The sequence below is a fragment of the Canis aureus genome, chromosome 12, assembly GCF_053574225.1.
Source record: "Canis aureus isolate CA01 chromosome 12, VMU_Caureus_v.1.0, whole genome shotgun sequence".
Lineage (NCBI taxonomy): Eukaryota > Metazoa > Chordata > Mammalia > Carnivora > Canidae > Canis > Canis aureus.
Window position 1 is genome coordinate 10,335,656 of NC_135622.1, and position 144,179 is coordinate 10,479,834.

The 144,179-nt window shown below is 45.7% G+C and overlaps 1 protein-coding gene and 1 long non-coding RNA gene across 2 annotated transcripts; one reads left to right on the top strand and one right to left on the bottom strand.

Annotated features, from left to right (window-relative positions):
• Positions 1 to 359: 359 nt before the first annotated feature.
• On the bottom strand, positions 360 to 82,603 carry PTGFRN (prostaglandin F2 receptor inhibitor). Its single transcript, XM_077842707.1, has 9 exons — positions 82,426 to 82,603; positions 40,840 to 41,208; positions 37,117 to 37,530; positions 31,933 to 32,313; positions 18,904 to 19,329; positions 13,949 to 14,368; positions 7,376 to 7,480; positions 2,321 to 2,626; positions 360 to 834 (listed from the first exon to the last, which is right to left on the bottom strand). Exons 1-9 carry the CDS (start codon positions 82,472 to 82,474, stop codon positions 668 to 670), a joined length of 2,637 nt encoding a protein of 878 aa, XP_077698833.1. The 5' UTR covers positions 82,475 to 82,603; the 3' UTR covers positions 360 to 667.
• Positions 82,604 to 116,364: 33,761 nt separating this feature from the next.
• Positions 116,365 to 132,607, top strand: LOC144324618 (uncharacterized). Its single transcript, XR_013390051.1, has 2 exons — positions 116,365 to 116,823; positions 130,862 to 132,607. It is a non-coding gene; the product is annotated as an uncharacterized LOC144324618 (long non-coding RNA).
• Positions 132,608 to 144,179: the final 11,572 nt, after the last annotated feature.

Genomic DNA, 144,179 nt, shown 5'->3' on the forward strand with positions numbered 1-144,179 from the left:
TTCTAGATTCCAGGGCCATGTCAGCACACTCACATAAAAGCAAATATAAAAGAAATGGAAAGGGGGCAAAGTAGCAAAAAAAAAAAAAAAAAAAAAAAAAAAGCCTTTGGGCTCAGTAAGAAGTTAGATACTGCAAGTTTAGATTTCAAATGTGGTCTAAACCCCTGAAAATACGGGGATGGGTAGGGTGGTCAAAGCCACCAGTTTAGCCTTCAGCACAGGTCTATGCAGGCCAGGGGGTTGCAGCCGGCGGCACTCCCGACAGGCAGCTCTGCTCTCCCCACCTCCCCAAGACCAAGAACTCTGAGAGCCATCATCCTCCCTCCCCGCAACCCCTCAAAACCAAACATACTAACGCACACAGGTCAGAGATCTATAAACCGGTAGGAGAAAAAAATTAGACAAAGGGTAACCATTAAAAAGCCGCAGCTGGGAAGACACACACGTGATTGTTCTACCAGAAAGTGCCGTGGGAAGAAGAGCCATGTGCTGGTAAACGTGTCCGCGCTCAGGACTGGACATGCAGAGGAGAGAGAGCGCCAGGTCCCACCTGAGATTAGAGAGGACTGGGTTTTAGTGTCACACACTTCGCATGAAAAGCTTGCTGTCCTCTTCCCGCCCATACCGCTCCTGCGCCGCCTCGGTGGCCGCTCCCCCCGCTGTGGTCCTAGTCCATCTCCATGGACATGAGCCGGCGGCGCTCGCGCCTCGTCTCCTGCACCTCCTTCTTGCAGCACCAGTGGGAGCTGCAGTACCCGATGAGGCAGGACAGGAGCCCGATGACAGTGGACAGGCCCACGCCGATCAGCAGCGGGTACTTGAAGGCGTTCAGCACTGGGAGGGAGCGACAGAGGGATGCCAGGTTAGGCCTCGGGAAGCCCACCGCCTAGCCTCACCTCCCCACCCCATCTTGTCTCCCCCAGGGGGCAGCTCGGGCTCAGGCTGTATCTAGCACCTAGTGCGGTGCTAGAGACAGGAGCCCTCTGAGCCGTCCACAAAGTGAGCAGATGACACCGGACCCCGATCCGTGGGGGAGAAAACAAAAAAAAAAAGGAAAAAGGATTTCATTTGATGTCTGCGAGTGTTGGCTTGCTTTTTAGGGTTTTGGCAGGAGATGGATCTTTAAAAGTCAGTATAAGGGCACCGTGCGTTCGACAGCAGATGCATCCTTAAAAAAAAAAAACTGTTCATAAATCAATTCTGTGCATCAAATAACTGAAGTGTGTTGAGGGGAGCTATTTTAAGTAACACTGTAGTAAATTATCTAGCAAAGTGAATAATCGCTCCCTTGTATGGGAAATCTGGGTTTTCATATGGAGCTACTTCAAGCAAGGAATTTCTAAGATGCAAATAGGGTATAAATGACGAAGTGTCAGGAATGCACAAACACTACACAGATCGCACACATTCAAATCCCAAATCCCTTCTCCCAGAAGCACCAGTTCTCCTTGGGCGGTGGCTGGCATGCTGGCTGGTGCCTGACATTTAATGTGGCTCACCTTTCAAAACAGCCCTATGAGAGACTGTTACCCCACTGCATGAGAGAGGAAACAAAGGATCACAAGGCTAAGTCATCTGTGGACAAGCTGGGTTCCCATTCCAGTCTCCTCCAAACTGACATCTCAACAGGGAAACACACTCAAAGGCTCTCCTGATCCTCAGAGGTACTGGGGCTTTTATTCTCTCCATGGAATCTCCCCATTCTCATTTATTCTGAAGCTTTTTGCAGAGAAGACATATTTCTCATTAGTCAAGGAACAACTGCCCCCACTCTGGGATGCTTGGGGAACAGGCGGGTGGGGAGGGGACCCTCTGAGCACCTAGTTAGAATGACTCTGGTGGTCAGCGTGAGCTAACAAAGCAGAGAGCCCCATTCCTATCCCCAGGTTCCTGAAAGATCCCCCTCCATGCTAATGACACCAGGTGTAGCCTCCCTTCTCAAGAAGCAAAACCAAGAGCGGGGCGGGAGTGGCAGGAGCCCACTCACTGCTCTCTGGGGGGACCAGAGCCCATTCTCTTGATGACGTTCTCTGCCTCTGCCTAGCAGTCCACGCTGACCCCATACCAAGGAACATGGGTTTGCACAGGATTTGCAGAAAGCATCAAAAATCTTTCCAGGGAGTCTTGAGAATCATTCCCTGGTGGTGGCTCCAGCACTGGACACCATACCTGGGGAGGCCTGTTTGCGCTCCTTCTGGGTACAGGCCCAGGCCAGGTCTAGAGCGAGCAGGCTGTGCTGTGGCACATTCCTCAAATGGTAGCAACCTGAATCCATCAGTAGCAGCATGGCACAGACACTCAAACAGCATGTCATTCTTACCATCCATCTTCACAGTCACGAAGATGGGCTTGGAGTAGATCTCTGCCTCCTTCTGCCAGGAGCCTGTCGGGGACTTTACCCACGGAGTCACAGAGCAGTAGTAGTTGCCAAAGTCCTGGTCCTCAGAGCCATGCACCTGCAGCAAGAATTCTAACACGCTCACACGCTCCAGGCTGAGCTCACTCTTCCAGTCTCTCTCGGCTGTGGTCACGATGCCCTTTCGATCCAGGGATGATAGGAGGACAGGAGCCTTGTCCAGACCGAAGGAGTGCACGGCAAACCAGGACACGTCAAAGGCCATGTCATCTGTGGATTGATTGCAGACCAGGCCGAAAGCCTGGGTCAGTGCAACGGGCAGAAATCCCACCTATGGCTAACACGCATGCACCTCTCCAGGGGCCAGCGCTGCCCCCCATGCCTTAATCTCTCGGATTCCTCCCAACCCCACAATGAAGGTACTACCACGTGCCCTGCCCTACCCTGTTCGAGGTCACAGGGCCAGGAGCAGCGTACACAGCTTCACCCAGGGAGTGCAGCTCCACAGTCCACCCTCTCAACTGTGCCGCCGCCACCACCCAGCCCATGGAATGCCCAAAACCATCCCCCGCAGGGGACACGGGACACAGAGCTGGCAGGCGGCAACACTGCAGGCTCTGCCTCCCAAAGCAGGGCCCTCTGATGTTTCAAGCAGAAGAGCCCAAGACCAGGAGGACGCTAACATAGTCTAGGACAAAGGGTACCTCAAGGGGAACCATACAAAATCGAGTTATAAGGAGGTTAGGTTTCAATGTTCGCTGTGGTTTTTCCCCTACAGATGTGCTGAAGTCCAAAACAACAGGAAAGACATGTCCAGCTGAGAAAGTGGAAAACAGGTGAACAGTCCCAGAGAGGACGCTGCTGAATCTCAAGGCACTCTGCAAAATTAAGGTTCTCAGGGCCTTGAATAAATTAATGTGGGCACAGGAAAAAAAGATGACTCTGGCACAAGTGGTAACTCTCACAGAACGTAAAGATAAGAGTATAGGTCATAAGCCCCTGGCTTCTTCTGGCAAGTCCCTAGTGACACCAGCTGTGGCAGGCCTGGGGCACACCCAGCAGGCCAGGAAGGACTATATGGCCACAAATACTTTTTATTTTCCATGCACTTGACAAGGCTTTCTTTATAAACATTAAATAGCACCATTTTCATTAAATAAAAAGTAACATCTACTCATTTAATGAAAATATACTAATAACCTTTGTCTGAAGGCAAATCATACCTGCTTATGTACTAAAAAGGAACATGAACAAAATGAAAAGCAAGACTTTCTATAAAATTATACAATGATGTTTCCTTCCCAACTCACTTGGAAATGTCAAGGGCCCATGCAAACCTCGATCCCACCTACAGGATGACAGCTCGCCACTCTAAGGCTCAAAGTACCTTCTTTCCCTGCCTCTGGGCCCACTGTGACCCTTGAGCAGAAAATCTGATGGTTGCCAGTGTTACGGGTCACCTCTGACCAAGAAGCGTGGCTTCCCGGGGGCAGAGGGAGTGCTGTCAACGCCCTCCCACCCTCAGGGTGCGGGAGCAGAGTGGGTCCCTAGACCCCGATTGTTTGCTCATCGAAAACTCCGGCTCAGTGCTGTTGTGACCTGCAGGTGCTGGGTTGTTACTGGAGGCAAAAAGTTACTTGGGAGTAGAATCTAGCCCCAGTCTGGCCGTGCCTCATGGAGCTGTGGACAGCCTGTAGGGCCAGGCTACAGCACTAGACTCCCAGCACCGGTACTTGCTAGCCATGTGGCCTGGAGGAGTGACTTAATGCTCAGTGCCTCAGTTTCCTCAGCTGTAAAACGAATACTGCAATTTCATGCAATGAAATTTAGAATAGCACCTGCCTGGCACATAGTAGGTGCTCATGACCTGCCCACAATGAACGTCCTGACTCCACACTACGACATACACAGTCTAGGAATGGATGCTGCTAACAGGGAGGGCCTCACTGCCTGTAGCGGAGCCTCTTTGGACCCGCCCTGGCCAGCTGCTGATGGTGTGGGCTGCTAACATTCTCACCCCTGTACCCTCTTCCGGAGGATAGGCTTCAGCTGATGGAAGCCGCCTCCTGAAGGTTCAAAAACACCCTTGCTCCCATATCATTCAGCCTATGGGTGGTGACTCACCAATGGCAGGGATCTAGAAGGCCAGTCCCTTTACTCTGTGGTACCACCCACGCCCCAGAGCTTCCCGGCAGTGGTGGCGGATAGTTAGACTTGTTCTGAATTCACATCGTTGCCTGGCTTCTTTCCCTGCTCTGTCTTGACTCCCTTGCTCCCTGGAAGCACACCCTTAATTAGTCACTTGCACGCTGGTCTCAGGCTTTGCATCTCAAGAACCTGACCTAAGACACTGACCTGCCCTGTCCCTCCCGTCCTGGCACAGAAGTGCCTGCCTGGGTGCTTGGCCCACTCAGACGGTATGTCCTTTCCAAAAGAAAATTCCTTCACAGCCCATCAGATGAGTGAGGAAATACTAAATTACAGTGTGTGCTTAATTACTCAGAATCTTCCACCCACACAGTCCAACAGTGCAAAGTTCTGGAAAACTGTGATCTGCATGATAACAGCCACCTATAGCTTCTGTAATTACACTGGAGGAAAAAGACTTTTACATGAAGGGCACACATGCTGACCCATTAATTTGCTGAGAAAGAACATTTCTTTCTTCTTTTTTTTTTTTTTTCCTGAGAAAGAACATTTAAATAAGTTGTGTATACAGCTTACATGAGCTTCAACTGTAAACATGGTAGCGTTCTGGACGGGAATCCCTGCCCGTTTCCTCTCCACTTTCACTTTCGTTTTCCCTTCTGAATCCCTCTCTGTGTCCCTGATCCTCTGCACCTCGGCTTACTCAGAACTGAGGCTCCCCACCCTGTGCCCTTGAGAACACAGCCAACCAACTGGATGGATTCTTTTCCTTTTCTTCCATCTTCTGCCAATACTTCTTTTTCCTACCTCTGCAGCTCAACCAGGTCCAGGTTCCCTGCGAGAGCCAATTTGGTATCCGTGAGCTAGTCCAGGGGTCAGTGGCCTACAGCCCACAGGCCAAATCCAGCCCACCACCTGTTTTTGTAAGCAAAGCTTCCCTGGAACAGGGTGGAGCCCATTTGCTCACATGCTGTGTACGGCTGCTTTTACACTACTGCGACAGAGCTGAGTAGTTGCTGCAGAGACCATCTGGCCCACAAGGCCAAAAATACTTCCTCCCAGGGCCCTTTCCAGAAAACAACTGCTGACCCTGAACTAGTTACCACCTGCACCCTCGACCAGAGGTCCTGGAGGAGCTGGATCTCAGCTGGTAGCCAGCTCAGCCTCCGCTCAACACAAGCTCTGCCCAGGCCCCTGCTCATGCTGTCCACTCCGGTTCCACTGCAGGCCCTCCGCGCTTTGCTTATGACCTGCCCTTACTACAGAAGGCGAACCTGCTTCCAGATTCCACCCCGGAACTGCAGGTCCAGTGGTCTCCACAGAACTCTGAGTCTTGTACAATTTGGCCTTTTCAAGGGGCCAATAACAGAGAGGCCATGGCTCTGCTTGTGATGGGGCGGGTGATACAAAGCTGCCCAAGGACAGAGCGGCCCCCCAGGCAGTGAAGAAGGTTCTCCAGTCTCATTAGAAGAACGTGGTGGTGGGTACAGTCACGCTCGGCAACAGACACCTTACGTGCTTTCAGTTGTTTTAAACCCCGAGGGTCTAAGAGTGAGGCAGGGACACTATCTGGTCACTGAAGCAAAAGCGTAAAACTGATGGCCCACGGCTCTACGGCATCCAGTTGGCAACACATATTTTTTTTGCAAAGAAATTGGTATATAGGGATCCCTGGGTGGCGCAGGGGTTTGGCGCCTGCCTTTGGCCCAGGGCGCGATCCTGGAGACCCGGGATCGAATCCCACATCGGGCTTCCGGTGCATGGAGCCTGCTTCTCCCTCTGCCTGTGTCTCTGCCTCTCTCTCTTTCTCTCTCTGTGACTATCATAAATAAATAAACATTTAAAAAAATTAAAAAAAAAAAAAGAAATTGGCATATAAAGATTTCCCAGGAACTTAAACTATGACAGCACCGCCTGGTCACTTGCTACCTGTTTACTCCACTCTGTGCCTAATCACAGAGGTAACACTACCTGATACTGTATATAAGAGGACTGCTTTCTTGTCTGTCTCCTTAACCCGGCCACAAGCTCCATGACGACAGACGTGGACTGTTTTCATCCTTTCCCTATTCCCAGTACCTGCTAACAGAAGCAGCTCAATAAATCATCTGCGTGAATAAATGCATCAAAGACAAAGTAAAGGAGTGGGACTCTGCCAGCAGGTTTTAAACCAGCTTGAGCTTGAATCGGCCCTGGAAGTGGCCCACCGACCACCTTGGCAATTCCGAGCCCAAGGTCTGGATGTGTTTCCAAATCATCCAACAGACAGATGCATCCATTAACAGTATTTCTTAAGCTCCCCCTGAGTACCCAGTACAGAGTGAGGCAGTTTGGGGATTCACGCAGCCCAAGCCCTGACCTCCACGTCTGTGTCATGGTGACATGAGATGCATTTATAGAAAGCAACAAGGGGGGGATCCCTGGGTGGCTCAGTGGTTTAATGCCTGCCTTCAGCTCAGGGCATGATCCTGGAGTCCTGGGATCAAGTCCTGCATCGGGCTCCCTGCATGGAGCCTGCTTCTCCCTCTGCCTGTGTCTCTGCCTCTCTCTCTCTGTGTGTCTCGAATGAATGAATGAATGAATGAATCAATCAATCAATCAATCAATCTTAAAAAAAAAATAGGGCAGCCCGGGTGGCTCAGTGGTTTAGCACTGCCTTCAGCTCAGAGCATGATCCTAGAGACCCAGGATCGAGTCCCGCATCAGGCTCCCTGCATGGAGACTGCTTCTCCCTTTGCCCCTCTTTCTCTCTCTCTCTCTCTCTCTGTGTCTCTCTCAGAAATAAATAAAATATTTAAAAAACAATAAAATCAAATTAAAAAAGAAAAAAGAAAGCAGCACGGGGTAGGGGAAGGAGAGAAGATGAAATACCTGGATCCAGTGCTCCTTCAACAGTGATGATACAAAACAATCTGATCAGATCTCCCCGGATGACTGACGGTGTGTCCGAATGCACGGAGGCGTTAAATATAGGCCCTGGAAGAGAGTGAGAGCACCGCATTATTCCCACTCAGGCTGTTGTTTATATTCCATTCCTGGCACTCAAATGGGCATCCGCGTGTGGCCCATCTTCCCTGGAACTGGGCTGGGTGGTGCTCTCAGGTTGCTATTCTCCTCCTCAGACACGTGCATCAGGCCATCCAAATAAGCATCCTCTTTAATTACAACCACAACAGAACTCTTGCTACAGGACTACTTTTGCAGGACACCGGTGGCTCGGTGGTTGAGCATCTGCCTGTGGCTCAGGTCATGATCATGGGGTCCTGGGATCGAGTCCCACGTTGGGCTCCCTGCATGGAGCCTGCTTCTCCCTCTGCCTGTGTCTCTGCTTTTCTCTCTGGGTCTCTCATGAATAAATAAATAAAATCTTAAAAAAAAATTACTTTTGCTTCTGGCTTTTCCTTTCCCTCTTCTCTGATGTCCCCTTTGAAGGCCACCCCCACCTACTATCCTGATGCAGCCCAGGTGGCTTCTGGTTCTACGTGGTTCACTTTCTGACAGAGGTGGTGGGAGATCAGAGGGAACAGGACTGAAATAGTCCCACTCTGGGCCCGATGGAGTGAGTGGCCTCGCTGTGCTGGGGACAGGGGCTCTGCCATTAGGAGGCTGCAACGCTGTCAGCTGACAGACATGCCTACAATGACGACACTCCATAGGGGACAATGGGAGCACCAGAGGCATGGCTCCAGTCTGTCAGGGGAAACCGAGGCAGCACACGGGTATTGCTTCAAAACACTACCCAGACAGGATTGGTTTCACACACCTTCCTGAGAACACCCCCTTAATATTCAGTTTGCTTTGAAAGATTCTTTCCTTCTTCCAGAGGCCAAAAGATGTGTCTACCCAAACTGTGCAAGGCAAAGATGTGCCAAGGTTCTGAGTTGTAAGCATAAAAATGGCTACAAAATATGAAGTATAAAGACTAAACACATGGAGATAATTTAGTGCTAGCATTTAATAATATTTACCACAGAGTCAGTTGGATGCATTTGACTGTAGGTACAATTATTATGCTATTTGATTACGAGGCATAAATAAGTGAGTTTTGAATAAAAAAAAAAAGTATGCTTTACATGGAAGGAATCTGGCTCCTATCCCCTTCTTAGAAAGAGGGGCAATGTACTGCATTTTTTTTTTTTAAAACCCTTTACTCTTCAGTTTTAGGTGACAGTGTTACACAGCTTTAAGCCCATCTGATCCTAAGAGCCTGATATTTACCTTATTCTAATAAGAACAGGCAAACCTAAAGAAGGTTCCAGAACACCAGTGCCGTGGGATTTCCCTTGGCTTTCCTGGGAAGCAAAAAGAGACAGCCCTGGACACTGATTCTGAAACTCATCAGAAGCTAAGAACACAAGTGTTACTACTTTTAAATCAGATCACCAAAAAGGAAAAAGTGCTTTAACATCCAAAAGAAATGACTGAGAAGTGTGTAAAGGTCACACAAACCAATGAGGCAAAGAGCTAAAAAAAGCTGTATTTTCACTTCACCATGAGTGGAAGACAAACTCCTCGGACTGCTTTCCTCATGCCAAGTCCTGGAATAGTTGGTGTTCTGCTGGGAAAAAGGTAACAGGCAGGTGCAGGACCCAGCAACCCAGGGAGGCGGGGCAGCCCTGAGCAGGTGGCGGTGAGAGTTCAGATTAACCAGAGAGCAGCAGAAGGGCATCGACTCCGGGAGTAGGGGAGAATGTAACAGAATGGTGGTCACAGGGCATAGGGAAAGGGATGAGAGCAGAGAGGACGAGGAAACCTGACCTACTTGTGAGCAGCCTGCCCTTTGATCAACTCCTCTCCCAGCCATGGTTCCCACAGGTCCTGACCACCTTGGATTTGCTCTGTTTATTGCAGCGAGGTGGGACAGGATCAAGCCAGTGGCTCCGCCTTGGCTCGGTGTTCATGCCTGGGGGGCACTTCCATACCTGGCCACTTGGGAGTACAGGTTAGTAGCAACCAAGGTGAGCAATGAGGACGTTTTTTTCTCTGACTAGAAATTTCATGGTAAGAAACCACAAAATGATAAAACGTAAAGACCCTCAAAATGGATTTAGGTTTCTAAATTGGAAACAGCGGGATCCCTGGGTGGCGCAGCGGTTTGGCGCCTGCCTTTGGCCCAGGGCGCGATCCTGGAGACCCGGGATCGAATCCCACATCGGGCTCCTGGTGCGTGGAGCCTGCTTCTCCCTCTGCCTGTGTCTCTGCCTCTCTCTCTCTCTGTGTGACTATCATAAATAAATAAAAATTTAAAAAAAAAAATTTTTAATTGGAAACAGCAAAGACAGACTTACCAATTTGGACAAATCTCACTTTCTTTTCTTTACATTTCCAAAGAAAACCCAAAATGCCTTCTAGGTCACAAGTTACGGTTCTCATTTCCCCTATTGGCTGTGGATGTGGGAACAACAGAATATTTGTGCTAAGGCTCACCATGCAGACATGGATCGGGGAAAAGGCCTTCATTGTAAAATATTCACAGCAGTGGATTTCCTTCTAATGAAATCAACAACTCACTGTTAATGTGGGTCATTATCCCAGGCTGGGAAATATTTTTATTATGGTCAATTTCTGTGGTAATGCTGTTTTTGTGAGGGATTTTGTCTGGTTAACTTCACAGATGACAGACTCCGGCACGGAGAATTTAAGTGAACAACCAGAGTCACTAGATGTCCCCCGACTCCTAGTCTGCAGAGAGTACATGGGTCACACTGAGCTTTTAAATACAAACATTGACAGAATCATGTGCTAACCCCACCCCCTAAAAAGTGCTGTACCCAGTATTTTTGTGAAAGCCAAAATTGCCGACCATCTGCATGTCCATCAATAGGGTAATGGCTAACTAAATTCTAGGAGGTGTCGTTAAAGTTGTTATTTACCTAGAATTTGTTTTAACATGAAAACTGCTTATTTTAGAAGGTTAAGGGGGGAAAGCAGATCACAAAACTGTATACCCAGCCTGATCTCAGAGTCATGAAGAAAACACACATTGGGAAGATTTCCAGGAAGACAAACACCACAAATGAACAGTGTCTGGTTGGTTATGGGTAACTCTTTTCCTTCTACTTTATCGTATTTCCAAGTTTTCTCTATTCAGGAGAAAAACTTTGTTGTTATCCTTTTGTAATGGTAAACGCCTTGAACACGGTAACATTTATTCTGTATTCTCCCTGACACTTTGGGTCAGTGAAATTCACGACTCAGCAGCGTCCCTTGGAAACACAGTCCTCACAACCAAGAAGCAAGCACCCCATAGCCAGCGGATAGAAAGGTGGACACCAGGAAGGACCTCTTTCTTATGTGTATCTTATGGTGTGCTGTTGATTTTTCGGAAGTGAAGACTCTTCAGTATCAAGTCAGTATTTACTGGGAGCCATTTGGGGCAAGGGACCTGTGCTAGGTGGATCTGATGGCAACTTCTCCTAATTAAATTGTCAACTGGCCATGACAACTCCGTGGACTAAATAAAATAAAAATCTTAGCCAGTCTATTCAGCCTGGAAGCTACAGTCATTTTTGTTTTAAAGATTTTATTTATTTATTCATGAGAGAGACAGAGAGAGAGGTAGAGACACAGACAGAGGGAGAAGCAGGCTCCATGCAGGGAGCCTGATGTGGGACTCAATCCCTGGACTAGGATCATACCCTGAGCCGCAGGCAGGAAGCCACAGTCATTTTATCTGTTATGCAGAGATTTAAAGAATTGAAAAATAGATGCAATACCTATTCCTCACTCAGAAATACAAAAGATTTTATGTCTCCCCGGTTTCCCATAACAATTCTAGAGAAACATCAAATAACAAATGTAAAACAAGATGGAATAAACTCCTACAGAGAGTAAAACAGATACACAAATAAAAGACAAAAACCACATAATCATCTTAATCTCACTAGACACAGAAAAAGCATTTGACAACATTCAGCATCTCTTCATGGTAAAAACACTCAACAAACGGTAATAAATGGGAAACTTCCCCAACTTAATAAAGGGCATCTATGAAAAACTCAGTTATGATGACTTTTAATGGTAAAGGACTGAAAACTTTCCCCGTAAGATCAGGAACAAGACAAGGATGTCCACTTGTATGCTACTATTCAACAACATTATTCTAGAGGTGCCAGCCGGGGCCATTAGGCAAGAAAAAGAATTGGAAGGTATTCAGTTTGGAAAGGAAAAAGTAGAATTGTCTTTATTCACAGATGCCGTTTTATTGTATTTAAAACATCCTAAGGAGGGGCACCTGGATGGCTCGGTGGTTGAGTGTGTCTGCCTTTGGCTCAGGTCCTGGGGTCGAGTCCCGAAATGGGCTCTCCACTGGGAGGCTGCTTCTCCCTCTGCCTGTGTCTCTGCCTCTCTCTGTGCATCTCTCATGAATAAATAAATAAAATCTTAAAAAATAAATAAAACATCCTAAGGAATCAACCAAAAAGCAATTAAAACTAATAAGTCTAGCAAGGTTGCAGAATCCAATAACAATACATAAAAAATCAGCTCTGTTTCTCTATACTTGCAAGGAATAAATGGAAAAGGAAATTGAGAGCAATTCTATTTACAATAGCATCAAAAAATAAAATACTTAGGATATATTTAATGAAAGAAGTTCAAGATTTGTACATTGACAACTACAAACACTATGGACAGAAATTAAAGACCCAAATAAAAAGAAAGATGCTCCATGTTGATGGACTGGAAGGCAATAATGTTAAATGGCAATACTCTCCAAACTGATCTACAGATTCAACACAATTCCTACCAAAGTCCCAGATGTCATTTTTGCAGAAATCAATGGGTAATCCTAAAATTCATACAGAAATGCAAGAAACCCAGAATAGCTAAAACAATCTTGAAAAAGAACAAAGGGTCATAGTTCTTGATTTGAAAACTTACTACAAAGCTACAGTGATCAATGTGGTACTGGTATAGGAAAAGACAAATGGGGCAACACCATAGGACTGGGAGTCTAGAAAAATCCTTAAATTCATGTTTGAATGATTCTTGACAAGTGTGCCAAGACAAGTCAAGGGGAAAGGAAGAGGCTCTTCAACAAGTGGTGTAAGAATGGCTGGGTGTTCACATGCAAAAGAATAAAACTGAATCCCACCCTCTGCTACACACAAAAATCAGGGCTTCTGGGTGGCTCAGTCAGTTAAACATCTGCCTTCAGCTCAGATCACGATCTCAGAGCCCTGAGATTGAGCCCTGTGTTGGGCTCCCTGCTCAGTGGGGAGCCTGCTTCTCCCTATTCCCCAGCTGGTGTGTGCATGCACACATGCTCTCTCTCAAACAAATAAAATCTTTTAAAAATTTTTATTTAGAACAGATCATAGTACTAAGTATAAGAGCCGAAATTGAAAAACTCCTTAGAAGGAAACAGAGGCATGTTCTTATAGCATAAAAACATTTTACTTAACCAAAAACAAAGTCAATTCAGGATAGACACAAAAATGCCCTTTCTTTAGTTAACCTTGCTGTACACGACTACCACCAATAACTATTAATGAACTGGTTGACAGATATATTCATCCATACCACCACAGCTCTGGCAACTCAACTAGTTGATGGGAAATCTTTTTCTAGTCCCAAAGCAAGGTGAGGCATAGGCTGGGATACTCATTTCCTGCGTGGAAATACTGGTCTATGAGCCAAGCCAAACACAGTACCCAGCACCGTCAGTCCTAGGGACCCCTAAGAGCGAAAGCCAGGGGCCTGATGCAACTGGGGTCTTGGCTCTGAACCGTACACATTTGGCAAGTCATGTAACCCTTCTGGAGACTCCGTGCCCTCTTTAATTATACTCCACCATGTTCTCTAAGGGAGCTAAAATAGCTGGGTTTTGGTTTATCCATTAAAAATAAGAAATAAGCATTGTAGGTACACCCAAAAATTTGTACACAAAAATTCATAGGATCATTCCTAATAGTCCAAGAACTGGAAACACGCAAATGGCCACTAGGTGATAAATGGATAAAACAAAATGCAGTGAAGTATCATTCAGTCACAGAAAGGTACTGACACATGCTACAACATGGATGATCCTCGAAATAAGACCAAAAAAAGAGAGAAAACAGTATGCTACAGGGAAAGAAAACAGACATGAAGAGCATATGTTATATTCCATTAATGTAACATAGATGTCCAGAACAGACGAGTTTACAGAGATAGGAAAATAGATTCGTGGTTGCTAGAGGGCTGGGAATGGAAGGGTGTCAGCTAAGGGATACAGGATTTCTTTGGGGTACAATGAAAATACCCTACAGTTGACTGTGGTGACGGTTGCACAACTCTGAATATACTGAAAGCCATCGAAGGATACCCTTTAAATGAGTAAGGTATATGGCATGTGAATCACATCTCAAAGAGGAAAAGTGCTTAAGAAAAAACAGCCATTGGATCAAAATCCTAGGGTCGCTTTCTGGTTCAGTCTGTGGTTCAATAGGGTCCCTCGCTCACCTGCAGTTTGGAAGTCAATCTCAATAGGATTGGAGAGGCTGGTGGCTGCTTCTCGCCACAGGCTGCCCCTGACAGGAGACCAGGCTGTCACCATGCAGCGGTATAGCCCTGCATCCGAGACCTGAGTCTGGTACATTCGGTAGCGAAATTCATCTTCCTGCACTTTCTCCAACACGACGCCGTCCACCCGGGATGCGTCTGTCCAATTCTCCAGCTTCACCACAGAATCCTGGTCCAGGGAAATGATGTACTTGGTTTCGTTGGGGCTGGTGAGGTCCCCCACAGGCTTCTCAGCAGTGATGAGAACAGAGTAGCGAGGCGACTTAATATTCTTGGAAGACACTTTGCAAGTCATCTCAAATGTATTCCCTGCAGCAAAGAAAGGCTTTGGCTGCCTTGCCTTCACCACGAGCACAGAATCTAGAATGAAGTACCAGAAAGAGGTGATTGCCAACAGGACAAGTGAAAACAGATATGTGTCTGAAATGACAAGGAAATTGGACTTTATGTGCAAATTGCTGTGCGATAGCACTTGAGGAAATCAGAAGGAAAATCATGAGTGTCTGTAAGCAGGCTGCAAACCACCAGGCTGGATAAAGCAGAACAGTCTGATGTGATTTAATGGGAGACTACTGGTGCCCTCAAGGATGTGAGGCAGAGCTCACTCTTCGTTGTGAAGAGGAAGAGACATAGCGGAACACAACACCCAGGTCAAGGCCATAGGCCACGCCAGGTGCCTCCTCTCCCCTGAGGTTCTGCTGTGTGCAGGGAAAGTCTCCTGGGAAGAGCAGAGCAAGGGAGATATGGGCTCTTTCTGTTTGAATCATATGATGGTCACAGTACAGAACAGATTATTACTCGGGCAACTGGAACACATGCTCCTCAATCTAGTGATTTCCACAGAGATACTGTTTTACCATTTTGAGCAAGTGTCCATGGCTACACTCACTTTAGGTTTAAGCACATTACTCCCTGCTTCTCTGTGAAAAGAGAAATCCCGAAGCATACATACTTTAGAAGTCATCTCTATTATAACTGCTCAATGTCAGGCACTTGGAAGGTACTTAAATATTTGTTGAATGGAAGAATAAATGAAACACATTCTTTTTATCCTTTAATAAGACTATTAATTCTATAATCTGTCTGATTATACAATGAAAGTTTTATGTTGGGGTTTGTGGGAAGAGCTGTTCCACCTATTAAGCAGAACACGCGTGTTATAGCATCTTTGGTATCACTGATTCCTAAGGCTCTAGTGAGCCACCCGCACACTCTCCTGTGGGGTTGGTAACCCATTCACTCCTTCAGCGAGTACTCAAGGAGAGCCTCCCATACCGCAGTCACTGGGAATATGCTGCAGTAGACAAAGGATACAGAAATCCCTCCCCTTATGTGCTAGTGAAGGACGATGAACAAAATAAATAAGTAAAATACATGGTATGATACTGAAAGGTGTTTGACAGAGGATAAACCAGGGAAAGAGGAGAAAAAGTGTGTGTTGGGGGGTGGTGCTGGGGAGTGGCAGACAAGACAACACAATGTGAGACAGAGTGGCCAGGGATGGCATCCCTGATGAGGCACCAAGGAGCTGAGAAGATGAGGGAATGAGCCTTGTACCCACGTGGGGAACAGCATTCCAGGCAGAGGGAAGAGGCAGCAGATGGCCAAAAGGCAGAGGCAGGTCTGGTGTGTTGGAGGAACCACGGGAAAGGCAGAGGGGATGAAGTGGAGTGACCACTGGGAAGGGTTATAGGTGAGGTCAGAAGGTAATGGGGGCCAGTTACCATAGGGCATTCAAGGGTACCAACAGGACTCTGGGCTTTGCTTTCAATGAGACAGTAAACCTTTGAAGGTTAGGGCAGAGGAGTTTCACGATCTGACTGACATTTTAATAAGACTGCTCCAGCTGCCGAGTGCAAGGGCAGAAGCAAGGAGTGCGGTCAGGCGAGCAGTGATATAATCTAGGCAGGAGACAGTTGGTGGCTGGCTAACGGGGGAGCATGGCAGTGGCAAGACTCTATCTTGAAGAATGAGGAATTAAGGATGAAGGTTTTGGACTGAACTCACAATGAAGGTGCTGGAGAAGGCAAAAAGGGGACCAGAAGCACCATTCAGGACAGAAGTTTGAGATGCTCATTAGACAAGTGAAGGTGTCAACAAAGCAAAAGAGTGTTCAATCGGGCATTCTGGAAAGAGATATGGGGTAGAAATGTAAATGTGGGAATTACTGGTGTGTTAAGTGTATTTCAACCCATGAAGTTAGAAGACATCACCAAGGGGGTGGGGAGAAGACATCACTAAGGGAGGGGAAGTCAACTAAAGAAGTCTGAGGACTATATCCTGAGACAGTCTCATGTCTGAGGGTCAGGGAAATGAAGAAGATCCAGCAAAGGAGACAGAGAAAGGAGTTGCTGTGAGGTGGGAGGAAGGCCCAGAGAGGGTGGCATCCTACAGCCAAGGGAAATCCAAGGTATTTCTGGGAGTGGGGGAGTGACCACCTGCATTACATCCTGCTATGTCCTGTAAGGCAACGAACAACTGGATTTTGCAGGACGTCAGTCACTACCAATCTTAACACAAGGTCTAGGGGACAAGTCTGATAGGAAGCAGGTGCCAGAGAGAACAGGAAGAGAGAGAGCGGAGACACGGAGTACAGACATTTCAAACACTTTGGCTATAAAAGGAAAGGAAGAGTAAAGGGAGAGGGTAGAGGGGCTTGGCAAAGGGAAAGACAGAGGGAGAAGCCAGATAAAAATTACTTTATAAAATATAAAAACGGGAACAGGAGGTCTAGCCATGTTTATATGTCAACAGAAAAGGTGCAGAAAAGAAAGGAATATTGACGACATAAGAGGGAGAGGGGCTGGCCTTTGCTAGGACACAGGCTGCGGGCTGAGCATGTGGAAGTTCTCTTCTGATTATTTCTGTTGCTTTAGGGAAGGAGAGAGTGGGACCAAGAGCTGAGAGTAAGGCTGGGAGAGGAGGTATGCAGAGAGAAGGTGGTATGTATGCCATTATCGTTTTGGAGAGGAGAGAAGTAAACAGATTATGGAAATGTAGAATGATTGCCAGGCAGTGTTGAGAGCCCCGTTGACATAAATGATCACCGATTTAAAGTGAAGCCAGTCAACACATTTAAATGTTTTCATCCAGCTACAAATGGAGGTAGGCAAGTAGCAGAGCGTTGGCTCTGAACTGGCTTGTGGTTTGGCCGGAGCGCAGAGCACAACAAGAGCAGGACAAGGAGATTCGGGGTGCAAGGGAGCGTTATAGCTGGCTAGGACTGTGAGTGGGGTGACTGCCCATCTTACCCTCCCTTCTGCCCCTGGACATATCCAAGGATGGGAGAGGGTGCTGTTAGAAATGACACAGGGCAACAGGTGCAGACTGGACCACCCTGGACAACTGGTCCTACCAAGAGAGAGAAACGGAGGTGTTAGCAAGGCGGCAGGGCTCATGGTCTGCCAGCCTTGGGGGGTTGAATGAGTGATGCTGGAGGAGTGGAGGAAGTGATCTAGAAAGACAGAAGGTATGTTTGGAGAAGAGGATGCCTGGATGTGAGAGCACGGAGGGTTTTTAGTTGTCACAACCAAGATGATCTAGTGCAGGGTGTGAGCACAGGAGGAAATGACAGAACCAGACGGAGGACACAAGAACTCCAGAGGAGGGCTGAGGACTGAGAAAGAAAGGCTTATCTTCACCAGGGTTCCCAACCCTGGCTGTGCAGGAGAACCAGCTTAAAAATTCCATTGCCCAGGGGCGCCTGTGTGGCTCAGTCGGTTTCCACTCAGGTCTTGGCTGGAGTCTGCTGGAGATTCTCTCCCTCTCCCCATTCGTGTGTGTGCATGCGTGCTCTCTCTTAAATAAATAAAATCTTAAAAAGAAAAAATTCCAATGCCCAGATTGCATATATACCCTCACACCAACCACGACTGGACCTCTGCTGGGGCTCAAGCATCACTGTTTGCTTTAAAGCTCCTCAGGTGATCATGCTGCCTGGTCCAAGTTCGGGGCCAGCACTGTACGTGGAGAGAAGCTACAAGTCAGTAGGAGTACTTGAGGGCGTGGCTATGAAACCAAAAGTTAACTGCTTCCCCGAGGGCACGAGAGGACCCAGGAGTGCAATGAGAGGAGGGGGCATGAGCTGACCAACAGGCCCCGCTGTGTGAGGAGCGTGGAAAACAAACACCTCCACTCAGGAGACCCCAGGGCAAACAGTGGGCTCAGTGGGGAGTGAGGTTGGTCACATTCAATGTGGGAAAGAGAAAGGAACATTCCAAGCAGAGCGTCAGGCAACAGGAAATTGTGCTGAGTCTGAGGGGGCCCTGTTTGGCGTTGGGGGAGAGCGGGGGGGTAATCAGCCAACTGAGGTGTTTCGAGGGACATGTGGTACTGCACATCTGGGTACAAGGGGGACCTCAGAGGCCTGGGCTTCCTGCAGCGATGGACCTGATGAGTCTGATACTCCAGGGCAGATAGTGCTCTGAGCATTGAGAGGAGACGTAGCAAAGAAATTGTTTCCCTCAGGTTCTTGTCACCCCTCCCCAAAACAACCTCTCTGAAGGGATGACCGGCACCTCAGGGGCAGGTGCAACAGTCTGTGGCTGCCCCCGTTTGTGGCACCACATCCAGCAGGAACTCAAAGACATGAACACACCCCAACGGCCTAAGACCACCCAGCAGAGCAATAGTGTCAAGGGCTGCCCCCCCACACACTGCGGGCACCTAGGAGACGACTGTCTACCACCCACTAAGCCCCAGCTCTCTCACTGCAATGGACCCCCCCCCCAGCATCAGTATCTTAAAGAGGTTCATGCTGTTGGTAAGAGCAGCAGGCATTTGAGCTTGCAGTGTCTCGGATTCCTCGCAGGGAGACCCAGCATCTAAAAATGTGCAGTGGGACGACGTGGGCCAAAACAGAACACGAAAATGTCAATGAAGAACAAAGCACCTACCTTCAGATGCCCAAAATATGTTGACAGGTTTGGAGAAGACATCCTTGCTCTTCACCCAGCTGTCATTGCGCTGTTTGGTCCACGCAGACACAACACAGTAATAATTGCCTCTGTCTTCCTCCGTAGTCCTTTGGATCCGGAAACTGAACGTGTCCGTGTGCTCCTTAGAAAAAATAAAGTCTCCGTCCTGGGCTCGCTGCTTGCTCCTGTCTCCATACTTCAGAGTCCAGTCCCCGTTCATGACCGCAAGCAGCTCACTGGCCACCGCATCATCACTGCGCCGGTTCACCCTGTAGTACCAGGATACTGTGAAACGGACACTGGCCTCAGAGCTCTTCATGTCCACTATCCGGCACTCCAGCTCCGTGAGGTCGTCTGAAAACTCGGGGACCTTTGAAGCATTCAGGTACACCTGGTAGTCTGGTTCTGAATGAGACACAGGGGCCAGGATTTAGAAAAAAAAAAAAAAATCAGATAGCAACATACTAAGAATTAGCAAGAAGAACGAGACAAGCACTACTCTTGTCCTGACAATCAGAGCCTGCCAACTACATGGATGGAAATGAAAGTCTTTGCCCTGGATTGGAAGGATCCAGAAAGAGTCTGTTACTGCAAAACTTGTTATAACAATGCTGCCACCACTATGGTCCCCAGGAAAGCTTTCAAGGCCAGAAGCCAAAGGCCTGCAGTCCCAGTCTTGACCTTTCCATGGTGGAGTGGGGGCACGGGGGTTGTCATCATGTCATCAGTTTCCCCGGGGAGTTTAGTCTTTAAGAAGGATCTGAGAAGCTCGGCGCCCACACTCTGCCAAGGTTTTGCATGGAATGCCAAGAGTTGCCTATGGACCTCGATAGTGCCTGCGGGAGCAGCACAGGAAAACCCCACACCAGAGAATATTCTAGCACTTGAGGCCAATCCCCACAGTGGCCTGGGTTCCTGCCATCCTTGGCCGCACTCTAAATGCAAGGCCCTCGGGTCATCGCTCCCCCTAACAATTCTCATTCTCGCTTTCCTGATCCTCTGACCTTTTCTGCTCAATCTGTGTCCAATGGTCAATAAACACCTGTCTTCACGCTCCCCAGATGACATTCATTTGGGAGCCACACGTTAACTGTCCCAGCCAATTCAGCCCGCTCCCTTAGGACCGCTCCACTCCCCTGCCAGATACAAACTGTGACAGGTGAGGGAGGATAGCCAGCCCCCTCCTGGCATCCCCTACCACCCGTCGCAGCCCTCCCAGTCTCCATTTGTGTGGACACCCCTCCTCCCTCTGATGTTCACTGCACCCACTTCATCCGCTTTTGCAGCTCTGCATTTCTGTCCTCACTGACCCCAAGGCCATCATCCTCCATACCTGCCAAGAACTGGTATTGGAACCTCTTCCTCGCCTTCGTCCCTCTGTCCCCAACTCTCCTCAGGTCATTCCCAATGCTTATTCCCAATTACCTGAGGATCTCCAGCCCCCACAACGTGTCACACCACTGTGGTCACCTGCTGGCAGTGGCCTTCTCCTGTTGACCGCCCTGCCAACTTCCACTCATTCTTCAATGTAACCTCCTCTGTGGTCCCCTCCTGGGTCCCCAGAATGTGGTACCCTTTCTCCATACTTCCAGAAGCTGTGGAGGGACACCTGTTCAGTAGCAGCCCCTCCTGTTATCACGCCCTGTTGAAGATCTCCTCCCCAAGCTCCAAAGACCCAGCCTTGTATGCAGGAGGCACTCAGTTACTGTATGCCGCCTGGCTTGTAGAAAAGGCCACATTTTTCTCCTGTGGTGACTGGTCTGCGAGGAGGAAACCAATTCCCCCTAAACAGAACTTTCCATCTGCCACCACTGTCTTTATTCCCATTACCTCAATCAAACAGTTTAGTTTTATTTAATGTTGCTCTTATTTACGACTCATTCAGATTATAAACTGCTGAGGTTGAGGGACCTGTTCTTTTGTGATTTATGCTTCTAATAAAACGGGTAGCATTGTGACTTTTCCAAGAATGATTCAGTGGCCAGGAAATGGAAAGAACTCAAAATCCTCATTCCTTCAAATGTCAGCTTCACAAGCATTTAACTGCAAGTGAGTGTGGACCCCATGGCATACAGGGTTAAACCGACGGGACCCGGCCGGCAAACAGGAACACGCCGTGTCTGTACAGAGACACCACAGCCGCCAGAATGTCACCCTGTCTCTTGCTCCACATAGGCGAGTGTGCTAGGGTTGTAGAGCTTGGGGGTGTCCTGCCTCCCGGGCAGAGGGCTAGCACTCCACACTGCCTCTGCCGTAACCCCGACTGTGGAGGAAATACCATCAAAATGCCCTTACACCGTCTGGTGAGTAAGACAAGGTGTTCCCAAATGACCTTGCATCCCAGGCTTCAGACCCTTTCCGCCTGTTGGACTTTGCCAGAGCAGCCCAGGTGCAGACAGGACAACCAGGTTCCTCTCACGTGGCAAGGACAGCCACGGACTGGCTGTGCACCTGGCATGATCGCATCCCTCTGTTGGGCTGCCCAGGAAGGCTGCACCATTGAGAGTGCTCAGGACACGGCAGCAGTGGCCACTGCCCCTCACAGAGCCCACCTCCCTGGGGGGGCATAACACGAAGACCCTTCACCTATTTCCCTGTTCCCCCAAACAACAAACCAAGGCAGTGAAGAGCAATGGTGAAGAGCCAGGGATCTGGAGGCAGACTGTTGGGATCCTGGCTCTGCCACCTACTCGTTGTACACTTGCGTACATTTCTTAACCTGTCTGGTGCCTCCCTTGTAAAAACAGAGACAGCAATAGTAACTAGCTCACAATGTGGCTGTGAGGATTAAGAGTTAACATATACAGGGGCACCTGGCTGGCTCAGTCAGCAGAGTATGTGCCTCTTAATCTCAGGTTGTTAAGTTCAAGCCCCAGGTTGGGTGTAGAAATTATTTAAAAATAAGATATATTTTATATACTTATATATATATAAATATGTATTTAAAATATATATGAAATGCTTAAACTGGTGCCTAACATGTGCGTATGTATATGTACACATACGTATTAATACACATATACACACACACACATATGTAGGTATTTGTGAACTACTCTTCACCTTTTAGAGATTTAAAGAGGTCAGTAACATGCCCGTACAGCTCAAAAGTGGCAGACAGGAATCCGGTGCCCTATCTCTGCTACCTTTGAAGTACATCCTCACCTCTCAGATGAACCAAGCTCTCTGACTTCTTTATTTTTTTTAAGATTTGTATTTATTTGAGTGAAAGAGAGCAAGCGAGCGAGTGTATGCATGCACAAGCGGGGGGGAGGGGCAGAGGGAGAAGCAGGCTCTTTGCTGAGCCGGAAGCCTGACACGGGGCTTGACTGCAAGACCCTGGGATCATGACCTGAGCCCAAGGCAGACGCTTAACCAATTGGGCCAGCCAGGTGCCCCCAAGCTCCCTGTCCTCTAAACTCTGTATTTTCTCACTACCACTGACTGGCTAATGACCCGTAGCAACACGGAATGCCACAACTGGCAACAACACTGCCACGGTACCACCACCAGGAATCTGACCCAGGAAGACAACTCCCCACGGGTCATCACCTCAGCCTGGATGACTAGCACAATCCAAATGGCCAAAGGCAATCTGTTGGATTTCTCTTCTGTCTCCTTATCAGTTACCAGCTCCTAAAAGTAAATCCTTCAGTCCTTCATGGTTTACCTCCTTCCTCTGAGCATATTCCTTCAAAGTGGTACTTTGAAAATAAAGGCTGTCAAAGTTAGAATGAAAGACGGCAGAGAACTGGTGACATATGTGGTCAGAACCCTGGGATACATGGAAAAGGTGGGCACTAGCTCCCACACCAACCACCTGAGCAGCTCTCTCCCTCTCCTTCTACACTCTGGCCTGGCCAAACCCAGGGTCAAGGCCCTGGGAACCTTGGATCAGAATCCAGCTGCTCCCCTGGGTTCTTCCTTAAGCTAGGACCCTAACATGGGCACAGAGTGGGCTTCTAGGCATCTTGGTTTCATGCTTCCATGGCATCACCATATAGCACATCTGTACCCTAATCACCTCACTTCCCACCTCCCTCTGCCAGTGCACTTGCATGCACACACACACATGCAAGCATACATGCACAATCTCACATTCAGACACACATACACCACACTCATACATGTACACATGCAAGACACAACACAAGCACACATTCATACACACGCACACCTATGAACACATGCACGCATACATACATACTCTTATATCCACACACACATAAGCACACATTCATACACATACACACATATGCATGCATGCAAATATATACATCCATGCACACAGATAAGCACACATTCATACACATGCACACCTATGCAGCATGCATGCACATACACACTCTTATATCTATGCATATGCACAAGCACACATTCATACACATGCACACCTATGCACACATGCATACATACAGACTCTTATATCCACACACACATTAGCACACATTCATACACATGCACATATACACACACATGCAATACACACATACTTTATCCATACACACACAAGCACACATTCATACACCTGCACACACTTACATCCATGCACACATATAAGCACACATTCATATATATGCATACCTATGCACACATGTACACACATACACACTCATATCCACACACGCAAGCACACATTCATACACACGCATATATATACATGCATGCACATACACACTCATACATGCACGTGCATAAACACACATTCATACACGTGCATACCTATACACACATGCATGCACACACTCTTATGTCCACGCACACACAAGCACACATTCATACACATACACACATATGTATGCATGCACACACATACATATATGCATACACATATATCCATGCACACATACACACACATAGAAGCACATATCCATCCATACACATACATATATACACACATGTGCATGCAGCTGACTCCCACTCTAAACAGACATGGCTATTCTTCCTCCTAACTTCTCAATTATTATTCCTGCTGCCACACCGACCATTCACTCTCCTGAGTCACCTCCACCAGAATTGTGTGCCATCTCTGACTGTCCACTCTGAGGGTCCCTAACTCTCACACGGCTCCCATTCTGGGACTTGCACACAGTACATGCTCTATAAATATTTGTGAACAAAAGTGAAACCTCATGTACACCACCCTCATCTGGGCTCCCTTTGCCTCTGGCCAAGACAACAAGGATAACCTCCAAACCACCTCCAAGCAGAAGATATGGCTTTACCATGTCAGAATGTCAGGAGTACAGGTGGGTTCTGTGTTTTAGTGTACAAAAATTTCCCTTTATTGCTATTTTACAATTATAAATATCGTTGGCAGAGACTGTGCCTATTCTTTGAAATCCATCGTGCACACACGTCTTCTATCTAGCCTTTCCTACTAACAGAGAATGCCTACTTTGAACTCACCTGTCACACCTCGACTTCGTGTTCAACAAGCCTTCACAGAGACCCTACCTCCCACCAGGCTTATGGCTCTCCAAGGATTTTATCTCAATGCTGCCTTGATCTTTGATTATTATTGTATGTATGCCTTATGGACCTTCTCTAGGACTCTGCCCAGGGTCAGGGACTACCTACGTAATTCATCTGCATGTACTATGCCTGCAGTGCCTTGTACATAAAAGATATTAATACACTTGCTCAACTGGAATAAATTTAATACTTTGCATAAAAGTGCTCATTTCTGGGGATCCCTGGGCAGCTCAGCAGTTTGGCGCCTGCCTTCGGCCCCAGGCGTGGTCCTGGAGTCCCGGGATCGAGTCCCTCATTGGGCTCCCTGCATGGAGCCTGCTTCTCCCTCTGCCTGTGTCTCTGCCTCTGTGTGTGTGTGTCTCTCTCTCATGAATAAATAAATAAAATCTTTAATAAAAAAAATGCTCATTTCTGGCCTAAGCATTTCACTACTGATTAGCACTATATCCTGCTTGATCTCATCAAGAAATCAGCTAAGAATGCAATGGTGGTTATGTTGCAAAAATGCTCATCAGTTAAGGATGCATGCTAAAGCACTTAATGTCAAAATGACATGTGTCTAGGATAGGTTTTAAATTCTTCCAGAAAAAAAAGTGTGTGTGTGTTTGCATGCATGCACGTGCACAACTGCAGGAGAGAGGAGAGATGAAATAAGATTAGCCAAATACTGGTAATTATGGAAGCTGGTACCTCTTTCTAATTCTGTGTTAAGTTTTTTTAAATTTGTATTTTGAAAAGTTAAAAAAAAAATTAACAACAGCCCACCCGCATTGTAAGCCCTTTCACCAAATACTGAGGCCAGTCTAACCATGACAGCAATACTTCTATTCTTAGAAGTAAGGACCTGCCCCCTAATCTAGCTCCAGGATGCTATCTGCTCCTATGCACACCATCTCCTAAAGCTACGGCCACCAACGCTGCAACCCCTTCCCCACCCCCTGCCCAAAGCAAGACTTGTTTTTTTGGGGTTTTTTTTTTTTTTAATACAGGTCATTAAACTCCCATGTTACCACTTTCAAAAATGGTGAAAAGCTGTCAGAATCCTTGGCTAATTTTATTAAAGGAAATTCTCTGAACCTACTGTGTGCATGGACCAGCACTGAAGGTTTTCACATAGATTGCCTCCTTTTTCTTTTCTTTTTTTCTTTTTTTTCAGGTGGTATTTATTGATTCATGAGAGACACAGAGAGAGAGGCAGAGATATGGGCAGAGGAAGACACAGAATTCAGGACGTGATCCCAGGACCCCAAGACGATCTGAGCCAAAGGCAGACATTCAACCACTGAGCCACCCAGGTGTCCTGACTGCCTCTCTCACAATAATTCCGTAAAGATGGTATTATCATCATCCCTGTTTTACAATGACAGTCACAGCAGCTGGCACGGATTGAGGGCTTCTTATATGCCAGGGGCCGAGCTGTACTCTTTCCTTGCATTTTCGATTAAGCCTAACAACCTTATGACAGGTACAATTTTCATGTATGTTTTCCAAATGGAATAAAGAAAAAACAAAGCCAAACAAAACCCAAAGCCCAGACAAGTTGGGTTGGGAGCCTAAAGTCTTGCGTGACATGTGTGAGCAGAATTATGGCCGGGCTCCCACCAGGACCAAACTGCACAGCCTCCTCACACACCTGGTTATTAATGCTTTCTTGAAGCCCACTACGTCCCAAAAGGCAAGAGTGGTAATCATAGCTGAGGCACTAATCCTCAACTGTGTACAACAGGGCCCTGTTCTAATACCCATGTTGAAGCTTCGTTAGCTTGGGAGAGCTAATCAGAGGAGCAAGCTGCCTGCATGAGTTACAGGGAACAGGAGAAGGCGGGCCCTTGTCTTTGTTGATGCAGAGTTCTAGTTTCTTGAACTGGGCAGGTACTCCACCGAGGTAGAGCAAGTTGACGGTCAGAGTTGCTACTCTTGTCATTTGCATAACAATTAAATGTTCCCTAATTTTTTTTAAATGATTTTATTTATTTATTCATGAGAGACACACAGAGACAGAGGCAGAGACAAGGCAGAGGGAGAAGCAGGCTCCATGCGGGGGGCCCGATGTGGGACTCGATCCTGGGACTCCAGGATCAGGCCCTGGGTCAAGGGCAGGTGCTCAACCACTGAGCACCCAAGCATCCCTGTTCCCTAACGTTTAAACAGACAAGGCTACAAAAAGTCTGTTGTGTTGGGGAGACACTTGACCCTTCCTTAGTAGAACCTTTATTATGAGGTTGTTTCTAGCATTAGCCTATTTTGGAAAAAATAGTAGTATCCTTTGGATGACCCTTATGCAGTTTTTCTATCTTCATCCTTACTTGCTGCTCCCAGAGGCAGAAGACTGAATTACCAGATTTGGGAGCAGGGGCAGGAAGGGGCCTGGGTGTGGTCATCTCAACCCATTCTTGGGAGCAGCAGCTTCCAGGACACACATCCCTAGCCCCTCCATGCCCTGAGACAGACTTGTATGCCTTAGTTAGGTAAGAACTTGGTGCAGGGGCACCTGGGTGGCTCAGTAGTTGAGCGTCTGCCTTCGGCTTAGGGCATGATCCCAGGGTCCTATAAGCACTATAAGTGCTATAAGCACTTCGTGCACATTATTCCACGAAACCAAGAAAAGCAAAGCAACACACCCAACACAACACGGCTAGAAGATGGTGGAGCAGGACTCCGGGATTGGCCCACATGCTATTCTGTCTTCAGAGGTAACCGTGGACAGAGAGCTGATAATAGCGGCCCCTAATGTTCTGCAGATCTGAATCTTATCTCCCGTGGATGGCACAGAACTCTGAAGTCTCTACCAAGTACTTAGCAGATTAGCAGCTCCTTTTAAAGAAAAATAATTACCTTCCTTGCTGGCACACTGCTGGAAGAGGGGACAGTCCTCTAGTGGGGAAGAATGCAAATCAGGTTTTTAAGACTAAAAAGCCCAACTCAGCTCTGCCTCCTCCTGCTCTTGTAGCTGAAACCCACAAAACCTCCTCCAATTAACACCGCAGAAGTCTGGTACTTTGGGCAGAGAGCTCAACCATAAACTGATTAGTATCCAATCCGTGCCAAAGGCTCATTTGAGACATCTGATTGCAGAGAGAGATGGCCTACTATGCAGATTAACTAGCCATTCCTCCACAGATCCTCCAGTTCTAGCCATAAACTAAATTGGATCGACACAAAGCAACGTTTGTCCTCTACGGTAACTCAGCTTCTTACAGAAACTCCTTCACACACTTAAGATTTACGCTCTCAGCTTTTATAGAGAGTGGAGACGAGAAACATCCATTTAAACAATCACTCAGCCTTTCATAAAAGAACAGTTGAAAGCACTGTCCATTATGTTATCCAATGCCCTTACCTAAAAAGGCGCATGATAAATTCAGTGTCAACAAAAAGTTTGGCTCTCCGTTTCCCTTCATCAGAGGTGAACTGTGCAATCACAGTTCTCTTTGCCCCAACTCTTCAAAACTTCAGAGGCAAATTCAGTGCTTGAGTGCAGCTAACTAATGCATCCCAACCACCTTGCGATATCTATCCTGATTTGTTTTTACCCTTTTTCATCTTGATTCTATATCTTACTTTATTTTTTTAAAGATTTTATTTATTTAGCTGACAGAGAGAGCAAGAGAGCACAAGCAAGGGGCACAGCAGAGGAAGAAGGAGAAGCAGGCTCCCCGATGAGGAGAGAGCCTGACGCAGGGCTCGATCCCAGGACCCTGAGATCATGACCTGAGCTGAAGGCAGACACTTAACGGACTGAGCCACCCAGATTCCCCATATCCCTTACTTTAAATTGGGCTTAATTTTGCAGGCCAACTTTGTGTGTGGGTTTTTTTTTCCCTCCTTCAAAAGTAGGACATAAATCCTAGTAAAAGAGGCTTTTTCTTGCCCTCTACAAAATCACCACAGCCACCCAGCTGCTGCAAGTACTCCTGGACTCGCTGGACCCATGCACAGCACTGCCCTGATCTCCATGGAACATATGAGAAGACCCAAATCAGCTTCAACTCCCTCATCTGCTCTGTGCACTAACCCCAAGCAAATAAAGACAAGAATGGCCCAGCTTTTAGGACTCAATGCTCTAGGGTTTCAGGAATAAAGCGGATTCCCAGAGCCAAAATGTTTCCACATAAGATGACAATATTTGGGACATACTTGTCTTGGAACATAATTCTCTGTAAGTCATTCTAAACATTTCTTTTGAAATAAAAGAAACAAGCCTTCACCATTCGGTAGATTCTATTTTCCAAAGACGTCTACAGTAATGTTTCCCATCTTCCATGCCCTTTTGCTGTGTGACCTTGTTACTCTAAGAGATGGGGTCTCTGGGCGCCTGGGAGGCTCAGTGGTTGAGCATCTGCCTTTGGCTCAGGTTGTGATCCTGGGGTCGTGGGATCCAGGATCACACCCTGCAGGGAGCTTGCTTCTCCCTCTGTCTATGTTTCTGCCTCTCTCTCTCTGTCTCTCATGAATAAATAAATAAAATCTTTTTTTTTTTTTAAGAGACATGAGGTCTCTTTCTCTCTGTCCCTTTGAAGCTGAACAGACTCTGTGATGGCCATGACCCATAGAAAGCAGCCAAAGTGACACTGTGCCAAGGCCAGGGCCAGCTTTCAACTGGCTGGGAACATGTACTTCCTGCCTCTTGGAAGCCAGTCACCATGTAAGAAGTGTGACTGTCCCAAGAAGAACATGTTATGAGAAACCCAAGCCACATGCAAAGGGCCTGGGTGAGATGCCACGTGGAGATAGGGAGGGCCAGGAGAACAGTGTCATGCACACAAGAAAGCCATATGGAAGGGGATCCCCATCTCTAGTCGTCCCAGCTGTCCCTGTGTGCATGAGTGATGAACCCTGATGTGTCCTTCCTTAAATCCTGATCCTCAGAATCATAAGCAAAATAAAGATCAGTGATTTTCAGATGGGAATAGTGGCCAGTATCTCACTCACAAGGTTATATGGAAGTCAGATATTTAATGCACATAAAGCCCTTGGACCAGTGCCCAATTTCTAGTAACCGTTTGATAAACAGTAATGATTATTTTTATCGAGCAACAAAACTCAAAGTTCTGTGTTAACACCCACATAAGGAACCAACTTCCTCAAGAACTCTTTTGTGACAATATCCCATAATCACATAACCTAGGATGGCCTACATAAACAGAGTCCTTGACGGGTCACCTGTCTTCCTGTCTTTTTTGGACACTCCTCCATCACCTCCAACAGGCCCCAAGATGCACGCGGTCAGGTATCCACATGCGTGCACCTACAGGTTGTGTATCCAGAGACAACAATCCTATGGCATCAGGCCAGGCCCATCCATCTCTGGAGGTCCTAGGGAAAGGTCTGCAGCTGTACTCCTGCCCAACTCGCCTCCTGAATGAGTGTCCAAGCAGCTGTAATGGTGTGAGTCATAGGCAGGGTTAGGAGGAGATTCAAGAGGAAGAAAGAAGAATGCAAGCGGTTTTTCTACCATTTACGCTCCCAGAAGGTTTACCCATGTGCACATATCTCTGCATATTCTCTAAGTTAATTGTCACTGCTTTCTTTGCAATTCTTGTTTTCCTGTGCACATACTTGAGCACAGCCAAGTGCTCAATTCAGCCAATGTTTACTGAGTGTGCCCTTCATGTGCAAAACGACGTGCAAGGTGCGGGTCCTGCATACCTCCCATGGGTCAGCATAAAGCAGGCTGGTGACTTTCAGGACAGTGGTTTTACTGGCACTCTGCAGGAAAACAAACAACTGGATCCCCAGGATAATAATGGAGCCTTTTCCCACAATTTAATCTCTTCATTTCTTCTCACCCTCTGGAGAACATCACCACCAACAAACCCCTTCCAGTTAAAAGAGCCCATTCCCTCCCGGAGCAACCCTCCTGCTTTCTGACACTCCCACTCCCCACCCCCACCCACGTCTCCCCCAGGCACATCTCCCCCAGGCAATGCTGGGATCAGAACGACAGCACTTCAAAGAGGCCCTCACACTGGAGTGCAGACCAGGCTTTCAAAAAAAAAAAAAAAAAAAACCAGCACCAGAGCTGATTCTAAGTTGGAGGGGGAGGGGGTACTGGGAGTCAGCGCAGGGATTTGACAGCAGCACACAATGCACGGAGGATCAGAGCCGTGAGACAAATTCAGCTCCAGAGATGAAAAATCTTCTTTTCGGTGCTGACAACATCTGTTTTATTTTGAAGGTTGCTAAGGAGAGTTCTAGCTGGGCCAACATTGTTCCAGTTCAGTACTTCCTAGCGAGAGTCTCGCACAGGGTTCAGACGGCAGGAATAAAAAGCTCGCCAGATAAAGCCTGTGCCTTTTACTGTGCAGATATCAAAGAATCACTTTGCTACCAGGGATGATTAACACCCTGCCTGGTCTCACTCTGAATTGGCCAAGCTTCTGCTCACTCTCTTCTTCCACTTCACCCTGCCCCCTCGGTCCCCACTTGCCAACTCCCCCACTTTGCCAAATAAAGGCCCAAATAAAGGCGTAATAGGGAGAAACAGACAGTGAATGTGCCACTAACCCAGGAGATTTTGATGCAGAGACCAGGAAGAGCACAGCGTGAGATGCGGGTCATGGTGGGAGGATGCTCAGTATCAGACAACAGGGGAAATGATTTCTTGGCCTTTAAAGATCTGGTTCGCCCACTAACGTCAGAGGGATGCCAAATAGCCACAGGACAGCAGAGAGATCGAGCTCAAGACAGCAGGGTAGGCTCATCTCCACCTTTGGACGAGGTAGGAAGGGAAACACCCCATCCTCCAATCAACCCTGTCCTGCTTAAGGCTTAACCAGTAATTAATCACAAGATAGTGATAAAAATGAAGAACGTTGGGCCTGCAGGGCAAGCATTTAGTGAAATGAGGGGCAGGGAAGATGACAGTGGTAAAAAAGAAAGGTATGACAATTTCACATATATGCCAAGCAGTTATAAAGTGAGGACCTGGTGGCCCACAGCTGAGAGCCACTCTGCTCCTCCACTGGGGACTTGTAGCGGGTGCAAGAGCCTGGGGAAACAGGAAGGCCATGCTATTTAACTGGTATCTACAAATAAAATCATTGTGGGATTCCAGGGCATGGGGGGGGGGGTGCAAAAAAAACCCAAGCACATTCCGTTAGCTCAAGGAATTCTTTCTGCTCTGGACTTTAGGAAACCACCACCTCCTGCCAGAGAGCACCTCAGAGTCTAGGAAAAGGAAAGGAAGAATGGCAGTGTTCTGGCTCCAACAAAGATCCATTTCAAAGAGCCATTCAGCAGGGCCGACCCTGCAAATCTTGACAACAAAAGGAAACTATATCCTCTCAAATGAGGGTATTGAGACAACTAAGGCCACATTATCTAAACATTTCCCTTGCCTGCCAGATTCTGTTTCAGCCTGCTTTGCTCTCCTCCCCACCCCCAGCTTGGGATCTGTCCAGGCTCAAGTACGCTCACCCTGATGTAAAGAACGCCAAGATAACGCAAAAGCCACAGTGCACTGACTCATCCTCATCTCCCAGGGAAGGGAGCAAACCAGAGAGGCTAAGAGCCATCTTCCCAACCACTCACCTAGCCTGGTCACGTCCACACTGGCAGGGGCAGACCTGGCTTCGGCCACCTTGTGCCAGCTCCTGTTGTGTCCGGGTGCCCAGAGTGCCACGTGGCAGAAATAGTAGCCAGAGTTTTCTTTGCTAACATCTCGAACCAGTAAATGGTAGGAGTGTGCATCCACATGACTCAAAGCAACGTGGGGAGAGCTCTGCACCAGGGAATCCCGGTCCAGCCGTGCCAACATGAGGGAGCCAGGCAAAGTGCCATCCGGTGTCCTGCTAAAGTACCATGTCACCTCAGGTCGGACGTCATCTGCTCGGTCTGTTGTGATGTTGCAGGTCAGATCCAGCTCCTTTCCCTCAGCCACAGACATACTCCTGGCCACGGCCGCTCGTAGAACTTAAAAAATGAAAAAAAAAAAAAATCTAGATAATCTGTGTTATGTGTGCCCCTCCTCCCCTTTAGATCATCTCCTTTTATGTTCTTATTTATGGCATTAAAGTTAGAAGGTTTTGTACCAAAACTGTAAGCGCTTGAGAAGTATTTACTGAATAAATAAAGGAAACCATAACGTATTTCTTTTCATTCCATGAAAACACTAAGAATGGGAAACACTTACATACACTTACAATATGCCAGGCACTGTTCTGAGTGCCTTGGAAATGTTAACCTTCAAAACGGCCCTAGGAGGTAACTACTATTTTTATCTTCATTTTACTGATAAGGAAACTGAAGGGCAGAGAAGTTAAGTAACTTGCCCAAGGTCACACAGGTAAAACACAGCTGAGTTGGGATTTAAAAGTAGGCTGTCTGCCTCCAGGGACCCTGCTCTTAACCGTTAACACTTGTTTGAAAAGAAGATGGACTTCACAAAACTAAAATTGTACTTTCTCCATGTGCATGATAAGACTTGGGTGATTTTACAGAGAAAGGACAGTTCAGTTCTGACTTGGGGACCAGGGATTTGGCATTGGAGGCTGGAGTGCAGGAGGTGAGGGTACAACCATCTTCTGGGTAAAAGAGTTGAAAATCCTAAACAGAAGGACCAGGAAAATGAAACCAGACAAAAATGCCTTATGAGTCAAGCCTTCAAAATGCAATGCAATGGAATAGACGTAGAGCATCATTTATTCTATTAGGCATATCTGCCTTAAAGTCAAACATAAAGCATATTCTAAAACCAAAACACAATGACTCTTGGATTATCCACGCTGCTGCCTTCTCACACGAGTGTGGATAATTAAAAGTAGACTATATTTAGATGAAGCACTGAAGTATCTAGTGTCACAGTCTCAAGGCAGATCTGGTTTCAGCATTCCCCTGTCAAAGCTTTTTACATGGAAACATTTTACGTTACTGAAGTTGTTTTTTTTTTTTTAAGAAGCCGAACATCTGTAATCAGAGTAGAAAAACATTCGACTTGTGCTAATGCTCTGGGAACAACCCCTTCGATGAGAAATAGCTAACACTTCCCAGGGGATTCAAGTGGAGGCACAGCCCTGGTCTTCATCAGTGGCTCTCCTGAGTAAGCTCAGCAACAAAGGCTGGTGGCAGGTTCAGAAAAGGCCGAACCCCACAGGCCTTGTTGCCCTTCAGAGCAGACTGCTTTCCTATGCCTATTTCCAAAGCCTGACAACATTTCCCACAAGCCCTTCAGGCCAAGTTCAAGACCCACTTTGACAAATACAGAAAATGAGATGGGTAGAGTATTTATAAAAGGAAATTTAAAAGTCTGATTTCTCACCTTCACCCACCCTCCAAATTCTTCCTCCTCCTTCACCTCCTTAAAGGGGCTAAAGGTAATTTGAGGGCATCTTTTGAGAGGAGTCCGTATGGAAACCACTGCTCCGAGCCTGCACTGTGGTTCCAATAGTCCCACGTACAATGCTTACGGTTAGGGCTGCTGGAATACTGCTGGAGTCCCTCTGTGCCAGCCGGAGGCAAAAGGTGGCTCAGGAGGGAAGGAGGTGAGTGAAGAAGGGCTAGACATGCAGCTGTGGATTGTGCATATGGAGAAACCAGATTCTTAGGTTTAGGAATATCGGCAGAAATGTCTCTTCAGTGGAAGAATTCACTTTGCAATCTTCTCTCTGCAAGTTGCTAAATAGCTTGCCACGTAACTGACCATTGTTCCCCGTATGTTCTGGATTGGGAGGGGTTCATGGTTGGGAGACAGGATGGAGAAGGCAGAAGAAAAAAAAAAAGATTTCTAAGGACTCATAATGCAAGGGGGCACCCCAGACAAAGCCTGTGGTGGTGAAGATTTCTCCTATTGGATATAACTGCGTCCATAAATTAGACACCAAGATCTGGGCGTGAACCAGACCACTCCTGACATTGGGGCGGGGGGGGGGGGGGTGGTAATCCCACATACGTAACACAGCCCCACTGTTTAGGTAGCTTTGGGCTGTTTATCATAACAGTGCAATAAGATTTTTAAGAAGCTAGCTATGGATATTGCAGGTGTTGACAAAGAGAGAAAAGCCAGCACTCTAGTGTGGTGGTTCCTAACCTGGGTCCAAGATGACAATTTAGCAAGTCTGTGACCCAGGCGGGAAAACATCTTATCGTTGTTTTGACTAATCTCTACCTGAAATATAGCTCATCTGCTCTCACTATGAAACTAAGTAGTTTCGAAAAACCACTAATGGTATTATCTGTCCCTGGAACTCTGGTCCAACAGAAATCATAAATTGTTTCAAGTTACATTGCAATTGTTGCAAATAATATCTTAAAGAATCATTTGCATTCATTGCTACTTGGGAAATTACAGTGGTTGTTAAACCTGCCACTATATATTACTTAAGGCATTAACAAAGCCCAATATTATTACTATATAAAAAAATTTGTCTTAAAATATTTTGATACCTATTCCAATACAATCATTTTCCTTTGTCATCTTATAGACAATTTACTGAACTAAAACACGTTAATTCTGAAGAGGTCTGTGGGCTTCAAAAGACTGTCAACAAGCCCATGGGACTGGACACGCCAGGGTGGCTCAGTGGTTGAGCGTCTGCCTTTGGCCCAGGTCGTGATCCCGGGGTCCTGGGATACCGTTCCACCTCAGGCTCCCTGCATGGAGCCTGCTTCTCCCTCTGCCTCTGTCTCTGCCTCTTTCTCTCTTTCTCTTTCTCTCATGAATAAATAAATAAAATCTTAAAAAAAAAAAAAAAAAAAAAAAAAAGCAGCAGCAGCAGCCCATGGCATAAAATGGTTACAAAACCCAGGCTCAAATGACAGCCAGATGCTATTAGGTGCCTAAGAGGTTCAGAGTTGTCAAGTCTTACACTCAATATTATGGGTTTTATGGCCTATTTGAAATAAAATATACCTTTACAATTGAAATAGCACATAAAAAGATAACTTGTTGCAAATCTGTTTGTTTTTTTTTTTAAAGATTGATTGATTGATTCATTCATTCATTAGAGACACACACAGAGAGAGGTGGAGACATAGGCAGAGAGAGAAGCAGGCTCCATACAGGGAGCCTAACTAAGGTGGGACTCAATCCCAGGACCTTGGGATCATGACCTGGGCCGAAGGCAGGCACTCAACCACTGAGCCACCCAGGCGTCCCACTTGTTGCAAATATGAAACTCTTAACCCTTCTGACCCCGGAGAACAGTTGTGTGATGCAAGGTAAATATCCCAGTTTCTTAGGACAGATTGATCACTTCCTTAAGGGAAGGTGACCTGAGTCCACTAAGAAAGTGATTTCTTTTTTTTTTTTTTTTTTAAGATTTTATTTATTTATTTATTCATGAGACACACACACACACACACACACACACACGGGGGCGGGGGGGAGGCACAGACACAGGCAGAGGGAGAGCAGGCTCCACGCAGGGAGCCTGACATGGGACTTGATCCTGGGTCTCCAGGATCACACCCTGGGCTGAAAGCGGCGCTAAACCACTAAGCCACCCGGGCTGCCCAGAAAGTGATTTCTGTAACCAGTAGAACCAAGACTGACCATGACGGGTAGTCTCTTTCCTCGGCAAGAGCACCTCCCACCTCACTGCTGGCTGCAGTCACCCAGGAACCCCAGTCCTGCTTTTGACAAAATCGAATTCCTGTGCAGTGGTATACCCGCAGAGTGAAGTGCTCCGGACCATGTAGCCCGCAGAGGAAAAATACTCCCCACGAGTACTATCTCCTGCTTCCCTTCTCATCTGAGCTACAGAGCGGCCACATGTTCACATTTATATGCAAGAAATGAGTCTGCCCATGGTCTTCCCAGTTGACAAAGCAGGAGGACACAGCGACAGATCTGGAGATGTCAGACTCCGGGAAAACCAGGGACAACCATCCATCCACAGCAATGACCTCATCCTGACATGGTCTCTTTATGCTGTCTCTGCCAAAGCTGGAGGAGGCTCTAAGAGGCCTGGGGACATTCCTCAAGCACTTCTGACCCCGGGGCGCAGACAGAGCTGATCACCCAGTATAGGTTCTTTATTAATGCTTATTGGACACTAGGTCAATAATAACTTTTCTTTTTACGGGTTTTCTAAAATGTATCTTGTATTTTCTTACTTTCTAGCAGGACTAAGAAAGTGTGTGTGTGTTTCTTCAAAAACAAAGCTTGGTTCACAGGTGAGAAGACACAGGACTTCTTGCAGGGAGACAGACCCCAGGGCTATATGCACGCTCCTGGGATAAGTGTCCTACACAAAACAAGAAGAGGCCCAGCTGGAGAGAAGTCTCACCTAGCTGGGATGGCACATCTGAGGAGACTTGAAAGGCACATCTAGAGGACTGAAGGAAGACCAGACATGTGGGGTGAGCCAGTTGCACATCCAGAAATTCAGGAAACACTCCATTAAGACAAAACAAGACAAAGGGAGCAGAGTGGGGGAAGCTCTGCCCCAAAGCCCCCTCTGAACACCAGGTCAGACCTCATTGTGGCACTTAAAGGGCCTTCATCTGTCAGCCAACAACCATCTTACAGGCGAGCGTCCCAGGAGTACGAATCCAGACAGAGGCAGCTGTAAAGCAAAGCTTAGGGCCTCGGCACCAAAAATGCACCCTCGCCAAACTCACCACCATCCGACCTGGCCCCCCCGGCCCCTGGACGCGAGGCCTCACCCGACCTGCACAAACCTGGCCAGCAAGGCCCACGGGCCCGCCTGGGTCGTTCCCCCGCCACCCGCCAGAAACCAGGGGAGCGCGCTCGGCCCGACGGTTGCAGAGGCTCACCCGTGGGCTGGATCAGCACGGTGGCCACTTCCACGGCCTTCTCTTGAATCTCCTGCCAGCCGCCCTGCTCTCCGATCCACTCGCTGACCACGCACCGGTAGGAGCCCTGGTCCGAGGCCAGCGCGCGCGCCACCGACAGGCGGTAGCCGTCGCCGCCCACGGTGTCCAGGCGCACGTCGCCCGCGCGGTAGCGCTGCTCGTAGCCGGGCCCCGGGCGGAAGCGGCCGTCGTGGCTCAGGCCCAGCACGCTCCTCCGGGCCGCGCCGCGCCGCAGCTCCCACAGCAGCGCCAGGTGCGTGTGCAGCGGGGACGCCGTGGACGCCGCGCAGCGCAGCTCGAACGGCTCGCCCAGGCGCAGGCTCAGGTCCGGGGCGGGCGGCGGGCCGGCACCCACGCGCAGGGCATCGGCCAGCACTGCGGGGAGGAAGCACAGCCATCAGCCGCCTCGCCCCCCTGCCCCTGCCCCTGCCCCTGCCCCTGCCCCTGCCCCTCCCGCCTCCGTGAGCTCCTGCCCCCTCCAGGGCCCTCTGCGCCCTGGCCCTGTTCTGATGCCCACGGAACAAGGGAGGGGGGGGACACGCTCTCCCACTGTAATTCGGGTGTAATCTCAGCTGACTTTCTGATCTGAACAAGGAAAAAACAAACGAAAAAGGGGGAAAAAAGAACAAGGAAGGGGAGAAAAGGAAAAAGAGGCACTAAAAGGACCCTTACTCCCACCAGCACTGGGCGGAGCACCCTCCCCCTTTTGGGAGCTATGCCTTGGGTATGTGTTTCTGCCACCCCTGAGCAAGCTACTTTACTCCCCTCTGCCTCAGTTTCCCCAGCTCTACAAAGGGATGACGACTGGACCGGTCTGGGGGGAGGGCAGTGGGGTGGGGGGAGGAGGATGACAGCTGGAGTGAGAAGCTGAGGTGCTTGGCACTCAGCAATAGTGGTAAAATAACTGGCTGGTACCGTCCAACACTCCTGTGGCAGGGCACCTGGCTACAGCAGGGAGGCTGAAGAATCGTCTACCAGCTAAAGCAACATGATCCCAAGAGGGCAAAAGCACAGCCAAGAGCTGCCTGTGGCCTGAGGCCTGGGAAATGCATTAAGAATAACTAGGGTAGGGCAGCCCCGGTGGCTCAGCGGTTTAGCACCGCCTTCAACCCAGGGTGTGATCTTGGAGACCAGGGATCGAGTTCCACGTCAGGCTCCCAGCATGGAGCCTGCTTCTCTCTCTCTCTGTATCTCAAATAAATAAATAAATAAATAAATAAATAAATAACTAGGGTGAGCAGAAAGTATGTGCAGGATAGGAACCAGTCAAAGGAAGCAGAACCCTCAACTGGGTACCCTGTATTAGGGCCATTTGGGAAAAGCCTGGCTCTTTAGAGTCTAGAATAAGGGGGCCAGAAATCAAGAAAGTATTGGTGGGGGAAAAAAAACTAAAGTAGGGATCCCTGGGTGGCTCAGTGGTTTAGCACCTGCCTTTGGCCCAGGGCGCGATCCTGGAGACCGGGGATCAAGTCCCACATCAGGCTCCCTGCATGGAGCCTGCTTCTCCCTCTGCCTGTGTCTCTGCCTCTCTCCCTCTCTGTGTCTCTCATGAATAAATAAATAAAATCTTAAAAAAAAAAAAAAAAAACTAAAGTATTGGTGAGTGCTACCGAGGAAAGGGAAGAGATAATCAAGATAACCAGAGAGGAGGCTCTACCAAGGCTCTACACTCTTAGGCTCCTCTATGAGCTGGATAAAAGAATCCTCAAACGCTACTATTCGTTAGGTCTTTGGTTTTTCTTGAAATTCCACTTAGAAACGAATTTGTGTCCTTGAGGAAAAGAACTGCTTCATTTTTAGAAAGGCCTAACCCAAAGACAATTGTCTACTGCAAAATGAATATAATGACCTAGTATATCCGTCAGTCTGCGAGTCCAGTTAACATGACTCCGTTCTCGTAGTCAGATATCTGTCAACACATGGCTGAATGGTTTCAAGACCCACAGAGCTGACGGCCAGACAGACCGTGGGCCACGCGTGGCAGCCACCAGAGGCCCTACCTGGGCAGCCAGCCAGTCTCATTCATGGCCATCTAACTGCTTTCCTCACCCAAGAAAAGCTGCTTCTTTGCTCCTTCCTTCCTAAGACTGGAGAAGAAACAGGAAGACACTGGGGGACAGGGTCCCAGCGAATTCTCCTGCTGCCCCCTACTCCTCAGGATGAGAATTACAGGGGAGACAGGTGTGCATCTGACCTAATAGAGGTACAGTATGTGTGTGATAACTAAAAACACACATTATTTACCTGCAATGCAAGAATGTCTCACGAGACTTTTTCTAACAAAACAGCTTTAGGATTTTCTAGAAGGAAGAGGTGAGGAAAGAGGTAGATTCCATGTTTTAGTACCTCCATAATCGATATGGTTGTTTTACTCCCTCATGGGTCGAATGTGGGGAACAGCACCTGAGACATGGCAGGGTTCTGTACATCATTACAGAGGGGATGAATACCTGGATCAGCCCCTTCTTCTTAGATCATCACGTACATCTTCTCCTTTCCCGATCGTTACCTACACTCCCTACTCTGATATAAATACTTTTTGGAATAAGGCAGGCTACAAATAAATGTGTAATTAAGTAATAATAACAATAATCAGCTTTCTATGTTGTTGGCCCCAAACATCTTTCTATGTTCTTGCTCATTTGCCAATCAGCTGTATGATTTTTGGGCAAGTAATTAACCTCTCTATGCTCTTCCATTTCCTCATATGTAAATCAGGGAAATATCCTGCCTGATATTCTACATGGGGTTCAGAGAATTGAATGTGGGAAAAAATCTAATAGGATTTGGAAAATGGAAAAACACAAAACAAAACCCAAAAAACCCTAAACCTTCCAGATACATAAGGTTTGATTCTCTGCAGAATGAGAACAAAAAGTTAGTAGGGTTCCATCATAAGGTAGCAGTGACTACATCGTTCTTTCTCTACATACAACCCACCCAAATTCCAGAACGAGTGGGCACTTATTTTTAAGATTTTTTATTTATTTATTCATGAGAGACACAGAGAGAGAGGCAGAGACACAGGCAGAGGGAGAAGCAGGCTCCTTGCAGAGAGCCTGACGTGGGACTCGATCCCGGGTCTCCAGGATCACCAGGATCACGCCCTAGGCTGCAGGTGGCGCTAAACCGCTGCACCACCAGGGCTGCCCACAAGTGGTCACTTAAATCATGAAGGACACAAACAAAGACATGAGCTTTGAAGTATCTGATATTCCCATCAAAGTGAATGTCATCATAACCATCACCTTCTCACTGCAAACCTTAGGAATGCTGACTCTGGAATTGCTCTGAGGCCTGATACATGCTAACTCACCTCGTCCTCACAACGGTTAAGGGAAGCACTGTTTTGTAGAGGAGGAGAACGGGCCACATGGGCCATGCCATGCCCACGGCCACACAGCTGACAAATGGTAGAGCCAGCCATTGGACCGAGTGCAGGCTACCCGGCAGAGAGCTGGGCCCTGCCACTGTACCAGCCACGGGTGGTTCAGAATCGTGATGAAGAGAAAGGGCCCTCACGGGTGGCCTGGCCTAGCCTCTGCTTTGAATCAGTCAAGTAAGAGACCTCTGTACCTTGGCCAGGGGCGGGGGAGGGGGCAGAGTCCCAGAGGAGTTAAGTTTCTCAACAAAGCAGAGTGGCAGAGAAAAGTCTGGCCCCAGACAGGATGAGTGAGGACATACCTTTAACCTGTACCGTGTCCTCATAGTTGCCTTGGACGGTGGCGTCTGTGCTGGGGGTCGAACACTTGTAGTGGCCCTGGTCTGAGGGCTGAACGTTCTTTATGTGCAGCTCCACAGCATCATTGGCGGTCCTTCTCAACGCGATCTCGCCCCTCTGCAGGCGCTCCCGGTACAGCTGGGCTGGGAAGCCCACCTCCCAGGTGCTGGCCAGCTCCACAAAGCCGGTCCCCGAAGACGAGAAGCTCCAGTCAAAGTTCTGCTCACTGGGGCCGTCGTAGTCGCTGACGTTGCAGGGGATGACCAGCTCGGTGCCCACCACCCGCACCAGGCTCCCCGTGGGGACTCTCACCACACGCCCTCCGCAGAGTGCTGCAACGACAAGAGAGGAGAGTCACAGGAGGTCATCCCAGTCATTTTAGTGCTCCTGCTCCCAGGCTCATGGCAAAAATGGGACACCTGGCCAGCTGGGAGAAATGGTGTGCTGCTAGGGCCTGAGCAGACAGGAGATGAATAAGCCCATTCCTAGACCCGTGAGCCAGGAATACCACCCCGAAACAAGTGCCTCGCCCAAAACAGTTTCCTAGGATTGATAGGGAAGAAGACAAGTATTAAAAGTAGGCTAACCATATAAACCTGAATAGCTTCTTACCTCCCGTAACTATTTAACATACCATTGTCACTCAATGTGATGTAGAAATATTTTAGGGTTGGTGTGAAAGAAAAGGACACAGCTAATCAAGTATTTACATTTCTGCCCACCCTGGATCAACCCTCATCCTTAGAGACCATTCCCTAGGGCTCCTGAGACCTGATTTACAATGATGGATGCCAATTTTCAAACCCTAGAGCAGCCTGCTGATAAAAAGATTTAACTCTGGTGATCTGACATTGCCTATAAATTAATATTAAAATATGACGACTCCACCAAGTATTAATTTTCTATTTTCTGGCTCATTTCCTTCTCTCTCTACTCTTCACCCTGATCTAAATTCAGAATGAGGGTAGGGAAGCACAAAGGGAGACAGTGCTTTGCCTGGCTGGTTGCTGGGCGTTGTTAGGAATGCAGCAGCTTGCTGGGGATGATGAGTTCAGTGGACAAAGCCAAGTGTTTACTGGTACTCCCTGTCCCAAGGGCACATACCTCCCAGGACTCATAGGACCCTAGGGACCCTAACACCTGCAGGTCCTTTAAGAGGTCATCTTTGCTGTGAACTTCAGTGTGATTTTGTAGTGCATTTCTTATCTGTGCAGAGCATTTCAATTTGGACCATTTTCTATGAACAGGTACAGCGCTAAGGCAAACGGGAAACCATGGGCTCTGAACTCCAGGAGACCTAAGTTCGTTTATTTATTTATTTTTAAAGCTTTTATTTATTTATTCATGAGAGACAGAGACACACACAGAGAGAGAGAGAGAGAGAGAGAGAGAAAGGCAGAGACATAGGCAGAGGGAGAAGCAGGCTCCATGCAGGGAGCCCGACGTGGGACTTGATCCCGAGATTCCAGGGCGATGCCCTGGGCCGAAGGCAGGCACCAAACTGCTGAGCCATCCAGGGATCCCCATTTATTTATTTTTCTTAATTCAAAATTTCCTTTATTTTGTATTTCAGTGACATAACACAAAACACCTGCATTCCGCACATATTCCTCATGCTGGGATAAGGGCACATTCGTTAAGTCTCTCTAAAGTAACTTCTTCAATATTAACACCAGGCATAGCTACTATGTTACTGAGAAACATCACTCAGGGCACCTGGGTGGCTCAGTCAATTGAGCTTCTGATTCTTGATTTCAGTAGTCTCAGGACTGCGAGATCCAGCCCCACCTTGGCCCTGCACTCCCCTTGGACTTGGTTTGAAGTTCTCTCTCCCTCTCCCCCTGCTCGAGTTCTCTAAAATAAATACATAAAATATTATTTGTTTTTAAAAAATCACTCAAGGGGTGCCTGTGTTTGGCTCAGGTCGTGATCCTGGGGTCCTGGGATTGGGCTCCCCGCGGGGAACCTGCTTCTCCCTCTGCCTGTGTCTCTGCCTCTCTGTGTGTCTCTCGTGAATAAACAAAATCTTAAAAAAAAAAAATCACTCAAAAAGTATAAGAATTTTGAAAAGGATACTCAGTTTTAAAAAAATGGAATAAAATCAACACTATACTAACAATTATAATGGAAAGAAAAAGCATGAAGTCGTTAGAACTATCAGAAAGAGCTCATTCCTGATACAAATAGATTATATTTTTATAAAGGAAACAGTTATGTTTTATACAGAAATCACACACAAAATTGAGTAATTATCCCAAAAAAGCTTAGTTCCAAGAGCAACTACCACACCAGACTTACCCTCACATATAAACTCTGAAGGAGACCTAAGTTTAAATCTGAGAGACTGACCTCTCTCACCATTGGCTTCCTCAACTATGAAATAGGGCAAGAAAGATTTATTGAATTTGTGCAATAAAATGCTTGGCTGAGAGTCTGCCATATAATAAGAGCTCAATGAGATGGGAACTTCTATGATGTCTTTTCAGTTTTGTATTTTTATAATTTGTTGCGGATGGAGTTATGCTTCCCCCAACAAAACTCCTATGATGAACCCTAGCTCCCAGGACCTCAACAAGTGATCTTATTTGGGAATGGGGTCACTGCAGATGTTTTCAGTTGCTGTTAGACATCATTGGTTGAGGTCATATGAGAATAGGGAGGGACCCTAATCCAATGACTAGTATCCTTAAAAAGGGAAGCCAGCACACAGACATGCATCCAGGGAGACGCCAAGTGAAATGAAGGCAGGGATGGGGGTGAAGCATCTACAAGTCAAAGAATATCCAAGATGGTCCACAAACCACCAGAGGCTGGCGAGGAGGCCTGGAGCAGAGACTCTCCGTGATGCTCTGAAGGAACCGACCCTGCTGACAAGCAGGCTGCTAGTCTCCAGAGGGGCAAGAGAGCACATTTCTGCTGGTTAAGCCACCCAGTTAGTGATTCCTTGTGACAGTGGCCCTAGCAAACTAATATACTATTGTTGCTTGTTTTCAATGATTTAATTCATGTTTTTCAAAGTCAAAGTTGCCTTTCAGTAGTTGTGAAATGAATTTATAGTGGTTGTGACCAGAGTATGTGTGTGTGTGTCTGAATACAATTAAACAAAAGAGGAAATATTAGAGTCCTCTGCATTTAGTAAGGAGTACATACTGTTTCATTAAATTTTGTTAAGTACACAAAGTTGTGTGTACCAGATTATGATGAAAACATTTATCTTAATTTGTGGTGGGGTAAAAAAGAAAAAAAGTGTTGAACACTCCTTAAAAGCCATCTTATTTTCTCCTCCCCCATCATTCTCTTTGAAAAGAGAAAAAGGGGAATGCCTGGGTGGCTCAGTGGTTGAGCGTGTGCCTTCGGCTCAGAGCATGATCCTGGAGTCCTGGGATCAAGTCCCGCATTGGGCTCCCTATGGGGAGCCAGCTTCTCCCTCTGCCTATGTCTCTGTCTCTCATGAATCAATAAATAAAATCTTAAAAAAAAAAAAAAGAAAGAAAGAAAGAAAAGAAAAAGACAAGGGAAAAAGAAAGCATCCATAAGAGAGAGATGGGGAGAAGGTTAGTGTGTGCTCTGAGCAGGGGGCTCTCTGCCAGCCTGGCCGGGGATGGGTCTAGACTGCTGCCAAGTTCAAAGAAAGGATGTGGTACCCAAAAGCACTCTCTTTAAAAATAGAGTTACTGGTGCTAGCGACTCAAGACTATGGGTTACATCTCTTCCTGCAGATAACAGAACCAACCCCAAATATTCTTACAGAGTGTCTGTAGTGCTGTAGTGCTGAAACATGCTGCTTTCTTCCTAAGGCAACTCAATGCCTATAGGATGACACCCATGACCTCATACCTACTACTTCTGACAAACATGCAGCATATCCGTGCCTGCTACCCAGGGTTCCTCAACTGTTCCTCAGATCTGGCTGACGCTGAATGTCCCCATCCCACGGATGGACACTGGCTGAAACCAGGTCAATCAGGATCCTCCTGGCTCATTTTTGCTGAAGCTACTCAGAAATTTTTACTTCCTTTAGAATCAGGGTACTATATGGATGATTTGTGAAAAAAGAGTCCAAGATGGTTGTGTATGAAGAACCTGAACTCACCCTCTCTCAAGGACACATGAAATCAACAGCCACATACAGATAATTTCCCTTTGGAAGATTTAAAAACTAGATTAACTGCTCTCACAACAAAAGATAAAAGGACTTCACTGAAATGGTTAGGAGAGATGACACAGCCTTACAACACACCCACCCTCACTGCAGTGACATGCAAGAGGGAAGGATCTCACCAGACAGGCACTTCTCCTGGAGGAGTAAGGGGTCAGTGCCCCACATCAGGCACTCCAACCCTTTCGGTCTGCATCAGAGATGAGCTTCCAGAAACATCTGGCTAAGAAAGCCAGCTGAGCTGACATCCAAGGAACCCAAAGTGCCATAGGAAGTACCTGCAGTCTCACCTCCCTTCTAAATCCCCCCGAAAAAGCCCCAATTTCAAAAGCACCTGGACTGTCTGTAAAGGAGATTCATTTGCTGGTCTGAGGGTATCTGCTGGAGGGGCAAGGGATAGTCGGTGCTCTCTGGAGAGACAGATGCACTGGTGGACACCATTTACAGCCCTCTAGCCTACTGGTGCAGACTGGGTGCCTGGCCATACACCCTCCCACTGCCTTGCTGGGTCGGGCAGGAGTGAATGGTTATGGCACTGTCCTGCTGCCTCGCTGAGCCTGGAGATCTTGGGCGGTTGCCACAATTCCCCACAACCTGGCAGGGTCAAGTGAACATAAACAATCACAGCATTCTCTCCTTCCCTTGCTGAAGTCCATGAGTGCAGGTGGCAGTTGTGACACTCCACCACACCCTGGCTGGGGCTGGTGAGCATTGGTGGTCGTGGCATTCTCCCATGCCCAACTTGGGCCAAAGCCTGTATGCAGACAGGGTACTCTCCTGCTGCATCACTGAACCCCATAGGCATGCATGGTGGAGGCATTTTCCCACTGCCTTTCTTTTTTTTTTTTTTTTTCCCCCACTGCCTTTCTGAAGCTGGTGAGTGTACCCCACCCCTACAACCTCCAGTTGCTCTGCTAAAGCCAGCAGACACACAGAAGCCACACAGGAGACACTCCTTATTGGCCAGGGCCTGGTGGCCAGGGGGCTGGTGTTACTGAGTTCCAAGGGATTGTTAACAATCAGAAAGACAGTTCTTAGCAGGTCAATACCCACAGGGCCCTGCACAGACAGCACACTGACACATATGCAGTTTTCCTAGGCAAAAAGGTCTATTCACTTATCCTAAAGCTTCACACTAAGGGACAATCCAACACACCCAGAGGCCCTAAGGGGCACTCCCAGGGAACATAAACAAAGAGATACCATTCCTGTGCACCAGACTAGCCACACTACAGCTTGATGAGACTTTCCAATGAGATTATACACTTGTGTAGAGCTCCAACTTTTGCAACTGTTACCCAGAGATCACCTGCAAATCTCCTTGGTCTGGAGGTCAGTGGGGTTTACAACTTCAGCCCCACAGGACTATACATATTTGCATACTTTAAAAACTGCTGCCTAAGGGTCTGGCTTCTCATCAACCTGAAACTCAGTGATAAATGAGATTCGTCCCCTTGGAACACTGACAGGTCTTGGCACAACCTCAACAACAGGGACATATCAAGAATAAATCAGGCTACTTAGATAATCACAAAGGTTTAAGAGACAATCAAGAACTAGAGCAAGGTTGAACAAGAAGGATCATTTTCTATACAAGGCCATTCCTTCAAGACTGAGAGAAGTAGCTGTTTCACCTAATATGCAGAAACAGAGAGCCAAGCAAAATAAAGAAACAGAGAAATATGTTCCAAACAAGAGAACACACACACACACACACACGCACACACAAAACTTCAGAAAGAGACCTTAATGATATGGAGATAGAAAACTTCCTAATAAAGAATTCAAAGTGATGGTCATAAAGATGCTCACCAAATTTGGGAGAAGAATGCATGAACTCAGTGAGAACTTCAACAAAGATAAGAAACTATAAGAAAGTGCCAAGCAGGGTGCCTAGGTGGCACAGTTGATTAAGCATCTAACTCTTGGTCTCAGCTCAGGTCTTGATCTCAACATCATGAGTTCAAGCCCATGTTGGCCCAGCATGAGCCTACTTTAAAAACAACAAAAACAAAAACAAAACCAAGCAGAAGTCACAGAGCTGAAGAATACAATAAATGAACTAAAATATAGAAAGGTTCAAGAGCAGACTGGATGAAGCAGGAGAATGGATTAGTAAACTGGAAGACAAACCACTGGAAATCACCCAGATGGAGCAGCAAAAGAAGAAAGAAAGAAAAAAAAGAATTAAAAAAATTTTTTCAAGAAATAATGGCCGAAAACTCCCCTGACCTGGAGACAGAACAGACACCCAGGCCTGAGCAGACAGGAGATGAATAAGCCCATTCCTAGACCCGTGAGCCAGGAATACCACCCCGAAACAAGTGCCTCGCCCAAAACAGTTTCCTAGGATTGATAGGGAAGAAGACAAGTATTAAAAGTAGGCTAACCATATAAACCTGAATAGCTTCTTACCTCCCGTAACTATTTAACATACCATTGTCACTCAATGTGATGTAGAAATATTTTAGGGTTGGTGTGAAAGAAAAGGACACAGCTAATCAAGTATTTACATTTCTGCCCACCCTGGATCAACCCTCATCCTTAGAGACCATTCCCTAGGGCTCCTGAGACCTGATTTACAATGATGGATGCCAATTTTCAAACCCTAGAGCAGCCTGCTGATAAAAAGATTTAACTCTTTTTTTTTTGCTTTTGTTGCTTATGCCTTTGAAGTCAGATTCCCCCAAAAAACATCACTAAGATGAATGTCAAAGAGCTTACCACCTATGTTTTCTTCCAGGAGCTTGGTGGTTTAATGCTCACATTCAAATATTTAATCCATTTTGAGTTGATTTTTATATATGGTATTAAGATAGAGTGTTCATTCTTTTGCTTGTAGCTGTTCAGTTTTCCCGGCACCAACTGTATATTCTTGCCTTTTTGGTAGTAAAGTAATTGACCAGATATGCATGGGTTTATTCCTGGGCTGTGTTCTGTTCCATTGATCTATGTGTCTGTTTTTATGCCAGTAACATACTGTTTTGATTACTATAGCTGTGTAGTATAGGTTGAAATTTGGGATTGTGGTTCTTCTGACTTCATTCTTGTTTCTCAAGATTGCTTTGGTGATTTGGAGTCTTGAGGTCTTTTGTGATTCCATAAACATTTTAGTTTTGTGAAAAATACCATTGGAACTTTGATAGGGATTATACTGAAGCTGTAGGTTGCTTTGGGTAGTATGGACATTTTAACAATATTAATTCTCCCAATCCATGAGCATGGAATACCTATCCATTTATTTGTGTCTTCAGTTTTTTTCATCAAAGTCTTTTGTTTTTTTTTTTTCATCAATGTCTTTTGTTTTAAACATTTTATTTATCTATTTATCTATTTATCTATTTAGTTATTTATTTGACAGAGAGAGAGAGAGAGAGAGAGGAAGAGCCAGAGAGCACAAGGAGGGGGAGGGGAACAGCAGAGGGAGAGAGAACCAGACTGCCTGCTGAGCAGGATCCTGGGATCATGACCTGAGCCTAAGGCAGACGCTTAACTGACTGAGCAACCCAGGTGCCCCTATCAATGTCTTATAGTCTTCAGTATACAAGTCTTTCATCTCCTTGGTTAAATTTATTCTTTATGTATTTTATTCTTTTTGATGCAATTATAAATGGGATTGTTTAATCTCTAGCATCATGTCATCTGCAAATAGAGTTTTATGTCTTTTGATTTGGATTCTTTTCATTTCTTTTTCTTGATTAATTGTGGCTAGAATTCCCAATACTATGTCAAATAAAAGTAAGGAGAGTGCTCTTATTGTCTTATTCATGATTTTAGACGAAAAGCTTTTAGCTTTTCACCATTGAGTATGGTGTTAGTTATGGGCTTGTCGTATATGGCACCCAGGTCCAGTAAGCACAGAGAATTTCAAATAAAATAAACACAAAGAGGGTCATACCAAGACACATTATAATTAAAATGTCAAAAGTTAAAGAGAGAACTTTAAAAGCAGCAAGAGAAGAGCAATTTCTTACATATAAGGGAAATCTAATAAAGCCAACAGAAGATTTTTTAGCAGAAATTTTACAGGCCAGAAGATGGTGGGGTGACATATTCAAAATGCTGAAAAAACTTCTGACTAAGAATATCTACCTGGCGTGGTTATCATTCAGAACTGAAGGAGAGACAGTGTTTCCCAGATATGCAAAAGCTAAAGGAGTTCACTAAACCAGCCCTACAAGAAATGTTAAAGGGATTTCTTTAAGCTGAAAAGAAATGTCACTAATTAACTACAAGAAAACATACAAAAGTAAAAATCTCATGAAAAGGTAAATGTATAATAAAAGCAGTGGATTAACCACTTATAAAACTGGCATGAACGTTGAAAGACAAAAGTAATAAAACTAAAATGATAATAATTAGTTAACAAATGCATAAAATAAAAAGAGGTAAAATGTGACATCAAAACCAAAATGTGGACTGGTGGGGAGTAAAAGTTTATAGAGTTTTGGAATGTGTTCATATTTAAGCTGCTGTCAATCCAAACAGACTGTTACATACATAGGACAGTAAATATATACCACATAGTAATCACAAAACACAAACTACACAAAAGAAAAGTAAATACACAAAAGAAAATGAGAAAGGAATATAACACTAAGGAAAGAAATCGTACCACAAGGAAGAGAAAAAGAAAGGAATAGAGAGGAACTGCAAAAACGACCAGGAAACAATTAGCAAAACGGCAGTAAGTGCGTACCTATCTATAAATGTAAATGGACTAAATTCTCTAATCAAAAGACACAGAGTGGCTGAATGGATTTTAAAAAACAAGTCTCATCTACACACTGCCTACAGGAAACTCACTTTAGGACACACACAGATGAAAGGTGAAAGGATGGGGTAAGATATTCCATGAAAATGGAAATGAAAAGACAGCTGGTGTAGCTATATTCATATCACACAAAGTAGACTTTAAAATGAAGACTGTAATAAAAGACAAATAGGGCCACTATATAGTGATAAAGGATTCAAGTAAGCAAGAAAATATAACATTTATAGATTTTCATGAACCCAACATAGGAGTACCAAAATGCTTAAAGCAAATATTAACAGACCTAAAGAGGGAAATTGCCAGCAATACAATCACAGTAGAGGACTTTAACCAACCACTTCCATCGATAGATCTCTAGACTGAAAATCAGTAAGGGACATCAGCTTTAAACAACACATTACTGGAGCAGTTAGACTTATGAGATATTTTCAGAACATTCCATCCAAAAGCAGCAGAATACAAATTCTATCCAAGTGCACATGATATCCTCTCAAGGACAGCTCACATGTTAGGCCACAAAGCAAGTCTCAATAAATTCAGGAAGATTGCAATCATTGCAAGCATCTTTCCCAACCACACTAGAAATCAATTACATGAAGAAAACTAAAAAAACTCTCCATATGTGGAGATTAAACAGCATGCTACTGAACACCACTATTCAACAAAGAAATCAAAAGAGGAATAAAAAAATGCCTAGAGAAAAATGAACAGAAATATGACGTACAAAAATCTATAGGAAGCAGCAAAGTGGTTCTAAGAGGGAAATTCATAGCAATGCAGGCCTACCTCAAGAAACAGGAGAAATATCAAGTAAGCAATCTAACTTTATGCCTAAAGGAACTAGATAAAGAAGAACAAAAGAAGCCCAAAGTTAGTAGAAGGAAGGAAATAATAAAGATCATGAGCAAAAATAAAGGACATAAAGACTAAAAAGATAATAGGAAAAAATCAATGGGGCTAAGAACTTTGAGAAGATAAAAAAAATTTTTTTAAAGATTTTTATTTATTCATTTGTTCATGAGAGACACACACACAGATAGAGGCAGAGACACAGGCACAGGGAGAAGGAGACTCCATGCAGGAAGCCCCAAGTGGGACTCCATCCTGGGACTCCAGGATCACACCGTGAGCCAAAGGCAGATGCTCAACTGGTGAGCCACCCAGGCATCCCAACAAAATTCTTTAATAAACAGAACTAACTAGGCTTTACCTGGACTCACCAGGAAAAAAAAGAGGAATCAAATTAATAGAATTAGAAATGAAAGAGAAGTTACAACCAATACCTCAGAAATACACAGGATGATGAGACTATTGTGAACAAATATATGCCAACAAATTGGACAACCTAAAATGGATCAACTCCTAGAAACATCCAATCTTCTAAGACTGAATCAGGAGGAAATAGAAAATCCGAAGAAGACCAATTACTAGTAAGGAGATTGAATCCGTAATCAAAAACCTCCTAACAAACAAAAGTCCATGACCAGATGGCTTCTTTGGTGGATTCTACCATACATTCAAAGAAAATTTAATACCTATCCCTCACAAACTCTTCCAAAAAATTGAAGAGGACGGAATGCTTTCAAATTCATTTTACAAGGCCAATGTTCCCCTGATAATAAAACCAGAAACTATCACCCTAAAAAAGATGAAAATTACAAGCCAATATCTCTGATGAACACGGATGTAAAAATCCTCAATAAAACTTAGCAAGCTGACTTCAACAATACATTAAATGGATCACATAGCATTCACACATATCATCATATATTATCAACAATACATTAAATGGATCACCACTATCAAGTGAGATTTATTCCAGGGGAGCAAGGCTGGTTCAATACCCACAAATCAATCAATATGATACACCATATCAATAAAATGAAAGATAAAAATCATATCATCTCAATATATGCAGAAAAAGCATTTGACAAAATTTAATATCCATTTATAATAATTAAAAAAAAAAAACTCTCACTAGGGACGCATGGGTGGCTCAGTGGTTGAGCGTCTGCCTTTGGCTCAAGGTGTGATCCTGGAGTCCCGGGATGGAGTCCCACATCAGGCTCCCTGCATGGAACCTGCTTCTCCCTGTGCCTGTGTCTCTGCCTCTCTCTCTCTCTGTCTCTCATGAATAAATACATAAAATCTTAAAAAAAAAAAAAAAAAGCCTCTCAACAAAGTGGGTACTAAAGAAACATACTCCAACAAAGGCCATATACGACAAGCCCATAACTAACACCATACTCAATGGTGAAAAGCTAAAAGCTTTTCGTCTAAAATCATGAATAAGACAATAAGAGCACTCTCCTTACTTTTATTTGACATAGTATTGGGAATTCTAGCCACAATTAATCAAGAAAAAGAAATGAAAAGAATCCAAATCAAAAGACATAAAACTCTATTTGCAGATGACATGATGCTAGAGATTAAACAATCCCATTTATAATTGCATCAAAAAGAATAAAATACATAAAGAATAAATTTAACCAAGGAGATGAAAGACTTGTATACTGAAGACTATAAGACATTGATAGGGGCACCTGGGTTGCTCAGTCAGTTAAGCGTCTGCCTTAGGCTCAGGTCATGATCCCAGGATCCTGCTCAGCAGGCAGTCTGGTTCTCTCTCCCTCTGCTGTTCCCCTCCCCCTCCTTGTGCTCTCTGGCTCTTCCTCTCTCTCTCTCTCTCTCTCTCTCTGTCAAATAAATAAATAACTAAATAGATAAATAGATAAATAAAATGTTTAAAACAAAAGACATTGATGAAAAAAAAAAAACAAAAGACTTTGATGAAAAAAACTGAAGACACAAATAAATGGATAGGTATTCCATGCTCATGGATTGGGAGAATTAATATTGTTAAAATGTCCATACTACCCAAAGCAACCTACAGCTTCAGTATAATCCCTATCAAAGTTCCAATGGTATTTTTCACAAAACTAAAATGTTTATGGAATCACAAAAGACCTCAAGACTCCAAATCACCAAAGCAATCTTGAGAAACAAGAATGAAGTCAGAAGAACCACAATCCCAAATTTCAACCTATACTACACAGCTATAGTAATCAAAACAGTATGTTACTGGCATAAAAACAGACACATAGATCAATGGAACAGAACACAGCCCAGGAATAAACCCATGCATATCTGGTCAATTACTTTACTACCAAAAAGGCAAGAATATACAGTTGGTGCCGGGAAAACTGAACAGCTACAAGCAAAAGAATGAACACTCTATCTTAATACCATATATAAAAATCAACTCAAAATGGATTAAATATTTGAATGTGAGCATTAAACCACCAAGCTCCTGGAAGAAAACATAGGTGGTAAGCTCTTTGACATTCATCTTAGTGATGTTTTTTGGGGGAATCTGACTTCAAAGGCATAAGCAACAAAAGCAAAAATAAACAGACTACATCCAACCTAAAAGCTCCTGCACAACAGAGATTACCATTAACAAAATGGAAAGGCAACACACTGAACAGAAGGAGATATTTGCAAATCATATATTCAATAAGGAGTCAATTTCCAAAACATGTAAAGAACTCCTATAAATTAATAATAATAATAATAATAATAATAATAAAAGCCCAAACAATCTGATTTTAAAAAGGGTAGAACATCTACATAGACATTTTTCTAAAGAAAACATACAGATGAAAAAAAAAAGAAAGAAAGAAAACATACAGATGGCCAACAGGCACATGAAAAGATGGTCAAGATCACTGATCATCAGGGAAATGCAAATCAAAACCACAATGAGACATCACCTCCAACCTATCAGAATGGGTATAATCAAAAAGAGAAGAAATAACAAAATAACAAGTGTTGGCAAGGAAGGGCAGAAAAGACAACCCTGGTGCAGTGTTGGTGGAAATGTAAATTGTTGCAACCACAGTGGAAAATGGTACAGAGGTCCCCCCAAAATTAAACATAGAACTACCATACGATCCTACAATTTCACTTCTGGGTATCTACCTGATCTTGAGGGTATCCTGCTAAATGAAACAAATCAGACAGAAAAAGACAAATACTGTATGATTTCACTTATACATGGAATCTACAGAACAATCAAACAAAAGCCAGATCTCCAGATACTAGAGAACAGACTGATGGCTGCCCAAGGAGGTGAGGGGGTGGAGGGCTGGGGGAGGTGAAATGAGTGAAGGAGATCAAGAAATACAAACTTCCAGGGGCTCCTGGGTGACTCAGTCGGTTAAGTGTTTGCTTTCGGCTTCAAATCATGATCCCAGGGTCCTGGGATAGAGTCCCAGGGCTGGCTCCCTGCTCAGCACAGGGTCTACTTCTCCCTCTCTCTCTGCTTGACGCTCATCCTGCTTGTACTCTCATTCTCTCTCTCAAATAAATAAATAAAATCTTAAAAAAAAAAAAGTAGTACAAAGTGCCAGTTATAAAATAAATGTCATGGGGATATAATGTACAACATGGGGAATACAAGTCAGTGATAATGTATTAACTCTGTATGTTGACAGATGGTAACTAGACTTCCTGAGGTGATCATTTTAAAACATATACAAAGGCTGAATCACTATTCTGTACACCTGAAACAAATATGGTATTTTACGGCAATTATACTTCAATTAAAAAGAGAGAGAGAGAGAGAGAGAGAGAGAGGATGCACTGGGCAGCCCTCCTAACTAGGAGAGGAGGCCATCTAGGGCAAAGAGGGCCAGGCCAGCAGCACCTGGGCCAGAGAGAGGTGAGATGAACGTGACCTAGTGGCCCAGTGACCCAAAAGCATCACACAAGCCACTGGACCCAGCCACACCGTCTAAATCATTCCATTTGCACGCACATGCACATACTTCATTCCATTTGGACGCACATGCACGTACTTCCTCCCACACACACCTCAGTTTCTTGTAATTTCACCCCTCCGCATTTACACTCCTTCAATGCATTTCTGTCACTGGCAACCCCAGGGCCTTCAAATTACTACATGACTATCCTGCACTGAAGCTGTCTGCCACCAGGGTTCACAAAGGAAGGTGCAGCCTCTTTTTTCCGTTTAATTTTAGTGATGACCAGACAATTCTGAATCTCCCTAAGAGAGCTTTCAGTCATGTGGTGGTGGTGGTGGGGGAACCCTTGAGGCACAGGGCAGCCTGGAACTTCACCTCTTTGGAGCCAATGTTTCTCATCTGTGAAACAGAAACAGCCATACCCTCCCCTCTGCCCCCCACCCACCCCCAGATTGTTCATCCTCACCACAGGGCCCTGGGCTGGGCTGCGATGGAGCTGCAGCTATCTGCTCCACAGACTGCACTCAGAATAACCTGATCACAACCCTTCCACTCCGCTTTCTTGGCAAGGTTTACAAAGGAATTCCCTAACATGTAAATCTTGTCAATTCCTGTCCCCTTGTCAAGACTTTGACCGGGGTTAACAAGCTGCCCACAGAGCCCTCCAGCATGAGCCCACAGCCCTTATAAGGTCCCCACTCTTTCTTCCTAGTGATTGGAGCTTTGGAACCGGACCCAGCCCCTAGTCTCAGCTCTGTAATCCTTGCTCCACACGGTTGCCAAAATCGTCTCTGTAACACACAAATCATAGTCAGTTCACTGGTCCAGGTCCGTAACAGCTCCTCATCACCCCCAGGATACAATGATCTTCCCAGCGCTCCCCCTCCCCACGTGATCACCCCAGTTCAAGCCACCATCCCTCTCCCATGAATTATTACAGCCTCCCATCTGGCCTCTGGCCTCCGCTCGTGTTCTCCACTCCCAACACAGCAGCCAATGCACTATTTTAAACACTTAAGCTCGATTATGTCATCACCCTGTTGCAAATTTGCCAACCGCTCCCCATCTCAGGTAAAAGCCCAAAGCCACAGAGGTCTCACAGAACCTAGCCCTCTGCTTCCAGAACCTCCCACGGACTCCCTGGATGGTAGGCAATCATGCTCTCCCCTTATTTCAGATCTACTTCACCCTCTTACACATTCCCTGAGTGGTGCATACTCCACCTGCAGGCTTCTTTACCAGCTTCAGATCTTAATTCCTGGGTCAGCCTCTTATGTGTGCACATGCACACACATACACACCCACACACATTTGTGTACCACCAAATTTTCTTATCACTTACCACTAATACACTTTATGTGTATTTGTACATTTTTACTATTATTTATTATATGTTTCTTCTTACTAGAATATGAGTTCTACAAGAGCAGTGATTTTGACTTGCCTTGTTCATTGCTGAATGCCAGTGCCTAGAACGGGGCTTGGTACATAGCAGTTGCTCAATAAATATTTGCTTAATGGGTGAATAAAAGACATACAAGATCATTCATGGTCTGACCCATAGCTACCACCTTATCTCCTGCCATTCTCCTACTCTCTAAAGTTTATTCTCCAACAAAACAAATAACCATTCCTTTCTTGCAAATATCATGCTTTCTCGTGACCCACGGCCCCTGCTTCTGTGTCTCCTTCACCTGGAATGCTCTCCTTATCCTCCTGCAAGAAACTGCTCCAGCACCACCTCCTCTGTGAAGCCTTCCTCATCTCTCCTGGGATCACTTGGGTACTCCTGCCTCCATGTTCCAACTCAACCTGCAAAAATACCTCCAATGCTGGCTCTGTTATTGTGCCACTGGGAAAAGTAAAGCAGGTATGAACAGATGCTTGAAAGATCAAATTCTAATCCAAAAAGATATAAACCCAAGCAGTGTCTTGCATGTAGAACAGAGACATACTCTTCCATACAAATCAAGATTTTAAATTTTGGTAACAGAATTTCAACTTGCTATGAGCAGTCTGGGACTCAGCACAGATTCCCTTTAATATTGTTAAATAACAGCTAATAATATTTTTAAAGAAATGTAACTTGTAAAAATTAAAGCATATGGCTCTTCAAATCAAAAAGAATATCTGCATAGCCACACATTGCCAATTTTTGTCAAAACCTCTTGTAACAGTTGATAACTGAGGGAAAAAGAACAAAATTTTCCTCCAATTTTCCAATCTCTACCAGTATTTCAAAGTAACAGCCTCAGACCCTTAGAGGTAACTGAACTGTGTTAATTCAGCTCTCCATAAATAATATGTCCTTACAAAGTAACAATTTTAATTTTTTTTTAATTTTTATTTATTTATGATAGTCACAGAGAGAGAGAGAGAGAGAGGCAGAGACACAGGCAGAGGGAGAAGCAGGCTCCATGCACCGGAAGCCCGACGTGGGATTCGATCCCGGGTCTCCAGGATCACGCCCTGGGCCAAAGGCAGGCGCTAAACCTCTGTGCCACCCAGGGATCCCCAAAGTAACAATTTTAAATTGTGGTTTCATTTGCTTTTAAGGGTCAATATAAGAAACCTTCACATGAAAAGAATTTCTTGGGGCACCTGGGTGGCTCAGTTGGTGAAGCACCGACTCTGCCTTTGGTTTGGGTCATGATCCCAGAGTCCCAGGATCAAGCCCCACGTCTAACATTCTGAAGTCTGCTTCTCCCTCTGCCCCTCACCCCACTCATGCTCTCTCTCAAATAAATAAACAAAAATCTTAAAAAAAAAAAAAAAAGGCATTTCCTTATCAGCCTTGAAATTACTATTGGGGACACTACTGTGTTGTTCAATAACCAAGAATCCGTATGATAAAACTCCCTCAAAATTCAGTACTAGAAAAAAATACCTACTGATGGACCGTTGTACATTCTTCCTCCTCAAAACAAGGAGTGTGTAGGTATCTCTTGCATTCAAGCCAGTTCACATGGCCCCAGAGTACCTTTGAAACTCAAGACAAAACAAGGGCACTCTAACATCACATCTGTGCAGTGGTATGAAGGCTTCTATGCCAAAGCATTAGCACTCCCAATTCCTAAGTGGCCCAGCACCACATCACAATGTCCTGATTCCATTAAACCCTTATAGCTAACTCTCAGCACCTTCTACTGTCTGCTAACTCCTGTCTTAAAAGAAAAAAAAAAAAAGAAAAAAAAAAGGAAAAAAAATTGCCTAAGCCTACAAAAAAAGGCCCAAACAAAAAATAACAATGTAATTGTTACTGTTAACTTCATCTCTCTTTTTCTATACCAAATTCCAAGTCCTGTTTCCCCCAACTTCTATCAAAGTCACTTGTGATTTGTATCTTAGCTTCAAGCTCAGTACTAAATATGATGGTCAATGATGGAAATCATACGTTGTCAAAATTTCTAATGATTTCCTTTTTCTATCTCTATACCTTCCTCCGTCTTCCGTTGCCCTTGCACTTTTGGGTTTGTTTGTTTTTGTTTTTTGTTTTTTGTTTTTTAACCTTACTTTAAGGTCTTTCTTGGTTGTGGATGTGTATTTCACTGTAAATTGCCTCAAATACTTTTTTGGAAAGAGAAGAGGTAAGTAGAGTATAAATTTCAAAGGATCAATAATTTAAGATTTCCTCTTCTGGGAGATTTTTGCTTTCTGCTATGATGGAGCAGCTTGCATCAGATCAACTCTGGTCCTGAAAACAACTACAAAAGACAGATAAAGTGCAAGAAATAGCTAATTGAGTGCAGGGTGCATAAACAAGATATGTAGGATCAAGGGGCCAGGATCACAGAAGAACACCACAATGGCCATTGCTTTTTCTCTTGGAACATTTGCCAACTTTTAAGTGATGCAGGCCAGAAATTAAGCAGAAGTTAGTAGCTCCAGAGTATTTCAACACCTCACAGGGCTAAGAAGACAAGTAAAGTTATAGACCCCTAGAAAATCATAGTTTGAGAAGCCAGGGCCCCAGAGAGAAAGGCAACAGCAGAGAAGCAAGGCTGACATGCTGCACTGCTTTCTCCTCAAGCCAAACAGACATCATAAAAGCTACACTGGGAGGGAAAGGGTTGGGGTTGAGTAAGTGGCTGAGAAGCTAAGAAGAAAGTAAATAGGAGGAGGCTAAAAGGTTAAGCAAAGTTTTCAACCATCTCTCAGTACTGGGGAGACAAAAATTGGAATTCTGACTTTACAAAGGAAGGTAGACAATAGTAAACACTCCAGGCTTTTGGTTACAACCCTGGAAGGCCCATATGCCCTTGGAGTGCCAGCAAAGCTGAAAACACTAGCTTTCACTGACACTGAAATCCAGTCTCAAAACATCTCAATTCCTCCCTGGATCACAGTGAGCTTCTCTTTTTCTGCTGGACTACCAGAAAAAATACAAGTAAATCTTCTTAGGAAAAAGAGAACATCATACAGAGTCTCCACAGTTTTTCAGTATTCAACCAGGATTTATGAGACATTCCATATGACAGGACCAAATAACTGAATACAAGAGAAAATAAAAACAACAGACAATAGAAATAGATCCATAAGGATCCAGATATTGGTATTATCAGTATGGACTTTAAAATAAATGATTCATTTACTAAAGAAATAGACAACAGGATTTCACCCTTTACCTAAAATCTATGAAAAAAAATCAAATTGAGGGACACCTGGGTGGCTCAGCGGTTGAGCATCTGCCTTCAGCTCAGGGTGTGATCCCAGGTCCACGGATCGAGTCCCACTTCAGGTTCCCTGCATGGAGCCTGCTTCTCCCTCTGCGTGTGTCTCTGCCTCTGTCTCTGTGTCTCTCATAAATAAATAAATAAATCTTTAAGAAATCAAATTGAGATTTTAGAACTAATTTCAGAATATCTGAAATGAAGAGCTCAAAAAGGTTTGAGGGCAGGTTAGATGTAGCAGAAAGAAAGTCAGTACAAGTTATCCAAACTGAAGCCCAGGGGGCAAAACATGGATGAAAAGTACAGAAAATAGTGTACAAGACATATCGAAACAGTAGAAAAGGTTAAACATATGTGTAAGAGTCCTCCAGGAGAATGTGGTAGAATCAGGCAAAATTAACTTCTGAAGAGATAATGACCAAGATGTGAAACTGACAAAAGACATTATGCCACAGATTCCAGAAGTCCTATGGATACTACGCAGGATACATACAGAGAAAACCACACCTAGGAACATCATGGTAAAACTGTAAGAGCAAAGAAGGGACACAATTGACAGCTGACTTTTAACAGACACTGTTCATGAGACAATGGAATGACATCTTTAAAGTAATGAAAGAACCTAACTGCCAACCTACAACTCTACACAGAAAAAAAATTTCCTTAAAAGGCAAACAAAATAAATGTGCTTTCCACCAACTCCCAACAATGGAAAGAGAATTAATTTAAAAAATACTAAAAAAATACCAAAAAGGAATACTAAAGGGAGTTCTTCAAATGGAAGGAAAATGATCCCAGATGGAATCATGGAAACTAAGAAGGCATAAAGAGCAACAGAAAGATAACAGAAAGGATGGGAAAAAAAAAAAAAAAAGATAACTGTGTAAATCTACTGAAAATTGACTATATACTACAATATTACTAATGCCTTCTGGAATTTAAAATATATGCGTAATTAAAAATATATGACACCAACAACATGAAAAGTGAGAGAAAAGAGTGGAATAAATAGTACTTCATGTTCTAAGGTCTTGCATGATCCTGGAGGTGATAAAAGGACCACTACTAAACACTAATAAGTCAACAATGTATATTCTAATCTCTAAGATGACCACAAAAATGAAAGAATGATAACAAACTAATGAAAGGAGGGGAATAAAACAAAATACCTGATTAATCAAAGAATCCATCATTTCAGCTAAAATCATAAAAGCATTTCTCATTTATTTTGTCATCTGTTTACTTTGATTCATCAGCAAATATCTCTCAAGAGTAAGGTTGGTATAGTGTAAGGAGGAACAATAACATCCTATGTGTCTCTTATACCATGCACTGAGCTGGGTGCTATTTATAATTTACCTTAATTAACCCACAGAACAGAACCCTAAGGTAGATACTACCTACCTCCCCTATCATAGGACTGACAAGACAAAGGACTGAAACCGAGAAAACTGAGATTCAGAGAAGCTCAATAACTTGCTGAAGGTCACTAGAGCTATTAAATGAGGGACCCAAACCCAGATTCATCTGGCCTTTACACAGCCCTATCAAGACAAAGATAGGTTGGACTGGTCTGCTTTCGATTGCACTCTCAATATTGCCACCTTCTATTGTTTTTTTTCCTTGCTCTTGGTAGGAAGAAAAAACAGCTTGAATTTCCCTATAAAATATTTCAAATTCTCCAAGGGCAATGTGAACCAGATAGGCAGCAAAGTAACAATGAGGTTCTAAGAGGAAATATTACAGATCCTCAGTATGAAACGGCTAGACAAGAGAAACAGAATTGTTAGAGAGAAACAGAATTGTTAAAAGTAACTTCCAGTTTCTTCAAAACCTTTCCTGACCTATGGCCCTTATTATTTTAAGCAATGCTAACTCTAACATCTCACATATTCATATTCAAAAAAGGTGAAAAGAACTTTATCCCAAAATCACAAAGGAAGGACTTTTGGAATCCTATTGCTGTGACTTTTCAGCGGTATGAATAACTAAGAAGCAAGATGTCATTATTTCCAGATTACCATTTCCCTACCTTTGAAGTACTTGGGGGGAGAGGGGGATAAATAAATGCCTTCCACTTTCTTGTATTATGTAGAATGGATGGGGATAGGAAAGAAAGGCAGGCAAGTTTTTCAAGGTAAGCTATTCCTGCAATACTTGTTTCAATAATAAGTGCTTACTGGCAACCGTGAGGAATCATTACGAGAGACAAGCTAATGAAGACTAAACTGTATTTATCTACCCTCTTCCACCCCTTCACGATATCCATGGGAAATATGTAGATTTTATTTCTTGGGTTATCATCAACATTATTCTAAATCAAGACCCACAGAGTACAGCATATCTGCGAAGGATTTTTCGCAATTGTTTCTATTATTGCTCAAATTTTATCATCTCACTGAACTGCCTAGAAGCAAACAATCTGACTTTCCAACCTGAGCCATTTGTAAGATAAATATTGGCAGTTACTGAATCCATTGGTACAGGTAGAGCTGAAATATTTTAACAAAGGGCTTATGGTATTTCAGTTTGCTTTGTCAAAGGACACCTAAATCCTTCTTTCTGAGTCCTTACGAGGCCATTAAAAGTGACTGGGGGGCTATGGATTTTCACATGCAGTTCCCAGTCCACATGTGAGCCAGAGACAAGCAAAGAGAAGGTCAAAATTTGTAAGCTCTCACAGAGCCTTAACTGGAGGATCTGACTCAACAAACGAAAAACCTTTGTCTCTTCACGTCTGCCATTGAGAGCTCTGGCAGGAAGAGATCGTGCCAGCTTTCCCTAAGTGATGAAAATGCAGCAATGTACACATTAAACAAGTTACAGCCAGCAGAGAATGTGTAATGAAGTCACATATGGCAGTACTTCAAAATCCCATCTGAACGCAAATAAGGTTCTACTAGAGCAGGCCGTATAATCATTAAAGAGAGAAAAAAAAAGGTTCAGCTAAGACCTCGCTGAGGTACACTAGACAAATATAAGACAGTATTACTCATTCAACAAAGAGTTATTGAGCAAGAAGCCCATGTGCTAGAGGATATGGGAGAGAAAGGGTCAATCAGTCTCTGGATCTTCTTTTAAGAGACTCAGAGTACATTAAGGGCCATCAGGTCCATGTGAAAACTGCAATATAAGGAAACATATAAGAAACCAAAGAGGGGCACCTGGGTGGCTCAGGGGTTGAGCGTCTACCTTCAGCTCAGGGCTTAACCCCGGGGTCCTGGGATTGGGTCCCACATTGGGCTTCCCACAGGGAGCCTGCTTATCCCTCTGCCTATGTCTCTACTTCTCTCTCTGTGTCTCTCATGAATAAATAAATAGAATCTTTAAAAAAGTAATTAATTAATTTTAAAAAAAGAAAAAAACCAAAGCAAGGTACTAACAAATGCCTTGGGGTTCGAGAATGACAGCATGTCCACCCAAAGGGATCAGTGGAAAGCTTCATGCAAGTGTCAACATTTGGATGAGGCCTTTGAAAAATGGCTGGGAGGTGGGGCGTTGGACAGGGGACACTGAGGACAAAGGTGACTAGAGCTCAAAGAAGGAGCATGAACAAAGACCAGGGGGAGCAGGAGAGGGGGCAGGTGGGGAGCAGGGGAGTCAGGCTAGTGTACCAAGGGCAGACTGGAATGGACACATGAGAGGTCTGTCGGGAGCCCTCTACACGCGGACAGAGGACACATAAGAACCCAAACTAGGGCAATGCCAGGAATGGAAAGGCAGCAGCTCTGAGGGCCATGCTAGAAGCAACCCCAGTTAACAGACCGGTGGCATGAGGGAGACAGCATAGGGAAGCTACCAGCTGCAGAAAAAGAGCCAGGTGATTTAGGCAAGGTGAAAGGTCCACCAGGCAGTGGGGAGGTAGACCACCTAAAGGTTTCTGAGCTCCCCAAATTAACGTGGAATCACACGCATGGAGGGAAGTGGGCGAAGAGGAACCCCGCCTTAACGGTGAGGATGTGGGATCACTGAGGTCACCAGAAGATTGTACGGAGAAAAGCCGGAGGGACAAACCATAGTGATCTCCTGTATTTCAGACACAGCAGAAGAAAGAGAAAAAAAAAAATCTCAGGCAGTTAGGAAGAAAACCAGAAAAGGCTTATATTCCAGCAGCCACAGGATGCAAGGATTTCAAAAAGAAAGGGCTGAGAATACATCTGCCATTCATTCCTGGACATGCCCATCTCCTTGCTCCCGGCAGGACCTGCCTCCTACCTACCCTGCATCCTGCATGGTATCTACAGCAGACTCCTGTGATGTTCCAGTTTGGGGGGGAGGGGGGGAATGAACAGCAATGTCCAACCTGCAGAAAAGTCAAGGGAGAGAACCGCTAAGAAAAGAAAATGAATTGATGACCGCAGATCATTGGTAACCGCCACAGGAGTGCATTTGCAGTGACGCCATGTGGGATCCGCAGAGAAAGAGCCAAGGGAAACGGAAGGATCAAGGAGGCAATAAAGAGAGGGCACAACCACGAGAAAGATCCAAAGCTGGCCAGAGGAGATAAAGGGAGCAAATGGGAAGTTTATTCTGGAAAGTCAGCCCTGTTGGTTCCCTAAAGAACCTTTTAGGCTCTGTGGACATGCAGCCCAGGGTCCCTACTCATCAGAAGCTGGTGTTCTAGTTAAGGAGGAACAGCCCCGGAGGGCTGATAAATGCTCTCAACATAAAGGACCTGATAGGATAGTGACTGGGGCTGGGGGTTGAGGGGTGTAGGCTGCTTTAGCCAGCGTGATCAAGAAAGGTGACCCTCTCACAAGGTCATCTTGACCTTGAGTTCAGACCAGAATGAAGAGGAAAGGGGGAAGGGCTCTGGGGCAAGACTGTTCCAGGCACAGAGATCAGCTAATATAAAGGCTCTAAGATGGAGCAAGCTTGGTGTGTTCACAGGATAGAAAAAAGATCAGCGTGCCTGGATTATAATGAATGAGGGCCAGAGGCCTTGGGTTCTGGCTGAAACGGGAAGCACATAAGCTAGGGAATGACAGACCTTGTTTTGGATGAAGTTCGCCCTGGTTGCAGTGTGAAGAAGAGATTATGGCAGGGCCAATCTAGAAGCACGGACACGGGTATGGAGTACGTTATAGTAAGCCAAGCACAAGATGATGGAAACCAGGCCTCAGGTTGTAGTGGTGGTGGTTGTCAGAAGGGGTCGGAGTCAGGATATGTCACGTACAGTGGATCTTTCAACTACATGGGAGTTAGAGGCGCTGACATCCCCATACAGCCAAAAATACACATAAAAATTTTTGACTCTCCAAAAACTTAGGTGTTAATAGCCTACTCTGGATTGAAAGCCTTATTAATATAACATAAATAGTCAATTAACACATATTCTGCATGTTATATGGATGATATATTCTTACAATAAAGCTAGGGAAAAATATTAAGAAAATCATAGGAAAGAGAAAATACATTTATAGTACTATTATTGTAAAAAAAAAATCCATATGTAGGGGCGCCTGGGTGACTCTGTTGGTTAAGCATCTACCTTTAGCTCAGGTCATGATCCCAGGGTCCTGAGATGGAGCCCCACGTCTGCTCCTAGCTTGTGCTCTGTCACTATCTTGGTCTCCCTCTCTCTAATAAATAAAATCTTAAAAAGAAAAGAAAAAGAAAGAAAACTAAAAAAAAAAAAAAAAAAGTCCTGGGATCCCTGGGTGGCTCAGCAGTTTAGCGCCTGCTTTTGGCCTGGGGCATGATCCTGGAGTCCTAGGATCAAGTCCCACATTGGGCTCCCTGTGTGGAGCCTGCTTCTCCCTCTGCCTGTGTCTCTGCCTCTCTCTCTCTCTCTCTCTCTCTTTCTCTGTGTGTCTCTCATGAATGAATAAATAAAATCTTAAAAAAAAAAAAGTTGGGACGCCTGGCTGGCTCAGCGGTTGAGCGTCTGCCTTTGGCTCAGGGGATGATCCCAGGATCTGGGATCGAGTTCCACATCAGGCTCCCTACATGGAGCCTCCTTCTCCCTCTGCCTGTGTCTCTGCCTCTCTCTGTGTGTCTCTCATGAATAAATAAATAAAATCTTAAAAAAAAAAAAAAAGTCCACATGTAAGCGAATTTGCATATGTAGTTCAAACCCATGTTGTTCCAAGGTCACCTGTGTGTCTCTGGAGCTTGGGGGAGGCCCAAGCAGAGACCTGTTTAAAGCCACAGGTTGCAGAGGTTCACACAGCGAGAAAGTATTTACATAAAGAAGAAAAAGGAGCCAAAGCTAGAGCCCTTACTTTTGGTAGAATTTAGGAGAAAAGGATGGGCAAAATTATAGAAAAGTTTTGAGGAAAAAGCAAGTAGCAGAGAGGGGTTGAGACCCTTACCATGGAAAAGGTTCAGAACAAGTATTAGAAGGAGGGTACTTGGAAGCCATCACAGAATGAACACAAGGAGGACTGACACATGGCAAAGACACCCTGACTTTTGGGAAACTTGGGTGGGCAGGGTTTGAGATTTTCCCCAGCAAGCTGATACAGCTCAGGCTCAGAGACAGTGGTCAGTGGAGATCACTCAACCGGAGTGTGAGGACCAGCAAAGGAGCACGGGAGAGGGCCCCGGGATGCTAACAAGCCCACTGCTGAAACATACATCACAGGGAGTAGAGTCCAGGATGGTGAGAATGGCCCAGTGAGCTGGACAAAGCAATGTCCGAGATCAAGGATCACAGTGAGGATGAAGAGTAGGTTCCAGAGACGGGAGGGGGAATTTGTTTTTTGTTTTGTTTTGACACAGGGGAATTTGAAAGGAGTAAAGGGAAGAGGTTGTGATCACAGAGGAAGATATCAGAGAGGACAATCAAGAAGGCGAAAGACTTCTGAGTGACAACCAAGTCCAGGTATGGCCATTAAATCTCACAAACTGTGTTATTTTCCCAGGGGCTGAGATGACCACGAAGGCACTCCCTGGTTCCTTGGTGGCGCAGGCTGGCTGCCGAAGCACGAGGAAGTGGTGGTGTGCCCAACAGACCACAGGGAGGAGAAGGGTGGTCGGGAGATCTAAACCTGGTTCTCACCTAATCTGTACATGCCAGCTTCTGCCTCTAGTCTGCAGCCATTCATACCTGGAGATCTTGGAGTCTTCACACAGGGCAAGGAGGAGTAAGTATCTATAATCCCTGAGCCAAACAAGAACTCTGATATAGAAAGGAGACAGACTCTGCTGGAAGGGACAGGCTCTTCAGGACCAATCCACCCTGACTTAGCTCTTGGGGCTGAGATAACCAGCACCTGTGGCACTACAGACAGGAGATGGCAGGGAAGACAGAGCTGCAGGGCCACCAGCAACTGAGAAACACAACTGTAAGTCACTTCTTAAAAGACCGGATCATTAACTGCACTTCTTACTAGTGAAATGCTGTATCATATAACCATGATGTCACCTCCAGTTCTGTGGCCTTTGAGAGGTACTGGGAGGCCAGAGCCTTACCAAATCCTGAATCCTCTATTACGAAATTGTGAGGATACAGTGTTTGCTTGGCAAAATTGTAACTACTTTCCCAGACTCCTCCTCCCTGTGCAGTTCCAGGTTAAGAGTTAGACAGACTAGAAGAGCGTGTGAATCTGGGAGGTAGAAGCCAGGGAAGCCGCAGCCCTCATGCTCTGGCAATCACCATCATTAATGGTGATGAGAGGTGGATGCACAGGTGCTGGCCGGCACTAGTTTGTCCTTGTTTTTCTTTCTGCTCCAGGTTCTTTCCCAACTACCATCCTTACCGACCAACGTGTACCCCAAGACCACCAGATGCTTGGCTGCAAAGAGGCTGCCATCCCCTCTTCCCCACCCCACTCTGCACGGCTCCCAGGTCCCTCTGCAGGCCTCCACCTGTCCACCCGTGCTTCAGGAGGGCTGACTAGTGCTTCTCTTCTGATCCTCCAGGTCCGCTTTTCCAAGCTGTCACTTCCCCAGCTCCTCCCGTAATTGTGTAAAGATTAATCCCTCTAACACACGCCTTCTTCCATTCTATTTAGGGGGGCTCTCCTTCCCTGATGGAACCCTAACGGACACAGTACACCAAGTATTGAGCAGACCGCTTTGCCCTCAAGGACTCAGTAATTGACAGAAACCACCTTACATTTATAGCACTGCTTTATAGTCTGCAAATCCTGTTCACATGATTGAATACTCAACCTTGAGAGGATTAAATAAGGAAACTGAGGTTCAGAGAAGTCAGGTGACCAAAGGACAGGTGCAAAAACCGCTTTGCAGCAGGCCACACTGAAGAAGAACCAAAATAACTCAATACTCATGCAATGACTGGAACGATTCTCTGTCCGGGGACCAGAGGCAGAAAAGGCCTATCTATCCACAAGGATTACTCTAGAGCGTTCTATCAAATGAACAGCACTCGCGGACCAGGCACTGCCCAGCATCCGTCACTACTCAACCATTTTCAATTCTCCCCATGTTCGAACTAGTCAACGTTGACTGCCAAGTTCTGTGGGAACACCTGGTCCTCCTTTCAGCCTCTAGTAAGGAGAATGGGGCTTCCTATTGGATTTAAACTTGCATGTGGACATGAAAGGCACCTAAGGTAGTAGCTGAAATTCTCCTCTACTCCCTACGGTGAGCAGCTTTGTCCTCTCTCCCCATTTTACTATTTCCGGTATCCTTTTCCTGCTTTTCCTTTGCCTTGTCCACCCTTCTTCCACCACAAAGCCTTCAGGCCCACCCTTAACATCTCTAGGCATGTTGCCAGATGCCGTGGGTGGTGTGGCAGTCTCTGCCCAGCTTCCCCACTGAGGCCCAGTGATGAATACAGTGTGGTAATCTGCCTTGGACAGAAGACTCTGGCTCCCTCAATCCGATTTTTCACTCCTCCACTCAGCAGTTCTTTATTGCACACCTAGTATGTGCTGAACCACATCACCAGGGAAGGTGATGAGCCAGTACCTTGCCCAGTATCAGAGCTGAGGAGAGGGTACAGGGTGGCAGCTATGCAGAAAGGCCAGGAAGAGATGAGCTCTCCAACAGTGGGAATCTTGAAATACAAGTAACAAGGACCTGAGGGGCTTAAAGCATTCTAGGGAAGACAGAACCAGGAAGGAAAAAAAGAAAACAAACAACCAGACAAATTCCCCCACGACATCAGGCTTAAACTCCTCCAGGTAACATTCAAAGTGCTTCCCAATCTCATGACTTTCTCTCCAGTCCCAGCTCTTTCCCTCTGAAGAACCTGCAAGGCAACCCTCCACTCCAACCACAAAGGGTTTTCTTCCTTCATGCAAGACCAGCACGCTCTTATAAATAGGTATAGGTCCACTTTTTACCCATTTTCTTCCTTCTGCCTAAAACAAAGAGCCCAGCCCTTCTCAGCCAGACAAAACCCCACTGATAAACAAGACTCAGTGGGCTCATGAGTCCACCCTGCGGAAGCCTTTCCTGATCCTCCCCTGCCTTGGTCCCCAGCCAGAGCTCTGAATGTGTCTGCTGAGGGTCAACTTGGCTCAGCCACTGCTAGCAGCCTGTTTGCTTATCTGCCTCCCTCATGGGACTGGGAGCCCCTCACAAGACTGGGAGCCCCCAGATCATTCCCAGCTCATCACCACGTTCCCAGCCCAGCAACACGCCTGGTGACAGAATGATTGTCATCACGCCGATCTCAAGGAACTTCTGCAAACTGGAATCTTAGAAACCAATCTTTGGATCATTGTCTAGTCAGTCAATGGGAGTTACTTAATCTCATGTATATCAGAAATGACCCCAGATTGGATTCCTGGGTGGCTCAGCGGTTTGGCGCCTGCTTTCAGCCTGGGGTGTGGTCCTAGAGTCCCAGGATCGAGTCCTGAGTCGGGCTCCTTGTATGGAGCCTGCTTCTCCCTCTGCCTGTGTCTCTGCCTCTGGCTCTCTCTCTCTCTCTCTGGGTCTCTCATGAGTAAGTAGATAAAATCTTAAAAAAAAAAAAAAAAAAAAAGGAAAGAAAGAAATTACCCCTGATCATTTTCTTTTCTTTCTTTCTTAAGATTTTATTTATTAGAGAGAGGGAGAGTGAAAGAGAGAGAGTGCACATGCAAGTGAGGAGAGGAGCAGAGGGAGAAGCAGACTCCCTGCTGAGCAGGGAGCCTGACATGGGGCTCAATTCCAGGACCCTGAGATCATGACCTGAGCCGAAGGCTGACGCTCAACTAATCTGGAGTCCCCTGATCAATCATTTTCAAAAAAGCTGTTTGCTAAGCTCATCACAGAAAGTGAAGCACACATGGCTAGAGCAACCGTAACACACAGTAGCAGTCAAGAGACCTCAGAGTGGGGACTTCAGCCCCTTGGGATGTGAAACACAAATCACAATATTCCAAATCCCAAGTTCTGATGATCAGTTTTATTACCGCTCTTCTTTGGGGCTAGAGAAGCCAACGTATTTGGGTGCTTCGGAACCTTGTAGAAGGTTCTCACTCTGGACAAGGCACCGAAGCCTAAAAAAATGCATAGACGGGTACAGAGGAGACACAGGTAGTAATACAAACAGGCAGAGAGGATTAGGTCAATCATTTTACCTTGTCTGTAAAGAGCACCTCTGTCTGAACTGGCCTCCAATACTCTCCCTTTTCTCCAAACTTTCAACATTTTTTTGACTCTAGCCATCCTGGACACTTCTTCAATGCCACCTCTCTTCCTGTGCATGTGTCACACCTCCACATCTAGACAGGCAGCTACAGGAGTCACGGGACTGTGTCTACGTCCTCAAGTGCCTGGAGCTTGAGAATCATGCCTGGCACAGGGTAGATGGTAAGTAGGAGTCTCGAAGGAGGCAGACAGAAAGATAAGGCACCTGCCACCGGCAGCTCTACTGCCCCTGCCCTCAGCCATGACCAGAGCTGGCTGTTGGCCAGTGATGACAAGCAGTCAAGTCTGCGGCTGGGACTAATGCAGCTGCGAGACACTTGAAGCCTGCCCTGCAAGGAAAGAAGTCTGCTTCTCCATGCTGTGGACAACCAAGACGAAGCCCAGAAAGGGAGAAGATGCCAGTTTGGGATGGGGGAAATTTTTTTTTTTTTTTTTTTTTTTTTTTTTTTTTTTTTTTTTTTTTTTTTTATTTATGATAGTCACACAGAGAGAGAGAGAGAGAGAGAGGCAGAGACATAGGCAGAGGAAGAAGCAGGCTCCATGCACCGGGAGCCCGACGTGGGATTCGATCCCGGGTCTCCAGGATCGCGCCCTGGGCCAAAGGCAGGCGCCAAACCGCTGCGCCACCCAGGGATCCCGGGATGGGGGAAATTGTGTCGACGCCACAAAGGGAGAAAGGGATGGAGGGTGTGTGGAGACAATAATGAGAACCTATGAGTCGTTTGTCCTCCACACATGCTGCCAAGGAAGAAACATGGAGAAACTCTCACGAGGAAGCATGAAGACTTGTCCATCCTTTTGTATTCATGGCGGGGACGGGGGGGGGGGGGGGGGGAACACTCTCTTTTCTCCTACTCTGCTCCCCAACGCTCAATTCTAGAAATGGAGTCACAAGCCATTCTCTCAGGAATAGTGGAGTAACAAAAAAAAAAAAAAAAAAAAAAGCTAGCAAGGACACATGGATAACCTCTGCCTCCTTTGCATCTCAAGATTTCATATGTGCATTTCACACAGGTGTCTTATGTCACAGGCAGCACAGATGCCATATGTACATGCATACTGCTCTACAGATGTTTTCTAAGCGCACAAATTAATCACTCACGGACTTGAACTCCTGGATACTCAGATAAATGAAAATGGACTCTGTCCTGTTTTCATGGCTGGAATGAAACAAATACCCCTCCTAATAAAAAGATCATTATCAACTGATGGCTGTGCTCTGAAGGAAGTGGCTCAATGAGCACCTGTGAAAAAGGAATGTGTTCTGGGCCACCTTGTCCTGGATCTGAATGTGTCATCCTCTCTGGGGCAGCGAAGCTGGACCTGGGCTCCAAAGAATCAAACAGATGGAATTAATTCCAAGACGACATATCAACAAAAGGGGAGTGCTCCATACCTAGATTATGTGGTCGTTTCCAAGGGCATGGAGTGAGGGTCACCTAGGAAAACATCAAGAGGAGTCCTCAAAACCTGACTGTGTGTTCCTTTCTTCACACTGCTCTGTTTTGAGGCTCAGGTGCCCTCAACAAACATGCTGGACAGAACACAGAGCTTGCCTTAGCACTGCTGTTTCCTCAGGACCAAACTTTCACCCAGGTCTGTAATGACTCCCGTGGGTCCTCAGGCTGCAAATGGAGCTACCTCTGTGACACTGCAGAGGTGTGCTGACAAAGCCCACCTCCTCCAGTTACCCACAAGCCAGGTACAAAATGACACTTTCTGGGACTTGTACTGATGTCCTGAATGCAGCTTATTGGTGGGATAAACTGTTATTAAAGTGGAACTCTGAACAGACCGCATGATTGCATAAACCTGGTTTCCACAGAAAGGCATCTAAAATTCCCCATCTTTCCTCTAAAACTTATCTGTGGCTCTTATCAGGTGTTAGGCCTTTGAAGAAACACTCTGATCAACTACCTAAGGGTACTATCAGTGATTGTTTTGTGAGCCATTATCCTTGTAGGAAACAATCCCAAATAGGATTATGGCCTGACTTATCACCTTAATTTAGCAGGCTACTTCCTGTAGGCCCCAGCAGACCTCACCGGCCTTGTGCATGCAGGCTCTGAGCTGCTCTGTGGGTGCTGACAATGCTGCCAACACCTTTCAGGGTGACTTTGCTCACATTCTGCTTCTCCGCCAACCTCCCCTCCTAAGAGTTTAATATCCATGTCCCCTGAGGTCTCTCTTACTGTTCCAGTTTAAGTCAGTTAATTCCCAGCTGGAATGCCAACCTGCCCACGCCCATCATCTCCCACCTCTAAGAAATGGCACTGGTCATCTTCCACCTGAAATGCTCTGCACTGCTCCTGGCTCACATGGCTTTCGAGTCCCACCTGCTCCGTGGAGCCTTTCCATAATAACAGCTCCTGGCCTTGCTTCTACCCCTGATTCTGACAGCCCCATATGCACAGCTATCTAATGATTCAACCGCTTCGATGTTTGAAAAACACCAACAATCAATTCTGTTATAATGGGTTCGGTCTCCAGGTTGGCCCCATTTCCTAATTCCTTTGCCATCTCCCAGTGTCAGAAACACAGTACACAATCCCTAAATGCTGCTGAGGTCCTAAAAATTAAGATCACAAGAAAGAGCAGAAATGTCTTATATTGTAGAATAGGGTGGTGCTTGGGCACAAATGATTTATTCACAACCATATTCACTTTGCGCGACCTAAGCACCCACCGAGTGCCCGGCTCTGGGCTAGGCACTACGGCCTGAACTTGAAACTTACTGGATGAATTTCTCAATCGAAGATGATGGACTATAATGTCTTCTAATAAATAAGAAAACACTTGGACATGCCAGCCTTCGGAAAATGGAAAAATGAATAGCTGTGCCAAAAGTGTTTTTTTTTTTTTTTCGTTTCGTTTTTTGTTTTTTTTTTAAGTCCTCACTGCAATCTAAGTAAAGCAGCAGCAACACTGGACAGACACCAAATCGGCTAATACTCTGCTTTGAGGACATCCTAGGGGACAGTGCGTTTATGATGCACAACGCACCCCTTCACCTCCGAGATTGTGCAAGCCAGCCAGCCACTTTTAACATCTGCGAGAACTCACTCCCTAGAAGGCTCTCCGTAAGCCTGAGAAATCTTCACATCCAAGATGAGAGAGAACACCACTAGGTCAGCAGCAAGAGTTCCGTCCCAAAGTAGCCAGGCTGCAGCAAAGACCAAGGCCAGAAACACAGCTCCCTAGCAACAACGTGGAGGTTACACCCTTTTAGCTAGTGTTGCAGCCCAAATCACTTCTACCTCCCCCTTCAGACTAAGAGAATGAAAAGGAAGAAAGTCCCCAAACGTGAGGAACACATTTCTCAGCCAATTAAGGCTATTGATTGGAAACGTCTGAATTTCGACTCTCCCATCCTTTAGGAAAGTGGAAAATCCAAACTAGTGTCAATATTTGGACACATTTTAAGATGTCTTTGTCTCTTCTGTGTGGAGAGTATTCGGAAAAGGAGAGCCTGAGCAGCAAAACCATGTGCTCTCCCCTAGACTTGAAGGCTAAAGGGGGAAAGAAAACACAAGTCACCTTTCTGAGGACTGAGACTTGATTATTTCAACCCCAACTTACTTCCGGCTGATTTCCTCAAACAAAACTTGCCCACCCCCCCGCCCCCGGCGAAAAAAATTAGTAATAAGAAAAAGTCTGCCATCTAGAAATGCCAATTGCTTTCTCTGTTTCTGCGACTGCTCCCAGAGGTCCATCTAAGGTTGCAGGGAGCCTGGTGGTCGGACACCTTCATAACCTGAAGAACCGCCGGAAAAGATGGCCTGTTTCCCAGCAAGGGAAGAGGATCTGGAAGGAGAAAGTAGTTGCCGATATGGAACAAAACAACAAAGTATTCTCAAGCCCTCTGGGCACCAGCCAACCCTCTGTGGAGAGGTGGCAGGCAGGTGAGAGGTGAGAGGGGCACGCTGCAGATAGGTGAGTGCTGCGGAAGATGCTCTAGGAGCCAGGGACTCCAGGGCTGGACCAAGCAGCCTATACGGCCACTAGTGGGGCTCAGCGTGGACTTGAGGAGTTCTGGAGGTGGAAGGGGGCCTTCCAGGTCAACTAGCCCAGGCCCCACTTGACTTAGGCTAAGAGCTAATCAGCAGCTTGTCCAGAGTCACAAAGCTAGTGAGTGGAAGGTCAAGGGCCAGAATCTACGCCTCCTGTTTTAAAAGACAAGGAAACAAATGTTATCACATTTTGGCTAATTGTATCAATCCCGCTCTTATGTTTTGTTTTCAACCACATGCTTGACTCTGAGCATCTGTACTGATGGGGAGATGCAGAACAGCACACTGTGGTCCTGCGTCCAGACTCTGGAGCCAGGCCTGAGGGTCTGAATCCCAGCAGCTCTGTCAGGTACTATAACCTTGAGCAAGTTATTTCATGTCTCTGCAACTCAGTGTTCTCATCTATCAAATGGGGGTAATAACCACCTACCTCATGGGTTATGAAGCCCTCCTAAATGAGTTCCCATATGCTAAGTGCAGTGCCTGGCACAAAAGAAGGGCTATGTAAAAAGCAGGAAGAAACTTCTTGGGGAGGAAATAACCCCCATATTGGTTTCTCCCCAGCCCTGAGTTCATCTTAGTCTCAGGTTACTGCCTTTTCCCTACAACACCAGAACATAATGCACCTAAAACTTTACACCACCGTCTCTGCATCCACCCAGGCCCAACCCAGTCAGTCACAAGAGGTAAACTGGCCAAAATGCCCAGAGAGATAAAAATTGGCCAAGTGTCTATATTGGCTACTGCCCGCTCAGCCTACTGCCCCCTCAGATTTCCACTTCCAAGACCATGGATTCAGAAGTTACCTCTTTGGAGCCTCACCTCCTACCTTCCCAAACCACTCACTCCTGTGAGCCTTTGAATCTTTTTTACCCTCCAACCTTCTGCAATTCATCAGGCCTTCCAACCTCACTTACCTGCCTGTCCTAGCCATACTCCCTAGCCAACCGTCTCCATGACGGCTGTCACTAGCTCCCTACAGATTCCTGCATCCCTCATCCCATGGAGAGATCATACCATATCCCTCCCCTGCTTCCAGGCTGCCAAACTTGATATAACAGTCATGAAACCAGGCCAATTGCCGACATGACAGACCTACACTAATCCCATCCTTCGTGGCCAACTAAACACCTGCCATGTGCCCATAGAGCCCTCCCCGGCCCACTTTCCTCTAGCTCTGACTCTGACCATGGCCTTTGCCTCAGAGTTCAACAAGGAAGCTGAGGCCACAAGATAACCTATATGATGAGCTCCCTTCCAGGCTAGGGCTTCTCGAACTTTAGTGGGCATTCAAATCCCCTAGGGATCTGGTTTAAATGCAATCTCCGATTCAGCAGACTGGACTGGGCCCTGAGATTCTCCCTGGGGCTGCCAATGCTGCTGTCCCCCAGACCCCACCTTGAGGAGCGAAGTCTGAGGGAATCACATAAAATGTAATGTTCGCATTGTTCTAGATACGTTCTTCTTAGTCTTCCTGACAAACCTGCAAGACAGATACCCATCTCATATTACAGATGCAGAAACTGAGGTTCAGAGAGGTTAAGAAGCCTGTCCAGGGCCGGAGGGCTGCTAGAGGGCAGATTCCAAAGCCTGAGGCCTACTTTTCCTCTATGTAAGGGATTTCCAAGAGCAGAAACCATTTTAAAAAAGCACATGGAATGGCTTATTTGTAACATGAAATCTTCTTAGCTGATGAGGAGGAGATAAAGATGGGTTATGAAACGGCCACAGAGTCCCTGTGCTGGAGATTCCACTAACAGCTGAAGGCCTAAAAGCAGCTATTGAAAGTAGGTTAATTCCACCAATCAACATGGAAGAAGACATCCAGGAGAGCAGGGGGAGAACTTTCCACTTGTGCAGAAACTGAAAGGGAACACACAGAGAACCTCTAACTGGCATGTCTGGGAACTCTGTGGCCATTCTTTGGGCTAAAAAGGTTGAAAGCAGAGCTGAGACCATGTTTCCCACACAGTACTGCTCCCAGCATATTCGCCCTCCACCTGGCCCTTCCCTCCTCTCTGGGAGATGACCTGGCACTCTGACCTTCAAGGCCAGGGGTACCTGGGAATACCCCCCACTGCCCCACCTTCCCTGAGTGCAGACTCACAGTCCTCCCCAGCCTGGGCCTCCCCGTAGGCATGCTGGAGGCCCCGAGTGCTGTTCAAGTCCCTGCACCCCAAGCTACTCCCCTCACGGTGCTCTCCTATTGGGACCACTTGAAAAGGTGGATTGTGGCGTCTGCTATGGCTCTGCTCACGCCTCCACATCAGTGAATGCTGCCTCTTCCTTCACTGTTGAGTTAGACACACAATCTCTCAAGCCAGGGCTCCTCTTCCTCTTGATCTTCCCACATTTTCGGCAGCATGTGACCAATCCCTTTTAAGGAGTCTCCTTAAACCGTCTCTGCTGGCTTTTGATAGAGTGCTCTCCTGGATCTTCCTGGGTCCCTGACTATGCCTCCTAGAACTCTCCTTTCCTCTCCTTTCCTGGTCCTGCCCCCTCACTGCAGCCATTCCCAAGAACTTGCCCTTGACCCTCACCTCAGTCATCCAGGTGGTGCCACGCTTTGGGGTGATACCACCCACCAAAGCTCTGTGCAGCAACCTGTCCCACCCAGGATCGCCCACCTGAGTCAGCTCAGTTCACTGAGGAATCAGCACTCAGAATAGTGCCTGGGCTGCATACTCTTGGGGGTCACTGAATGAATAAATGACCTCCTTGCCAGGTCACTGGGTTGCTCAACCTCCATCCGCAAACAGCTCATCCCCAGGCCAGGCCAGGCCTAATAGGCTGTGGTTCACCAGGTAAAAGAGATAACTAGCAATCTCCATCAGATCAGAGCACACACAGGAAGTGATAATATCCATATGACTCTCTTCAGTAAACAGGGCTTCTGGTTTAGAGGCAGCTCTTACCTCTAAGCTCCAGGAGCTGAGGGCCTCAGCATCATGACACACCTACCCTATCATGGCCCACAGGCTGCCAAATTCTGGTCCAGTCCAGCTCTAAGTAACGACAAAGAAGAGCCACTGTCAGGATGTTCTTGGCTTGGTGTCACTTTTAAGGCCCGTGCGGTAACCCAATGGGTCTGTACACTGCTTCTGGTTCATCAGGATTCAAAGGTAGCACCCATTCTGAAACATGCCCTGAACCCTTAAACATAATTCTGTTCTTCACGGTGCTAAGCAAAATTCATCCTCGACAGAGCAACACTAGCCAGTGTTTCCCGATTCCCCTGAAATACCCTTAGTGATGTAAATGCTCACATTCCAGCTGCTTATAAAGGTGCGAAGCAGGATGCAATTAAGGTCTCAGAACATCATACTTAAACTTGAATCATGCTGCTTAGCGACTCCATAATCTCACACGAACACTTAGCGAGTATTGTGGAGAAACCAGCACTCACAGAACACAAACGTGTACACAGTGTCATTATCTCCAGTCTACTGGAAATCACATCGCTGGCCCACAACAGTATTCACTACTGCGTCTAATTCTGTTGCTTTGCAAAGACTGTACAGTTGGTGTGGAGGAAAAATATTCCAAGATCTGAAAACCACTAACTGTGCCAACTGCAGCGCTTCGCCTTTTCCAGAAGATAAATTATGAAGAATTTTTGCCAGTTCAAGTTATTTTCCCAAAGCAGAGAGTCGAATGGCCTTGCTACCCTGCCTTTAAGAAACCGATGCAATTAAACTGAATAGCTCTGAACTGCCCTGACAGCTTCCCCCCAACTTCATTTGATAAAGTGAGACACAGACACACAGTGACAGACAAGCACACACCTTATTTAACTGCCAGACACGGCACCGATATGAAAATGTACATTCAATCTACAGGGTAAAAATCCGCTCAGCAGCTCATCACTGAAACAAAATAGCCATATAAATGCCGACCAGCCCCACTGCCTTGTAAGGAACGATCACTGACAACTACGGTCCCTATTCAGCAGGCTAATAAGAATAATTATAGCCAGGGCAGGCATTAATCAGCTTGGCAGATACAGGAATTCTGTTAACAAGGCTAAAATGAGTGCCAAGGAATCTCTGAAGGCCACAACACTTCAAAGACCGTTAAGCTGGATGGATTCACTAGGGTTCCTCCTGCCAGCCTTCCCCCTCCTTCAGTCCTTTCTGGAGGAAGCTGCCTTTTGGTCCCAATTCTCTGAGCAGGCGTGGTGACCTGAGAGGGGTTGCAGAGTCACCACATCTGGGAGGTGGTTCCTGGTCCAGCCCCTCCAGGAACCGCATCTGGACTGTACTCACCCCCCGCCCCTCACCCTCCTATTTTCAACTGTGCTCCGGCCGTCAAAACACGACCACCCTTTTCTGCAGAAACTAGTCTCAAGCAACGCACAGTGTAAGGTTATGGCGAACATTAGTCAATGTTTTTTCCTTAGTACAGGCAGAATGGAATCCCGTGACCAAATCCTGGCTCTGCCACGGAACAGCTGTACAACTCTGGGCACGTGATTTAACTTTTCCAGGTGTCACCTTCCTCATGTGCAGTATGGAGAAAAGTGCAGCACCTTTCTCAAAGTGTTGCAAGGATTAAATAAGAGAAATCAAATAAAACCTGATGTTCAAGATTTACCATCTAAATGGCAACTATCATTACTCCATTTGGTACAGAGGCCTCTGCAGAAACTAAGAGAAAAGAACAAACAAGACTGAGCATATGAACACGTGCACGTTATAGGAGTGGCTTAGCCTGGGCAGCGGAGGATGTGCACATTTTCTTTTCACCTTACATCCTTTGCAACGACACGGAGACTGCTAGCTCTCCCCTCAAATCCGTTCTTTTCTTCCACAGCCGGGGTGCTCTGAGGCTGCCAGGCTACTTTGCATTTCTCGGCTTCCCTTGCAGCTAGTGTGAGGAGACTATGTTTTCCTGAATGGAATGTGAACAGAAATAATGCATGCCCCTTCCATGCCTGGCCTGTGAAACCTCCATGCATTCTCCTCCACGCTGTTTCCCCCTTATGGAGCTGGAGAGGGGATGAGGACAACTGAAGTGATCTTAGATGGGTGGAAAACAGGGGAGCTGCCATCAGCCTGGGAGCCAAAATGGCTCCAAGGAGCAGGGATACCACAGAAGCTTTTCATCTGAAGCATCCCCTTGGCACTGTTATGAAAGACACTTTCATTGTTTGAACAGTTATGCTTTGAGTCTCTTTCTTTGTTAAAGCAGCTTGGCCTACCTAATTAATAGAAAACTCTTCCTATTTGAATTTGAAAATATAGATGTAGTGCTTTTGTCATTTAAAACGATTTCAATGGATTCGAAAGAATTTTTTTAAGACACAAATAAAGAGAATATCTTAATCCCTCCCCATGATCCTCCTACCTTTCACTCTCTAATTCATGCTGCATTCTAGTGAGGACTGGCCTCCTCAAGCACATCAGTGTGTTGTGTCAATCTCACCCTGAGAGCTTTTAACGGCCACCTATTACCCACAGGTAAAGGGATATACAGATGTATTCATTCAGTCAGCCAGCATTTACCAAATACCTACTATGTGCCAGACACTCAACTAAACAGGACGGATATCCTGCCCCTGGTGATATAATCAGGGTGGGGATTTAGACCAGAAACACACAATTATACACAGTGAGATAAGTAAGTGACATGACAGGAAAAGTACAGGCAGCACTCCCAAAACCAATGAATCCACCCCCCATGGCCCAGACTTCTCAGCCCTGCAGGAAAAGCCTACCCCAAATCCCTTTCCAGCAGGCTCTCCCATTACAACCTCCCCCCCTCCCATCTCCTGTGCCATGGAACTTACTTGCCCTTCCTGAATAAACTGAGCACTTCCACTCATCCACACTTTAATGCCCTTCCACAAGTGTGCATTTCCTGGAACGCTCTTCCACCCTTCCTTTCAAAATTCTAATTATCCTCAAGGCTCAGCTCAAATGTCACCTCTTCAGCAAAATCAACCCCAAGTCAAAATTCATCATCATCCTTCCTGCTTCCTACCAGCACTTGGTTTCTCTGTCAGGTATTTCATTTTGTCTTGTAGTTAGCTGTTTTATTTACTATCTGACCATCCACCTGCACCAACCACTCAGGGAGACATTTGTCTGGACTCTCACGGGGATTCAAGAAATGCTGTATTGAATGGATGGACAAGACGGGTCAGGCACAGGCAACTGAAGTGAAAACCTGCTCCAGGAAGCTGAGTGGGTTCTGATGGGATCACTGAGAGGCAGACTTAGGAAAATTTCAAGGAGGAAGCGAACTTTAGGGGAAAAGAAAATACACAGGTGAGAAGAAAGAAGCAGGAGGGATGTTCCCAGATCATGCAAAAGGGAAAGGCCAGAACATTCACACAATGAAACTTAGAATAAAGTGTTTGATTCGGAGGGAGGAAAACACAAGGGGCAGAAATGTCCTTGGAAGAAAAACCATAAATAACCGACAAGCAAAGTTGGGACTCCCCCTTCCCCCAAACTGATCCTTCTGGAAAATGATGAACTAAGAAGGAAGGGAGGCTGGAAGGAAAGGTCAACCAGGGAGATGTTAGAAGTTATCTGTGGGGAGCTATAGCTATAGAAACAGGAAGAATGGGAAGACTTGAGTCTGTGCTGGCGGAAAAGCCACGAAATTGAGGGACTGTGTGAATGTGGAGGTCAGAAAGAACGGTGGCGGCAAGATTATGCCCAGGATGCAATACAAGAGGAAAGATGAGCTTGTGTATCAACATATTAAGTTTCAGGAGCCAGTACAACATGCAGGGCTTCCCAGAGGTCACAAAGAAGCCACACCGAGTGAGATGCTGAGGGCAGAGCCATCATCTGGAACACCAAGTCTGAGAGCTGTTAGGTGGAAAGGCACTGGCTGGTGACACCTCAGATATTCCTGTTAACATGAAATGCCCAGCCACTGCAGGATACCCTGGTGCACGTATAACCAAGACCTGTCCAGGCTTTCCTACTTCTATTTTGGCTTTTGCCCATCTCTCTTTGCCCTTTCTCCCTTTTTCTCCCTCATTCATAGCTACTCAAGGGCATTTGTTTCAAATTTCTACATGGGCCCACCAACTGGGCCGGCACATGGGTTGTATACTGCACAACTCTAGGGGGTCATTCCCATTGGCTGCAAACTAAATAGCAGCTCCTAGAGTTGTGCAGTGCACAATCTGTGCAACCATGGGCGACGGCCTGGTTTGACCCAGACACATCAGCCAATTAATGGGCATGAACTATCACAGCAAAGAGAGAAGTTCAAGGGTCCCGGGAGGAAAGGGAAAGCCCTATGAGACCATACAAGACATGCTACAAAACTAAGCGAAAGATCTGGAAGCTTTCTGCACATGGTTGCCACTAGAGCAATATGACTGGATGAGGTCTCTTGAGAAGTGAATTCCAGAAAACCCTTCAAAGACGAAGAAAGAAAACACGGTCGCAGCTAGAAAGGCGGGCCCATCAGCAGCAGGAGTCATAGGGGTTGAGACAATGCGGGCCCTGGTGTCAGCAGGATGGGAATGGCTGTGGAAGTCTTCCACTGGGACCCTCTGACTGTAAGTGCAAAGTAGTCGATTGCCCTGTGTGCAGCTGGGGCCTGGCTGGGACAAACAGCACACACCATGCATTCTGCAAAAGATTCAGATCTGCCTTCCTCAGAGGCCTGGAAGGGAACTCCCTGGGCAGGTCACAGGACTCCTTCAGTTCTGGCTGACACAGACCAAAGGGATCCAAGAATATTAAAGAATATCAAAGCACTGGGGTCAGCCCTCCAGCACCTTACAAACATGTATTTCTAGGGCTGACGGCTGCATCGTTATGTTAAATAACCATATTACCATAATCATGTGTATATACACGAAAATGGTGTCTGTGTGTATGGGGTAAGAGGAAAATGGAGAGGAAGAAAGAGGGGAAAAAAAAAAAAATCAAAAGATTCCTTGGGCGGGGGGGAGGGTGCTGGGTCAAATCACCAGGAGGCACCCAGGCTTGGGGAGGGTGGAAGACAGGGGACCGTGCAGGGACGAAAAGTAACAGGTAGGAAAAGTTGGAGAAGCCAAGCCAAGGCCCCCGGGTCTTTGTGTGCAAATGTGCAGCCAGGCAGCTTCCAGAGGAGCGGAGGAAAAAGACTGAGGCAGAAAATCGAGCCACCGCCACCGCGGAGGACGCGCACGCCGGGCTTTTCCCTCAGCGCTCTGGGCCGCCCCGTGACCTTCGTAGAAGGAAGTTGGCGGGTCGTGCCCCTTCCCTGGAAAGGCGACTCGGCGTGGGCCGGCGCGGGCCGGGGACCCTCGGGCCAGGCTCGGCCACCGCGGGCCACACCGCAGGCGCCCGCTTCCGCCCCGCTGCGGACAGGCCGGCACCGCGGGCACCTCCTGGGCCCCGAGTTCAAGGTGAGCCGGGCTCCGGGCGGCCAACAGGTAGGGAGGGCGACGGCGGGCGGGCCTCGGGCCACTCCCCCCGGCACAGGTGGGGCGCGGCGCGGCCTGGCGGGGCCCTCCCGGCCGGATCGGAGCCCGGCTGCCCGCGGCCCCGCCGCCCCCGCCCCTCCCCGGAGCCGCCCCGCGCCCCCGCCCCCAGGCCGCGCGCCGCAGCTGCGCCCCCCGACCCCCCCGGCCCCCCCGGCCCCGCCGGCCCCGCGCGCACTCACCCAGCCACACGAGCGCCAGCAGCAGCGGCCTCGGCGCCAGGCGCCCCATGCTCGCCCCCGCCGCCTCTCCGCCGCCGCCGCCGCCGCCGCCGCCGCCAGCTCCGGCTGCTCCAGTCCGCGCTCCCCGCCCGGGCCGCGCGCCTGCTCCGCTCTGCTCGCGAGCCGAGGAGTCCCAGCGCCGGCCGCCCGCGCGCCCCCCGCTCCGCGCGCCCCCCGCTCCGCGCCGCCCGCGCGCCCGCCCGCCCCCGCCCGCCCCCGCCCGCCCCCGCGCGCCGCCCGCCGCCCGCCGCCCGCCCCCCTCCGGCCGGGACCCGGAGCCGGGCGCGGAGCCGCCCCGCCGAGCCGACGCGCAGCCCCGACCGCTTCCCGAAAGCAGAAGGAAGAGCCGCTGCGCCCGCCCGCGCCTCCCACCCGGCGCTCCGCCAGCAACAAACACAAACTTTCCCAAGCCCCTCCCCGCTCCAGGTAACGGAGGCCGCGCCCCCCCCCGCCCCCGCCCCCGCCCCCGCCCCCGCCCCCGCCCCGCTTAAAGGGGAGGCGGAGTCGGAGCCCACCCCGCGCTGCCCTCGGGCCCCCGCCCCGCGACAGACTTTCCTCCGACCTTTAAAAGTTGGCCCGGGACGGACGCGCCTGGAAACCCCGTGCCCGAGCTCCGCCCCGGGACGCCCCGCGCCGCCCCTCCCGAGGCACCCCCGCGTGTCTCTGGTCCCGCAGCTGCCCCCCCGCCGCGCGCCCGCGCGCCCCGGTCAGCGCCCCCTCCCCAGCCCCCGGGCGCCGGCGTGCATGGACCCGGGCGGGACAGCCCCGAGAGGACAGGACCTCTCCGCGGTACCCGGGCCTCAAGGGTTCAGGTGACCCTGCCCAGGGCTTCGCGGCCACGCGGCCAGAGCACAACCTACATCTCCCCGGTTCTGCCCGGTTCTGCTCGCTGCCCTGCGGCCGGGGGGACCGCCCCTCCCTTTCCAGGGTGCCCACGGCAGTGATCGCAACACTCCCCACGAATACACCCAAGGGGGGAAACAAGCCAACCAAGTGTATAAGTAGCTACAGTTCTTCATATGGAATGTACACTTAAGACTAAATATTTGTTGCCTTAAGTGGACACAACTGATTACCAATAAAGACTCCTTTTCCCTACAATAGGGTTTTGTGCTTCTGATTTGAATACAAAAGGCCTAGTATTGAAACAAAATTAGTGTTCACTGTTTAAAACCTCACAAGGGGGTGCGCCTATAGGGAGCAACCCTGGTGCCCAGTGCCCCCCAAGACCACAGCCTTTCATTAATACATGCAAAACACATCACAGATGTTAATGGACAAACTGCCCAGATCCGGGAGAGAGGAGGACTGCTTTTACTCTGAACTATCATTATTTCCACTAACAAGCGTTCTTCTTTCCACCAACAAGTGTGTGATTAGCCAGGTATGGACCCCTATAAAAGGGACTCGAAAATCCTTTCCTGGTGGCACAACAATGTGAATATCTTAGTGCCTGTAAACTACACACTTAAAAATGGTTAAAAGGGCACTTGGGTGGCTCAGTGGTTGAGCATGCGCCTCTGGCTCACGGTGTGATCCCGGAGTCCTGGGATCCAGTCCCACATTGGGCTCCCCTCTGGGAGCCTGCTTCTCCCTTTGCCTGTGTCTGCCTCTCTCTCTGTGTGTCTCTCATGAATAAGTAAGTAAAATCTTTTTTTAAAAAATGGTAAATTGGGTTTTAACATGATAAAGAAAGGATTTTTATTTCATTTGTGCCACTGAGCCTTTCCTCACACATTTCAATCACCGTGAAATCCCTTTCCACCTCCCATCCCGTGGAACTCTCTAGAATTTCTCTGGGAAGTCTTTGAATTTAATTCAATCAGCCTCAAATGCAAGCCTAATGTTAGGCCTTGGAAGATGCTGAAACTACAGAGAAGAGGAAGGCCTGGCCTTTCTAGAAGCTCCCATCTTTTCTTTTTCTTTTTTTTTTTTTTTTAATTTATTTATTTATGATAGTCACAGAGAGAGAGAGAGGCAGAGACACAGGCAGAGGGAGAAGCAGGCTCCATGCACCGGGAGCCCGACGTGGGATTCGATCCCGGGTCTCCAGGATCGCGCCCTGGGCCAAAGGCAGGCGCCAAACCGCTGCACCACCCAGGGATCCCTCTTTTCCTTTCTTAACCACCCATAGCACTTAATGTCTGGACCACACATTTTGGCACTTGGTGACATTCAAGTTAGCACCCCCATGGGTGCTATGCTATGGACTAAATGTATTCACACAGACACCCCCATTCATTTATTAAAACCCTAATACCTCATGATACTTGGAGATGGGGTCTTTGGAGGGTAATTAGGTCCTAAGGTTGGGATGGAGCCCTTCTGAATGGGATTAGCGCCTTTGTAAGAAGAGACACGATATAGATGATCTCTTTACCATGTAAAGATACAGCTAGACAGTATCTGTCTGCAAGCCATGAGGAAGACCCTCATCGGGAACTAAATCTTGGACTTCTAGGCCTCCAGAACTATGATAAATAAATGTTTCTTGTTTAAGCTGCCTAGTCTATGGCATTTGCCATGGCAGCTTGAGCCCACTAAAACAATGCAACATACACACCACTCCCATGTTTGTCTAATAAAGGAATGAGTCAGTGCTTAAAACTCCTTTGTTTAACAAATAAGTATAAGTCTGGAAGTGTGCCTGGCACATAATAGGTCTTCAATAAATATTATAGAGTGAATGATCCAGGTGCTGGGCCAGACCCTGGGAATACAGAAATCAATAAGACAGTGCCTGCCCTTGACGTGTTTATGGTCTGCATTTCGTGACTTGGTAGGTGTGGCAACAAATGCAAGGTGCCAGGTGTGATACAGGGAGCAGTCAGTCCTGGGAAAGATTGTCCAGAAAAGCTGCTCAAAGGGGATGTCTGTGAGATGAGTTTGGAACCATCGGGAGATCTTCAGCTGTGAGGTGTAGGATGTGTTTACGGTAGATGTTGTGTATTTAATATGGTAGGGATTCTTCTCCCCTGCCCTCTCCACCAGGTGTTATTAAATTAATGGTGCATTTTCAATCATGGAAATAGCAGTGGTTAGTAGTTGAAATGGAAATAATAAATAAGACTGTCTCAGGCAGGGCAAGCAGAATAAGGGCTAAAGTGGATAGCCTGTTGGCAGTGGGCAGTCAGCTATGTCATGAGAGTCAGCCCAAGACAGCCGTTTGTAGCAGAAAATGAGTGTAAATTAATAACTCAAAACTCCAGGCAGTTGGTCATAACCACCGCCCTTTGCATAGCTCTGACTACCAAAGGATAAAATCCTAAGGAAACATAACACCTGCAGCCGACCAGCACAATTTGATAATTCACGGCTCTGGAATCTGATGATGCTTTTATTATGAAAGATAATTATTTACCAGAGTGAGTAATCTCCTCTACAGGTAAGGCTTTTGCCCCAACCTTTTGTTCTCAGTTTGGTTAGTCCTCAGGCTTGCCTGGGGCAGAAGGGCTCACTCTCCAGCAACTCGGACCCACACCCATCCCCAAGGAGGTGAGCCCTACCCTGGGAGCCCTACCATTTCCTTTGCCAGATCTCAGGGACCCTGGGCGGCTCTGGTCACAACAGCCAGCCTTTGGCTCTTGATTATACATATCTGTCTATAGGCATTGCCCCTGGAAACCCGGTGAAGGTCCTCACACTCTCATTCCTGACAGATTTTCCTACTGAAATCAAGAAAGTCACCCTATTATTTAAAGTTGAGAATGGGGTGCCTGGGTGGCTCAGTCGGGTAAGCATCTGCCTTCAGCTTAGGTCTTGATCCCGAGGTCCTGGGATGGAGCCCGCATTGGGCTCTCTGCTTAGCAGGGAGTCTGTTTCTCCCTCTCCCTCTGTCCCTCCCTCTGCTTATGCTCTCTCTCTCCCTCTCTCTCTCTCTCTCTCTCTCAAATAAATAAATAAAATCTTAAAAAAAAAAAAAAGAAGAAGAAGAAGAGTTACAAGGGAAGAGTGAAGAGAGGAGGCCTTCATTTCCTGAAGAGTGACAGTCATTCAACGGCGCCAGTAAGACCATGGGGGAAGTTATGAAACGCCCAACCTACAGGCTTGGAAAACAGTGAGGGCCTCATCTGTTGGGAAGGAGTTAAGCATGACTCTGCCGAGGGCTGGGCTCTGTGACCTTGGGTCTCAGGCTGGCACAGGAGATAGCGGAGAAAGTGTTCTTAGATGACCAGGACTGCCCCTGATTGCACTTGTGCCAGGTCAGAAGTGTCTCCTGAGTCTCTGCCCCGCAGCATTGACTCCCCCAGGGACACAGGGCATCAAGAGTGTGGGGCAAAAAGAAGAGAATGGATGGAGGCAGGCCTTTTGCAATAAAAGCCCGCTAGAAAAGTGAGGCATTATGGCACCTGGGTGGCTCAGTAATTGAGCACCTGCCTTTGGCTCAGATTGTGATCCAGAGGTCATGGGATCAAGTCCCACATCCGGCTCCCCACGGCAAGCATGCTTCTCCCTCTGCCTATGTCTCTGCTTCTCTCTGTGTGTGTCTCATGAATAAATAAAATCTTTAAAAAAAAGAAAAGGAAAGAAAAGAAAAGCGAGGCATTAGTATGAAGTACAGCATATACATGGCCCTTGCCCTAGAAGAGTTTATAATCTAGATTAATGTATCAAAAGAGCAGCAGTGCTGCAAAGGAAGGGAAGCAGACTGATGCCAGTGCAAAGTGCAACAGGAGGTGAACAGGTAAAACAGGTGAGGCACGGCCACTCTGTGTAGCCTTCTGCGGCTGCACTGAAAACACCTCCTATGATGAGCACACTCAGCGGAGTCAATGATGGAGAAGAGCTGCCACGTGCCAGAGGCCCAAAGTAGCGAGGGGGGCTTCAGGATGTCCGAGGAGACTCTTCACCTAAGGTCAGGGCTGCCCCACCAGGCCTGACCTTGTTGTCCTGGCAGCTGGTGTGCCACGAGGGGCCTTCCTGCCCTCACACAGAAGCACTTCACCATAGCATGGGGGAGGGAGGGAGGGGAAGGGGAGGGATGCCCTCCTTCCTTCCCCTTACCATTTCCCCCCTACCAGCCTTTCTCACCCCAGTTGAGCTCTGCTTTGGGATTCAACTGGAATATGATCTCAAGTCCTAGGCACTACATTTTTGAAATATTTGCCACCTAAAATGCATGCAGAGTAGGGCTGCTAGCTAAAATACAGGATGCCCAGTTAAACTGAATTTCAGATAAACCAGGGATACTTTTTAGGAGAAAGATGTCCCAAATATTGTCCAGAGCACCCTCATACTTAAAAAGTATTCCTCATTAATCTGAAACTCAAAGTCAACTAGGCATCCTGTATTTTTATTTGCTGAATCTGGCAACCCTCGTCCAGGAAAGTTACCTTATATGGAAATAGGTTCTTCTGGAAGACTTGGAGAAGACAAGGGGGGGAGGGGGGCAACTCTAAGTAGTTATCTTCTGATTATTTTGAAGTTTTGCATTTCAAAGGAGGAGTAGACTCGCTTCAGGGTGTTATGTTGAGTCACTGGGTAAAAATTGCCAAGAGACAGAATTGGCCTCATTTGTCATAACCAGAGTGAGCTCAGTGATGAGGGGAGCTATGTTATTTGTTGGAATCCTCTCCTCTCTAAAAAGCATTCGACCAGACACTAAATGCCTACCTGTAAGGGTAGCCATAGGGGGATTACTGCATTGAGTAGTGGGGTCCAGAGAAGCCGCTCTCAGAGGCAATCCTTTCCAACGTTGAGATCCTGTGATTTACCTAAGGCCAGCCAATTCTCTTGCCTAGTCCCTCTTCCAAAGTGAAATCTTTGTCCATTCTGCCCCTACCTTTTCTGAAACTTCTACCCCTTTGGGCTGGGCTAGGTGTCTATCCTGCAGCTTAGAGAACCTAGCAGATTCATGCAGACACCACAGCTTTATTGTGAAAAACTAGGATTACTACCCCTGCTACCTACCTACTCTCTACTGGAGATTACTCAGATAAGTTTATTCTAGAACCCATTTGCCATTTTTGGTAAACATCTCCCATTTTTAAGCACTCTGTACCTCATAACCCTCCTCAGCGAGTCACTTAGCAGAGGGGTACATTTTGTAATTTTGTCTCAGAAGGTACATGGGGAGGGGCATTTTGCCAGCTAGCCACTTCACGGTACTTTACTGAATGACCTTTGTCCCCTGTAGCAGAAGCAGGCTTGAAGCACCTGTGTGAATATTTTTTTCTGGTCTGAAATCGTATCCATGCTTTGTGACATAAAGCTGGTGTGGGGGGGTGTTCTTAATCACCCATTTGCCTCTGAGTTAGGAAGAATACAAAGGTCCTTCCTGAGGAGACTCTTGGGGACCTTGCCCATGAAAACACTAGAAGTCTACTTCTGAACCATGGTAGGCTGTCCTGGCATGGCCCTGGCATCTTCACAAGAGGATGTCAGACCTGCCCCAGGTGGGCTGATTGATGGGTAGGGTAAGTGTTTCTGTGCTTAACCAGCCACCCGTCCCAGCCACCGTCCAGATGATGATTGCAAACTCACCACTCCATGATATTTTTAAAAGCCCAACTGAGTGCAACAATATTTATGGAAGATTACCTGAAGTAAATGCAGTCTGTGCATTCCTCTAGATACCCTAAGATCCCCCTGAATTATGAGTTAAGTAGACCATCAGTGAGCTTGATACCTAACTATAGCATATTGGCACCCCCATAAAGTTGCTTTTACTGAATCCCATTTTGTCATGATGCCATCAGTTAATATTGAGGGATGGCCTAACAAACAGCCCGGTGCAGTTTGTCATTGTCTTCCCTGGAAGGACGGGTTTACAGATGCTCTTCATTACCTCAGGCAGCAGCCTCTCTACTTAGGACTCGTGGAAAATGTTTACTCTGTTCTCAGTACTACAAATGACTGTGCTTTCCCTTAGCAATTGGTTTCTTTTTACCTTCTGGACTCTGTACATGTTATAACTGGTGGGGTTTTGCTTTTCATGGTTGAGATTAGAAAGCTTTTGGTCAGATCTGTGCACGCCCACCCTCCCACGCACCCCCCATCCCCTCGCAAATGAATAGGACAAAAAGCACAGACTTTGAATAACCTTACTTGCCACTTTATTTCCCCTTTCCCTCATTTGACTTTTTTTGTTGACTTCCTTTCTTTGAGGCTCATTCACATGTATAACGCAGGAACCTGTTTCCCATCCTCCCTACTACTGTAATATTCTATTCCACACCTCCAGCCCTGCAAGAAACATTTTAAATTCTAACTCCTCATTTGCAAACTAAATCCAATGAGGTAATAATCGCAATGAACTCTGCTTCCAGAGAAAGGCTGGCAAGCGATGAGGCTGAGTCGGCCACCCGAGAACTCGAGGTCCCGTATGGGAGAGGCAAGGGCATCCCATCAGGCACCCAGGAGTTCCGGAGAAAGGACATCCCTTTTGAGAACAGCAGACAGATACCTCACCTCCCCTAACCCTGGGCACAGCCTTTGTTCATCTGTCCGCACCAGCTGGCAAATACTAGACTTCACGTGCTTTCTCTAAGCACACAATGGGTGGAGGGTTGGAGGGGTCTGGGCAGATGGCACTGACTTGGGTGTGAATCATTTATTTGGGAAGTGATTTCAGAAAGCAACGATGAGGAAGGAGGGGGAGCCAGTCAGTGAGGGAGAGAGAGTCAATCAAACATGTGTTATCAAGGGAGGACTGCTGTGGGCCAACTGTGTAGAATGTGCCTCGGGACTGTCCCCTCTGTCCCCAGTGGAAACAGAAGGTTCAAGTATTACTCCCCCGTTCTCCAGGCTCCCCACCTCCCTACCCCCTTACCTCCCCCACCCCCTACCCCTGCTGTGGCATTAATTCTTCTATCCCTCTGATTTGTACCTGTCTTAGCCTAGAGTCTTGATGAAGGCAGGTAGAGGGGCACAGGTGTGCTCCAGGTGGGTCACTAATGGCATGCACTGAACTGTCCCCCACAGCTTCATGGAAACCCCAGGAGAGGCCAAGGGATGTGACCCCCAGCATCTGCTATAGATACCCATCACTCCTATTTCCAGGGTAGTGTCCCCACCCCCCGCAAGGGGGTGGATATCTCTACCTCTTCATTTAATATGTGTCTTATACAACAGTCCTCTACATGTTCGTCTCCCCACTAATGAGCAGGAGGCTGCATTCTACTCAGCTTTGTACCCCAGTACCCAACACAGTGCCCAACACAGAGTAAGCCTGGTCAGTAAATGCATCAGCTCCAGTTTGTGTAGTTTGTAGCTCTCTCATCTGATGGAGGGTCACATAAAATTTTATTTGGGGGAAAAATAATCTAAAACCACTTATCTAGTCCAACTCCCTCGTTTTACAGATGAGGCCCAGAGAGCCTAAGTAACTTGTCTGAGATTACACAGTATATTAGAGTGATTACGGAATATTAAAATGATTCCACAAAGTATGCCAAATGCAGACAAGGGAGCCAGTGGGAGTTACAATGTAAATTATTAGCACTTCAAATGGAGGGTATGACCACTCTGTGTTGGATTTCCAGCAGGAAATTGCTTAAAATAAATTAACTTGGAAAGTTCCTGAGCTCTGATTAAAGAGGTGAATGGCTTGAATGGGGCTCTCTCTTCCAGGAGAAAAAATTCACCCTCTGTAAACACATTTTCAAGTAATGTACCAAGGACTTTGAATCAGAATGAACTTACTTAGCATTCTCTTCCTCCAACCCATTCATCTGACAGTGACAGCTATAGGGAGAGGTGTTTTAGGTTTTTTGTTTTTTGTTTTTAAGATTTTATTTATTTATTTAAGATAGAGCAAGTGAGAGAGAGAGAGAGAGAGCACAAGCAGGGTGGAGGGCAGAGGAGAGGGAGAAGCAGGCTCCCCTTTGAGCAGAAAACCCCATGTGGGGCTCGATCACAGGATCGTGAGATCATGACCTGAGCCAAAAGCAGACGCTTAATCTACTGAGCCACCTAGGCACCCCGAGATGTTTTAGTTTTTAATTAAAAAAAAAAATGAGATGTGGATGGTATTATCTTAATAAATTGAAAAAACTCTCTGAACCCCATCACCTGTGCTCCCTCCTACCTCTAGAAAATCTGCTGCTGCAGGCTTGAACACATGTGTGAGATACGGAATGCCAGAAATAGTCAAAGATTTTGATGAAAACCGGGAAAGATAAAAGTTTACCACTCCTCACTGCATGCTAATATTTAAAAAAAAAAAAAAAAAAAAAAACAGTGAAAAATTTTAACTTGAGCGGGCAGGGGAGATTGTGAGTCATAAGAACTAGTCGTCCTGCCAAATGAGAGAGTTAGAGCTCATTTGAACAGACTAAACTTTTCTTATTTGCCTGAACATGGGCCAATATTACTCTACAAAAGAGGGCCTGGCTTAGGGTTTTTACAGTCCCTAATACTGTGACAAAACAACAACAACAACAACAACAACAAAAACCCCACCAATTTGATGAGTGTAGATACCTGCTTCTCATCCGTGTGGTGCATTCTCAAAAGTTCTCCTTCCGACACTCTCTAGGCCAGAAGCTCCAAAAGTCAAGTGCTAAAGAAGTGATGATGTTTTTCTTTAGGAAAGGTGGAAATGAAGGTTAAGAGGACTGAACTGGAGTCACACAGTATAGGTGAACATTCAGGCTTGCCACTTACAAAAGCCCTTTGACCTGGCAGGAGTTATTTCACCTCTCTGGGTTTCAATGAGCACATCTGTAAAATGGGGATGATAATAATATTTATGGCAAAGTGTTATTTTGGGACATGAGAAAGGATTACTTACATATTGATGAAGCAGAAGCTGTTGGTTTGTTACTCAACAATGAGTGTCCCCACCTCCTACCAAGAGCGTGCCCCATTCCCCACTGTGGAATCATCACCCCAAACTGCTCCTCCTTCTGGAGACTGCATTTCCAGCTCCCTTTCCACCTAGATGAAACAGCCGAAATTACACATAGAACTTTGAGAGGAGCAAGTTAAAAAGCAGTCATGTGGCTTTTTCATACTCTTTTCCCATCTGCTAGTTGGAAGCAGAGGCTTAAGATGACAGATCCTCAAGGTAGGAAACAAACAAGAGTCCCCAAATTTCTACATGGAGGAAAGCTGCCACTCAACGAGGAACACCTGCATTGGTCCTGTTATACTATTGAGAAATAAGGTTGGTGTTAAGTCACTGAAATGTGGGGCTTACTTATTTCAGCTGCTACAGTTATCCCAAGTAGCACAGCTTCCTCCCTTTTTTTCTAAGAAACCCCACTGTTTTTTGTTTTTAAGATTTCATTTATTTGAGAGTGAGAGCACATGTGAGCATTAGCAGGGTGGGTGGTAGGGTGGGGAGCAGAAGGAGAGAGGGAAGCAGGCTCCCCACTGAGCAATGGGCCCAACCTGGGGCTCAATCCCAGGACCCTGGGGTCATGACCTGAGCCAAAGGCAGATGCTTAACAAACTGAGCCACCCAGGAGCTTCCTAAGAAACCTCACTGTTGATGGGTCTGCCCACCTCTGATGAGCCCAATGCAGCAAGGGAGGCTGGCTCCATTTGCAGTCCCAGTGGGGAATTCTTGATTGTTCTACAACTCCAGATTTCTAAAGCTCTAAACTTGAAGACTTATAACTTTAATTCCCTCATCAGTGATTGCTTGAAGCATGACCAGGTGAGAAAACTCTGGCCATCGAGATGTGAGGGCAAGTCTTCTGGAAGGGTCTTGCAAAAGTCTCTTTCTTACATCGGTGTCACTCCAGCTTTTTTTATGATTACTGCTTTTTCTCATTTCTGTTTTCCTTCATTTTTAAGGTTTATTGAGGTATAATTTATATACAATAAAATTCACCACCACAATCATGGTAAAGAATCTTTACAGTGTACCTGGCTGGCTCAGTCAGAAAAGCATGTAACTCTTGATCTCAGGATTGTGAGTTCAAGCTCCAAATTGGGTGTGGAGATTACTTAAAAAAATAAAATCTTAAAAAGAAAATTCCATCTCCCACTTAAGATCCTTGTGCCCCTTTGTAGTCAATCCCACACCCAGGCCCTGGCAACTACTGATCAACTTTCTATCACTGTAGTTTCACCCTCCTAAAATCTTATATAAATTGAATCATACACATATAGTCATGTATGTCTGGCTTTTTTCACATAGCATAATGCTTTTAAGATTCATTCATGTCATTATATGCATCAGTAGTTCATTCCCTTTTATTGCTGAGGAGTATTCTGTTATATAGATATAACACAATTTGCTTATCCACTTACCAGTTGATGCACATTTTGGTTCTTTACAGTTTTTGTTTATTATGAACAGAGATAATATAAACACAGGAAAGTGTTTGTGTAGATATACCTTTTAGTTTTTCTTGAGAAAATAACTGGAAGTGGTATTATTGGATCATATGTTAAGTTTTATGCTTAAATGTATAAGACACTGCCCAACTGTTTCCAAATTAACATTTTGAAATATATTACTTGGTATTCCTCCCTAAAGCATAGGAGAGTTTCAGTTCCTTTGAGCCCTATCAACACTTGGTATTGTCAAACACGTTTAATTTAAGCTATTCCAATGGGTCTGTAGTAGGATCTCATTGTGGTTTTAATTTGCATAGTGACTATGTGGAATATCTTTTCATGTGCTTATTTGCCATCTGTCTACCTTCTTTGGTAAAATGTCTATTCAAATATTCTGCCCATTGTTAATTGAGATGTCTGTTTTCTTATTCCTGAGTTATAAGAGTTCATTATATATTTTGAAGATAAGTTCTCTATCCAATACATTTTATACAGATGTTTATTTTCAGAGTTGTGTTTCCATGATTTATCTTTTTTCATCCTTTTACCTTTACCTGTTGGTGACTTTATACTTAAAGTGCAGTTTTAGCAGATAGTATGTAGTTGAATTTTGCTCTTTTATCCATTCTAACAATCTCTGCCTTATAATTGAGGATATCTGAAACATTTATATTTAATGCAATTTCAATGTAATTGAGTTTAAGTCTATGATCCTGATATTTGTTTTCTATTTGTCTCATCTGTTCTTTTCTTCTTCTCTTTTAATTTAGATTGAATTTTATTTTGTTTTCTAGTATTGTTTTATTTCTTCTTGTGACTTTTTGCTATGCCTCTTTGCTGCTCTTTTTTAAAGTAGTTTCTGAATTTACAATAAGTGTCTTCAACTTGTCATATTCTACCTCATCTAAATATAAAATACTTACAACATCATACTTCTATCTCCTCTTCTCCTTTGTACTATTTTTTCCATTAATTTTGTTCTACATATGTCATAAATCCCAGACTACATCATTGTTATTTTTGCTTTAGACAATGACTTAATTTTTTTTTTTAAATAAGAAAAATGTCCCATATTAGTCCACATCCTTACATTTCTAGAGCTCTTCATTTCTTTGTGTGCACAGTTCACAATTTCCATCTGGTATTGTTTTCCTTCCACTTCAAAAGCTTTCTTAACATTTCTTGTACTGTAAGTCTGCTGGTGATACATTCTTTTAGCCTTTGTTTACCAAAAAAATGTCTTGTTTTGTCTTCATTTTTGAAGGATATTATTTCCCCTGGATATAGAATTCTGGGTTGTATGGTTTCTTTTTCTTTAGGAGTCTAGAGATGTCATTTTGTTATCTCTGCTTTGCAGGGTGTTTGACAAGAAGTCAGCCGTTACTCTTATCTTTGTCTGTTTATAATGTATTTCTTTCTCTTTAAGTTTTCATCTTTATTACTGGTTTTCAGCAATTTTATATGATGTTTTCTGCTGTGATATTCTTTGTGTTTGTCCTGTCGGGAGTTTATTAAAATTTTAAGATCTGTGCTTTTATAGTTTGTAGTGAATTTTGAAAAATTTTGGCTAGTATTTCCTCAAATATATGTTTGGTCTTCATTGTCCTTTTATCTCTTTCTGAACTCCAGTGATGTGTATATTAGTCACTTGATATTATTCCAGAGGTCACTGTGGCTCTGCCCTTTGTTTGAAAAGCTTTTTTCTGTCTGTGTTTCAGTTTTGATAGCTTTTATTGCTATGTCTTCAAGTTCATTCATCTTTTCTCCTGCTGTGTTGATTATTCTGGTAAGCCCATCCAGTCAATTTTTTAATTTCCGGTATTGTATTTTCAGTTCTAGAAGTTCTATTTCATTATTTTTGTAGTAGTTTCCATATACATTTTTATTGTTTTCATGTTTTGTCTGGAATTCTCGGACATGTTTATAATAGCCATTTAAATTCCTTTTTTGAAAATTCCACCATGACTCTCACCTTTAAGTCTGATTTTTCTTTCAGTTAGTAGTCACATTTCTCTGCTTCTTTGCATATTGGTTGCTGGGTACTGTGATTGTGATATTAAGTATCTGGATTTTGCTGTCTTCCTTAAAAGAGTAATAGGCTTTGCATGAGGAGGCAATTACCTGTGAATCAGCTTAGTTTCTTTTTTAACAACTTAAATGTTTTCATTATTTGAAGTAATGTTTGCTCTTAATAGAAAAGTTGGAAATCTGGAAAGTATAAAAAAATAAAATAAAGCAGTCCAGAATATCATCCAGCAATAATCACTGTTTATGTATTTCTTTTCAATGTTTTTTTTTGCCTCTTAAGGATACATTTTATTTTTAAAAATACATAGATATTATCATAATGAATACACAGCTCTGTTCCTTGCTCTTTTCCATGTAAGAACATTTTCTCATGTCATTAAAAATCTTATATAAGCTTAATTTTTTTAGTCTTTTATTTTGAAGCAATGTTAGATTTACAGAAGAGTTACAAAGGTAGCACAGCTCCTTCACCCAGCTTCCCTTGATATTAACATCTCCATTACTATAGTACATTTATCCAGAGTTGCCAGATTTAGCAACTAAAAACACAGAATGCCCAGTTAATCTTGAACCTCAATGAGCAATTTTTTATACAAGTATATCCTAAATATTGCATGAGACAAAATAAAAAACAAAAACAAAAATCCCCCCAAAACAAAAACCTTGATTCTTTTGAGCACTTTTTTCACCATTGGTAAGCAAGTTGCTTTTAATCTAGGGTTGGTTTAGCCTTACTACTAAGGCATGACCCTTCTGGAGTTCCTAGTGAATGCCCAGGTGTAAAGAGAAGACTCTCCACTCTAGCTGGCTGGAATACAAACAGCTGTCATTCCTGTGTGAACACAGAATTAGTCAGCTTCAAGAGTTGTTTTATTGCCCAGCCTCATGCAGTTTTACTCTGAATTAATGCAGCTTAGTTTCAACCAAAGACTCAAAGTTTCCCCTTGAGCAGATTACTGGGGTTTTTTTCCGTGTGGTTTCATCTCTCCAGGATTCTGACTGCCCATTCTAAACTCCATGTCCCCAAACTCTGATCTCTGTCTCCCAAACTTAGAGAGGTTGCCATGCTCTGTGTGGGTCCCCCTCCTGCTCTGGGATCCAGAAGTGTCTCCAGGAAGAAAGCCAGTATAATTGTAGAGCTCATCTAATTTTTCCACTTCTCTTGAGAATCATCCTGCACTGCCTGTGTCCCATGCTGGAAAACAGTTTTTTTTCATATATTTTGTCCAGTTTTGTAATTCTTTATGGCAAAAAGGCAGTTCCAATATCAGCTACACTTTCATGGCCAGAAATAGAAAATTCTCTTTTTTAACAAAACAAAACAAAAACTCACATACGTATATGATCTCCTCTTACTTGGATGGTGTTATGCCTGGCTGTGATGCTGTTTATGTGTAAGCCAATTTATAGACATGAAGACAAAACCAATATTATGAGAATGGCAGGCAACAAAGATGGAAATTACCTGGGTCCTTGGTGACATTGATTCACTGATCCAATTAACCCTGGAGCACGCCTCCCACCCCCACTTTGGAGACCTATTGCCACGTAAAAAAAAATGTTTTTTTCTGAAATTTTCACCAGTTGGATTGGGATTTTTGTTATTCTGCCTTCGGCTTAGGTCGTGATCAGGGTCCTGGGATCGGGATTCGGGCTCCCTGCAGGGAGCCTGCTTCTCCCTCTGCCTGTGTCTCTGCCTCTCTGTGTGTCTCTCATGAATAAATAAATCAAATCTTTAAAAAATAAAAAAATAAAAGTACCCTAATGAATAGGAATTCATGTACTGATAAAATAGTAATTGCTCAGTAATTGTCAGTAGGTGATTTTTAAAATACAATTGTAGAGCACCGTGTGCCACCCAGGTAGTGTGCTAAGAGTTTTATATAGGCTATCTCACTGACTATCATAGCAAACCTAGGAGGTACCTAGTATTAACCCCATTTTATACATGCAGAATCTGAAGATAAGACAGCAGCACATTTTTCAAGCTTACAATGTTTAGTCTACGGCACGGCCAGGATCCAATCATGGCCTCTCTGTCTTCAAAGTTACAGTTATTTAGTCTCTTCCAACATTGGTTTTCAAGTCCTTGAGCTTAATCTAGACCAAAGTCCTTTTCACTAGAAAAGAGGAAACCGATCAAGGAAAAAGAGGACCCATCAAGACAGGGGGCTAGGACACTGAGTGTTAGTCCAGACTCAATAGTGGGGAGAGCTCTCATTTGAGCCTGTGTCCTAACTTCCCCTGCCTACCCATTTCTGAGATAACAGTTTGAACATTTTCTGCAAAGTCATGACAGTTAGCTAAGGCTTAATACAAAATACCCAAACAGAAAACTTAAGCAAACAGGCACCCAGGAAATAGTAAGGTCTTCTGAAATGAGAGTCCCCGATATGCAGTGAGGTTGAGACCATCATCCAGGGCATCGAATTGAATGAAGAACTGGAAGTGGGTGACACAGGAGGTGGGAAACAGAAGTTGTGGGGGAGAGGCCCCAGAGCCTGTGTCATGGTCCCATTATGGGCAGGAACCTGACCAGTGCTAGTTTAGAGGTACTGTCAAGAACCAAAATCCCTAAATCACACTCTCTGCCTGCTAGGAATACCAATGTCACAGTTTTAAGACATTGAGAAATATAAAAGATGAGACCCATTCTGATGGTATACAAACACTATAAATCCTTTAGAAAAACCCTTCCCTTAATCACTTAATGTAAGCGAAGGTTCTGAGAGCTGTTATCAGAGAGAGAAAGAGAGAGAGAGAGAGAGAGAGAGGACTCTGGAGCAGTAGCAGGAACAGCAGCAGGGAGTGGGGAGGGGTGATCTTGGCACAGGGCAGCATGCCTAGGCTGGGCTCTGGGAGGTCAACTGCACTTATACATCCTTCTGCAATGACACACTCCCAGCAGACTCATAACCAGAATGGGGGCATGAGGCTAAAAAAGCACATGTCTGTTCCTAACAAGTGCCTTTCCCAAAGAAGGTGGACAATGAACTTGAGTCAGCTAGTCATTGAAGACACATCAGAGGAGGGCACCTGGAGGGAGGGAGGGAAGGAGTGTGGGAGTGTGTGTGTGTGTGTGTGTTGGTGGGGAGTGAGTCAAGAGACATAGAGAAGGAAGGAGAGTCATCACTCTTTCCCCACTCCAATCCCAGAAAACTGCAGATGACAATAGTTTGGGTAGAACTGCCTTCAGAGGTGGGGAGGAGACAAGAGAAATCTAGGCATGACTGAGTAAAAAGAGCAATAAAAATTGCATTAGCTATGGAGGAGAACATGGAAAAATGAAAACAGAATCTGCTGGGGGGTGGGGTGGGGCTGTGCATTTTTTTTAAGTCTGTTATTTCAAAAAAGAGCTTTTGAAAAATGACATCCTGTGTTTGAGTCAGGATTCTATCTGGATAGTCCTGAGTCCCCTATTCCTGGAACCGAAGTCCCTGCCCAAGAGGCTGGTAAGCACTTTAAATTGATCCTGAGAACAAAGAAGGGAGGCTTTGCCACATTTTAATGGCCTCCAGCTGCTGGACCAGCCCCTCCCTTGGGCCTTAGCCACACCCTCAGTGGGCTCTGCTTTTTGGACAGACCGTGCTTCCCGAGGTTTGGCTGTTTGAGTTAGACTGGCTCCCTGGAAAATGTTTCTGCTAGTGTCACTAGTTGCAGAAACCATCCTGCCTTTGGCATAAGGAGCCTTGCTGGCTTTGCTTTCCTTAGGCTCTCCCGTGGGAGAAAGCCACACAGCACTGACCCAGGGCCATCTCCCTTCTCTGCAGTTGTAGAGAAGTTGTAGAGAGACTCCCTGAAAGGCATGGGCTGGTCATTGAAGAAGTGCCAAGGCCTGACAGTCCCCTTGCTAACTGGTCCACCCTGCCTGGGTAAGATGATGGCAGCAACAGCCCGCCTTCCAACTTTACCTCCAGGACATCTTATGGGGGAGGGTAAGCAAAGCTAAGCCATTTTATAAACCACCAGATTTGAAAGTCATTCCTCCTTTCTCCCAACAAGGAGAACCTAGATGTTTAAATTGCTTATCTCCTGTTCTACTTAATTAAGTTCTTAAAATTCAAAGTGAAAGGAAATGGTATGGAGGCTCCTCGAGAAAGTCGCACATAGAATTACCATATGACCCAGCAATTACGCTTCTGAGTATATAACCCAAAGAATTGAAAGCAGCGACTCATACAGATATTTACACACCCACATTCACAGCAGCACTATTCACCGAGCAGAAAAGGTGGAAATGACCCAAAATGTCCATGGATAGGTGGATGGTTGAACAAAATGTGGTGTTAAGACGCGATGTATTTGGCCTTCAAAAGGAAGGAAATCCAGGCACATGCTACAACATGGAGGATGCTCTGTAAAAATGCCAAACACAAAACCCATAAATGTCTTATGATTCACTTTTATGAGGTACCTGGAGTAGTCAAATTGAGAGAGACGGATGATAGAATGGTGGTTGCTGGGGGGAAGGGAGGAATGGGGAGTTATTATTAATGAGTATGGCACACCAGTATGGGATGATGAGAAAGTTCTGGAGATGGCTACTGGTGTGGGTTGCACAACAATGTGAATGTACTTAATGCCACTTGAAAAGTTCACCTAAAAATGGTTCAAATGGTAAACTTATGTATGGTTTGCCGAATAAAAAGACTAAATGAAACATAATACATAACTGAGTCATTCATTCAATCTGCAAGAATTTATGATGAACTTATGTGCCAGTGCCGTCCTAAGAATACAAAAGTGAGGGATCCCTGGGTGGCGCAGCGGTTTGGCGCCTGCCTTTGGCCCAGGGCGCGATCCTGGAGACCCGGGATCGAATCCCACATCGGGCTCCCGGTGCATGGAGCCTGCTTCTCCCTCTGCCTGTGTCTCTGCCTCCCTCTCTCTCTCTGTGTGACTATCATAAATAAATAAAAAAATTAAAAAAAAAAAAAAAAAAAAAGAATACAAAAGTGAGCACAAAATACTACTGCCCCCTTCCAGGGTGCCAAACTGGCCTGGTTTCCTTCCTGGACTCTGTCACGAGAATCCATAGATACAAGTCCATCTCATTCTGCGTGGCCCTTTTCTTTCTTGTTTTTAAGCCTTTATGCTCTTCTACTCTTCCGCCTTCTCCCCTGTACTTAACTGCATCTCTATGAACCTTTGTTAACACTGTGTTGTATGTAATGTAATCATTGGCTTATGTATTTATTTCCTGTTCTAGACTCTTGATTTCCCTGCCTCACTCCCTGTCCCTAGACCCTACTTCCATGAAGGCTGTGCTCTTGTGTCAGATGGGAACCTCACTCCTCAAAGTGTGGTCTGGAGACCAGCAGCACGAACATCACTTGGCAGCTTATTAACAACACAGACTCTCAGGCCCCGCCCCAGACTGATTTAATCAGAATCTGCCTTTTATAATAAAAGATCCCCAGGCAATCTGTATGCATATTCCATTTTGAGAAGCCATGGGTTAGAGGCTGTTGAGGTGAATGGTGAGCATGTGTTTGGGTTTATGAATTCAACACGCACTCTTAAATTTTTTTTTTTTTTTTTTTTTTTTATGATAGTCACAGAGAGAGAGAGAGAGAGGCAGAGACACAGGCAGAGGGAGAAGCAGGCTCCATGCACCGGGAGCCCGATGTGGGATTCGATCCCGGGTCTCCAGGATCGCGCCCTGGGCCAAAGGCAGGCACCAAACCGCTGCGCCACCCAGGGATCCCTCAACACACACTCTTTATGGGGTCTGAGCACCCCCAAAGGAGGCCCTAATTGGTAGCCTCTAGAAGCATCCCCTGTGATTACTCAAGCTGGCTCTGGTCTTCCTCACAACTTTCCTTATATTATATAAGAAGTAGAAAAAAATGGGCTGCATCGGAGAGGAGTCCAGCCAGCGTGGGTGGAGCTCCATTCAGTCACTCCTTCTTCAGACCAAATCTTATAACCACAGCAAACCTGGCTTGGCAAAATCCCTAGCACAGTAACGATTTCTACATTCCAGCTGATGGTCCACTTCTCTCAGGAAAGAACTGCAAAGATTCATGCGATTTTTTAAAGGTACTCAATTAACAAGAATTTGTTAGGCTTCGACTTTAATTCCTTCATTTCACAGGAGAGCAAACCAGAGGCCAACTGAGCTTGGAGGAACCTGAGTTGATTTGCCCCCTAGGATCAGTGCTAGACCAAAATTGCCAGCACCTGGCAGGCTAAATGAGTTGTTTTGAAATATTTGTTCAATGCTTATTTAGTGACTTTAGGAATAAATTGATCTTCTATTAATAAAAAAAAATGCATCTAGAAACAGATCCTCTTGTTCATTTATACCCACTGGCCAAAACAGACTCTCTGTTTTTGAAAAAAAAAAAAAAAACTTGGCAAAATATTTTCCTCTTTTCTGATGTTCTTATTCTCGATTCAGTTTTCTTTCACAATTTTCTAAACAAGACAGCTTCATGATAGGAATACGAAAGTGTTTTCAATTTAAACAAAAAGAATTAGATCATTCCATCTCAGTAAGTAGCACTCTGTTGCCCCATTCCGGTTCAGAATTCATTTAATTGTGACTTTTGGCTTCAGGTTTGGTTGCATCGAGCATGTGTATGTGGCATATCTGAGAATAATCCACAGAGATAGGTCAATCTGGCAGCATTTTTTAGTTCGTCACTCAAGCGATGCTGTGTGTTTTCAGGAAAGACACCAATGTTCACATGACTTGGGGAGATATCTGAATTAAGTGGCAATCATTCCTATTTATAACGGTGGTGTTCTGAAACCCTGGGCAGTTGCTTGGCTGGATCTTCTTAATCTATCTCTGATTGAAATTCAGATGCTTTTGGGCATATCTGGAGGATCAAAAGCACAGGCTGCCAGCAGACAATTTGCACGAAGGGGCAAGGAGTGTTTAGACTATCAGAAAAAGAGTCATCCCAAAGAATGAGACCTACAATCCTGTGCCAAGATCTCCCGTTCTCTAGTGGCACCTCTCTGCCCTAGGACAAGAGTAGGGGCTGTTGGGATGTTCCCTAGCTTCCTGTCCCCCTTTCCACTCTTAGAATGGTGGACTTGACCCGGAATGGCAGCTCTGGCATCCAGGACTAGCTCCACGGTTCCTCACTGCCAGCACTAGCAGCAGAGCATCACAGGACCAATGGAAAAGCAGAGAAGGAGAGTGGAGGATGTCATGTGACAGCTGGAGGAGCTCGTGTGTGAGCACACATGAGTTTTCCGGAGGTCCCAAAAATAAGTAAAATAAAGGGGCCTTACTTGGAGAGCCAGTAGCAGCACTTATGAGGGTAATCCTGTTTGCATCCTAAAGCTCCTTTGTCTGATGGAATACACAGTAAGCCAGGAGTCAAGAACTCTGCTTTTCCTGGGCTGGGTGACCATTGGCAAGTCAGTGACCTCTGTGAGCCTGTTTTCAATAACTGCCTGACCCCTTCAAAGGAGAATAGAGTTTCAAGTACAAAGTACTTGAAAGTGTTTTCTTAACTATAAATGAAAGTAAGCTGTCGTTACTAACCAGAAGAAATGTCAACTCCCCCGGTCATAGCCTAGGGGAAGGGGCTATAACATGAGAGAGACACCTAGGAATCCAATGTTAGAGATGTCACATTCGAGAGAACTAAGAAATGATGTGAGACAGCCAACTCACATTGTTGGCAGAAGAACTCTGTGTGAACAGCGCCCCTGGGGTTGTGCAACCCACAGCTCAGGTACTTTTCCCCCCACGTGTTTTCATATTGTACTAAAACTTGATGTGAAAAAAAAAAAAAAGAATAAAACTTGATGTGAGTTTGAATCAGCTCTCCTAGAAGTCATTGGGCAGGACGGTCAATGTGGCACCTTTTGCGGGGAAAGAACCTGAGGAAGGTTTAAAAACGATGGACACAGCGTGAAGGGACATACCAACCTCCACATTCCCCTGGGTGGCGGCAGAAAAATTTAACCTGCTACCTCCTAGACCAACATGCCGTATCCTGTCTAGAAGAGGGCTTCCCCAGGCAAGGAGGAGACTCATTGGGCATAATGCAGAGTATTGCTATTATGTTAGAGTCTTGGGCTTTCTGCTAACAGCCGACAGACCGAGAAGTGTAGGTTATGGCGTGCAGTACTCCAACAGGTCCTGGCCACACAAAGCAAGGTGGAGAAACCTTTCTATGAGTTATGGTAGTAATTGAAGTGAACCTCACCCTGGTGGATCCTATCACAATGGAAATGTTGGGTGTTTTCCCAGCCTAAGTAGGGTGTGCTTTCTTTGGGAAGGAATACAACAAAATGCTGCGCTAATCACATTTGGACAAAAAGTATTGCAGAGATTTCCTTGTCTCATACAGAAAGCTGTAGCAGTTAAACCAGAAAATGCAGTCTTGGCAGGGACCGCTGGGGTTCCTGGAAAGCTATGCAGTGTGGACACCTGAGGCCAGATCCTTGGAGCAGCGGAGGTATTCCCTTCTTCTCCTGGCCAGTGACGGCTGCTCTGTGGTCCACTCCCCAGGCTCTAATCGGTTCAGTTTTCAAGCAAACCATCTTCCGTCGGCCACCAAGGTCCCTTTCAGCTTTACATTTCTAGAAGTCTGTCATCAAATATCGATTGTGCGACTAAGTGTTCCATGCTCCATCGCTGGCACTCTGGAAATTATGTGCTTTTTTTTTCTTCCCCTCCCCCCTGCCCTCCCAAGAGCTTCCACATTTGAGAAGTCCATGAAAAAACTAGAGCACATTTTCTCGTTTACTCAACATCTTCTGTTAAAGCCTTACAAGCAAATTATTTTTCCAGATAACTGAAGCTGACTCCTGTAAGTGCCAAGATTTGATCTGAATCTGTTGGGATGGAAATTTTTTCAAAATGTATTGCCCAGGCCTCTACTTTCTTAAAGCAATGGTGCTGACTATTATGTAGCTATTTGGGGTTTAATAGTTTAGGGTTGCTATTGATGTGCAATCATTTGTTCAATAAGTGTTTGGTAAGTTACCGGTTGGGCACTCCTCAGCAGGGAGGATGCACTGGTGAACAGGACACCAATCTTGCCCTCCCAGAGCTCTCAGGTGCTGTGGGAGATGGAGAAATCAGCAAGCAATCGCCGGATGGTGACGGACTATACACCAGGGTAAGCAGAGAGAAGACTTGATCTAATCTTGAGGTCAGGAAGATCTTCTAACAAGGTGCCCTCAATGCTGAGAACTGAAGTACTGGTGAAAACTAGTTGAACGGGAAATGAGGAGCTGAACGGAATCCCTTAGGAAAAGGAATCTTCAAAAGCCAAGGCTAAAAGTCAACATGGAGTTTGAGGGAAGAGGCAGAGAAGCCTGGGGGGAGGAGGCCCAGTGGTGGAATGCCATGTTGGTAGTATGCACAGGGCTGCTGGTGCCCAGGCTTGAGGCCAGAGGTGTTCACAGAGCCAGGACACAAAGAGCCTAACATGTCTTTGGATACGGATTGGATCTTTGTCTTCTTTTCAGTCTGTGTATAGCACAATTTGATTAATTAGCAGAAAGATGTTAGTTGGCCACTTACCAAATGGCAGGTGGTGATAGAAATAATTGCTAACCATGAGTGTTTACTATATGCCAGGCATCACACCAAGCACTTGCATGGGTTGCCTGATTTCATCCTCATGTACCAAGTGTTAGTCTTATCCCCATTCTATGGATGGGGAAATGAAGGGTCCTGGAGTTTAGGCAGCTTGCCCACAGTCACACAGCATACTGTGGCAGGTGCCACAGATGATGAAGTATCTGGGGAGACCTTTGTAGAAGGGCATGACATTATTTTTAAAATATTTTATTTATTTATTCATGAGAGACACAGAGAGAGTGAGAGAGAGGCAGAGACACAGGCAGAGGGAGAAGCAGGCTCCATGCAGGGAGCCCGATGTGAGACTCGATCCCAGGTCTCCAGGATCAGGCCCTGAGCTGAAGGCAATGCTAAACTGCTGAGCCACCCGGGCTGCCCAGGGCATGACATTTTTATGACCTAGCTTCAGAGGTTGCACATCATTTCTGCCATCCTCTGTTGATGAAAGCAATCACAAAGACCTATCTGTGTTTAAAGGGAGGGGATTTGGGCCTTAACAGTAGGTGGGAGGAGTGTCTGTGTCACGCTGTCAGAAGAACAGGATGCACAGGAGATATCAAGGCTGCCATGTTTGGAAAATGCTGTCTGACAGGAGGTACCTTGGGAAAAGGTAGCAGTTTGAAGGCTTGATCTACTGCCCCACCGAGCACCATTGTTCAGTGTACCTGCTACAGGAACGCACGTGGCACCCTTGGCCCCAGGGAAGACCTCTGACTGCGCGAACTGAAGGAGCGGAATGTCTTCTGGATCCCCATACTGTACCTCCTGGAATTAGTTTTACTTTGTGATGCCAATATCTTATCTCCAAGGCTGGTGTGGCGAGGTACATGGCCGGTAATAATACCTCTGATGTGGATGCTCTGCGGTCTACCAAGCACGGGGAGCAGCTGAGAGTGGGGGAGGCAGCAACTAGAGCATTTGTCCATGAGAGTTGATTATATCTGAGTCACCACCTCTCCAGACAACAATGGGCTCTGCTTCGTTCAGAATTACAAGCATCTTAGTTTCTCTTGGGGGAGCTTATTTAGGATGTTGTATCCTAGAAAGGACTGGAATCTCTACTGGTAAAGTGGTTGGAGGCTCAATGTATCCCAGCAAACACGACCTCATTTGCAGGTGTTCGACCAGCCAAGCCACAAAAGCAAGAAAGTGTTAAAAACAAAAACAGACATGCAACTCAGGAATCTTGGATGATTGGATCCACTTTACGGCAGTGGGTGCACTGGGGAGTGAAACAGCGGGACAGGAGGTAGAACAGGGGACCTTGCGCAGCAGGCTAAGGCGGTTCTGCTTGCTCAGACCAGTCACTTCCAAACCTTTTTGATCATGCAGCCTGTTAGTGTGACACCTTTGGAGCACCCCTCATTGAAATGAATACTCATCACCACTGTACTAACATACGATTTAGATTATACAACCTACTCGAGACTAGAAACCGAGGCAGAGGCCAAATAATTATCACATGATCTAGTATATTCTCCGTACCCCAACTGATCAATGCACACGCATGCTACCCTACTGGCTCAGATACGGGGAAAGCTTCTTGCTCTGGGGACAGACATAGTCAAGGTGGCATATAAGGAAAATACAAGCTAGTTGAGACTCAGGAAGAAGGGCTTGTTATCTGTGGGACCTGGGCCAGCCCTAGCCTTCTCCCTGGTTTTGTTACCAAGAGAACCTCTTATTCAAGTGTGAACTCACCTGGCTCCCCCCATGCTTTTCACGTCGCTTCATTCCCAGCTGCTCAGGTGGGAATACTCATTGCGATGTTCCACACACGGAACAAATTGCAGTGAGTCTCTAGACCTACAACGTTTCAAATAAAGGAAAAATCATATCTCATTCTGTCAAAGCTTTTTCTTGATCCATCCTGAGAAGGTATCTGGTCTATCTTCCTCTGTTACCATGTGCTATAATTTCTCTCATCACCAAAATCTTGATAGGTCTCTTCCGCTGGCGGCTGGTGTTGGAACCCCATGAATCACCCAGTGGGCCAATAGTACTGCTCTGCGTAGGAGAATGTCTGATAATATTGTGTAATATGCGTTCAGCAGCGTGAATACTCACAGCTGTTGAATGTTAATTCTCTCAGCAGGCTTAAACCCACGAGTACCAGTCCGCTGGAAGTCAGGCTTTGGGTTGTCTATACTAAAAGCCCTGGCCAGTCAGTTGGAGTACCCAGGCTTATACTTGCAAAAGGGGCATGGGAAGGCTGTCAGCCTATCCCCTTCCATTATTGCTACCTTTTAGTGGAGGTGCCTTTTTTTTTTTTTTTTAACATGTCACGTTTAATTAGAGTCTATTGGGGAGGTGAGCTTCTGAAGGGTAGGAAACATCAAGCCAGCACCTTGCTATGATTTTAGGGCAGGGCTAGGACTAGACTAGGATGAGGCCAGTGAGGTGCCTTTAAAGATATGGAGATATGGAGGGGCACATGGGTGGCTAAGCTGGTTGGGTGTCCAACTCTTGTTTTCGACTCATGTCATGATCTCAGTGTTGTGGGATCGAGCTCTGCATTGGGCTCTGTGCTCAGCAGGGAGTCTGCTTGAGAGTCTCTCTCTCTCTCTTTCTTTCTCTCTGCCCCTCCCCCACACATCACCCCACCCCTGTTCTCACATGCACACATTATTTGAGGAAGAGAAAGAGAGAGAGAGTGTGAGAGCACACTCAAGTGAGAGCACAAGTGAGGTGGGGGTGGGGAAGGGCAGAGGGAGAGGGAGAAGCAGACACCCCACTAAGCAGGGATCCCAACATGGGGCTCGATCCCAGGACCCTGAGATTACGACATGAACCGAAGGCAGACACTTAACTGACTGAGCCACCCAGTCACCCCAAATAAATAAGTCTTAAAAAAATAAATAATAAATAAAAAATATAAAATAAAAATAAATAGCTATAGGGAGATGGATCTTTTTTTTCTTTCTTTCTTTCTTCTTTTTTTTTTTTTTTTTTGAGATGGATCATTTTTACCAGGGTTTAAGCAGAATTCCATCTGGTCTAAACATACACTAGACTGTGAGGTTTTCCCATCAGTCCAGAGGAGCTGAGCCCAGATGGAGTTGGGAATGCAGTTGGTGGTGATTCAGAGTTTTAAAAAACCTCGACCTGAGGCTAGAAAAATGAAATAGCAGAGATTAAGTAGGTTAGAGGAGCAGAAATAATTCACGTCTCCTGCATATTCACACAAGGCATTGTGGCCTTTGGCAAGTGGACAGTAGCAGTTCTTCAGCTTATGGGGAGCAGTTGAATCATATGCCTGTGTCCCGTTGGCTGAAGGAGCCCTGACCTTTTGAGCTTTGGCTCGTGGGCCATCTGTTACCAAGTTAGAAATGTCACTCCTGCAAGACCTGCTGGTCTCTGGTACACACACCACTACTGACATATCGGCGGCAATGTTCTGTTTCAGAATAAGCATCATTCTAGTCACTCTTTTGCATCTTCCAAATCCTTCGGTAAAGAAGAGCACCTATGAAATCCTTCCAGCTCACACATTTCTAACTTTTGAGTATAAACCTTGAGAGCAGACCAAAGGTTATCTGAATGGCTCCAATTGCCCAGATTAAATGCCTTTCCTCTGTCTAAACACAGTTTGACATGTTCAATAAAAAGAAAAAAATGGGAGCAAAGATTGTTCTGTTTTTGTCTTTTCCTTTTGAAATGGTCACATGCTGGAAATAATCTAAAGGTCCAAAACTGGGGACTGGCTAAGTGAATTTTGGTACATCAACTTGAAGGCATGCTATGTAGCAATTAAGATAGTAAGAAACTACGAAATTAGTAAGAAAATATGACGAAAATACCCTTATAACATTACATGAAAAAGCCCACAGAATACAGAATTAAATGTTCGCTCTGTGAAACGCATGAGTTCCTGTATGTATAAAATCAAAGGAGCAATTTTAGCAGTCACTGCTTTTTCTTTTCCATTTGAGCATGTTCTTCATGATGTTATTTATATAACGATATTGGTGTTTGAAAACTTCCTAAGCACTTTGAAGAAAATGAAGATGGTCTGATGAAGACAAGAGGTTTGTGCCTTTTAATGAACGTGCAGATCTCACTCTGAGAGGCCAGAGCATGTCCGCTGGCTTTAACTGTCCGGCTGGAGACATTTGGCCACTCTCTAGCCATATGACCTTGAGCATATACTGGTCTCACCTGTCAGAGAGAGATAAGAATGATGTCCATGTCATAGGCGAACGTTGGCCTACGTTAGTATATGTATAGTGCTTGGAAAGCTTCCTGGCCCAGAGTGTGCACTCAATAAATATTAGTTCTCATGATTGTATTGTGGATAAGCCATTTTCCCTAAGCCACATCAGTTTGGGCAAAAACCCTAAAAATCATAGGATTTCTCTGGCTTGACCACAACCTGGTCCTGCAGATCTTTCCTGGGTTTTTCCGGGAAGCCTCGGGGAGGTGGGGGTTATCTGGCATACGAGGGCTTCTTGCAGCTCAGCAGGCTGGCAAGAGGTAAGCCCCACCATGCTAGCTGCAGGCTGACTGCCCACCACAGAGAGGTTGGTGATTTCTTCCAAGGACAGGGAGTGCCTGCTGCTGAGGCCACAGGGCTGGCAGTCGAGGTGTCAGCTACTGCAGATGCCACAGCTGGTGCCATCTCCTGTGGATGCCCAGTGTCACATGCCAGCTGCCCCCCACACATCTCCTCTGGGCCCTGCCACCCTGTCCTGGTGAAAGCCTGGCTCTCACTTCCCACATGCATGCAGCCCCTACATGCTCCGTCTGTTAGGATGGACACAAGTCTGGAGACAGATGCTGTGTTTCTGTTCACACTGCACCTCCTCTCTGCCAGTGAGCCAGTGCAAGGGATGAAGACTACTCGTGACTGGCTCTCCCCTCTTTCCCCCAAGGCCCCACAGGCCTTCCTGCCACTCGCCTCCTGCCCTGCCAGAGGGACGAGTCCAGACTTGATCGGATCCTCACTCCAGGATGGTTTTGCTCCAGCTGGGACTCTGCGTGGCTCAATGCCAGACTGACCTCCGACCTGGGGAAAACATTCGGAGGCAGAAATGAGGCACAGATGCCTACACAGCAAGGTCAGGGATGGCCAGGGGTGGAGGGAGAGGGGGCCTCCTGCAGCTGCTGACTGGGCACTAAAGATGTGGGATGAGGACAGAGGAGGAGGCAGCTGCTGGAAAGGAAGAAGGGAGGTCCCTAGCAGATGCTAAAAAAAAAAAAAAAAAAAAAAAAAAACCCAAAAACCATGAGGCTGGTTTGCACAAAACTGCTTCAACCTCCCCCAGGGTCAGGAAGACACTAGACCACTCCACCCTGCCCCACTCATCCTTTCCTGACTTCTAATCTATACAAAAAAGAGTATTGAGGGCGGTGGGGAGTGTTTGTAAGTGTGATTGTCTCACACACCCCATTCTAGACACAGACCCATTCTCTCCAGTGATGCTCTCCCCCTGCCCATGGGAGTGGGATTGGAAATGGGGACAGTGTTCCTTAATAAAGGGGGGGGGCATTGGAGGAAAATTGGATGTTGCATAAGGGGAAGAAGATACACGTGAAAAAGCCCTGGTGGAAATAAAGTGCTCAACCAGTCCTGTATCCATTAAAGTAATAACATCTTAGCGTGGCAGGTTTATCACTCCCTTGCAGCTCCTCAGCGTGGGAGCTGTGGCTCTTTTTAAACAGGAGAACAGAGTTGTGTGTTGCGGCTCTGAGGTGGAAGGGCAGGTCTCCAGGTCCCTCTCCCCAGCCATCTTCCCATCCTCTTCCCCCAACCTTGGGCTTCTCCCAGCCTCAAGAACCATCACTAAAATTCATTTCACTCTTTAATTAGATTTCATGGAGCAAGGGATTGGGAGGGGTTTGGGGAAAGGCGTTCATCTGACCTCTTTCTGTAGCAAGGGGTAATGCTGTTGATAGGGTAGGTGGGACAATGGTTGCTATGGAGACATATTCCCAGACATACAGACACACACTCATTTTAATGCCTTTTTTTTTTTTTTTTCCAGCAGGGGAAGGATCCGGTGCCCTATTTTTAGTGTCAGATTTCAGCAAAACAATTCACTTTCATTTCATCACACACACACTGCTGGGTTTTAAAGTAGGTCACATTTTCTAACCATATCAGGAGCTCAGATCTGTCTTGCTTGAGTAGTGCAAGGTTCCACGGAAGATTTTACTGATTGAGACGAAGATCTCAGACTTGCCTTGGTGAGGCGTTCTTTTATCTCGGTTTGACAGGCTTTCAAATAGGCAGCATGAGTAGCTGCAGGTAAATTTACATTTTAAAGACGAATGCAAAATGTCTAAGTGGCAATAACAGCGAGGGGAGGTATAGAAATTAAAAATGACAAACTGATCTGTTATTCTATTATCAGATTATCACTGATTATTATAAATATCGTCCTTGAGTGCCAATTCCTACGTAGTCCATGGGGGAAGAAATAAGTCCTGACTGGTGGCTGTCCAATTTAAATTTTTGATGTTTGTTCCAGTTTGACTGGGTATGTCAGAATATGTAAATCCAGAGTTTGGGGTTTTATTTCTGCCCTGTGCCAAGTTGCAATTTTTTAAGTGTTTCTGTCTGCATTTCTTGCTTTGTGCTCTCTGCCAAATCTCACAACCCCTCTGTGACTAGAATACCCTATTGACTGGAATGAGCACTGGACGTTCCTCAGCAGAACTCGCCTGAGGCGAGATTGTGAATTGGCTCAACATCTACAGAAGCCCTAGTCTCACCCACGCCCCTGGATCATCCCAATGCCTCCTAATTTAGGAAAGGCTACTCTCTAGTCCCTTGAAACTTGGAATATATTAACAAAGCCCTTTTGTTTCTAATGGAGGAGTTATTTTTCACACTGATGACTTCTGGCTTCCCTTCCGTAACACGGGGGCGGGGGGACTGCCTGTGTGTAATAGAATCAAAGGGTACCTCGTGGTCCACAGCCTTAAAAATAATAGCCTGATAGAAAGAGGACGACTATAATGAAGTCATCGAGATATAACATTGACAGTGTCATCCCAGGTAGTAGGAGTTCAGCTGATTTTTCTCCTTCCTAACTCTGTATTTTTCAAACTTAGTGGAGCACACATTGTCTTCTTAATAACAAATAAAAAGCAAAAATGATTTTAAAAAAGGCAAAAATGATAATCTCATCTCGAATGACTATAATGTACTAATAATGGCAGTGCTATATGCTTATAGATTTTATTTATTTATTCATGAGAGACACACACACAGAGGCAGAGACACAGGCAGAAGGAGAAGCAGGCCCCCTGAGGGGACCTCGATGCCAGACTCGACCCCAGGACCCTGGGATCACGCCCCGAGTCAAAGGCAGATGCTCAACCACTGAGCCACCCAGGCGTCCTGGGAATGGACATTCTCTTATATGGATGCTCTATTGTCATTCTCATGAAACTCTATTAGTTAAAAACTTTGAATTTTGCATAGCAAAATAACAATCTGCTGTGCAGGTTGTGGGTAGGTTCTCTCAAGACCTCTTCAGAGGCCAGGGTCTGGGAAAAGAGACAGCCTATTCACTAATAGGCTGTCAGCCTATTAGTCAGCCTATTCACTAATATTAGTCCAGCTGCTTTGTTTCTGAAGATGGCCTCGTATGGTCTGGGACCCGAAATCTCTGGAGCACCTATCCCCATCAGTTATGTCAAAGGGAAATTCACTTCTTTTGTCTTAGCATGATTAAATGCTTAGGTCTATTCCAGGAGCCATGTTGCCCATCTTAGCTAAGACATAAGTTGGTATTGGGATTTGGGGTTTGGGGAGTCTTGTCATTACACAATCCTAAAATCCTTGAATAGCAGGAAGAGTAGAAAAAGCTACTAAAGCTAAATCTATCCAATTTATAAGATGTTAGGACAGTGAGAAGGGATATGCTTCCCACCTTTTGCCTGCCATTTAAATTGACTAGCAGTCTCGTGGTTTGGGAACTTAAAAGTGAAGAAGATAGATATTCTGACACCCGCCCCTGCCCAAAATATCCATCCATAAGCAGTGGCTCTAAAACCGTAGTAAGTTTCATTCTGGTGAGTGCCGTTAAAAGCTCTCTGCTAGACGATGGGTGACAGCTTAGCTGTTAATATCCAATTAAAGGTATCGCTTTCCTTCTAAAATGTACTGTTTTGGGGTAGCTCAACTAACTGCTGTTAAACTGGAGGGAGGGATGGGCAGAGGACAAATGTCTGTAAGTAAAAACCTGAGTCTTCACCTTCAAACACCATTTTTAGACAAGATCTTGGGCTGTTGTTCCTTATGCATGGGACTGATGGAAGGCAAATGGAAGAGAGGCCTACCGAGTTTTGAAAGAATTGCATTCCCAGAGGAACCATAGACCGAATCTGCAAACGCCAATGACTGTTCAGTGCCAAAGCAAGCCTTGTGCCTCCACCACCCTCCACCTTCCAAAACAAGCTATGAAAGCTGTGCAGAGTGCATACTCCCTGCTCCATCCCTCAGCTAGGGCCATGAGAGATAATGGACACAGGGGAGCCTCCCAGAGGACAGTTGGCTGGCCTCTTCTGTTTGAGAAGTTGGCCTCTTCTATTCTTGCTCAGCAGGATTTGATCATTGCTGTACACTGCGACTTCTTGGGCTTTCCCATTTTCTGAATGGTAGTTTTAATGGTGGTTTTCAGGTTCTAACTCCATCACTGTGTATGTAGTGTGGTAGGGGGCAGATAACTAGTTTTTAATTGATGGTTTGCAAGACCATGGAACATCATCTCTGGACTCACGCCAAGAGACTATACATCATCCACTGATTTTAATTTTAAGCTGGAGGTAGTCCCTTGATACAATTTTGGTGTTTCTTCTTTTGGGGAGGGAATATATCCCGCATGTAAAAGAAGGGTACCCATATATTTTGGGGAAGTCAAAGGGGCAAACTATGGCAGAGACTGCTAAATTGTCTGAAAACATTTGTTTTCCTTGATTTTAGAGTGTTGAATACTTAATATTTAAGCAGGCAAATGCTGCTGGAAAGACTCCATTTCCCAGTCTTCCTGACTCCCTTCCAGCTACATAAGTTCACATGATTAAGATTTGGTCAATTGGATGTAAGTAGCAGTGTGCGCACCTTTTAGCAAGTGTTCTTAAAGGAAGGGTGAGTTTCCTTCTCTTTATCTTTTTCTTCTTTCTCTGGAGTGCAATGAAAGGGCTGGAGCTGAAGCAGCCATTTTGGACTATGAGATGATTTGGTATCATCATGGGATTTCATACAAGGCAGAAAATTAAGGAAAAGAAATCTGAGTCCCTGGGGCACCTGGATGGCTCAGTGGTTGAGTGTCTGCCTTTGGCTCAGGGTATGATCCTGGGGTCCTGGAAACAAGTCTAGCATCAGGCTCCCCACAGGAAGACTGCTTCTCCCTCTGTCTGTGTCTCTGCCTCTCTCTGTGGGTCTCTCATGAATAAATAAAATCTTAAAAAAAAAGAAAAGAAAGAAAGAAATCTGAGTCACTGATACTGTGGAGCACTTTATAATCGGTGAACTACTTGACCAGGCTCATTGAAAAGAGAAATAAACTTCCATGTTGTTTAAGCCACTGTGTTTTTTTGTTTTTGTTCTTTGTTTCATAGGGGAGAAGGGTAAGAAGAGTTCAACCTCCTGTGCCAAAGTTAATTTTAACTATTACATGAGAAATGACTTGCTTGAGTTATCCCAACTTCCTTAAGATGAGGATATTTTGGAGACTGAAGACCAAAAGTGACTTAGGCCACAAATGGAAGTAAACAAGATGTCACCTTGCCCTTGATATATAAGTTAGAGGAGAATTCCATGTTCAGGGAATTCACATTCTGTTACACCACAATTTACATTATTGTCAGTCTCTCTAGGAAACACTAATATCTAACCCTCTGTAGTGAGATACTGGAGCTTCAGAAACCCAAATTCATTTACTTCTCTGGGTTTTAGCCAGGGAGCTTGTCTGCAAAGCTCCCTTATTAGACAACTGTCTGCCAGGTTGGTTTAGGAAAAATTTCCCAACTGGCACAGAATATCTGTGGCTCTGGAAAATGACTAAACTATTCCAAACTGTTTTAAAAGCAAATCCATTCTTAATATCCCAACAACTGTTTAAATTTTGTTCCATCTAGTTTGGTATAAACCTATTTTTATTTCTTAACTCCTTATATCTCCATTGGCTGCAGTTTTTATATGGAAATTTTCATATTCTATTTCTTTCAAAGTATATTTTATTAATTTGACGCTGTTGAAGCCTGCCTCTGATTCCACATCATTATTTAATCACCTCTGTATAGCATTGATTCAGTGATTTTGCTCTTGGTTACCTAAATGTTACCAGCGCCCTTCCGTTTCCTTTCTTGTACAATGATAGTGCTTGTTTATAAAACTGCTTTGAAATTACCAAGGGGAACAAGCTACATCAAGATGAAGTGCTGTGTTGTTCTTCCCTTGGAAATATGCCTTGGTTCAAATTGGAACTTGGGGTATAAATTGTAAAAGATTCTGCCAAGAGCACTCCAAGTTCTGATATGCAGCGTTGGATGAATCTCTGCTTCTAAGCCAGGTCATTGTGTAGCTTGACGAAGATGGGAAAGGAGAGTCTAGCAGGAGAAGGGTTTTATTCCAGGGCTATCACATGTAATCATCACACTCAGAAATGGAAGTGGAGCTCCGTTTTCCCCCTCTCTCCCTCCTATACCCCTCTCTCCCTTCCTTCCTCATTTCCGTCTTTCCAAAGTTCCACTCACTTCTCTACTACCACCTCCGCTCCCTTCCTGCCTTCCTTCTGCCCACAGATACTTCTTGAATGCTGTGGTAGATGTCACCCCCCCTCCAATGAAATTGGAGAGGTAATGTCATGTGAAGGCACTCCAGACCACCACCCCAGCCAAACTTTTAGCCAGCAGTGAGCATCAGGGGCCAGCTGTATTCTTTAGATACCATGGGCTCCAACCACATGAAAGACTCCCAGTGAAGAACCACCCAGCCAAGCCCAGTCAACCCATGGGATTGTGAGATTAGAACAAGCTATTGTTTCAGTCACTATACTTCAGGATGCTTTATGACATAGCAATAGGCAATTGAGATGAGCCAGACACTGTCCTAGAATTTGGAGAGTGAACAAAACAAATGAAAATCTGTTTCCTCATGAATCCACAGTCTAGCAGGCCAGATAGTCAATAAACAAATAGTAATAAAAGCCAGGGTGAGAAAATAAAGTAGAAAGGAGAAATACAAACTATGGAGGAGTGGGGGTTGAGGGAAGTTTGGTTAAGGTGACTGGGGAAAGATCACTGAGAAGATGACTTGTGAGTCAGAAATGAAGGGTCACCCATGCAGCTACTTGGAGAGCATCTCAAGGGGCAAATGGTAACTGTAAAAGCCCTGAAGTGGAAGTGTCTCTGGGAAAATCACGAATAGCAGAGGCAAATACAGCCGGGACAGAGTGAAGGGGGGAGAAGTAGCTGGTGATAGAGGTTGAAGAGGGTGGGGGTGCAGATCGGCAGGGCCTTGTGGGTCAGAGGAAGGACTTTGGCCTTCATTCTGGATGAGATGAGAGCTACTGGAAGACTTCGAGTTGGTGAGTGATGTCATTTGGCCTGTGACTGGACAAGATCACTCCAGTTGTTGTGTTGAAAACAGAGAAGGTCAGGATACCTGGGTAGTTCAACAGTTGAGTATCTGTCTTCAGCTCAGGGCAAGATTCTGGGATCCTGGGATCAAGTCCCACATCGGGCTCCCTACAGGGAGCCTGCTTCTCCCTCTGCCTGTGTCTCTGCCTCCCTCTGTGTGTTTCTCATGAATAAATAAATAAAGTCTTAAAAAAAAAAAAGAAAAGAAAATAGAGAAGGTAAACATAGGCCCGTTAGGAGCCTTTGTGACTGTACAGGAGGGATGTGATGATGGCTTAGGTGGGTGATGGCAGTGGGAAATGGTGAGGAGAGGTTGAATTCTGGGTTTATTTTGAAAGTGTAGGTGATAACGGTTTGAATTTGGGCTGAGAAAGAGAGGAATCAAGGATGATAACAAGATCTGAGCCATTGGAAAATGAAAATACCATTAATTGAGATGGAGGATAGTGGGGAGGAAGTAGACTGAGGAAGAATATTTGGTGCTCTTCCCTAATTCCTAATTTATGTCCTTTGTTCCTTCCTGTTGAAGTGGGCTCTCTCTCTACCCAGTTGGAGATGCAAATAATGTGTCCAGTTGGTTTCCAGAGCATGTTATTCATGACTCTGTATGTTGGTGATACACAGGAAGTCTAAAGGGAGAGCTTTTCCCCTCCATGTTTGTAACCACCATATTATGTCCAGGAATTCTAGAGGGAAAATGAGTGTCCAGTCCAGTTTGCTCCTCTCTTAATGTGCTCACTGGGCAGAGAGATGCTAGCTACTGAACAGAGATTGGCCAACATAAGTCATGTTTCAAAACGTGGAAGTTGTGCCAAGCCCCTCTTGTAACAGCAACTGGTTTGACAATGCAATGCTATGCCTTGTGATAGCATCTTTCTGAGGGCTGGTCCACTCACCAGAGTTATGTTTTGTGATAGACACACCTCAACCAAAGGCCAGGACTGTTCAGAAGAAAGATCCTGGGGTCCTTCATTTTGTTCCTCCCTCAAGGCATTTCACGGACACACAAGAGCAGAGATTTGGACTGGGGAGCAATATTGCCACAAGGTGACTTAGAAACTTGGTAGAAGAAAAGTTGGAATAGAAACTTCATAGTTTGTTGAGTCTTCCTGGTAGAAGGCAAAAATTTCAGGAAGCTGAAGCAATTCCAGAATCTTCCAAGCCTGGAGGATAGAGATAGTACCTGAGTCCACTGCTCCAGTTCCTTCAGGATCCACCCTGTTAGTGTGCTCAGTTGTGAGGACCTGCACCCTAGCTGATCTCAGTCGATAAAGGCTGACAGAATGAATAAGTCTCAAGGGTTGGTCAAAGAAGTGCAGCTAACTGTTTGGCAACTGGCTGGAGGGAGAGGAGGGGGTGCTGATTGATAGTTTGCCAATTCTCATGGTGTAAATACTCCCACCATGGCTGCTTGCAAGCTACCAACACCATGGCACTAAAGGCAGAGTTGCAGGTGTGTAGCAGTCCACCACAGTAGGTATAAAGTCTCCATTATGCAGCTACAAGAGATGTATATAATCTCAGGAGCATAAAAAAATAGTAAGATGTGGTCAAATAATTAGTAAGTGATGAGTTTTGAGTATTTATTACCCTTTTTTTTAATATAATGATTTAGTTGAAAGTTTACATCATTGAATATTTAATAATGGGTACATTGAACAACTGGCTGGCAAAACTCCTGACAAGTTGACAGTGAGTTCTCGCAAGCCAGTAGGAACCCGTTCCAGAACACCTCTGGTTTACAGCTCTTACCAGTCAACTCTTTTGTCCACGCACACAAACAGCCACCCCCCTGGAATCATGCTAGCTGTAAGTAGTAAGTTCAGGCCAGGTGCCAGCCTTTGCTACCTGGAGGACTCATCTGACTTAAGGAGGATCCCACCCTCTTGTGAGGCTTGCTACCAAGAGCTAGAGATGCCAGGTGCACTGTAGCCTCACGGGAACTTTACTGCCTAGCCCGAGTCATGCCACCGAACAATAGACTCTTAATTTTGAACCTCAGGGAGCAGGGTCATGGATTTTAATCCTTTCCCTCCCAGGAGGCACTGGGCTTTCAGGAAAACAGGTCCTCAGGTTCCAGAATGTCTTCATCTACATGTGAAAGAATGAGGAAGGTTGGGATCCCTGGGTGGCGCAGCGGTTTGGCGCCTGCCTTTGGCCCAGGGCACGATCCTGGAGACCCGGGATCGAATCCCACGTCGGGCTCCCGGTGCATGGAGCCTGCTTCTCCCTCTGCCTGTGTCTCTGCCTCTCTCTCTCTCTCTGTGTGTGACTATCATAAATAAATAAAAATAAAATAAAAGAATGAGGAAGGTTTTCAGTGGTGGGGAGCGGTGAGGGAGGAAAAAAATTCTGTTACAACTTCTCCCAGGACAAAGGGCCCACTTGTCCTACATTTATAGAAGTAAAAGAGATTGTGAGTGGCTTGTCACTGAGCAAGGAATATCTGGTTCAGGATGATTTACCCCTCAACAGGACAATGGCCTAACCCTACTCCATTTGTATGGACTGCAGGAAGCCACTTAAGAGATTTTCACAGAGCACTTCAATGTGATTTTCTATCCTTGACTATAGAAAGAGGCAACTTCCACCATAGAAAAGCAAACCACAAGTTCCTCTGTGGTGTATCCCTTGGGGGAAACCTCTGGTCCCTCTCTCTCCCTTTTTATCTTCTCTCCCACCCTTCCTTCCTTCTCCAAACATTTATATAGTGCCTCTCTGAAAACGTGCTACCAAAGTGCTAGGAATGCCAAGATGAGTCAGTGGTGGTGAATCTATTCTTGTTTACTTGCAAGTCTTTCTCCACAAATCTTCTGGAGTGTTTTTTTAAGCATGCAAATAAAAAAGTGACCCAGCTCTCCTCTTTTCCATCCCTTTCCTTTCTCTTCCTTTTACTTCCTGTCTTGGAAAAAAATTGATTGGCTTTTTCACTTTCTTTCTTTCTTTTTAGATTTTATTTATTTATTCATGAGAGAGAGAGAGAGAGAGGCAGAGACATAGGCAGAGGGAGAAGCAGGCTCCATGCAGGGAGCCTGATGTGGGACTCGATCCCGTGGGACTCGATCCCGGGACCGTGGGATCACGCCCTGAGCCAAAGGCAGATGCTCAAACACTGAGCCACCCAGGCATCCCTGCTTTCTTTCTTCATAAAAAAAAAAAAAAAAAAAAACCATGAACATGGGAACTGCAAGCTCAAGGAGGGGTGGTCGTGTGTGGCGTGAGTCAGTGGTGTTGAGAGATGGGCTATCTAGAGGTAGGTTGAGCTAATGGAAGCCAGGTTTATTTCTCTTGGAGAAGGGAGGCACACATAGGGCAAGGGGAAACAAAAATAAACGTTATGGTGTTGGATTGTAGCTGGATCTATCAGTGTAAATTGTGGGACAGATAAGTAGATAGATGGATGGATAGATAGAGGATAGATGGATGGACAGATGGATAGAGGATAGACAGGAAATGAAAGGAAATATAAATGTGTGTGTATAGGGCACCTGGGTCACTCAGTGGTTGAGTGTCTGCCTTTGGCTCAGGTCATAATCCTGGGGTCCTGGGATCGAGTCCTGCATCCCTGAAGGGAGCCTGCTTCTCCCTCTGCCTGTGTCTCTGCCTCTCTCATGAATAAATACATAAAATAAAATAAACGTGTGTGTATGTGTACACATATGTGTTTGCTAGCTCTGTCCAGGGAAAGAACCTAGAAGGATTGATACCCCATGTAGCAACAAGAATTCCTTGTGCTCGGATGTCAGTTTCCAGCACTACTCTCCACCATCAGAGACATTGGCTTCCTTGAACAAATGGCTGATTCCAGGAGTGGGGCAGGGAAAGATCAAGATGGTATAAGAACATTTTGTTGTACCAGAATGTAAGGAATTTCTCCAAGAATGATGAGGATGTATCAGAAGACACAGAAACAGTCTAGAAGGGGGCTTCTGTTGATCAACTTTGGGACAATTTGAAGATCAAAATAACGATAACCCATTGAATAAAATGGAAACCTGTAGGTCCATGTAGAGATATAAATGAAAAAATGAGGAAAATTATTTCTTACAGTAGACTGTCACGAATAAATGCAGAAGATATAGTGGTATAAGGAAGTCACCACTTGGCAATTGTTGGTGTAATAATTTAGGAACTAAATCTCAATAGGTAGTGGTGAATATGGGTAATATGGTGTAAGGAAAGAACTAACCTCTCCACCCTGTATCTCCTGGCCATTCCTGTATCAGAGTGGGAGGTAGTGCTCAGGCAAGAGTCCCTCAGAATTACATGTGCAGGGGCATCTGGGTGGCTCAGTCATTAAGTGTTCAGTTCTTGGTTTTGACTCAGGTTGTGATCTTAGGCTCATGAGATCAAGCGCCACATTGGATTATCCCTCTCTCCCTCTGCACCTCCCGCATGAACTCACGTACTGCTCTCTCTCTCTCAAAAAAAAAAAGAATAAAGCTGACCAGGGTACATACTTCTGCCTGTCTCCTGGGTTCCTTCTCTCTCTTTTTTTTTTTTTTTTATTGTCTACAACCTAATTCATGAGCTTGAATTTTATGGAAAGATTTTAAAAAAATTATTCCTTGGAATTAAGCACCGTATACCTCATGTCTTCTAATAGAATAATGACAAAGGGAGAAGGACAAAATGGGTGAAGGGGAGTGGGAGACCCAGGCTCCCAGCTATGGAATGAATAAGTCATGGGAATAAAAGGCACAACATAAGGGATATAGTCAGATATGGTAATAACGTAGTATGGTGACAGATGGTAGCCACACTTGTAGTGAGCATAGCGTAATGTATAGACTATGTTGTACACCTGAAACTAATGTAGCATTATGCGTCTACTATACTTAAAAAAACCCTCACACTGATTTTAAAAATTAGCAACAAAGCATTGGCAATTTAACCATGTGGCATGCTTCCCATTTAATTGGTTACTGGTGTTACACATATAAAATGAAGACTCTTCTCAAAAGAAAAAAAAAGGAATAATAATAACAGGTAACCTTTATTGAGTGCTTACCATGTGCTGGGTGCTTTACATATGCTCTACTGTTTAATCCTTACAATAATCCTTCCAGGAAGGACAGTTGTTTTTTTTGTTTTGTTTTGTTTTCTTTGTTTTTTTTTTTTTTTTTTTTTTTTTTAAGGAATGACAGTTTTTAGTTCTTCTACAAGTGAAAACACTTGGGCCCAAAGACAGAAAATAATAACTTAGCGAGGAAAGAAGCTGGCGCAGAAATGCCAACAATGTGACTCAAGGGGTGAGGGCGAGGGAGTGCCTCAGACAGGCCCCACAACAATGAAGTCTCCCCCACTAACACTGGCATTAACCCACCAGGGGAGCTCATGCCCACTCAGAGATGGGCCCTTGTCTTCCGGTCACATTTCTGTCTTCAAATGCATTATTTCTCCCTCCTACACCTACTCAGACTGCCCCTGATGGCCTAAGTTGGGGGAGTGGTTGGAAGCAGAAGGCTATGGCCAAGGGGCCTGTGGGAGAAGTCGGCCCAGGTGCAGCCAATAAGGAGTGTATTAGTCTGTAGAGAGTTTAAAAATAATAAAACCAACTTAAAGCCATCTGGTTAGTATTATCACCATGTACTATGGTGATCCTAAACAATGTCAGTGACAAAATGCTCCTCCTAGCCAAAGGCTGACTCTTCTACCCTCCGCCACCCTGGAATGCCACTGGTTGGATGAGATCCATCTTCCTAGACAGTGAGTTGTATCTAGTTTTGAATTTGCAGGACTGGCAGGGCCTTGCTGTAATAGATGCTCAATAAACACTAAGTTGGCCAAACATTAACTTGACCTCAGATAGGCTTGTGGCCCTTTAAAACTGGACTTCCCCAGTGGTGCACCCGGGTGTCACCTATCACAAAGGAAACTTGCTGCAACACAGGCCTACTGTGTTAAAGCACAGAGGAAAATTGAGGCAAGCACCCAAAATATGTAGGTGAAGTTGGAGCTTTGCCAGAATGATATAAACAGCTGCCTTCATTTCTCACTCTGTGTTGGCAGTGGTTATCAGGCACGCTACCGAGCGGTTTTATTTATATATTTTATTTCCTTTTCTCTGTCTTTTTTTTTAGAAAACCGGTGAAAATCACCTCATAATTCAGAATATTAAAGAATCCATTAGTTCTAGTTGGGCTTGGGATCCTAAGGGAAGCGAAGTACTTAGAGAACGCTCCTCCTACTGCACAGACACCCTCCTTACTCTTAAATTACCCCAACCAGCTCATAATTGGGACCAGCTGGCAGGAGGAGAAAGGAGGCCCCTGCAGAGCCAGGAATCATGTTACAAATTTCATCCCTAGAAAGAAGCTTGACTTGCTCCTTTAAGGGTTAAGATGTGGGAGGTCAAAGGCAGGGTGCTCAGGAGCTGGAATTTAAATGGCAAACAAAGGGTGCTGCAATTAGTAAGTGTGGCTCCTTGCTTTGTCTAGAATAGGGTATGTAGGAAATAATCAAGGTGACCACGTAGGGCTACAGCATCAGCCGAAATTCACTTCAGTCTGTCTTTCTAGAACCGGCATGATTGATTTGTATCCTGCCCCAAAGCTTTCCGGTTCCCCAAGTTGTCCCTACATAGCAGAAGTGCAGACCTCCCATCTGTGCACCAGAGAGAGGGTGGGTTTGAAGTGAGTGGTGTCTGTGGCTCTGGGAGTTTCCTAACCTCGAGTGTTTCTGGAGATCTGCTTTCTTCTCTTTCTTTCTTTTTTAAAGATTTTATTTATTTGAGGGCAGGGGAAGAGGGAGAAAGAGGGAGAGAGAGCGCAAGCAGGGGGAGTGGCAGGCAGAAGGAGAGGGAAAAGCAGGCCCCCCACTGAGCAGGGAGCCCAATGTGGGGCTGGATCGCAGGATCCAGGATCATGACCTGAGCCAAAGGCAGACACTTAACCCCCTGAGCCACCCAGGCGCCCCGAAGATCAGCTTTGTCCTGCTTTCTCCATAGATTCCTCAGCCCTCCACTTTGCACCCAACCCCCTTTCATGAGGAGCCAGAGCTACAGCTCTGCTCTTGGAGAGCAACACATGCGGCCTGCCCTCCCCGTCTTGGCACTGGGCTCTCTGGTTTGGACTGGGAATCTGGAAGGAACGAAGCAAGCCCTTGGAGTGAGCACATGCTAATTCAGTACCGTCAAGCGGCAGCAGTGGTGGCCGTTAGTGGCTGGTGGCTGCGGTGCGGGTGGCACTGTTCCAACTGAGCAGTTTTCAGTGGTGTGACCTTGGCTGTCTTCTCTGGTGCCAGTCTCCTTTGGTTCTTGCCTGTTGGCCAAGCCAGATTCTCCCGGCTTCCTGTTGATTCTGTGAACTACTTGATCACTTTCCAATAATTTTTTTTCCTGCTTAACAGAGTCAATTTCAAGTGTCAGAAACCAAGACCCCTGACTGGTGTAGCATCTGTCCCTGCAAGACTTAGGAAACCAACTCCAGCGCTTAAGAGGGAGAAGGAGAGATGAAAGATGGGAGAAGCTGAAAAAAGAAGGGGAATTAGCAGAACAGAGGGAGGCATTGTAGAGGCATGGGGAGAAGGAAGGAGAGCCATGGGGGGGGGGTGGTGAATGGGGGGGGGGGAGGAAATCCAGGAATTGGCAGGTGAAGCACAACAGCCTGGAAGGGGTCGCCCACCTTGTTAATGCTGGTAATAGGAGCCCTGAAGGAAATTGCCAAAGTGGCCTCCCTGAGGTATTTCTATGTTTCTATTTTTGGCAGACAATGTGGTTTAAATGGTTTTATGTGACTGTTTCAGGAACAACAGCTCCTTGATTTGGATTTGCTTCTGGAAAGAAATGAAGGTGTGAGCTTTTACTTCGTGCATTTATCAAATGTGCTGCATGCTTGGAAGCACACAGATATATGGGCATGCATATGCTTACTGTGATATAAATATATGCATGAGGAAAGTGGGTCTTGGGCTAGTTATATAGGTGGGGAAATTTCATGTAACAAGCCTATTTAATATCTCAAAGGAAAAACATTACTTACTATCCCATATTAGCATATCATTCATCTTACTGGGAAGACAGAATGAAGAATATTTAACAATTAATAGAAATCATAGGAAGAATTATGATTAAGTGCCATCTGCTGGCTTCTGTGGGTTTTATTTTTATGCAGCTTCAAGCCGGTCTCATAATTATCAACCGTCTCTCTTGTGCTCAGGGTGAACTTGGCTGGTCTGTATTTGGCCTATTAATGGATGCCTCATTTTGCGTGTGTGTGCATGCATGTGCGTGCGTGTGTCTGTGCGTGCGCGCACACGTGCGCCCATAAGTGTGGATGTGCATGCGTGAGAATGAAATTAATTTGGGAAAACAAATTCACCTTACAAAAATCCATCTTCCTCTAGATTCTGACTTGAGAGAGCAGACTTGGGTTTATTTTAAAATTCTGTTTTCGTAGCAGATTGCAAAAGCTCTGTGTGCTTAGCATGTGTATAGAGAGGGAAGGCAGGGGGATGGTTCTTTGAAAGTGACTTCTCTCTTCGGTTTCACTCCTCTCCTCTGAGAATGTCTATAGTTTGCATCTCAAAAGCTCTGTCTAGCTCATGGCAGGTGAAGAATTTCCGTGTCTCATTTTGATGACATTGCAACAAGCAAGTGTCTAATCGCTCAGAGGTTAGTGGAAAGGGGGACAGGTTCCGTGGGAGCATATTTGACCTCTTCCCCTGTGACTAGATTTGGAGCTGGAGCTGGAAGTGCTCTGCAGGAAATAGGTCTCGCTGTTAGTGAATTACCCTGACTTGTGTTTACACAGTGAGTCAACAGGCATAGGTCAGCTCTCTTCTCCAGCTAGACCCTTGAGCTGTTTATCTGGGTAACTCACATTCTGGATCCATTGTTTGCCTGGCATTAATGAGATTGATTGCCAAGAGTTTCCAAGTAATAATAATAACCATTTACTGGGTGCCCTCTGTGTACTACAAAATTGCAATAGACTATTTAGAAATATATTAATATGAATACTTAATATTCAAATATAAGATATTCAAATACTTATCTATTTGGAATTTGTCTTAGGATTTCAACAATACATAGTGTCCAGTGAGTATCTTTATTTTAGCGTTATGTTGAGACTCCTGGGTGGCTTAGCCGTTGAGCCTGAGCCTTTGGCTCAGGGCATGATCCTGGGGTCCCGGGATCAAGTCCCACATTGGGCTCCCTGCATGGAGCCTGCTTCTCCCTCTGCCTATGTCTCTGCCTCTCTCTCTCTCTCTCTCTCTCTCTCTCTCATGAATAAATGAATAAAATCCTTAAAAAAATTTTTTTGCATCATATTGACACATAAAAAACATACATAGTTGTGTTCTAAAATATAGAATAAAATAAAGAGAACCTATCAGGTGACTCCAGATTGGAACCAGATTGTCAGCGGTATGGTTTACAGTGTGGCAGATCCTTCATGTGCATTGGTTCTGTTTCTCACATTCTTATGATGTTGGGGTTATTCTCCCCGTTTTACATATGGGTAAATTGAGGCTCAGAAAGATAAAGTGACTTCTCAATCATCCGCAACTGGTAGGGAGGATGGGCGGTGGTGGCTGGTACCAGGGCACAGCAGCATCCCTTCCTCCCCCCAGCCCGGCCCAGGTGGCCCAGGTCACTAGCTCTCCCACCTCCGGGCCGAGGCCGCATCACACTCCTGAGAGATTGCAGGCTACACTGACTCGTGTCCACGGTGCTCCTGCTACTCCTTGCAGCAATGGCTTCTTCCCACGGCCACCTGGGACACAGTCACCGGGGTGGGCCAGGCAGGTTTGGAGCTGCCACGGAGGGACTGACTCCAGGAGTGGCAGCAGGGAGTGCTGTCCGCAGACAGCCTTCAGCGGCCTGTCCCGGAGGGCATCATCTCTCTGCGGGGATCATCTCTAGAGCCCCCTCGTCCACAGTCCTCCCCGACCAACCACCAACGTGGAAGTATAAGGATCCAGCAGCTCTGGAGGGCTGTCCTAGCTGCAGACGTCCCCTGGGGTTAGGCCAGGGATGCTGAAGGCCTGTATGCAGCTCATCCTCTCCCCTGGACACAGTCCTATTTGCCACGGCTCTTTTGCACAGGTGTCGATCCCAAGGGCATGTCCTGACCCCTCTTGCATGATCTCCTTTCAATGTCTGCTTTGCCATGGGTCGCCTGTGCTCTGTTGGCACAGGTCCCCGAGGACAGGGTAGAGCAGGAGCTGGTCCCCACCCCTGCCTCCGTGGACGTGTACTGTGAGTGAAGCTGGCCCTGTGTGGCGTCAAGTCAGTGACATCTGGGGGTTAATTTGTTACTGCAGGATGATGTTGTGAATTTGAATTGATCTGACTCCAATGCCTGCATTCTGTCCAGGCATCTATAACTTAGATTCTAAGTCATGATCTTATTCTCAACCTAAGAATGATGGTTCTTCGTCTGCCTTTGGCCAGCAAATCTAACCTCTACTAAATTTGGGCTGCATTTTAGCTTCTCACGTATTGTATCCTTTGACCCTAGTAGTCTGGGAGACTGCTGAGGCCTACATCCAGGTCTAAACGAAAGGTTTCAGAGGCTTGGGGTGACTCAGCTGGCATCATGCCTCAGGGCAGGGACTTTGAGTCTAGACCTGGGTCTCTAGCCTGCAGTGCACTTTCACGAGCTGCATGACTTTGATTCTGTTTCTCCAGAACTCTAGCTCCAGAAGAGGGGAGAAGGGGGCATGGGTGCTTTTTAACACATGGGACACGTTAACTCCACACACATTTTTAAAGGAACTCCTATGTACCATATGCTGAGATTCTGAAGATGGATAGGAAATGGCCCTGATTCTCACCCTTGTCGCAGAGAGAAGCAGGTAGACAAATTACAATGCAGTGTTGTAAGTAAATAAAGGGGGAAGAGATGGAGCCCAGGGACCTGGCTGGAGAAATTCAGAGCTGGCATCATGGGGAAGATGCTGTTTGAGCTAGATCTTAAAGATTCAAGGATGCTCACCAATGGGGTAAGTGGCAGGAAGGGAATTCCAAGCAGAGGGAATAGTTAATGCAAAGGCACAGAGACAGGAAAAGCAAGGACTTTGGTTGCTTAGAGCAGAAGGTATGAGGCCAGAGCAGGGGTGGACAGTAGGTCAGGACCTTGGAACGCATGTGGTCTGTAGACTTTATTATGCAGCCAGAGGGATTTATATTACCAGATTTGCATTTTAGGAGGGAGGGAAGAGTCCTAATATGTATTGAGGAATTAGCATGAGCTATATATTCTATATAGATTATTTTACTTATTCCTTGTAAGAGCCTTATAAGATAAAGAGCATTATAATCATTTATGGATTACTATGCTTATTGAAAAAGCTACCTCTGGCAACAGAGTGGGGATAAATTAGAATGCACAGAGCCTGATGGCAGAGAGAATAGAAAGTGTGGGACATTCCGGGCAAGAAATGACAAGGCCCTGAGCTAAGGGGCAGCAGAGGGAAAGAGAGACAAGTTTGGAAGTCTGAGCTGTTTCTCTGGAATCTGGTGACTGATTGGCTAAGGCTAGGAAGCTGAAAGACCCCATTAACCATGGAAGGCATCACTGGAAGGGCAGTTTCATGGGGGAGCATGTTGTATTTGAGGTTCCTTTAGATGTCCAGGTAGAGATTTCTATGGAGGAATTGAGTATATGGGTTTGGAGACCAGGGGAGAGGCCTGGAGTGGTAATCAGATTTGGGATTCTCTCCCTGTTAGATGGTACATGAGGACACGGCAAGGTGAGTGAGAGCGAGGAATAGCCCGGACAGCAAATCCTACTTCATCATTTCTTGATGGCATGACTTAAGCAAGTGTATCTGTGACCTCAGTTTCCTCACTTGTAAATTGGAGGACAATAATGCCAACCTCAGAGTGTTATAATACACATGATGAAGGCCTAACAGAATGTCTAGAACATAATAAGTGGAGGAGGAGATGAAAGTGTGTCTAGTGGAAAGCAAGCAGGATGAGGCTGGCATCTTGGAGAACAGTGACATTCCAGAGGTAAAGTAAAAGAAGCCAGCAAAGGAACAGGAAACAGGAACCAAAGGACCAAAAGTTGGAAGTGTCCTGGAAGCAAAGGGAAAAGATCTTTTTCTAGGAGGTGTCTCAGCATCTCAATGCTGAGATAAGTTCGCAGGGAAAAAAGATCAATGGCACATAAATATATGAAAAGATGCTTAATCATACTCATCATTACAGGAGCACAGATGAAAATAATAATGAGGTACCACTCTTCATTGTTGGATTGGTAAAGATGACAGCGTTTGGTGGTAGTTAGTCTTGGCCAAGGTATGTGAAACAGATGGTCCCAGACACTGTGGGAGCATACATTCATGGACATTCATGTCATTTTTCAAACAGCAATTTGTCAAAATATACCCAAATTGTGAATGCATATGTCCTTGACTCAGACACTGCACTTTTAAGAGTTTACAACAAACCTGCAAGTTTACAAGACGTATTTTTTTTTTAAATTTTTATTTATTTATGATAGTCACACAGAGAGAGAGAGAGGCAGAGACACAGGCAGAGGGAGAAGCAGGCTCCATGCACCGGGAGCCCGACGTGGGATTCGATCCCGGGTCTCCAGGATCGCGCCCTGGGCCAAAGGCAGGCGCCAAACCGCTGCGCCACCCAGGGATCCCTACAAGACGTATCTTCAGCAGTATTAATTATGACATTGTTTAATGTGGCAAGAGAAAATTAGAAGCAACCTAAAGGTCCATCATAGGGACACCTGGGTGGCTCACTGAGAGTCTGCCTTTGGCTCAGGGTGTGATCCCGGGGTCCTGGGACCAAGTTACACATTGGGCTTCCCGCAGGGAGCTTGCTTCTCCTCTTCCTCTGTGTCTCTCATGAATAAATAAATATATATTTTTTTAAAGTCCATCACAAAGGGACGGGGTAAATCAAAAGTGCTGCACTTTTATATTTTACTGGGGTGGACTGGGAGAAGGTAGGGATTGGGATGGGGATGCAGAGGCCTTGGAATAAGCATGCCAGAGTTACTGTGGCTGTGTGTGTGTGTGTGTGTGTTGACAAGATACAGTGAATAGGGGCCAAAGAAGAATATGCCCAGTATGGGCTGAAGATATATGGTGGAGATATATATTGAACATAATCTTGTTTTGAGTGAGAGATGCTGTGCCAGACAATGTGACCCTACTCCCCAACTCCATCCATCTTAAATAATACTTTAAACACCAGAATATACTTGGTACGATTGGATTTCTTGTAAATGCTGCTCAAGGGGCTGAGTTTTGCATCAACCATGGCATGAGGACCAAAAGAAAGGAAGCCATGTAGATGAGGTAGGCTGTCAGCATATGGGTCACATATGTGCAGTGCATGTATAAAGTATTCTAGAAGCATATGCAAAAATGTTACCAGGCTGACCTCTGAGAAGTGAAACTGGGGATGTCATGTGGATATGGACTTTTCAGTCTCTATCCTTTCAAACCGCTGGCATTTTTACTTTAAAAACCCTTTTTACGAAGGACACCACTCAAACAGTACAAGAATGGGACGTAATGGCAACTCCTCACCAGCTGAATAGAGTCTCGACTTTCTTCTGACTGAATACTTGGATGACGGTAAAGAATGCAATGATTTTTCATAGGGAAGAGGAGGTGGAGAGATTGTGCTTGCAGAAGGTGGGAATGTGACACATTCCTGGAATTACATAATAATGCATTATAGAGAAAGTAGTGTTTGCTGTACTTTCTTATGTTGACATGGTAGGTTGTAGGTGCTCAACAGATTTTCTTGGTTTCAATAATATTGAAAATAGTTAAACTTTTGTTCAGAGTTAAGATATACATGTATACTCCCATTTCACTAAATTCTAAGGGAACCGCTGCTCAGTATGATAATAACCCCCTGCTCTGTGTTTAGCATAAATACTGCACCATTGTCCCGACTGATACCCTGTGTGACCCATCAGACCAAAACATGACATCAGAGTCCCAGTGAATCACCTGCACGGCACTTAGAAGTTATGGACACGCTGTTTTCATTTTCAGGACGTCTCAGGCTCGCTTTTGCAAGCAGTTCTGAAACTTCACCCTTTCATCCAACTCTCGAGGATCGGGGACACCTTTCACAAGTTCCAGAAGTTGCTGTTGAAATCCATTTTGAAAGCAGAGTAATTGTTGGTAATGCGGCTCCCCCAGGCAGGCTGGAAGTGGAAGTGGAAATGATCGTGGCTCGTCTGGCGGCAGAAGTCCTGCACAGATTCCAAGTGATGCAGACTTTCTTGGCTGCACGCGAGCAAGACCCTCTGGAGGCTGGGGTCCCAGCACTGTGGCCCCTGGCAGGAAGGAGCTGCTTCCTCTGTGAACCCCCAGCGCAGCCCTACCTTTGGTTCTCCCTCCCTAGTGTCCGTGGACTGATCCATCTGGACAGTTGATTTCCATGCACGCGGCTGAGGCTGCTCATGGCCATGACAGCTCAGAGGGGCTGCTTGATATTATTTTTAACCCTGCCTCCTAACATTTTATTATAACAATTTCCAAACATTCAGAAAAGTGGGGGGAAAAAAACCAACTGCTACCGTGAACAACTGTATACTGAGCACCGAGATTTGAAAATTGGCATTTTACACTGTTTTGCTACACATGCAGGCCTTGTGTCTTAAGTACTGGTGTTCAGTTACCACATGAGGGTCCTGCTTTGTCCACAGAACTCTCCCTCTCCGAGCTCCTATGGCAGCTGTAGACTTAAATGCACAACTTAACAAACACATCCAAAGAGGCTCTAACATGTAGTATCTGCCTTGTGCCAGGCCCTGAGAAAGGCATAAGGTACTTTTACACCTATGATCTTACTGAATTTTTAACCCATGAAATAAATATTATTGTTGTTCCTAAATTATGCCTGTGAAAATCGAGACAGGGGATGATGGGACTTCCAAAGTTATTTATGGCTAAAATTATTACCATAAAAGAAATAATTGCAAGTGAAATAGCTTATCGTATTTAAAATGAAATAGTTATATTTAAATGCTCTTGATGGTATATAACTAATATATTGGCAGAATTACATTGCAATCACGGCATGTGTGTTTCAGAGCAAGGTGTTTTCAAGTGGTTCTTTGCATGCAACCATTGTGAGGGGGCTGTCTAGATGTCCACATCGAGTTCCCAAAGAGGTTTTTTCTTAGTTTCTGTAGCTGGTGTGGTTGTTTAACGTCAGCAGTTTGAACCGTACCACTCCACTTTTCACCCCCCACCCCCCCGCACTGGAGAATCCAAAATGTGTCTTGTTTTGTTTTTCAGGGTTGCTTGGTAAGAATTCACGGGCACCGATGAGTTAGTGTAGATAATCTAATAGAGAATTGTGGACAACAGCAGAAAAGACCATGCAGCTTCTTACTCATTTACTAGCCTAAAAACTAGCCATAAAACTTTGAGTTATAAACAACTGTTGTGGGGCCCTCTGCCCCCACAAGCTACTAATAACACAGTACACCAGGGACAATGGCAAGCATTCAAATGCACCATAAGGAAAAGCATCTTAACCATTATCGGTTAATGCTGATGGGACGGATGGATTTTGGAATGTGAGCTGGTCTCCAGAAAGGGGATACAGAAGTTGCCAAGAGCAAGCTTTGCATTGCTCAAGACCAGCCACTGGAGCTCTCTCCATTTTCTTCCATTTTTGTAGAAGCCTCCACCCCCACCCCCACTAGAAGACACATCTATATATGATACATTTATAAGGCACTTTACAATGTAGAAAGCGCTTCTCTAGAAATTACCAGACTCAAACTTCCCAGCAACTAAGAAGGCAGGTTAAATGGTATGTTCCCATTTTTCTAAGGCTGGGAAGTTAAATGACTTAACCAGGAGCATCGAGTCTTCTCCTACCTCACCAGGTAGAGCATGGGTCTTAGAGATGAAGGACTTAAATCTGAATTCTAGTGTTGCCTTGTACTAGCTCCAGGCCTCTGAGCCACTGACTTAACCATTTTGAAATTGTTACCTGTGAAATGGAGATAATAAAACCCACCTTGGAGGCCTAAGGTTAGGATTACAGTAAATTATACATGGGAAGTGCTCTGTAAACTGCAATGTACGATCTGAATTTGTTATTATTACTATGCAGTTAATATGCCACCTGTGGGTAGCATGCATTTTTTTCATTAAACTTTTTGTAATGACACTTTAAAACACATACCAAAATATGTTTGGAAATAATAAATATATTTATAATGAACTACTGTGTACCCATCACCCAGCTTTACCATTTACCAACATAAGACCAATTGCACTAGAGAACCTCTACTATCTCACTCTTTACTTGATTATTTTTTAAAACAACCCCATATTAGTTCACATTTTTAAAAAGATTTTATTTATTTATTCATGAGAGACAGAGAGAGAGAGAGGCAGAGACACAGGCAGAGGGAGAAGCAGGCTCCATGCAGGGAGCCCGTCGTGGGACTCGATTCCGGGTCTCCAGGATCACACCCTGGGCTGAAGGTGGCGCTAAACCTCTGAGCCACTTGGGCTGCCCTAATTCACATTTTTTTAAAGTAAGCTCTATGCCCCATGTGCACTCAGAACTCACAACCTTGAGATCAAGAGTTGCAAGATTTTATATATCATTAAAAAATACTTCAATCTCAGGACATCTGGGTGGCTCAGTGGTTGAGCATCTGCCTTTGGGTCAGGTTGTGATCCCGGAGTCCTGAGATCTAGTCCCTCATCAGGCTCCCTGCAGGGAGCCTGCTTCTCCCTCTGCCTATGTCTTTGCCTCTCTCTCTGTGTGTTTCTCATGAATAAATAAATAAAATCTTTTTTTTTAACAAGTTTTTTTTTTTTTAAGATTTTATTTATTTATTTATTCATAGAGACACACAGAGAGAGAGAGAGGGGCAGAGACACAGGCAGAGGGAGAAGCAGGCTCCCTGCAGGGAGCCGGACGTGGGACTCGATCCGGGGTCTCCAGGATCACACCCCAGGCTGCAGGCAGCACTAAACCGCTGCGCCACGGGGGCTGCCCAAATAAATAAAATCTTAAAAAAAAAAAAAAAAAAAAAAAGGAATTACTGTTCATTTTTTTAGATGTGATAATAGTATTATGGATATATTTTTTAAAGAGTCCTTATCGCTTAGAGATAGAGATTTCAGTATTTTTTAAAGATTTTATTTACGTATTTATTCAGGAGAGACAGAGAGAGGCAGAGACCCTGGGAGGAAGAAGCAGGCTCCCTGTGGGGAACCCGATGGGGGACTTGATCCCAGGACCCTGGGATCATGACATGACCCAAAGGCAGATGCTCAACAATTGAGCCACCCGGAGTGACCCCAGTGATTCCTTAATACCATCTATCCAGTCAGCATAAAAATTCTGATGATCTCATAAATGGTTTTTTTATCTGAATCAGGATCCAAACAAGGTGCACACATTCCTTCTGGTGACATTTCTCAAGTTTTAAACAATCTATATGACAGTCTCCCTTCCAGCCCCAGCTTTTTTTTACACTTGCTATTTATTTGTTGAAAAAAATTGGGTAATTTGTCCTACAAAATCTCCCCTATTTTGTATTTGGCTATATCCTCACGGTGTCTTTTTCATGTTCTTCTATCCCGGGCATTTGTACAAACTAGTGGTTCTGTCTGAAGGCCTGATCAGTTAGTGAAAAAGCTTATGGTGAAAGTATTTCACAAGGGGCCATTTCCTGTTCCATCACACCAGGAGGTACCTATTTGGTTGTCTCTGTTTTGTGGTCTTAAGATTCATCAGTGCATTCACACAGCAATCCCAGTTTTGTGAAGATAAAAGTTCCCAAATTGAAGAGCTTCCTCTGTAAGAGCAAGAAATCAAAATTAGAAATATAAAATTAGGTTCTGGGCCTTGGAGTGGTACCATCCCAGTGAGGAGCCCTGAAACTGACCCTATATTAGTTCACAGTAAATCTGCACCTGGTTTCAGGTGAAATCAGTGTGGGCCATCCCTTATTATGTTCCCTGTCAGCATTGCATTATCTGTTGGTGATCATTGCCTAGATCCAATTTTCTTTTAAATTAAAAAAAATCAAAATATTATAATTCTACCATTCCTTGAACATTTATTACCTGGTCTTTTTGTATCAATTATTTGATTACCTTGAGAATCAGTCAAGGTCTAAGCAGGAGACAGAAACCACACAGTCGTTTGAATAGAAAAAAAGATAGTGTAAGAAATTGTTCAATAGGGACATCTGTGTGGCTTAGTGGTTGAGCGTCTGCCTTTGGCTCAGGTGGTGATCCCAGGGTCCTGGGATTGAGTCCCACGTCGGGCTCCTTGCATGGAGCCTGCTTCTCCCTCTGCCTGTGTCTCTGCCTCTCTGTGTGTGTGTCTCTCAGGAATAAATGAATAAAAATCTTTTAAAAAAGAAATTATTAACTAATAATTGAGGATTAGCCAAAAAAGGTTAAGTAACTCTAAAGAATATAGGAATAGCAGATATAGGAGTAGCTATACCTCCAGAACAGAGTCAGAGCACCCAAGTGGGTAACGAACCAGAAGAGGGTCTCCCCCACTCCAAGGATGGAGAGAGGGTGGCTGTAACCCACTGGGTGGTGGAGAAGTTCACTGAAATACTTTAGGCTAGGGCTGGAAGCAGGAAACCATCCACTGGAGTGCTGACATGGCTCAATAGAAAGCTGCCTACAGGGTGCTGCTAGAACATACTGAGGTATCCTTCACATTCTCAGCCACTGTATACCACAGAAATAAGCAGAAAAGCCTCATAGAGCCAGGAGAAGCTCCTCTTCCTGCAATGTCCTTCTAGCATCCCGTACTGACAAATGCTTAATACTATGCCAGGTGACAGCAGGAGAGATGTTTACAGGGTCCAGCACCAGAATCACCCTGCAGAACCAAGAAGGTTGGATTGGGAGCTGAGAGGCAGTCCATTAGTAACTGGCGTCCCATGAAATATAGTTCATGCAGGAAAGGCAGGAGAGATGCTTTATTATCATTTCCCTTTAATTTCCACTTTTCTGAATGAGTTAGTGCCCCAGAAACCCCCAAAGATTGTCATCATGATGTCTATCGTTGTTTTGAAACCATTATGAATTTATGAAATTTAACATACGTGAAGTGCTTGGTCCATTGAATTAGTATTCTTTGTGATGGGCAGCAGATATATATTTTTTAAAGATTTTATTTATTTATTCATGAGAGAGAGAGAGAGAGGCAGACACAGGCAGAGGGAGAAGCAGGCTCCATGCGGGGAGCCCTGTGTGGGACTTGATCCCAGGACTCCAGGATCACGACCTGAGCCAAAGGCAGATGCTCAACTGCTGAGCCACCCAGGCACCCCAGCAGCAGATATTTTAAACAGATCTAATGCATGAAGAATGCACATATTCTCTCCTTTAATGTTTATGGGAATTGAGACAGAAAATGATCTTAAAGCTTTTGGACACATTATAGCAGGGGAACCTATAGCACGAGGAATCAGAGCTTGGGGCAGTTCTATTCTGTTGGCTCAAAAAGTACCCCAAACCAGGTGGGAAATCTTGCCCTTGAGTGCCCATTAGTCAGAAAGTAGGGAAAGGAAGTTTTGTTAATCATAGACGGTAACTAATTGGTGTTTTATGAGCCACACAAACATTCCTGCTCTGTGTGTGCGGGAATCTGGCCTACCTGATGATTCACTTGTTAACTAACCCAATGCCAAGGGAGTGGTGCTGTGTGACGTCCGAGGCTGGATCAGAAAGTCCTCAGAGCTCCTCAGGGGTTCCTGTGAAGTCCTGCCGCCCCAAGGTGGCTAACCCGGAGAGGCCGTGGACCGACTTTCTAGCTCACAGCCTGTGCAGACCGGCTGAGTCTTCAGATACTGTGACTCCAGCCAACTTAACCACAAGAGACCCTCCAGTGAGACCTGCCCAGCCATGTCTTTCCTGAACTTTTCACCCAGAAAATCATAAGTAAACTAAGTTCTAAACTTGCTCTAAGATGCCAACCTTGTGGTAACTGGTAACTCAGCAGTGGTAGCTGGTGTGAAGGCCTTGCAGGCTTTTTCAATATAGATGCCTGATCAAGATTGTGGGAGGCCCATGAATTATAAGATTCTGCGGAGGAAATTTGCAAAATAGAGGTCTACTTCTAGCTCTGACCTGAGGATTCCTTGCGTGCGTGACCAAGCCGCACTCATTCCTCAGAAGGCCATGTTTCTATGTCTCCCGAGTCACCTGTCTCCCAGGCTGGGCTGGACCAGTACTCTCTCCTGGTCACTCCCAGGCATTTGCAGCCCTGTCACTCATTCTGGGCAAGAGCAGGAGAGGACCAGTGGGTTTCCTTCTGATGTATCTTGCTGTGTTAGCTGTCGGAAGAATATGCTATTCTTGGGAAACAGGGAGAGTGGAAGAAGGAACGTGGAATCCAAAGTCAAAAGACCTGGGTTCAGGGGTGCCTGGGTGGCTCAGATGGTTAAGCATCGGATGCTTGGTTTTGGTTCAAGTCATGATCTCCGTCAGGCTCCATGCTGGGCAAGAGTCTCTGTTTCCCTCTCCCTTTGCCCCCACACCCTCCCCTCGCCTCATGCTCTATCTCAAAAAAAAAAAAAAAAAAAAAAGGATCTGAGTTCTAGTGCAGACTCATTCATGTACTAGCTGTGTGAGCTCAAGGAGACAATTTAACAGCTCCAGCCTCAGTTTCCCCCATCTGAAAATGAGGAAAATAATATGTGTCCCATAGAAGTGATTTGAGGATTAAGTTAAGATTATACCTGTGAAACCCTAGGGGTTTCAATGAGTTTGTGCTGCATTTACCATTTTGATGCCTTTTCATTTTGTTTTTAGAAAATTAAAAAAATGTAGAAAATACAAAAAACAAAAAGACATTCATGTTCTCACACTGGGAATTGCCACCATTGACGTCTTGACTTACTTCTGGTCTTTTTTTTTTCTTTTTTTTTTTTTTAACAGCTAGAGTGTGGTGCAAGCACACAGTGAGGGGTGAGGGGTGGTAAAGGGAGGGGCAGAGGAAGATGGAGAGAGGATCTTAAGCAGGCAAAGGCAAGCAGGCTCTACGCCCAGGGAGGAGCCCCACGTTGGCTGGTTGGCTGACTTAACACTGAGATCATGACCTGAGCCGAAATCGAGAGGCAGTTACTCAACCAGCTGAGTCACCCAGGCACCCCAGTCTCTTCTTTTTAACCATTCTATAGGTCATTTTGGAGAAAGTGAGAACTATTATGTATTTAGTGCCCGCAAATAGGGAGTGCTTCACAAGGGTGCATGTTGTCTGCTGCAGGGGCCTTGGTGATCCGTGTCATTCCAATATTTTCGTATCTGTGATGCCCCTGTTTGTATCTAGCACACTTTTATTTTTTTATTTTTTTTTTTCTGGCACACTTTTAAATACTAGAATTTTTATTGGTATATAGGAAGAAATGCGGTCATTTCTACTGTCTCTCTCTTGGTTCTTTGGACGTCCTTTAGCCTAGGTCAGTCTATGAGTACAACTATTTACAGGTCCAGCCCTGGCTGGACCCTCCTGTCCCCAGGAGGTGACAGTGTCTATTGTTCCAGACAGAAGGAGAGCTGATCCTACCACCATCTCGCTCCCAGCCTCTTTTCTGCAGCAAGTGGTGCTGCACCACATCCCACTGTCCGCTCAGCTCTGTATTCCTTCTGCTGTATCACTGCTGTTACAGAACGTATCATCGGTTGTATCAGAACCAAATTTTACCCGAGTCTGCATTTGGTGGCATGATGGTGAAGGCTGTGTGGTGTCCAGTGTGTGCGTCATACTAGCAGAAACCCCAGTTCTGTTCTTCTGGAATTGCCTTCTCTGTGGGTCACATAGCAATCGTGTCCACACGGTTGACTCCATATCTGTTTTGATTTATTCTTTCCTCTAGCCTTTGTGACTTTGCAGCCTCTCTGCGGGAGTGGCCTCTATCCCAGGGCCCTGCTCCTCTGGGGTCCAGGAGCGGGGAAGGCAGTGCCAGCATTCTCTCTGGTAGTCAGGGTGGAGGTTTTTCTCGATGGGCACACGAAACCAACTAAGATTCGAGGAGGGCATGCATCATCAGCCTGCTTTCTCAGAGACGACTTATTTTCAGCTCATCTGCACATTTTCCAGGAGTTCTTAGGAGCCTCCCAGGCTTCAGTGTGGACATATGAGCTCTTGCTATGAGATGGTAAAGAGAAACTATCGTATCTACTAAAGGAGAAATTATTCCTGGCCCCATTAAAGCAAAGTCAGGCAGACTTTATTTCAGGGGGAATGTCATGATGGGCGCAGGGACCACTGCAGTGGGGTTTTGCAGTGGAAGAAAGAGAATGGGCTCAACTCTGAAAACAGAAGGGAAAAGTAAGAATTTATGACCAAGAAGCAGGGTGGGGGATGGTGGATGGGAAAGTAAGAGGAAGCGTTAAGGAAGGATTTTGGCTAACTCGATGTACCAGGATTCTTGCCGAAGGCAGGCTAAGGTGAGGGAAGGGAGGGTATTGGTGGTGGAGAATGAAGAGCCATCAGATGTGTGGATGACCAGCTATTCCTGCTAACCTGACTCAGCAGGATTCTTGTTAAAATTGGAGAATGTAGGGCCAAACACAGAAGCCCAAGCTCAGGCCCTAGGTGAGAAGAGAGTTCAGAGGAGCCCAGCCAGGATTTGCCCAAGGAGGAGGTCTTTGTCAGAGAGCAGGTGTTGATCAGTGCTCAGAAATCCAGGTGTCGTGACAACAGGTGACCTGGCACCTCTTGGCCCTGAGCTCCGGGGAACAGATCAGGTGCTGCTTGCATCATTCTCAGTGTTTCTACTACCTGGGTTTCCCCAACCAAGAGGCATGGCCCTGTCAACATTAAGGAAACACACAAGGAGCAGAGGGCTGGAGGAAGGAGGACCTGCTTGGGGCCTCGGCAAAACGGGAGGGGAAGGCAGGAGCCAGGGTTGGAAGAAGAGAATTTTCCAGGTAAAAATGGCCTGGAGGGGCCCTTAGCTCTTCTCAGGGCATTTTCAGATTTAGTCCTTACTCCCTCAGTCTTCCCCTGACCCCACGGCTGCTGGCAGGCTGATGCCAACAACCCCAAAGGGCCCACTTTAAAGCCGAGTCTTTAGAATAGTCCTCTTTCTCTCAAAAGTGCATTTATGGATAATTTTTGCCCAGAAGCCACTTAACCTATTTGCGCTCATGTTAGTACAGAGCAGACATGGTAATAACTTGAGACATTAAGCCCAGTGTTTGGCTTTTCTCTTCCACTGCCGCTGGCATTTGTATATGGAGATGGGAGGCTGCCCATTGCCCCAAGGGGGACTCGTCAGGTAAGGAACAGACCTATAAAAGGTACCTGATTCCTGACATTTGGGGTCAAAATCAACATCTCTAGCGAGACTGAGAGATCTGAAGTACTAAGAGACAGGACAGGTTTCTGCCCAGCTTCCCCTCCCCACTCTAGGCACAGGCCTGGGAAGGAGTCAGTGTTGGGAGAGATGGGGAGAGCTCTGGAAGTTCTGACAGCACACATCTTTATTCCCCTCCAAGAGGTGAGGGAAGCCAGGATCTAAAATAGAGTTGCCTTGGAGTCTGGGGAGCTTCCTGCTGGGAAGTGCTGGAAGGTACACAGGTGTGCCTTTGCCACACGGGCATGAGGAAGGGGACAGAGGCCCTGAGACATGGGACACTGTGGGCTCCTAAGTGGTAAGGAGGGCTCAGGTCCCATTTGTTTGGACTGAGCAGGAGGACAGTGCCTGTCGGGAAAGCCCAGGACAACGGATGCTGGTAAGAGAGATACTGGGACTCAGAGGAGAGCGGGGATGCTCCTTTGTTGGTCATTTTCAAGGAGCAAGGACTGGAACCCAGTGAGCGGGGACGGGCCAAGCTCTGCCCCCCGGGAGGGCTGTGCGCTGTCTGAGCTGAAAGCAACAGATGGGAAGAGGTCACAAGCCACAGACAGCACAGCACAGCGCTGACAGGGTGAGTTCCAGGGGCCCTTAACGTGGAGGGGAGGCAGTTAGCCAAGTCCTCTAGAATTGAACCTGGGGGGAAGCAGAAAACCAAAGATGGACATTTTAATTCTGAATATGAAATTTTGAAGAAGGCAAAAGATTACTGCATGCCCTTTCTATTTTAAGAATATTAACTAATGTGTTTTTAAAATATTTTGTTTATTTATTTGAGAGAGAGAGAGAGAGAGAGAGAGCGCCAGCGGGTAGAGGGGCAGAGGCAGAGAGAAAGAGGATCTCACGCAGACATCCCGCTGAGTGCAGAGCTCTATGTCACGACCCTGAGACCACGATCTGACCCGAAACCAAGAGCCGGCACTCAACTGAGCCCCCAACACCCCTACGTGCCCTTTTAACAGCCTCCTGTAGCGTTGCGACATTAGCCCGCCTGAGGGCCATCTGATGTTCTAGGACGGTAGTCTCAAAGCGTGGTCCAGAGACCTCTGGAGGTCCCCGAGACCCCTTCAGAGGCTCATGAGGTCAGACGATTTCCACAGTAACTCAAGATGTTATTTGCCACCCAAAGGTACTGCCCTCGTTGGGCTGTTAAGAGACAGGAGGATAATTCTGCTCCTTAGGGACACACCTTGACTGGATTGTCCAGCGTCCTTGTCCTTGTGTTTAGGTCAGATTAGGATGATGCCTTGCACTCCCACCCCAGCCCCAAAGGCCTCTAGCAGGGCCACCAGCCATGGTCTCCCCTCTGGCTTAGATGGAAATGGCCTTCTCTTCTTTGTGGGGGGTGGCATCCTCAGGGCAGGACAGTCTTGGAGACAGCCTGTTGACAATGGCAGAAGAGGAGGCTGGATCTCAGATTTAGGAGAGAGCCACCTCTAGAGAAGAAAGCGACAAGAAATAAACTTTTATTGTGTTAAATCACTGAGCCTTCAGGGTTTATCTGTTACTAATACAATGAGCTTCACACCAGGAAGACTGAGGCCACTTATCTCGAGTTAACTGCTATTGTCGCATTCAATGCCTGGCAAATGTAATCTGACAAATCCCTCATTTGTTTGGCAGCCCTTCAGATTTTGACATCAGCTGTTATTGTGCCGCATGACAACCAGGCATCAATAATAAACATTTCACAAAAATGGTGGTAATAGCTCTCGCTTTTGAAAAGACCAATTCATTTCCTTCTCTTTTTCTCCTCTGCGCATTGTTATCATTAAACCGGGGCATTAATAGGCATATGATATCTAGAACAGGGGTGGCGGATAATCCGGTGGTGGTGCAGCCTGGCCATCTGAGGACTGTGAAGGGTAGAACAGGTCACCCCAAAATGTGCCGCTTTGGCAAGAGGATTGTTTGGAGCTGGAGGCAGTTGAGAAGAAGCAGCTTCACGAAAGCTCTCCCCATCTGCCTAAAAGCAGGACATAAGTTTGGAAAGGTGTCCCCCTCCTCCCCTGTCTTTTAGGAAAGAGGGAAACTAATCATCAGAGACTCTTATCAGCCCAGAGGGAGGTCAGCACCAAAGGCACTCTTCGCTAAAACTTGCCCTTATCTACCCTTGGTTTTCCCAATATCTGCGCCCTAGAAACTCAGTTTTTCCTTGGTCTTGTCGCTCCTGCACAAATTTATCGGTCTGTTAAGATCCTATACAAGCCCAAGTTCTAACCACCCTTCTGAGTTACTCATCACGGAGCAGCCCATCTGCATCCACGATGCACATGCTAATAAACTCCTGTTTGTTTTGCTCTCATTAATGCATCTTTTGTTAGTGTAATTTGCAGAGCTTGCCCATGAATATAAGATAAGTAGGGGGAAAACTGTTTTTCCAGTTCTACCACCGGAACTTGGAACTTACCCTAATGTCGGGCTCCCCTGTTTCTGTTGGGGAGAGACAAAGTGGAACCCAGGAAGGCATCAGCCAGGACGGAGAAGGGGTTCAAACCTGCCATATGGAGTGAAAGGCCAAGGGACTGGGAGAGAAACAAAAAACCCAGGAAGACGTGATAACTGTCTTAACCTAGTTGAAAGGCTGTCACGTTGAAGAGGGATTAGATTTATACCCTGGCCCCCAAGGGGCAAAACAGAACGAACTGGCTGAAAGCTCCTCATAAGAAATATTTCAATAAAGAAAGAACTTTCTAACAGGGTGAGAATATCCACAAATGTTAGGTGACTGGTGTGAAGGAGGAAGTTACTGCTGATTTAAAGGCAGAGAGGGGAGGGAGAGAAGAAGGAAGAACTGGCTTCTTTGCAGAGGTAACAACACAGTTAGGTTTCATTGGAAGGATAAGAGCTTTCTGCCCTGGGTTAGCTCTGAGGCAGACTACTTCACTGTTCTGGGGGGAGAAAAAAAAAAAAAAACAACACTCCTAAAGAACCTTTTGTTATGCAAATACAGGACCATGACCCTTTCCTGGTCTGACAAGTTGGAGAGCCTGGCTCTCCTGGTGCTGAACGGTGTCGCATAATAATGAAAAAAATTTTTCATTTTTTTTGTGGGGAAAGTCACATCTCTGCTGTTTGTGTTCTGGGGAGAAAAAAATGTTTCTTTCCTAGATGTGGGTCTGGACTACATGTATGATTGCTGTATTATGACTTGTCCCTGTGGAGGTAGGAATGTGCGTTCAGGGGTCCACAGTTGCCCAGGACAGACCCCGAAGATGGTGGGAGGGTCAGGCCAGCCTGCCTTCATTCACCCTGAGCTGGAGACGGGTGCAGACCTGGACTATATCACACTTACTTCCTAGGAGTGCGTGAACCAGACTCGGAGAAAGTGCTGGTGTAGAATGCTTAGCTTTGATGGATCCCTCGTGAGGCTCTAGGGCAGTGTTCCTTAGAGCCTAGGGCAAGCATGGATGCATTCTGTGTCATCAATCACCAGTCAGAATAGAACATCAATTTCCAGATCAAGTACTCTGTAGGCCTTCCAACCATAGCTCCTTCATTCCATTGTTTGTCTTTAGTTTTAATACCTACGTATCCCTAAAGAGCATTTCTCAGCTTTGCCTGTTTCCGAACTTTAATTAAATGGAATCATATTCTCTGTATCCACCTTTGATTGGTTATTTTTACTCATGAATCATCTATGTTGATGTGTGTTGCTGTGTTTCATTTCTTTGTAGTGCTCATTAGTATTCCATATACTGCGATTTATTTGTCTAATCTACAGCTGATGGGCATTCGGGTTATTTATAATTTTTTTTGTTATTAAGACAACGATGCTATGGACTTTCTTGGATGTGTCTCTTGCTGCACATATGCAAGAATTTCTCTAGGGCATCAGATCACCTGGAAACTTGTTAGAAATGCAAAATCTGAACTCCCTCTCCAGACCTCCTGAATTAGAGATGCTGGGAGAGAGGACTAGCAATCTGTGGGTTTTGTTTTTAAGATCTTTTTTTTTTTTTTTTTTTTAATTTTTATTTATTTATGAGATAGTC

What these genes read in the sequence shown, in the direction of transcription:
- PTGFRN (XM_077842707.1), bottom strand. Translation starts at nt 82,474, where the DNA reads ATGGGGCGCCTGGCGCCGAGGCCGCTGCTGCTGGCGCTCGTGTGGCTG. An exon ending in TGAAGGAGCACTGGATCCAG is followed by an intron (nt 2,627 to 7,375) that starts GTATTTCATCTT and finishes ATCAATCCACAG; the next exon opens with ATGACATGGCCTTTGACGTG. An exon ending in CGTGACTGTGAAGATGGATG is followed by an intron (nt 835 to 2,320) that starts GTAAGAATGACA and finishes GCTCCCTCCCAG; the next exon opens with TGCTGAACGCCTTCAAGTAC.